The sequence below is a fragment of the Myripristis murdjan genome, chromosome 1, assembly GCF_902150065.1.
Source record: "Myripristis murdjan chromosome 1, fMyrMur1.1, whole genome shotgun sequence".
Lineage (NCBI taxonomy): Eukaryota > Metazoa > Chordata > Actinopteri > Holocentriformes > Holocentridae > Myripristis > Myripristis murdjan.
In genome coordinates, this window is record NC_043980.1 from 11,674,116 (window position 1) to 11,818,294 (window position 144,179).

The 144,179-nt window shown below is 40.0% G+C and overlaps 1 protein-coding gene across 1 annotated transcript; it reads left to right on the forward strand.

The window, feature by feature from the left end:
- Positions 1–6,301: 6,301 nt before the first annotated feature.
- On the forward strand, positions 6,302–118,662 carry tusc3 (tumor suppressor candidate 3). Its single transcript, XM_030061417.1, has 10 exons — positions 6,302–6,440; positions 52,723–52,892; positions 62,388–62,505; positions 67,937–68,077; positions 74,920–75,060; positions 76,745–76,834; positions 97,808–97,871; positions 104,684–104,758; positions 115,997–116,087; positions 118,427–118,662. Exons 1-10 carry the CDS (start codon positions 6,336–6,338, stop codon positions 118,440–118,442), a joined length of 1,011 nt encoding a protein of 336 aa, XP_029917277.1. The 5' UTR covers positions 6,302–6,335; the 3' UTR covers positions 118,443–118,662.
- Positions 118,663–144,179: the final 25,517 nt, after the last annotated feature.

The window sequence follows — 144,179 nt, forward strand, 5'->3', positions numbered from 1 at the left end:
AAATTGAGCACATGTAGCTACATAATTATTCAAAAGTCTGTAACATATTAGATGTTCTTGCAATGATTGTAAGTGTGTTTGCATTTGTGTGTCCATATGTGTATTCTGGGCCATATAGCCCATAAGATATATTGAATATTTGAGCAGGTTTCATCCTGGGATTGAATATAATATATAATGTAATATAAGGTACTCTGCACTTCCATCTACCCTCTTTCTCTCAGTATGCAGGTCTCCCTCCTGTCACTGTGGTGTGTGACTTTTCTTGACCCGCTGTTGTGAATGACCATGATGCAGCTGTGACACCACGGCAGCAACCAATTTCAACATGCTTCTCTCTCTTCTTTCTTCTCATCCTCAATCTCTTGCTCTCCTTCCCTTTCCTTTCATGCTGCTCTGCTCAGCCATGATCAGATAAGAGTCGTGTCTTTTTTTTTCTTTTTTCTTTTTTTTTTTTTTGCTGGCTCAAACAGAGAGTGCAGCTGTGAGCATCACTAGTGAGGTTGCATTCACACAGAATCAGGCAGACTGACACCTTACCGCTGGGCTGTGCAGAGGTGTGGGCGTGTCACTACACGGTCCGTCTGTCTGCTGTCTACCCGTTTGGTCTGATCACCGGCTTACATTATTGGCCACTGCAGTGTGACATGGGGGTTGCATTCTGGCAAAAGTTGATTCTGGTTCTACTTATGGCCACTGTGTTGCTTGCTGAATCACCTGTGGCACACACTGCACCAGCCTAAACGTATGATCCTCATTCAAATGAATGGGAGGACCGGCATTATTCATGCATTGTCTGATTCAGTGTGAATGCAGCCTAAAGGAGAGAGCACAAGGGCACAAAGAGTGTTCATTATTTTGGTTGCTACGCAACACTAAGTTTGGCAACAACTTGAAAGCTATCTAATTAGCTTCAGTTAGTTAACCTGAAGAGAGAAAGGAGATAATATTGTTGAAAATAAAAATGGACACAAACACAGATGATGACTCAGTTCACTGTTTAAGTGGAGAATAAAGATCCCACTCTGAAACAGAGGTGGAGGGAACATGACGTCCTCCTACAGGGCGAACCCAGCACTCAGTTTTATTATCTCTTGAATCAACCTAGATAGTGCTTGATTCAAGGCTTATTTTTCCTATTGATGTAATGCACTGAGTACCTAAAGATGAGACACGTGCAGCGTCCCAAAGCAATCAAACCATCAATCAATCAAACTTTATTTATATAGCGTCAAATCACAACAGAAGTTATCTCATGACGCTTTACAGGTAGAGCAGGTAAAGACCACGCTCTACAAATTATAGTGGAGAAACAAGAAACCCAACAGATTCCCTCCTGAGCATGCTCTTGGCGACAGTGGCAAGGTAAAACTCCCCTTTAACGGGAAGAACCCTCAGGTAGAGCCAGACTCAGGGTGGACGGTCATCTACCTCTACCGGTTGGGTGGGAGGGGAGAGAGAGAGACAAGGAGACAGAGACAGGGAGATAGGGACAAACTGGGACAGCAGACAACAGCAGAGACATCAGGGTATCCTGAACAGGTAATCTAGATGGAAGTGACACGCAGCATCTAGCCATCTCATCTGCAGCTGGATGACCTTCCAGGATGAGCAGGACAGTATGACCTAGACAAGACACAAAAAGCACAACGAAAGCAAAAGGGCAGTGGACTCTGGAACAAGCATGCACAAAAAAAAAAAAAAAAAAAAAAAAAAAAAAGCACAGTGAATCTTGTTTAAGATTTGGGGAAAACGCATGTTTGCTGTGGCCAAACCATTTCCAATAACTGAAAAATGCTCAGCACATTCAAATAGGCTTTTAATATGATCACAACCTTGTGCCACACTGTATTCACTCTACCGTGATGCAAATTTTAGGCTGTGTTTATATATTTCCTTTGATCGTTAATGTAATGGGGTTATATACTACAGTATTTCTCAAACTGTGGTCTGGGGACCTCCATGGGATTTGAAGGAGTTCCAGGCGTCGTCAGTAGTTTTAAGAATAGTTTATTTCATGCATAATGACAGCCCCTCCAGTATTCAACACTAAGGGCTCTAGTTTCGCAGACCAGGCGAGGCGGGGGCGTAGCGCAGATGCGCTTCGCCAACTGGGTGTGGCCAGGCGGATTTTCCAAGTTTGGCACGCCATGCTCGGTGGCGCAAGTACTCCGCCGTCCCTCCTACCGGCGCAAGGGAGGAGAGAAGGCATGGAGTGGGTTTGACACAGCCGATTCACATGTAACCAATCAAATGAGCCCCTGTCCTCGCCTTTAAAATGCGCTGCGCGAAGGCGTAATGAAAGTTTACACAACTGACATGGAGGTCTATTGCCGCAGGCAGAGCGGAGCCCAGGAGATAGGCGCGGAGCGGAGACCGGCGAGCAGTGCGCACATGTCACCAAAACCTCACAGGCAGGCTTCCGGATTGTCAGGCACATTAACGATGCAATAAATACCAACAAAAACACTATTCAATGCTACGATCACAATCAGCACATACATATATCTCCATATCAACTGTCCCGTCACAGCTGATGTCAGATCAAAGGAGATTGGCACCGTTTGTGCTGATTGTGAGGTTTTGGTGATGTGCGCCAGACAGCCAAACTTCCACTGCGCCAGCCCCGCTCCGCCTTGCGCTGAAAGTAGACGTGGTTTCAGATGGCGAGCTTTTGGCGCACCTCGGCGAAGCCTTTTGGCACGAAACTGTCACTGCGCCAAGTTGAATCTGTTGACACCTCCCCCCGCTGCGCCGCCACTCTCATCTCCGCGCAAGTCCGTCTGCGAAACTTGGACACTGTCCGCCTCTCCCGCTTCGCCGGTCGAAACTAGCTCTGCGCGGGGTTCGCCTCACTGCGCCACCCCGCGCTGCGCCGGGAAACTAGAGCCCTAAATCTTTACTAGCAATAAAAAGTCTTATCAGATTAAATTCCTTACGAGTTTGATCAAATGCTGGACTGAAATTTAGTAAACAACAGCTGGATGAACCATGGACTCCAATCAAAAGTCACTGTGAAGCCACCACCACCAGTACAAACAAAGGTCAATTATGCCATTAGAAAATAATTTATGGTCTTTAATATCAAACACTCTTATTCTCCTTTAACTTAAATCAGTTTAATACCATTTTACTGTTGTGTGTATTAAGAATTAAGGTTTATAATTAACAATGAATTAAGATTTACATGAGCCTATGTAGTTAAGTAAGCTGATTTTTATAGGGTTTATTGAAATTTGAAAAACATTATTTAAATTATTTGAAAAACAAAACAAAACAAAACAAAAGAAAAACAGAGAGAAACAGCAAAACGTTCATGAATGTGAGCCGCTCTTTCTCTCTTCTATCTTTATCACATATGAGTTGGTGGTCTCAAGTTTATTATCTTAGGCAACCTTAACACCGAAACGTATGGGAGTTTGATGCTCTGTGCTGTCACCATGTGCGGCATTTCCATGGGCATCATTTCACTCATTCTGTGTCTGGGAATGTTTCCATGATTGCGCCGCTATAGAGTGAATGAATTGTGGTTTAACAAGGCTGCAACACGTACAGATTGTTTCACGGTGCATTGACTTTAATATTCCAACATGCGTTTCATTTCAGCAGAGTGAGAGTGACAAAGACAGAGACACAGAGAGAGAGAGACAATGTGGGTGGAAAGATAGACTTCCTTCTGTCATACACATATTTAAATCACAAAACACAACTTTTAATCCAAGCTCATACCTACATTAATATCATATCTGTTTCTCTGGTACTCTACAGCAGCAGAGAGCACTGTTTTTTCTGTATGACCATTCAAATATATCGTACAGTGTCTTGAAAAGTATATATCTCTGGTTATAGGTTAGCTCTAGTTAGATACAAACTAACCAGAGCTAACAAAAGCTAAACTTAAATAAAAAGTGCAACCTTTTCTGCATGTAAATGACAACTCATTGAAAAATTACTTGATGATCTTTTTAACTGATGCTATTATTAACTTGTTTCTCTGCCAAAGTTATTGTAGCATGTTTTAACATCATGACTATATGTGATATAAGCCCGATTCGCAGAGCATGCTGTCCCAAACCAGCAGAATCATCCATCATTGTCACCCCTGAGTCAGCTGTCCCATTAACCCATTAATGTTGAAATCAATGGAGAGTTTAGAAATGACTGAGTAATGTTGAGAAATGGGAAATATGTATAAGTGTAGGTGCTGGGTATCCACCCATTCATTCTCAGATAGTTCCTATACATGGAGTTTATTTACATGCATGCTTACAGCTGACAACTGATAGATATACACATACACATTCAGACTGATATGTAGAGGTCCAGGGTAGTGGAGGCAAATTTAGCTTCACTCCACTTAATAATTCAGGCAACTCACACATTCAACATGGTAACACTTAGATTAGGTGGCTGGTGAATCGTGCTGCCAGATGGTCTTGTAGATTTATGACGGTATAGCCTAGTGTCCTTTGTCATCACTATACGTGGATAACATCGTCGTTTTGAACTGGCCCTCTGTGTGAATGCTCACTTCATGTGCAAAGGATTGCAGCATCCACTCATGTCTTATAGTCAATGCCAGCTTGTTAGTATTTTGTGGCGAAAGTCACTGACAGCTGTCTAACAACAGAAAGATATAGTCAATGATAACACATGAATCTGAGTTTCATTGAAACGCTGAATAAATGATGACAGACTGATGTTTGCGCTGGCCACATGGGAGTAACTGTCAGAATGAACTGATGATTAAAAGCAACATTTTGAAAGTGGTCGTGCATTCAAACAAGCTTGACGCTGTCAGATACCGTGACTGATGTTTTCTGCAGACATTGGTGGCTCCTGATCACATTTGTCTCACTTGACATATGCATGATACAATGCAACCTGAGATTATTTGATGGTATTTGGGGTTGAAAAGTGTCTTTCTGCATGTTTATTATGTGTCCCATGAGCTTAAACTTTGATTGGTGGATATTGGGGGATATCTGTGTACAGGAATTCAAGGACACACACATCATCATTGAAGATACAGGCTGATGGTCTACCTGCTGGGCATTGCTGCCTGACGCACCTCCACCAGTGCCTTTTGATCAGGTGTGCCTTCTGTACATCCCTGGGCTTAAGCGGGTCATCAGCTGGGGACCACCAGTCCTCACATAAGTATAGACTCTTTAATATAGCTGCAACTTTGTTCTTTACATTTTCAGTTTACATATACACTACTCACAAAAAGTTAGGGATATTTGGCTTTTGGGTGAAATTTATGGAAAATATAAAAAGTTCACGCTACAGTGATATTATATCATGAAAGTAGGGCATTTAAGTAGAAGCATGCACTGGTGATTTCCTCATCTCAGACAATTTCTTGAAACAAAAGCCAACAACAGTGGTGGGTATACCACAACAAAAAATGTCAGTGTCAATAACTTGTCCTGTGCCCTTGAGCATCAATTACAGCTTGACAACGACGTCTCATGCTGTTCACAAGTCGACATATTGTCTGCTGAGGCATGGCATCCCACTCTTCTTGAAGGGCGGCCCTCAGGACATTGAGGTTCTGGGGTACAGAGCTCCGAGCCTCTACACGGCGACTCAGCTGATCCCATAGGTTTTCTATGGGATTCAGTCTCCCCAGTCTCCAGCAGCTATTCCCTAATGGTACGACCTCGATGAGCTGGAGCATCAAACACCTGATGTGAATTTTGCCGTTAAACTCCTTGTTAGAGAACAGCAACTTGTGCAAAAAGTACTGAAACATAGAACAGTTGGACATGTGCATTCAAAAGTTTACAGAAGGTCACATTAAGTTCATCTGTAAAGGTTATAATGCATTTTAGGTTCATCCTGAAATTTCACCCGAAAGCCGAATATCCCTAACTTTTTGTGAGTAGTGTATGTTATGTTAGACTATAAAATACAATTTCTTGTGTTTTTCTGCTATGTATTGCCAAATAAAGATTACTAATTCCTTGTTTTTGCTGTACAAAGTTCACAAAGACATATTAGGAAGACAATTTTCTATCACTAAATTCAACATTCTTCACCCAAAAAAAAAACTCAGATTTTAAAGTATTTCTTGCAACATGTGCCATGCAGAAGCGGAGGATGACAGTGCATTTTGTTCACTTTGTGAACTTAATTTTCAAGAAATTAGTTTCAACCACAGCAAGTGAATGCAGCAGGAGTCAGGAGAGAGGTAAAGCAGCTTTTTTACAACCCCACAAGACTACATTACCCAGAAGCACCCTCGCTCTGAATCCCTTCCCGCTGATTGGTCGAATCAGAGTCCAATCGTTGGCTGGATACGTGTCTCGCCGCCAGAGCATCCTTCCGTCATGGCGTCTGTTTGGGCTAAATCCTTCGCTAACCTGCCGGCTCTGTCTGTTTTCTGTCTCCTGCTGCTATGTCTGCCGCCGGGGGGAGGACAGAAGAAGAAGGAGGTAATTCTCTCCTGTCCTAAATGTATTTGTTTCAGTGGATAGTGCTGTTTAGCCAGTGCAAAGGGGTCTGACAGGTGTGAACAAGCCGGTGAATGCAAGAGGCGTCGAGCTAGCTAGTGATTAGCAACGAAAGACCGGAAAACAACCAATATTGTCTTCAAAGTAGAAGCGTAAAAGATGATAAGAGTTAACAGTTGACCCTAGATTACCAAAACTGGAGATTAAATCATTCTCCAGTCTAACTGAGAAGGGTGATTTTTCAAGTTAACAGGTTTAAGTGTTGTGATAAAATGTTTTCCTCCCGGTTTTTACCTCCTTACATGGCTTTGAACTATGATTTAGAATCGACACAAATATTTCATTTGTTTCTACCTGTCAGTATTCTTTGTTTTTCCCACTTTGATGCTTAAATACGACTTTGAGACTTTTATTAAGAAAGTATTGTATTGCGCATGTTGGCGAAGGGGGCTCTTGTTTTGAAAATGGAGACCGGAAACGCCTCGTTGTCGTTCCGTGTAACTTGACGGCGGTGTTGCTGCTGTTGCTCGGCGAGAAAAGCAGAGTAGCGACGATTTCTGGCTGCTAGTCACATTCGAGCTGCTGCAGTGCTTTGGACCCGTCGGTTATTGTAGATAATATTGTCATTAAAGATCAGGAAGACTGAGTATGTGTGTGTTTCATCTGAATGAAAGCTGTTGTAGCTGAAACGGAAGGAGGAAGAGGGTGCCGTGGCCTGCGTTGATGCTTCCTGGAATCTGTGTTTGTGATCGCTCATGTCGCACTGTGGATATCTTACTGTTGCACCATTTGCAAATGTGCTGCAGGCGAATTGTGAAGTTTGAGCCCCGCTGATAGTGAATACAGTTAACATATAACATGATCACATATGTACAAAAATATTAGCGAGAGCTCCCAGTTATTGGACTGCAGCTCCTTTTCCACACTCCACATCCCAGTGACGCCTCAGAGTTTCAAACTATAACTCACCTCTGCGACTTTTTCCTCGTTTGTAATTAGTGTATAACCAGGGAAATAAATTATAGATGAATGCCCTCATCAGTAAAAAGTCTTCATATTGTTTTGTTAATGCAGTGTTCATTCATACTGTATTAAACTTGATTTTCTCTCTGCACATGTGCTGCATAGGTTATGTGCATTTTGTTACCCAATGATGGCAAGTCAAATAACCCAGCTGCATATTTGGTGTGTGTTTTCCTCGTAAGCACACACTACTGTGAGTGCATTGCTACATTTTTGATAGAGGTGGCCCTAGAGAGAATCAAACCTCTAACACTGATAATGGTAGTGCCATGCTTTAATAAATAAATAAATAAATAAATAAATAAATAAATAAGGCATTAGTTAAATGGTTATCATTATGGTTGTCATGTCTTTGAGTATTCCACAACCTTTAAGATGTGATTAATTTTAGTTTTCTTTTTTTTTTTTTTTTGGTCACCGTTATCTGCCATTGCTGTGAAAGGGACTCCCTGTTTTGGTTTAATGCTTTGCGTAGGAGTAGGAGCTTGAACCATGCCAATGTGTTGCTTGGCCTTAATGTTGCACCATTTTTCTCCTCAAGTCATTTTGCATATGAATAGATTATTGAATGAGTGGACAAATACGTGACAGGGGAACAAATATTTGGATCAGTAAATGAAGGGTAGAATGTTTTAGTGCATGGATGAACACAGCTGATTGAGTTGAAGAACAAACTGATGGATAAATGGACAGCTTAACAAATAAATAAGAGGGAGAATGAATTGTCGCCATGAAATCATTTGAAGATGGGTCTTTAATATGAAATTGCAAGTGTAAACAATCAGTAAGTTGAAAGTAGTAGTGTTAGCTGATGTCTTTGTATTTACAGTGCATGATTAAATGTGGAGGGAAGTGCAGGGTCATAATCAGAAGTGGACAGCAGTCTGTTCTTTTGCCACCGGCTTAAACGCTGATTCAAAACCCAGAATGCACCGTGGATGATTCAGCAGCAAAATGATGAACTTGATCTGCCTATCCCATTACTTATGCTTTAAACTGTATACTCAGACATTTTTTGAGGTGCAAACTTTTTTTTTCCCCCATTTTTTAACGTAGAAGATACCAGTTTCTTAATCAATGAAATTGATCTCCACGTTCGGTTTCTGTCCATCAAAGTTCTGTGGACCGAAACCAAAGGATATGATCTGTAAAAGTTTCAGCTAGGGTTTTGAAACCACTCAGATTTATATGTATAGTACTCACTAGAACGATCATATTTTTAATCTTTATTCACCCAGGCAAGGTTTTGTGAGCATCAGTGCTGTTTTTTTTCCCAGCAAAACCCTGCTTCACTTTCACACACCTCCACAAAGTTACACCCGGGACTTGCTCAGGTAAACCGAGTCTTCAGCTGTCGGCCACTGGGAGCTGCCCAGTATGGCCACAGTCTTCCCCTGTTTGCCACTGAGCAGCTCCACCGTTGTAGCTATGAACTGTGCTTAAGGTTTCACTGTTTATTTATTTTTTATACTGGTGTCTGATATCTTCACTTTCATAATGACTGATACTGATATAAAGTACCAGTAAAACCTCAGAACCAATGCAGGTGGGAAACAGATCATGATTTTCAGACAGGCCTGTATTTAGACTGTTTGAGCTTGACTTAAAATTTGTGTTTATTAATCAAAATATCATGCCAGTTTTCTGGACTGGACCCACATCAATACTGGTTTTCAAAGCTGGTATCAGTTGACAGAGATTTTCAACCAATATAATCCAAGGCTCCCTGCCTCACCCATCAGTGGGACAAATATATAATAAAGTCAAAGATGAAAAATTGCACAGAAAAAAAAAAAAAAAAAGCTTTAGTTTTGACTGTAAAGGCATTTTGTTTTAACAATCAGGGGCATCTTGTTTGTTGAGCTGAGGCTGACAGACCCTGATCACATCTACCTGTGTAGATCAATTAACCAGGCCTTAGGAAAAACAAAGTCATGCTTAGTTAGGCCTCGCGAGGGGTTTGTGCCAAATTTCATTAAACAAGGAAGTCGCAATGTTGAAGACAAAGCTGAAACCTGTATTAAGTTGTTTTCACTTGGGAAATGTTTGAGAAAAAAGTCCCAGCCAGTCACAGTCGGCTGGTGATGCGAGTGACAAACAAATGATCAGACAGGTGAACACTAGTTAGCTGCTGCAATGACTCCCCTGCCCCCGCCTCGTTTAACTACCTGTCAGGAGGAAACTCTGTGTCGATGCATCCCCAGGTGTGGTTTACTGTAGGGCTAGGGCTGGGCAGGTAATCGAAAATTAATCCAAACCAACATTCACAACCATTCAGTTGGCTTAGAAATGACATGACTTCATGTCCAGTGTGAAAGTAACAATGTTAGTCTAATAAACATTTTTGACCCCACCATATGACAAGTAAATACACATCTTATGGACTGACTTTTCAGATTGAAATCCAAAGTTGGTAAATACTTGAATTGTAGCTTTTTGTTGCCAGCCATAATATTTGTCTTTTTCTTCTTCATGGACATTCTGTGATTTATCTGCCAGTGATATTGGCATTTATCTATATATCTTTATCTATATTAGTGGTGTAACTCACAAGCTTTATCACGATAAGATATTATGTCGAGTCTTTGTACAACGACATGATATTTACCAGCATGACAAAGTCTGCCGCAATACAATTTCGCTTTGATTGAATTCAGGGGCTGTCATCAATATTAGGTGATACCATACTCTCATTAACACATTTAGTTACTGTAAATTGTATCAGCTCACAAAACAACTGATATATAATTTGACAAGTTTATTACTGAACTCTGTCAGACATTTAATTGCAGAACATTACATTATTATCAATAATGAATGCATTTCTTTGCAAATGGCCTGAAGTATGAAATGGCAGCTGTGATACTCACTGCTGTTTTAGAGTTGTGATTCAGTTTTTGTGGAAATAAGCCGGTCAAAGCCGGTCAAAGCCAGAGGCGTGGGAGGAGGCGGCGTCAGGCATGCTAACTTTAACTGCAATGAGAGGGTCAGAGTCGTGTTTGATTTTCAGGTGTCCGGCTAGAATTGTCGTTTTTCCTAAGTATGTTATCTCGTAAGGGCATTGCTTGCCTATAGCATGTGTTTGTTCAGTCAGTCCGTCTTTTCTCTTGAATCCAAAGTATTTCCACACAGCTGACTTATTTCCGAGAGGGGAGTGAATATCCCCCTCGTCTATACCATGGTTTCAGGTGTGCTTTTGCAGAAACGGCGACATAAGCACACCTTGAGAATTTCAAAATAAAGGTGGAATGATCTGAAAGATGACAGTGATGATTGATGGTCACACTTTGCATCGATCCTATTTCATCGTTGAACGTTCAGTCGATGGATTGTAACACCCTTAATCTATAACTATATATAGCTAGATGTATATAGTGCTAAATCCACTCACCTATGGCGCTCATGGCACATTTGGTGTGCAAATAGAGTGCAGCTATTTACTTGGCAGGCCTGGTTGAAATCACTGAAAGGTACACAGGTGCACAGGTGAAACGCATTTTGGTTGACATTGGCATTTCTGGAGGTAATCATACATCACTTTCCAAGATTAACTGTGTCAGGAAGAGTTTTGAGGTCATAAGTTCACTGTAGGGGGGCTTTAAACTTTTGTCCATCTTGTCTGGAAGATTTGAGTGCCTTCTTGCTGGTTTCAGCTGCATAGGCTGTGGACGGATTGCTCTGGGTAGTATTACTGGGCCATTGTACCAGCTAACAGGAGGTAGACAGACACACACACACACACACACACACACACACGCACACACACGCACACACACACGCACACTATATGAGCCACAGGAGAGATATTGAGGGGTTATAATGTGAGAAATGTACTTTCCCAGTCGCCTGCCTGGGGCTATGGCGGAGGGGATGAGGAGGCAGAGGAAGATCTTATTTAGCTGGAAATGGACAAAATGGTGAAGCAGCATTTTGTATTCCTCTCCCTAACTCATTCTCTCGCTCCCTACCGTCTCTCTCGCTGTTGCCCCAGTCACCTCGCACTCCTGCAACTCAGGAAATATACTCTCTCTCTCTCTAAATGCCCCCTCTGAGGGTCAGTGGGAGACCCCAGACCTGTGGTAGTGGCAGTAGCTTATATTCTAGCCACTCTATTTCAGTCTTGGAAAGTTTAATATACTTGTGGTAAAGCCTGGACATTCATTCTCTTTTTGTTTTCTGTTTCTTATCAGGATTTATGTATGGAGGGGTAGACTTAAAAGATGGAGGGAATGAAGTCTGAGTTACAGGTAGAAAGTAGAGAAATTAAAACTGTAGGGGGTATTATATCAGTTAAAGAAGTTGAGAAAGTGAGATGACTAGATAGTGGCAGACGGGGAGAACGATGGGAGTGAAGGTAAAAAAAATACAAAGTCGGGGCAGCAGGGTTAGACCCCCTCCCCTGCAAATCTATATGCTATATGCCCCTCGGGGAGAGGGAGAAATAGTCACTGAGAGGAATGGAATATTTATATCTCTTCACCATGCCCTCGTTCATCACCCTGGCTTGGCTAGATATTATATCCAGCTTGTGTTTTGTTTCTGTCCTAAGGCTGACTACAGCACAAAGAAAGAACCAATGTAAGCACTTCCCATACCTAGGGATATAGAGAAGGTGGGGTGAAGGGAAAGAAAGCCAGGGGCAGAAAGAGACTGAGAGAAGGCAAATTGAAGAGAGAGAGAGAGAGTTAGAGAGAGATTGCAAAGTTGTGGACTTGCCACCACACCCAGGGACCAGTCTAATAAGTGAATCAGAATAATCAGAGGCCTGCCTGCTTCTGCACACGGTGGCACTATAAACGAGCTGTAAGGCCCTTCAGGGCATAGCCTGTGCTACTTGCTGAGTTTAGACTGGAGCTTATGAGGCTAAACACTGTGTAAGCACTATTGACTCTTGGTGTTCTGCCTGGCTTATATGTTAGAGAATAAAGCATAGCTCACTGTTTTGAACTGTGTTTTGCACTGTTTTTATGCCCATGGATTTTAGTGGTGAATTAAAGTACAACAGTGTCCTATGGAAAGCTTACCTCTCAGCATTTTATGAGCTTTGGGGTAACCTGGATGATTTTCCCCACAAAGTCTGATATATTTTTTGACGTGAGACAATGAAGTAAATGCTTTGTGCAAGATGGGTCTTTTGAAAGCAGAAAAACACAGTAATCATCAGGCATAATGCAGTACTTTTTACAAAAATTAAGCAGTTATTGCAGCTGTACGAGGAGGGAAATTATCTCAAATTGTCTTCAAGAATCTCAGCAGCTGCTTTAGGAAGACAATGACTAAAAAAAATCACAAAGTGTCCACAGGTTTATACAACACAACACAACACAACACAACACAACACAACACAACACAACACAACACAACACAACACAACACAACACAACACAACACAACACAACACAACACAACACAACACAACAGAGAATGGAAAATCACAGGATTACAATTCAATTCCTGTTATAAATATGGCAACTCTCAGACAACCATGCTATCCTCTATGAATGATGCCCTCTCTGAGCCAATAGTGAGATAATTTTCCAAAACTTCATTAACGCCAGCTGAGGCACTGACTTTTTAAACACCGACAACTTCAATGTAAATCATAAATTCACTGGAAACATTTTGTATTCATGTACAGTATAAGCCTCATATCTAAATGTAAGCTGAATCTATTTTGCAGTTCATTTAGTAGCATGGGGAAACCAAATATAAAAAAACTAAAAAACAGGAAGCTGGTTCATCCATCTTGCCAATACATTAATTGGACTTAATAACAGGTTGTCAGCTACCTGCTTTGCCAACATACTCAACAGTGTCTGCCAGCTGTTGCCGTGGGTATCAAGTGTGTTTTTGCAGTAATTGCAATAGAAATCATAGATAAGTGGTATATCGTTTACAAGATTGAGTTATTATTTCAACACAAGGGATCAAGGGATCTGCTGCTTGTAAAATCAGAGTGCTCACTGCTATGTGTTGTTTACAGATGTCAGGCTAACTCTGAGGTGACGCTTGCTCTGATTGGTCAGTAACAGCACAGATCGGATAAATGGGCAATGGCAGAGAAGAAAGGCAAAGACAGAAGGAGTATAACTTGATAAATATTAAGACCCAAAACTCCTCTGGTATGAGTTGAGTTAGGTCAATGACTGACTAACTCAATGTCATACTGCTTCTGGCCACCATGCAATCCTTATTGCTGAACCCTAATAACAACATACTATGTTTTAAATGCTGCAGGGAATGTAAACCAGCTAACACCGAAAAAAAAAGGCTACTGTAAAGACAAACAGCCTCAAACCACAAAGTCAGTGTCCCATTCCCTGCCAATGGAGCAGCTTCAGTGTCTTGACAACATTACAAATTGGTCTCTGGTCCCCAGTGCAATGTGATAGTGATTGGCCTCAGGCCAGTGCAAATGTTTTGCTGGGCCCTTTCACATGAATGTATGTACACTGCCACCTTTTACGTGTTATAACAAATTAACAGGCATATCTATCACAGAGCAGACAGCTGCAGGAGGGTCCACTGTGCCCCCCCTCCAACCATTAACAGTAACTGCTGGTCAGCACCATGGACAGCGGCCTTCTAACCTTAGAACGATGTTTCCTCCAGCTTTAATGCGGATTAATGCCCCCAAAACTAATACTGTTTGACAGAGCCACCAAATTGTTTGCAGCCCAAGGCATATGTAGAGCCTGTAGGTCTGTGTGTGGTTACTGTGGCTGATTGGTTGTATATCACATGCATGTTTCAGCAATTGTTCTAACCAAATGTTGCCCCATTTGTGAAGGGGGGGTTGCGATGATATGATATATTGTGATATGCTGATAAACACCTGACAAACAATCTGTTATCTTAATTGATGATATGCAGAATTTTAGATTGAAGTATGAGATATTTGAAGGGATATCATTTGAAAGTTTCAGTTTCGACAATCAGATTTTACATTACGATGCAGTTTACATACTAAAACTAATGGTCCAATCCTACACTGTTAAGTGAAAGTAATTTATCAGATCAGTGCTTGGTATTGATCACAGTGTTTATTTTGTTGACTGTATGATTTAATGTGTTTGTCAACAACACAAAGAGACAAAAACTGAAGAAAAATTAACCTTTGCTGATTATTTTATAAGTTATAGGGAACAGATATATGAGCAAACTTTACTTATAAGAAACTTCCATGTACAACATAAAAAAAACTAAAGCTAGATACAAAATACAAGAAGCTATAATGAAGAATGTAGATCAGTCTGTGTATAAAGATCACTGACAATTTAATGAGAACAGTTTGACAAATTTAATCAATAGAAATCAATAGAAAAAATGATTCAGTCAAATGAGATTAACACTTTTGTTGTCATCGAGTTTTTGTCGGTTAAAAAGTAGACTAAAGCTAACAAAATGCAAATTAATAAAATGTGACTAAACCTAAAATGCATTTGGGTCAAAAGACTAAAACTAAATCAAACTTACTAGTAACTATGCAGTACTGGCTGTACTGAGAATAGGTGTGCAGCTGCGTTTCTTGCTTTGGAAAGGTCCGTGATAACAAATTCTGCGTGGAATGTCAAGGATCACAAGAATAACTAATGCAAATTCTGTCTGCGGGAGGGATTTTCATTATAGGCAGTGAGTTCCTGAAATAATGAGCCTAAAATATTAAAGCAGTACACTCTCTTTTAGGAAAATCAGCTCTTTTGATCGACAACATTCGCTCTAACATTTTAGTCACAACAGGCGTAAAAGCTTTGTGACAGCTCAGAACTATATCATTGCCTGTGTTTGGATTATTTCTCTCTGTGGCGCACATAAGTATGACTGGTGAATTTTCGGGAGGGAAAAATACTATTATCATGCAACGAAAGCAGCTAGGTTTGTGACTGCATGATCAACAATTAACCAAATGGCCAAGGGGGTTCAAGTCTGTTTTAGTGTGCCACAATCCTTGTGTTGTCATGCGAAGATACCTCTTAACGTCCTATTTAATAGACACAGTGTGCAAGGCTGTTATCATGCTCTGTAGTGGAACTGGAGGATGGCTTGTCCCCTGCTGTGTGTGTTTGAGAGAGGGAGTGTGTGTGTGCGCGCGAGAGTGTGTGGTTGGGAGGAAGGACGCTGTGCTAATGGTAAAACTGAGACCTGCAGGATTTCAAGTGTTCCCACTGCTTTGTGTGTGTGTTTGTGTGTGTTTGTGTGTGTTTGTGTGTGTGTGTGTGTGTGTGTGTGTACAAGAAATGATTTTGTCTAGTTTCAAGCTTGTTCCCCGCTGTTTGTTTTAAAACAAAGTACACGTTTAAAATTTAGACCTGTATGTCTGTTGTGTCTTATGTTTCTGTGTGTTGCTGTGTATTTTTGTGTGTGTGTGTGTGTGTGTCTGTGTTGCATTTACCTATCTGGTGCCAGGTGCCATGCTGCGTTTTATCACAAAGGCTTAGTGCTGCCAAATGGCAATAACAGCCTTGTCATACGTGTTTTGTAGCTTGCTTTGTGGTGTTAATATCAGGGGCAGTCTTTACATTTCTATCTGTTTGCTGCACTCCCACTGTCTCCTCCGGTTATCACTCTTGTACAGCAGACGGATTTGCTATCCCCTGCTTCTTTCACTCTCTGTTGTTTTTCTCTTTCTTTTTCACCTTCCCCACCATCTTGTTTTTCTTTCTTGCCGACTTTTTGCCATTTGTCTTTCTCCCCTTTCTCTGTTTTTGTCTTTCTCTTCCATTTTGCGAACATATAGGCTACCAACACTCTCCGTCTGTCCCATCTTCCTCATGAGAATAAATGCAGAAAAATGGGCAAGGGTTCAAGAAAGATGAATATTGTATTGCCCTCCTTACCTCCACCCTTTCCCTCGAGTTTTGCCAATACAGTCCAAACTGCAGCTAAAAAGCAGCCATAATGGCGCCATATTTTGCGCAGTGAAATGTTTCAGTGTTCTTCCAGTGAATTTAGGGGTGATTTGTTTGGATCTCTCTCATTAGCCGTAGTCATCTGAATTATTGATGCGGTGTGTCAGGCCTGCTTTTCCCAGTGACTGATGGCCTGTGTTCCCAAGTCATTTTCCTTCTCTGTTATCCTCTCTCTCCGCCCCCCTTTTTCTGCCCTTTCCGACATTTCTATAACTAATTTTCTGGAGTGGTGAAAAGATCTCCATCTCCCTCTTTCCCCTCCCCATCTCGTCCCGTTTCCCGGCCCATACTGTCTTCCCTCTGATGTTTTTTTATTTTCTGCACCGCCCTTTTCTGTAAACCCTTTTGACATTTCTATAACTAGTTTTATAGTGTGGTGAAATGATCCCCACCATCTCATTGCCTCCCTTGCTCTCTCCTCAGCTCCTCCCTTTCCCTTTTCCCCCTCCCTTTCTTCCCTCCCTCCTCATTTGCCCTTTTCTTGACATTTCTCAGGCTAATTTTCAGGCCAGTCCTGCTGAATTGGAGGCGAGTGCAGGGCGTTCCCTTGTTGTTGTGAACATTAATTCTCAACTCCATTCACCTTAGGGTAGTTACTAGCTCTTTCACTTAGTCAGTCAGTCAGTTATTCATGTATCTACTTAGTCATTCGCCTACTAAATCACTCAGTTGGTCTCTTAATCTTGTAGTAACTTGGTCAGTTACACAGTAGTCAGTCATTTAGTCACTATATCAGTCACTTAGACCATCAGGTAGTCATCTCATCATTTAGTGATACTGTCAGTCAGTCACTTAATAGTTTGCCACTCAAGACCAAATCACATAGCAGCTGTTGCCTTGCTACCATACACACGCGCAATGTCTTGTTTCTTGTTGCTGGAAACTTGATGTAAAAGGAAACGGCTCGCCTCACATCCAGTTTTGTGTTTGTACAGCATTATTTTGTTCCGGTGGACTGAAATAATAATGCGTTATAGCACTTGGCAGAGTGAGTCTACAGAACAAGAAAACATTGTCATACCAAGCCAAATAATGGAAGAAATGTTTCAAAAAAAGATTTGGGCAAAATTTTTTGATTTCCACTCTGGTTGGCAGTATCCATAACTTCACATTCTTCCCTCCTCCATACATAAATCTGTTTCCATTATGGCCGTCATTATCACAAAACGTAAACACATCACAACTGAACTGTGGTTGCCAGTGTAAAGCATCGCTTCTTCACTTTTTTTTTTTTTTTTTGGTAAAACCTTCTTCACTAGTCTGATGGCTTGCATAGAAAACAGGGACAGTTGACATATGTCATTTGTTAGCTGTGTATTAGGACTGTCACTTTTTCCCCCCAAAAATCCAGCTTGACCGAGTTTGCACTAATGTGTTGTTTGTTCAGATATTTTGGACACCAGTGGAACATGGGAGGGTGTCTGTCTGTGGAAGATGCAGCCTCTGTGTTTATTACGCCGGCTCAAGGCATACCTCCAGAGAGCAGCGACAAGTGACGCTGGCATTAGCCGAGATACATTCAGTTGGAGGTGGTCTGACAGGCACAAAAGCTGTGTTGGAAGAGTGGTACAATTCTCTATTAAAATACTGCCAACAAAAAGAGGAGAGGCAGACATAACTAAGTGAACAGTGAAGCGATACACCTAATACCTGTGTATTTCAAAACTCCCTGCATAGACAGTTGGGTGATGCGATTGTAGTTGGCAGTGTCTACTTACCTCTGATGCGTTCGCTGCTTTGTTTTGGACCATTAGGCTGCTGACAGGTAGCTATTCAGATAATTTGTCATGGTAGGTCATGGTGGTTACTTTTTCACAAAGTCGGCAATCATTTTACCACCTGTAATGTGGAATACAAAATCCCAAAATGTGCGTTTCATGTGCTTTAGTGTTGTAATTAACTGCTAAGCGCGTCTTGCTCGACGAATTCCCTCCATTTTTAGAGAACAACGTTTTCAAAATCAAGACAGGGACGAACTTAGATGTGACGGTGTAAATTTGCCACCTGCTAGAACTCAAGGCACGCTACAACTGCTGCCCTATCAGACTTTCATCCTGAATCTGAACATTTAATTTCTCATCACTTTTGAACGAGCATTCAAAAAGTAATAGCCCTATTGTGTATTTAGGCTTTAGTCAGTCATTATGCCATTCATTTTCTTAGTCAGTCAGTGAGACTGTAACTTTCATGTTTTAGTTAGTCACGTAAACATTTTATACTTCGGTATAGCCTCTCTGCATGTAAATGGATGCCGTATGATGCATATTTGGGTTTGAAGAGTGTCTCTGCATGACGTACCTGTCAGGAATCTCAACCTTGCGCCAAGTCTGCATGAGGTGATGCACTCTGACTGTTTGACTGCAGGTGTGTGTCTGTGTGCAGGAACTCAGCGACACACACGTCAATGCAGGAGTACAAAAGTAATCGCCGCCATGTCACACATTTGTGCTTTACATTATGTTTGACTAAAAAAAAAAAAAGTGCTTTAGTCACTCAGTCACTTAGCCACTCAGGTAGTCAGTCACTTAGTCACTCAGTCAGTCAGTTTTTCAGTGAGTCAGTAAGTCAGTCACTCAGTCACTTAGTCAGTCAGTTTTTCAGTGAGTCAGTAAGTCAGTCACTCAGTCACTTAGTCAGTCAGTTTTTCAGTGAGTCAGTAAGTCAGTCACTCAGTCACTTAGTCAGTCAAGCTTAGGCAGCTCACTGTGTTGATTTAGAACCTGTTTGGAGCCTGACATAATTTTGCGTGCCTGGCATTCTGCGTGCAAAAAAAGCATGTTGAAATCTCAGTGTTGTTGTGAATCTCCAGTGCTACCCACTGAAAATAGACATTAAGATTAAGGCAAAGAGTCCAACAGTTATTCATCCTCTTTTTTCATCGCCTCTTAACTCCCTTCCTCTCCCTCCTCCTTCCTTCGATCCACAATTATTTACATGTAGTCATTCATGTGACTCTAATCCAGGCAGGACAACACCGGCTGCTGCTGGGCTCGAGCCTGAGACATTTCTGTCACAGGACAGACTTTCTAGCCACTCAGGTATCCTGCCACCCTTCCTCTTTCGTCATCCATCCCTTCTTCTCTTCATCTTGTCTTATCTCCAGCGAGACATGTTGTCATAGCGGTGCTTTTTCTCCTCTTTCTTTATCTTTGACTTTCCTGTCCCTGCTTCTCCTCTTTTTATCCCATTCTCCATTTTTCTCTCTCCCTCCATTTTCTTCCATGCCTCGATTTCTCCCTCCCTCTATCCCTCTGTTCCTCTCTCCAGCCCCCCACATTGACAGGCTATGTTGATATGAAGTGACATATTATCCCACTGTGTGTGTATGTGTATTTGTGTTTGTGTGTGTGTCTGTCTGGCTTGTGGCTGATAAGACGTCACACTCTTATCCTCCAAGACAGACCTGTGCCACCATGATGGTTCACAGGCCACACACACACACACACACACACATACATACATACAAGCATGCTAACACAGCCACAGCCACACGTACATACACATGTACATGTAGACACAGATTTATGTGAATGCACTAGGTTGAGATTGAGCGTCTTACACTGCAGCTTTTCCTAATGCTGTGAGAATGTGCGTGTGTCCGTGTGTGTGTGTGTGTGTGTGTGTGTGTGTGTGTGTTGGCTGTCACAGATATCTGATGATTCTCTCTTATTAAACTCTTAGTCTTTCTGCTTCACTGCCAGAAAGCCTGTTAACACTCCACACGGGGCTAAAGACTGTATCTGTGTGTGTGTGTGTGTGTGTGTGTGTGTGTGCGCGCGCGTGTGTGTGTGCGTGTGTGTGTGCATATGTCTTTCTCTGCATGCTAGAGAGGCTGTCATAACGCTGCCTTATTGAAAACACTTGTCAAGAGAGGGCAAGTATAGGAGGAGAGAAAAAGGGAGAAGCAGAGTTTTTTTTTCTTTTTTTCTCAGAGTTCTGGTTTACCTTGTTTGACCTGGGTACAGCGGTTTTCATGGCTCAAAAGGTGAGCTGCTGGAAGATAAAAATAGACCAAGAAATTATTGAACTGGTTATGAATTATTGAATTATGTTAACATAGCCTTTAAAAGTCTTTATTTACCCAGCAGAAAGTTTACTGAGCACCATGTTCTTCCCTGGTCTTCTCACACTTCACATTTATACCTGAGAGCTGTCCAGTATGACAGTCTTCTACCATCAGCTAATGAGCAGCTTCTTTTGCCCAGTTTTGGGATCAGTGTCTTGCTCAAAGGCACTGTGGCAGCTTGGTGTTCTTCAGTGTTTATTTTGTATTCATTTGAAAGTGGTGCAGAGCAAGGAAATTACAAGAGAAAATTACGACAAGAGAAAATCCAAAAACAAAACCAACAACAACGAAACACACGTAATTTAGTCTTACTTCAATCTAAAACTGAAATGTATATGTGCTGAAATGTATAGTCTAATTATAGTATAATTTTGATTAGAAAAATTTTAGCATTAGAGCCTCGACATGGAGAACTAAACAGAGTCAAAACTAGATTTATTGCCTAAAGCACCACAGCTGCATAAAATTAGAGGTAACACTAGTATTTTTCACTCACTTTGGCCGACCAATTTTTCTCAGCTTGCCACAAGCCTTCTTCTCGAAGCTATCTGGAAATTAAGGGGGGGAAATATCCCCAAAAAGTGAAAGTGCTGAGAGAAAAAGTTTTAAAAAGTGCTCATCTTCCTCCCCCCTGGTTGTATTGAGAGTTATTAGAAATTACAATTCTGTCCAAGCCTAACTGTCTAAGTGACAGGTTATTTATGGCCTAAAGTAAAAGGTATTACACACACACACACACACACACACACACACACACACCTATACACACCTATACACACACAGTATGGCAATATAACATGATGAAGTGAAACAGTTTAGCATAAAGAGGTAGTCAGCCTAAATGCTAAATGCCATTTAGTGTCAGACTCTGTCGTTCTGTCTCTCTCTCCCACTTTTTCTTTCTCTCTTTCTCTCCCGCTCCTTCACAGTCTCAGTCTGTCCTGTATTTTTACTTTTCTAACTGTAACCTTTTGGAAAACAACATGCACTATTGTCATTGTGGTGACAGTAACCATGAAGGGCAGTACATAATCATTAGTTTTACAGACGTTTGTGTATTACACATGACATTATAATGGCAAAATCTGTCATTGTAAAGGTAATATCTTCATTACTGTCATGAAATGAAGGCTGGGCTTTTTTTTTTTTTTTTAAATTTGTCTACAGCTCCATCATTTGGCATTTGCCTGTTATGATATGATGGGCAGGTGTGTGACGTGTGTTTTGGCTGCATGATCAGGAATGTTTTATTAATGTTGGCCGTCGTGGTTCAGGAGGTAGAGCCGTCATCTGGTAATCAGAGGGTTTCTTGGTTCGATCCTCAGCTCCTTCAGAGAGTGTGTCTCTGAAGGACCCCCTACCTGACCCCTACTCTGACCCCCTACCTGATGGGCAGCTTGCACAGTAGCCTGTGTCCTCAATGTGTGAATGTGTGTGTAAGTTAGTGAATGTGAGGCAAACAGGTACCACTTTTTGAATGGCTTATAAATAGATTATCAATTAGGTTGTGAACACTTTATAACTCATTAATAAACAATAATAAACAAATAACAACATAGTTTTTGTACACTGATGCAGGCTTACTATAAGGGTGGTCTTATTATAAAGGGGAACCAGTAAGCTAAGCAACTAGCAAGAGCTGGGATTTAACAGAATAGATGCAGTGCAGCAGCAAATTGACCTTGCCAAATAGTAGGTCTGTGTTGATAACTTGTTTACAATTGTTTATTAATGATCTATAAATTGTTTATGACGTAATAACCTAATTTACAAGCCATTCATTCATAAACCCTTTATAAATTTTATTATAAAGTGCTTGCAGCAAACATTGTAAAGTGCACTGAGTGGTCAGTAGACTAGAAAAAGCGCTACAAAAATGCAGCCCATTTACAATTACAGTGTTAACAGAAATGTATGCATGGGGAGATTTGTGACCCCCTTTTCACCCTTTATTAACGATCATCCAAACCAGTCAGGGGACACACTGACAATTAAATGTAGCAAAGTTTATCTCCAATCCACAGAAATAAACTTTTGCTCACAGGTCCAGCAAGTAAGCTCAAGACAGCAGGCAGCTCTATTTTAAACATTCCTGCCAAAAATAGATTGTTGGAAAACTTGTAGACAAGTAACAAGTCAGACAAGATCCTTACTGTCAGGTGTATGTAATCTAGCTACATTATATCATCCCACAATCTAGGTGTAAGACATAAGGTGATGCCAGGAGAAGGGTAAAGAGTAGCGAGATAACAAATAGGTCACGGCTGCATTGCCTTTGAGTCCCTTATTTAACTAGTCGTGATTGTTATTTTTTTTTTTTTTTTATTGTTTAACTTAGCTTTGATTGTTCAACTGAAAGGACCACATTTTCTCACAGTTGACAGCCCCCCTGCTGGAATGCTGTAGAAGTTTTGCCTGAACCTAACTGTAATCTTCACTGAAATAAACAAGCACAGACCCGGGGAAGGCTCTTTGAACTAGCCGACAGATCGTGTCTTTAATGAGGAGCTTGATTTGTGCTGATTGGAGCACCCCTTGTTTGAACCGAGCAATCACAGTTCCTCCCCCCCAGCTGTTCGGATTATTGACCAGCCAATTAGTCTCACTGACAGAGCTCGGAGCAAGATATGATTGGTGCAACCAGTTTGCCATCTTTTCTGTCTCCCTTGCGAGACTGATGCCACTTTTCAGCTGGCTGTAAAAGAGCTTGCTTAGCTTGCTGGACTAATAGACGTCACTTCACAGTTAACACAAGCTATAATGCTGCATTCAGGCCGGTTGGACAGGACCAAAGCTTTAATACATGCATTTTTTCCAGGCAATAAAGTGGCTTTCCTTCAGTGCCTTTATTGCCGAATCATTTTGAAGGAAGCTCTTTAGACAGTGTGCCGGTCCATTCAGGCCTAACTGCCTCATCAAGTGAAGGTTTTGATAAAATGTCAGTGCAAATAGCCTAAGGTCAGTATGTAAGATATTTTCAGAATGTCATTATGTGGTACAGTCTCCTCGCTCAGCTCCACGGTTCGGGGAGTAAACAACAAAAAAAACAAAAAACAAACAAAAAAAAGTGTAAGAATCCCATCTAACCATGTGTAATTGGACACAATGAGGCCAGGAAGTAGTAGTAGAAAAGTAAAGAAATAACAAACAAACAAACAAACAAAACAAACAAACTGGATTTGTAAACAGTAAATAAACTGTCAAATAGTCCATCTTTGCTTGAACAGATCCTTTTGTGCTTGAGTGTGGTGATTATACTATATTTTATACTATATTTTAACTGCTTGTTTGGATGTGCTTATGTTATTATTTTGTTGGGCAACAGCAACCATTACATTATGCTCCTTTATGTCCTATTTTATAATATATGGCTTAGTAAAGTAATTTTAACGTAATGATCTTTTTTTCTCACAAATTGCACAGTGGAGTTACATTTTTGCATGTTTACCTTTGAGGTCAATTTCTACTTTAAGGCAGTCTATGTGAGTAGTCAGTGTTACACAATGAAGTGTAGACATGTCTTAGTTGAGAGTCCTCTTAGATGCATGTGAAAAGCTACTACTCTTCCATGTCTAATGACTTCAGTCCACTAGGTCACGTACAAATGTGCACTCACCTAGGCATATGCAAATAACGAATGTCAGCGACTTACAAGGCTAATTAGGCTCACGTTAGGCTTACAATTCTGAACTGCTAACACTAGAATTAGCTACCGGAGGCTAATGAGGAAGCATACTGAGCCAATTACACTTGTATCGCTAAGATGCTTATCGTTGCACCGTGCATTTGCCCCAGTCTTCGACTATTAAAAATGATTATGGCAGGCAGAATGGCGTGGTCGACTTGCAAAACAGGTGTAAAAAGTACAGAGAACATATGTGGAAGAGAAAGATATGGAGAGATAGAAGGTGTAAATGGAAGATTTCGAGCTACTAAAGGTCAGGTAGTGAGAGAGACCGTACTAAGGAGACAGAAAGAGGGGAAGACAACTGACCTGGAAGGCAGACAGGTTCACTCCTTCATGACCTTTAGTGACTCCAAGCCCTCACTTCAGTTTCCACGTTTTCTTTTACTTTCTGTACATACAAACTAGCCGCTGCCATTTTTTTTGCCTCTTTCTCTTCTTACTCCTATTCCTTATCTTCCTCTCTTTTACCATGGAATTTCTGCTGTAGAACCGGGGGCATCAAGAGGTACATTCAGGTCAGAAAGTGAGGGTTGAGACACAGTCGTCTGTACCCACACACAATCACTTTTCATTACAGCTTAAAACACTTGAGAAAACCAGGACTATGACTGTTCTTTTTTGTATGATGTCTAGGAAGGAAATTAACATTGTGTAAAAGTGAAAATCTAACTGCAGCTATGACTCTTCACCAGGGTGGGAATTACACAATTTTAGGGGCAAGGCCATTTGGCTTTTGGTGTTGCAACTTTTTTTAGGGCATTAAGGCCACATGCCAGGGCACCAAGGCCATTTAGCGAAATGCATGGATTTGTAACCTATGCGATGAATACACATCATGACTTCATACAATAAAACAAAAAACATCACACAAAATACAATGTGATTATACAGCTATTGCCAACAAAATTAAACGTATAATCAAAATGTATTCATACTGTGGGCATTTCGCTCTCAAAATATAAAGTTTTTTGCTAGTATTAGATAAATAGATAGATAGATAGATACTTTATTCATCCTGAAGGAAATTCGCATCTCCGTTTCAGCGGAAATACGTGAGATCTGACGTTAACTAGTCCTTGTCAGCCAGCTAACTTGGGCTTATCATGTTTTCTAGACATCATGATTTCACAAAACTGAATAAATACCACACATAGCAACACAACACTGCTTTGCTAGCTCAATCATGTTGTAACTAGAATATCCACTGGGAAAAAAAAAAAAAAAAAAACATGGACTGATAGTTATACTTCTGCCGACTTCTCAGTCATTTTTAATCTAACAGGTGCCGTGACACCGACTCAGCAGCACAGCTGATCTTTATCTACAACCAACTTATATTAACAGTTATATTTAAATATAGGCTACTGCTTTCCAGTGTCGGCATCACAACAAACATCTATCTTTTCATAAGATAGTGGGGTGGGGTGGGGTCACTCTAGTTTAATGTCAGCTCCGATTAATATGGCTAAGCAACAAAAGTAACAAAAGTAAGCAGTAACATTAAGGCTGAACAGAGTTATATAATCACCTTTTCAGGCTATTATCAATTTACCTCTGAAATAAAGACGACAGTTTTCACAGATGTGTTGATTTATTAAATATTCATTTCAGTGTACAGATGCAAACAAATTGATGAATTAATTCAATCAATGGCCTATGCTACTCATAAAGACTAAACAAATTAATAACAATTAATAGGCTAATTAATTACTGATAACATTAACACATTAATAACAAGAACAAAGTTACAGCCTGCACACCTCCGTGGAAAATCTTTACAGGTACTGTCCGTGGTGCTGAATCTGCCTCAGCAGGAACTGTCCGTGGAAAAACCTACAGGTACTGTCCGTGGTGCTGAATCTGCTGATGCATTTCTTTCTCTTTATTATAGAAATTAAAACTCCATAAAATTCACGGAGGATCTTGTTTAGCTCTTCTTTACTTACAGCTGAGAAATCAGCTGTTTGCCCGGTGTTTGTTGTCTTGTAGACATTTGATGGCCCAAGACGTTGACCGGGCCGTACCGGCTTCATTTCCTGACCTCTCCAGCTGATCCAGCTCTTCACTCGTCACTCTCGCGTATCTCTCCTTTTTCTGTTCTGTCTTGTCTTCCTCGTTCAGCCATTTATCCAAACTTAGGTCGCCAAAGAAATCAAAATTGACAACAAAACGGTCCATGATGCAGGCTAACAAAGTTGACAGGGGCTTTTGATGCGGGTTTCAGTGACGGATACGACGGCCATGGCCATTATGGCCATGGTATAATTCCCACCCTTCTCTTCACCCATTAGCTCCAAATTTTGACCACTTGCAGTTGTTGACCAAACAGGCATATAACAGAACAACTAAATCTGAATATCAGTATATTGATATAGTACTGATATATTGTCCAGCCCTACTGGCAATTGGGCAGTGTGGTCAAATGTGGTCAAATGATAATTATTCTCTATTATTTGCATTCAAAATAAACATATTTTAGAGCAACAACATTTTAGAGCTTACTGACACTCTCATTTATACTTTTGAATGAATAACTTCTTTGCATAATACCCCTCATGTTTACACAGTGAATGTAACAACATTATGTTTCAGGTGGACAGCATAAAAATTTCACCAAAAAACAAATTTAAAAAATCAGTTTTTGGAATATCAACTTACTTTGTGGTGTAACATTAAGCAGCTATTTTTCTTGTGAGGCTGTGTAAAAGGGTGGAAACTCTTTGTGACAGAAAGAGGAATCCTCAGTAGGCCATCCCAGTTAGTGACCTCTTGTGTCCTTTGAAGGAGGCGGTCCCTGACGTGGGTATAAATCTGAAAACGCTGGCCTGACATTTTTGTGTGGACAGGTGAAAACAAGGCTTTTCGATAATCATGACATAAGATTGTCAGGTAATCTGCCAAATGCTTCCACATTCTGTGTTGTAGTGTGGAAATTATGTAGGCGTGCGCTTGTATAATAAGGACTTTTTGGGCATTTTGGTGTGCACACAGGGCTTTTGGAAAACAGTCTGAATCGGTGTGAAAATGCTATTGTGATGTAGTGTGTGCTTTCAGATTTTTCAGATGGCTTGAACTGGGACGCAGCGGTAGTGTCAGCTTCCCATCTTTTCGGCTACAGCCATCCCCTTAGATTTTTTTTAGACATAATCTGGATTTGTTTTACACCAGAACTCCTGTCTTTTTTGCCTTTGTGGCTATGACCTTCCTTCTCATCTTCCCTTCCTAATTTCCTGCACTTTTTCCAACCTGCCCTTATCTGTCTCCCTGTCTCTTGTCTCACTTCTCCCTCATGCATGCATTCGGGAGGTCATATGCTAATTATAGCCTTTAATCAGTCAAAAATCTTTTAAAACACACACGCCAGCACACCCACACACCCCTCCACACACACACACACACACACACACACATTCACTATCAGAGCCTCTGTCATCCTGTGAACGTAGCTCTTCAGGTTCGTTAATCAAACAAAGCTTTTTTTCTTTTTAATTTGATGTGAGGTGGTTTGAGAGGGATGATGCTGTACATCAAGCTACGCCTCTTTTTCTTCTCCGCCTGTAACGCTTAATTAAACCTTAAGAGCACCCATAGCTGAACTCCCGACACTAGAATCGCTAAGAAGGGGGAATGTGAGATTTGGACTCTTTATGCCTCTTAAATCGTATAATCATGTACCCACACGGAAACTTGTGTGGGCTAGCACTTACGCAGGGAGATAGACATTCTGCACACACACCGTGGCAGTGAGTGTGACCCCAAAAAATGTGGTCTTGAATCTGTGTGATTACTCAGACTCTCAGATATTTTTGCCTGGAGCAGCAAGTTGATAAAAGTATTTTACTTTACCCCACTTCAGAGTAAGAGGAAGAGAGCTCTGAACAAAAGATAATAAGGTACTGAAAGACTTGATGATAACACGTCCTCTACATTGCGATGAACGAACTGTAGCTCAGGCAGATGAAGAAGGAGTTCCTCTTCCTTTCAAGAGAGTAGCTCTTTTGCTATGACCGACACATCTCTTGGGCTCTCTTGGACAAAAAAACGGTATCCCAGTCTGTTTGCTTATGTCGGCTCAGTCCGTGTACCTGACTGTAGCAATTAGCCTCTGTGCCTGTTTCTTTTTTCTTTTTTCTTTCCTCATAAAGATTAGATTAGCCTGGCATTCAGAAATTCATGCACTGCTTTCATAAAGGTTCATTTCGCTGCTCTCATGCAACAGGAGCAGCTGTGCTTTAAGCAAACTATTGTCCCTCCTTGATTGGCAGGGGGAACTTTGAACTTTCCTTAAAGGACCATACCTGCGTTTTTGAATGTCTGGCCCATTCTCTACAATTTACCCGTATTTTACTGTGCAACAAACCATTTTACAAATCATGTGGGGTTACTACAGATTCCACAACATTTAATCAAAAAACTTCCTTTTTTAGAAATGAATTTTTAGTTGTAACAGCAACTTTATAATGTTTTGCTTCCTTGGCTAACAAAGTTGTCAAAATTTGTAAAACCACTGAACTAATAATTCCTTGTGTAAATCTCCTTTTTCCCAAGGGCTTTTTCCAGTATGGGGACCATTTGACTCGTCCCTATTTCAAGTCATAAAAACACAACAGTGCTGTTGCTTTTAGGAAAACTAATGTGGACAACTTTATTACAGTGATGAAATACAGGTGTGAAGAAGTCTGTCTTGCACGTATCCATCCATCCATGTGTTGTTTACACTTGAGTCTATGAGTTTTTCTGTTCATTGTAATGAAACATTTTGCTGACTGAAGAAAAATCAGTCAGCAAAAAATTAGGCTAGCTTTAACCATCCCAAAGTCTAGTCCACTATTTTTTAACTACTTACATACTGTTATTGTCATCAGTAGTGGTTATTGGCATGAAAAGCTCTATTCAAATTATTACAAAATAAATGATCATCATTTTTATTTGCTTCATTTTTAAAAAGAAAATCTTGACATTTTTTAGTGTTATTTATGTATTATGAACTATTAGTTACAATTACTGTTAGGAGGTGCAACAGGACATAATTCCCTCTCTAATATCTATTTCATATTGCTGTGAAACCAAACACATTTCTCTTTCAAACAGCCGTATTTGTTCTAGTTTTTCTGCAGAAATGAAATTCACTGCATCCTCTAAAGATAACAAGGAGCGGACAACAATGTGGATAAGGTCGCAGCTCAGTGAGACTTGGGGCTCAGGAAATTGTGACCCTGGTCCAACTCGGAGCTGGTTATGATCCTGTTCAGTCCTGACTAGGGGCTTGTAGTCTTGCTTAGGGCTTGCATAGGGCAGTATGGACAAAATCAAGCACCACAATATATTTGACCAAATACCTCAGTTTTGATATTGTGACAATCTTGTAGAGATGACTCTTGGTTTCAAAAGATATTTAAACACAGATTTTTTATATACAATCATTAGTAATGTGGATATAATGACCAAGCAGATAGAGACAAATAACATAACAGCTATTGCGATCTAATAAGTTTGTATAGTTTAAATAAGAAAATATTATCACTACACTGTGTTGCAGCCTTTAAAAACAGGACAAGACAACACTTATGTCAGATCACAATATCACTATATCAGTATTCACAGACTAGTCTCATATCACAATATCCATATATCAGTATATCACCCAGCCCTAGTCTTGCACCTCATATAACTAAGGGGACAGCCAGTGATCACTCACTGTAACAGCAAGAGAAGTGAGGCTTAGGCCTAGTTGTGGTCAGCACTGGAAGTGGAAAACACTGGTTGTAGCTGCTATAGATGCACAGTTGCTCCAAATTGTCATTTTCTTAGTGTTAGACTGTTTGTCCTGGAGGCCTCCCGCAGGAGATGTTTGTCCGTCCTAAACACATTATTTTCATCCCTGGGACAATGGGACATCATTAGTCTCGAGCCCCGCCATGATGCATTTGAATGTTTTACTGGGACACAATAGAGCTCAACGACATACATATGAGCTGTGTCTGGTCTATAGACGGTCCTTTTTTTGCAGGACAAAACACGCTGCACGTTGAATGCTCACAGGCCATGTTGTCCACAATTAATATCGCATAGCCTAAAAGCTTACAGGGACAAACACTTGATTCGCAGGATGTCTTTACTGAAGCTGGCACTGGCGTCCCAGAAAGCTGGCATCCTGCACCGTGTCTTAAGGAACACATTGTCAGGAACATCTTCCCCAGTGTCTCCCTGTGTAGCTGGAAGTTTGTGGGCGGCTTTACTTCTCATGCCAAATCGTGGTCATAATCAGGCTAATAGTCATGTAGTGTATTCCTCACATAAAGTACTATCATGCATGCAAAGATTTCCCAACATGAACAACTCTTCCGGTGTTGCATAAACACAATCTTTTCCACTGCTCTGATTCATGTCTCTCATATCCTGCTTTTTCTTTCTTTCTGTTTGCCCAGGTCATTTTCCTCTTTCCTTCATCTGTCCTCACCTCCTTTCTTCCCCCTCTCCATTTCTCATTTACTTTCCTCTCTTCCATTCATCCCTCCATCTCTTGCTTTATTGCAGGGAGAAATATACTTGCCACATGCTCCCTTTGTGCTCGTGCTGTCTCCCTATTGTTTTCATTGTAAAACTGGCCACTTGCCCTCTCTCTTCATTCCCAGCTTTTATTGGACCGGCTTTATAACAAAATCAAACTGCGCTGACGCCCCATAAAGGCAAGTGGAGATGTGTGTGTCTGTGCCCTCCCCGGAGAAAAATACCTGCAAAAATAGGGGAAAAAACAGAGGAAATAACAGGCCAAAAGGGAGGCAAAGGGAATCAAGCAGACAGACTTTACAATTATGTTTTTAGGTATTTAGTTCTTATCCAGAGTGACTTTGATGAAATGAACCTCTAAAGTAAGTTGCATTATGTGCTCTGAAGTAGCCTTGAGGGTTAGAGAAACTAGCCCTTGATAATTCAGAACCACTCACTACATTTTATATTGTTAAAATGTTCTTGGTGCCAACTGTGTCAGCATTGTTTTGAATAGACAAAAAGTGGGTGGGGAAAGTGAATAAACAAATCACATTTTATGGTCTTGTAATTGTAATGTTAGGTGTGAATGTGAGGAACATGGCTGTGCTCAGCTTAAAACCAGCATACTTCTGTGATTATGTGTTTGTTGTTGAATTCCCATATATAGATATCCACCTACAGTGTTTCCCCCCTAGAATTTTTTTAGTGGTGGGTGGTAAAGTTATTGGTGGCATTTAAAGTCAATTTCTGTGACAGTACATGCATAATCATGCAGTTGATACCCAATTAAAAAAAATCCAAACTTAATTTATTTATTTACAATTTGCAATCTATAGACAATTTGTTTTTTCAAACTTTGTGGCTTTACTACAGTTGACAGTACCATACATTTGCTAATAGTAGGCAGGTGATAATGATGATGATGCTAATGAGGAGAAAGGAGACAGCGCCGCAGACTGTGTTAACATTACTGAGCAGGTCAATACTGGGTGCAGAGTAGGAGAAGGTATAACATCACCATTAATACAGTATTGAAAAGAAATAGCACTGTCTAGAAATAGTAGCACCTTCATGCACAGTCAAAGAGAGAAGGGGGGATTAAGCATTGTAACTCTACCATTCAATCGAACAGAACGACAACAGCAACAAAATAAACCATGAAGTGAAGTGTGTGTCTCACACAGTTGCAGCTCCACAGAAAGAAGTGCAACAGTCGTCACACAGGCAGATAGACACTAAAGCAACTTCTGGATTTTTTTTTTTAAGGAGCCTGGCATTGAGCCCGTCAGGTTTAGGTTGACCTTGAGAACTACTGCTGCTTGATTTACATTTTGAAATATGCGCGACAACCCAAAGGACCTGGGGCTAGGTTAACTAGCTGATTCAGTCTTGCGTGAACGGTGTTGTTTTGTGAGTGTGATGCTGACGTGACACTTGAGATTAGACCGTCTAGACACGGTCTAATCTTTCGGTTACGAAATGATTCAGTATTTTACGGGACCATTGGCATTGCTAGATTTGCATGATTTAAATTAATGACAGTAATTTTGTTTGATGAAGGTCTAGCACCGGAACGTCATGAATTACAAAAATTAGAATAAAGGGATCACTGCAAGTTATACAGTTCGAGAGTTTACAACTTTTGATCCACTCATCCCTCTTTTACACACCAGTCTCATGAAATAGGTGTGCAAATTGTTCTTCTGATGCCAGTAATTTTAAATTATTTTATGACAAAATGCCCAGATTCAGTCTAGGGTGAGGTCCTGCCACTGCCTATGGAAGGGAAATACCAATGAGAGCGTATGACCTCACATAGACTCGATGCAAAATTGAGATTCTTGGGCATGCACGCAATTCTTATGCAAGACTTTTTTTCAGATCCAGATCCAGCGGCAAATGGCATTAATTTCTATGCAGTGTTGCTATTTTTATTGAGGTATGAAATGCACATAGCACTCTCCTTTTCGTCAAAAACTATTGCCAAGGTGGAAAGGCACTCAGGCTAACCCTTGGGTACAGCTGGTCAGTGGCCACCAGTAGAACACTGTTTTCATACAGGCCAGATAAGGCCTTGCTGGATAAATAAAGGTTTAAATAAAAATCCTGATGTGGAGGAATGCTTCCTAGGTCGATAGAGATGAGAGATATTTGAGCACTAATACACTTTTTTATGTTTTAGCTTTTATCACATTGGATGCCAACTGATACAGTGACTGTGAGGTTAAAAGCCAGACACTCGTTGGGGTTTATTTTTATCCCTGGGACATGACTAATTTATTTAATTTTGAATACCCCTGAAATGGGGTGACCATTCACATCAAAAGGTGCTGTCATCTTTCCCTGCACATGCCACATAGATAAAAATAACCAAACAAAGCTGAATGTCTGCACTTCAACCTTACACTCACCACGTTGTTTGACATCCAAAGTGATAAGCCTGCAGTGCTTGATTTTGAAAAATTAAATATAACAAACATGTCTGCAGGTTCATAAGAAGTCTTAAAATGTCTGAAATCATAATATCTAAACTCAAATCCTTAAAGTGTTTTGAGTACAGTGAAATACACAATTTTAAAGTCCTATTTTAGTTTGAGGTCTTGAAAATGTTAGGGTGTCTAAGCTGTTCTTCAGCTTCAGTGAAAATTCAGCCCAGTCATGCAGACCTAATTTATATTCTGATAGGTCTGCAGTTAATGTCATTTTCACATTTATTTCAATTGCAAAATTGGTCGTATGTTTCATTTTAACTGGCGTTAAAGTGTTCTTAAAAAGTCTTATATTGAACTTGATAAAACTTGAAGACATCCCCACCAACAAACACAAAAGAATGTGTGGCAGGCGCTCTAGGGAAGGGAAGTGACAGAAGATTTAAAATGTCACACCATATGCCTAGGAGGTTTGGGAGAAGCTGTAATCTGTAAGTGAAAAGCAGACAAATCTTTAGATATTCCATAAGTATCATGGAGAGACACAGCCACTGGCACCAATAGGAGAAAAAATAAAATAAAATCACCAGAGTGTGTCAGATGGAAAGACGAGCGGACAAAGGCAGAAAAAAAAATGCATTTATTTCAAATGATTGTTATTAGGTAGATAAGCTGACAAATCCATCCCCTCCCCCTTCACTTCCCCTGACTAGTGATGGTATTTCATGGTGTTGCAGATTATGGGCTGACATATGCTGGCAGTGTAAAAGCACATTGGTTGTCCCCACACTCACACGCATACAATTGAAAAATATGGAATGGTGTCTGTTTTATATCTTATCCTACGCAAATATATGCTGTTTAGGCCTACATCCTTTCAAGATCCCCGGAACACATTTGCACATAATTTCTCCATTCACCTTTAAAGTGCAAGGTAACTATATAGCTTTATAACCTCAGAATGGATTCAGTCTGCTTCTGCTGCTGATGTGCAACTACAGAGTGAGAACACAAGTAAACTGGAAATTTGCAAAATTGCCAATTTGCCAATAACAGGTAACATAAATGTCGTTGATAAAAAAGCATCTTGCAGCATTATCTTGGTTAAAACAATCAGATTTAATGCAAATTCAGTTGAATTTCTACACTGCATACCCTGAATCCTGTGCACTACAGCAATACTATTGAAGTCACACTAATGCATTTTATCCCACAGACTATATCCAGTCAAGTATGTTTTTATGACATTACTACGGTAACTATATTTGATCAATGGCATTAAAGTTTAACTAGCAAAAAAATAAATCAAAATGTGTTTATGTAGTAACTAGCTAACCAGAGGCTTGAGAAGCTTGAGAGAAAATTATTTCTTTGACCTATGATAATGTTATTTTAATACATGTCAGCACCAGTGATGTTAGGATGAGGCAATGGGAAGTCACACGGGGTAACATAGCCAGGACATGTGACTTTGCTAGAAAGATGTGTCGGCATTGATGAATTGTCTGTGGTCCTCTAACAGGTAAGCGTAATGATGAAAAATTACAGCTGCTAAGTGTTGCTGAGTCGCTGGCTAGCACAGGTTTGTGCAGGTCAGGGATTTTCTTGTAGACACTGACCCTTCCTCTGGGGCTGAAAGAGGATAGCCTGCCCCCTTCTGGACTTTGTGCCGCTATTTTATCAGGCATCATAAATGACTGTTTAAGCCAAGCATGATACCTGTCCCTAGAGCAGGCCGGGTCACAGGGGATTAGAGATCTTGCGAAGCAGAAGCCCTCAGAAGGTACTGAATCCGATGGTTTAATGACTCCTACCACCTTAAGGTTAAGGTTAACATGACAAAGTATTCAGATAGCATAGACATTTCAGTAGAGACGACTTACCTCTCTAATCCTCCTAGTTCTCCTTGTGCCATAGTCATCCACCATAACCTGGGTTCTGATTATTCCTCTGACAGCAGAGATTTGGCTTTTCCCATTAGTGTGCTATCCTGCCCACACAGCACCTCTCAATCTAAATGCAGGCATACCATATCTCGTAAAATTTGGGCATGGTGCCTTCTTATAAAGGTGGGTACTTCTGTCATTTGGACATAATCATTTAGTCTTAATATCCCTTTTTATTAGTGTGCCAAAGCAACTGCTTGCAACCCCATTGCATCTCTTGAGATTTTTTCCCCCTTAGTTTCTGTTTCTTCTGCCTTATCTGGCCCTATCTTCACATTGATTTTCATTGCCTGTACAAAAGCAAATAAGACAGACAAAATATCATGTCCTTTCAAATGAATTGAAGACCAAACTATTTTTTTCCTCCTCAATCCACAAGTCATAGCTGAGATGTTGCAATCAGAAAGAGCGCTGAGGATGTGTCCTGCCGTATCTGTGTTTCAGAAACTGTACTTACCGATGGACCAGATGACAGTGCTATAACATCAGACTTTACATTTTGGCGTCTAAATTTTGAACCATAAGTCTCTGAAACTATATATTATATCTGTTTTTTCCCCACTAATTCTGAGCCATCATGACAAATTTGGTAGCATATCTGAACCAAGCCAGAAAAAAAAATAATGTTTTGGATTTTTTTTATATGCAATACCCAAAAATTTGGTTTTACCCCAAAATATGAACGTGAGGCTAGTTTTATAAACCATACCCTAACTCATGAATAAATTAAGATATCAAGCTGAAATTTGATACACCTGTTCAGCAGTGTTCACCCAGTACATGTATCTAAGTCATTACATTATTAGAGTGTATTCCATCATTAGAGTGTGCCACAAATGCAAAACGTTTACATCAGGCAGACAGCTTAATGCCTCAGTCAATGCATGAAATTTTGTGTGGTTATGACAAACAAGCTTGTCAATACAAATCTTGATGTCAAATACCTAAACTTTACTCTCTAATTACTTTATCACCATAGCAGCTGCCTATCAACCCTCAACACTCAAGCAAACATCCATTGTTGTTCCTCTTCCACTACTTCTGAGATTCATAGTTGCCGACATTCATCTATGTGCTAGGACCCTGGTATTGCTGCTTGTGGCTGAATCACTTGTTTCTACATTGGCCTTTGTATATTCTCTCCCACAATCCCATTTTCAAAACCCCTTTTCCTTGACCTCTGAGTGACCTCCGCCTCCACCTCTTTCATCCCACCCCTCCCTTTTATCTCAATTTTTCAATTTTCAAAAAAAGACTTTCCAGAAGAAATAAAAAAAAAAAAATCTAAATCATTGCCTAATGTTGCTCTTCTCCCCTTTTCTGCCCTCACACCCTCCATCTGTGTGTGTGTGTGTGTGTGTGTGTGTGTGTACTGTATGTGTTTCTATGTGTGTTAAAGTACATTGGGTTTTACTCAACACACAAAGTCCTCCAAGTCTTCACAAGTACACTACAATTACCAGAAATTGACTTGCCAGGATTTTTTGCTGGTTTTCATAAAGAACAAAGTCTGTGTGTGTGTGTGTGTGTGTGTGTGTGTGTGTGTGTGTGTGTGTGTGTGTGTGTGTGTGTGTGTGTGTGTGTGTATTTGTGTGTATTTGTGTGTATTTGTGTGTATTTGTGTGTATTTGTGTGCATGTGTGTGCATGTGTGTGTGTAACAGAACAAGAGAAAGCCGATGCTTTCTCTTGTGTTATCCCCGGCCAATTTCTAGTAATCTTTCTCACAATGGGAGAATTGGAAGGAACTGTATGGGGGCCTGATGGCCAAAGCTGTGACCCATTCACTTACAATAGCTCCCTGTTTGGACCGCAGCGAGAGAGCAGGATTGTGGATTGAACAAATATCATAGGCTTTTTGTTGGGGAAAGGTTTGCAGACCAAAGTCCTGACTGTCGGCAGAAATCTGGACTGTCCCAGTTCAGCAGCAGCTGCCACAGAGGTGCCCTTGAGCAAGGCTCTTCATTCCAAACTAGTCGAGTGTAACTGATTGTCATATTACAATAAAATGCTGCCTCTGTGCAAATATACATTTGTGTTGATCCCTTTACATCGTAATATCCAAAGTGCCATCTGTAGCATTTTAGCAACAAGGCAAACTAAATAATTTGGCCCAGATAACCTACATCACCCACTGCCATCAGCCAAATCACGGCTTTGTTCAGAAGTTGTACCCAGGTGTTGTAATCTTTTCCCAGCTTAGCATTTCACAGTATAGCTAGCTTAGAATTTCTTAGTCATATTGTCAGTTTTGTTGGCTGATATATGAGCATTTTAAGAATGATCAGAAACACTTAAGCAGCAAACTTGAGCAGGCATAAAGTGTTCCCAAGTGTTTAGCTTGTACTAGCTGCTTTGACTTAAAAACAACATTGAAAATGGTTACAGAAATGTAATAACCTAGTAACAACTGAGGTACATATACATAAACCTATACAAGCCAGCGATGAATAGACTGACATAGATGATAATGTGAAATCCTATTTGTGTTTATCCCAGAGAAATATGCAACCGTATGGCAATGCTGATGTCGCTTACAAGGTCTATGAATCACTACAACATTAACACTGAGACACCAGGTATAATTACTATATACAAACAAGACCATTGCTCAGAAGAATAGTATTCCTCTACCAGTCTCTATGCTGTATTTTAGATTATGTGCCACCACGTTAGACCATACAACAAATCTGCTGCACAATATATTGAACAATTCCTTACAACACAAATCAGGAAAAGGCGTTTGTTCTTCCAGCACTAATAGGACTAAAGCTTTTATGGCAGTAGCAGATGGTGAAATGAGTCAGAGTGATGGAAAAAATCTCACATTTTTGTCCTCTTGAGTAAAGTTAAAGGAGAAAACAAACACACTGAGAGCAAAACCAGGGAGAGGGGGAAATGTGATCTTAAGAGAAGCACTAACAAGACTGCTGGTGTGAGCTAGAGGCTACCAATCATCTTGACTATGGTTTCATTTTTTATGTCAGTTATGCCAAATTTTCAGAGTTAATTTGACAATGATATATTGAAGTTTAAAAAGACACATGTAGCACCTTAATCATGTGAGTCCAGATTGTACACACATGTAATTAATTTGCATTCCATTTACCATTAACACCAACAGGCGTTAATGATCCTATTTACGCCTCACAGTAAACCACCAATGTAGATAATAGATATCTTTGTCTAGAAAGGGCACCAAGCTACATTTAAATGCTAATCCCTCCAAGATGAATTGAGGTTGTTCAAATAGGTCAGCTTATCTTCCTTCTGTGGTCACTTTGATTCCCTCTCATTGGTTAATGTTGCTAAATGTGGTGTGTCCTCCCTGTACACAGTGATTGGAATATTACACTAACATTTCAATGATGATCAGGGTCTATGTGGAATCAATCTAGGTGCCTAAAACACATTTTGATGGCATATGTGTGTGTGTTCTTGTGCTTGATGATTGGTCCTTACAAGAGCAGAAAGATGAAATAATTTACCTAAGGTGAAGACTCTGTTGGTCCAGACTTTTACAAGAAACTAAGGTTAGGTGTAGTTTTAGGGCAGGGCTTGGACTCCCAGCATGCAGTGCAAGAGAAACACACATTGAACATCCCGCAATCAAACCTACAATCTTCAAAAAAGCATTCAGAGTCTGAAGCATGTGTTTCTTAATAACTTCAAAAGAGTGAAGGGTTGTGAAGTAAGAACCCCCCTGAATGAACAATCCAGTCCACAACCAGCCATGTGCAAAGAATGGAAGCCGAAACCAAACCATCAAACCGTGTCCACCTTGACCCACCCTGCAGATAGAGAAGAATACAGTTCAAGCAAGCTAATGAAAGCCATTATGTCAAGGACTGGGCCGTCTAAAAAGATCTCAGGGCAAGGAGCTTATCTAGACGTTAAAATCATGGCCTTAACAACTTGGGTTGAATAGGTGGAACAATGGGTGAGGCACGGTGAAGATAGAGCCAGTGTGCTTGAACACCAACTGGAGTCACTGCAGAGAGATACCGAAGGTCTCAGAGAGAAATATACAGAGATGGAAGCACAAAGTCAGATATTCAGCTGACCTGTTGTGGGTCTAAAGGAATGAATAGAGAGTAGCAATGCAGCCACTTTCCTTTAAAACTTTTTTTTCACTCTCTTCATAGCAAGAATTCCAGGATGCATTGAGCTACAAATTGCTCTCTGTTCACCGGAGTGCCAGCATGCAGCGGTCAATGCATCCACCGGTTTTAGGAGACTACACTTGCTGTAACTGCTATTGATGGGCAGTTGATCCATTCAGTCATTTTGTGTGTTAGGCAAATAGTAATATTCATTCATTCCTGGAGGTGTCCCTCAGGAGATGTTAGTCCATCCCTAACACATTTTTCTATGACGGGATGTCGCTGGTCTGGAGCCTTGGGTGATGGGTCTGCAAGTATCGTCATGGTACTTCCGCTATGGGCAACTTTTTCTTTGCATGTTTTAGAAACAGTAAACTTTGATTCTTCTTCACAGACTTTGTAGAAATGCCACATAAGAGACATGTTTACATTAGTCCCAACTTTCCCCCAGTTCAGCGACACTGTTTAAACACTGTTTCACACTGTTTGAAATGTTAAATTGCTCAAGATTGTACAAATTCAAATGGTCTCAAACCCACAAATTTTTCAGTTTTTGATCCTCAATCACTATCCGGCAAAACTGTCGCCTGAGATCAGCAATTGGCTTTATGGTCAGATGGACTGATGGTCTCAGCTGATGTCTCTGAAACTTGTCTGGTTCTGATCTTGGACCGATCGATTGGTGCAACCCTACTAATAGTGCACAGGTAACTCCAGTGGGAATTGATCACCCAACCCTGGGAGAGGTAGTGCCTTGCTCAAAAAATTGACTTACAGGTCAAGGTTTGGAAACAGGGTATATGGTTGATGGAATATCCTTGAGAGTATAATGAAGCAAATGTGTGTGTGTGTGTGTGTGTGTGGTTGCGTGTGTATGTGTGTCCCTCTCCATAATGAATGAAGTTAGCCATGTAAGCTTGAGGATACAAGGTAAGGAGAGAGGGGCTGGAGAGGATGAGAACGGGTGTGAATGTCAAGGTTGTGCTGGTCTAAACCTGGGTAGGGAGATGGAAGGAGGCAGATGAGGCAAATGAGAGTGGGATTATGGGATTAATGCTCTGAAAGGAAAGAGGCACAAAAGAATAAGGCACAAGAGAACAGAGAGGATTTAACTGTAATAAGCAGAGATAGAAATGATTAAAAAATTATAACACAAAAGGTGGGAACAAAATAGTTGTGTGGGATAAAGGTAACAAAAAGTGGAAATAAAGACCATCAGTATAGAGGGAGCATGATGCTTGGAATTTCTGGAAAGGCCTTAACATGTCTTAAATGATATAGTTTAAATTTCAGGCAGGGGAGTTGGGTTATTGTTTGAGCTTATAGTATTTAGATACACTAAGAAACACAGCAGAATGTAGGGAAATTAGGAAAATCCCAGTACCGGGCGTCGGGTTCTGTCACTTGGTCTCATGGTTTCACGCTAACTCTGAACCTCCGTCGGAGCGGGTTGTTCCTCAGGTTTAGGCAGCTCAGTAACTGAATCTTGAATCCACTGCGTTCACTTTTTTGTTCACTTTATTGTGTAATTCTGCTGTTTAAATTGTTCTATATTCCTTGTTTATAGTGTTTATATTGCTTGTTGCTATTTATTTATTATGCTTCATATTCTACTATCCACTTTGCTGCTGTAATACTGGAAATTTCCCCACTGTGGGATTAATAAAGGAATATCTTATCTTATCTTAAAATAATATACTGTAATCATGCAGTATAAAAACATACAGAAATATACTACTACTACTACTAATCATAATAAAAATACTACTAATAATAATATACTACTACTACTACTACTACTACTAATCATAATAAAAATACTACTACTAATAATAGTAATAATAATAACTTTATTTGTATAGCACTTATATCAAAACAGCATGTGCAAATCTGCACATGTGCACATTTGCACATGTGCTTCGCAAGCTTTTTTTTTTTTTTTTTATATTCATCTAAAACTCCATATAGAAGTAGCATATATGTAGTGAAGAGACATTGGACAAGGCATACACAGCATGCAGTGTCATAAAATTGAACAGAATCACTACACTTGCTTTCTTTTTTCAAGTATTTCTCTTGCAATATTGGTCTTACATTTAATTCTAACCAGCATCATAAACATTTTAAAGTCTTCACTATCACCGACACCTTGAAGAAAAAGGTAGATAGACAAAGGCAATGGCAAGATAGCAAGGGATTGGTGAAGAGAGAAAAGGAAGAAGGGCAGAAAAGAGATAAAACAAATCGATAAAATTCAGTCCAGTTCTCTCATCACCTCAGCATGAAACTCCTTGAAAGATGATACAACCATTTCCAAATATAAATAAATAATTTAATAAAACAGTAATAATACTAGTACTAAAAAATGGAGACTTTGAACATTGCCGGACACATCCTCAGCGCTCTTTCTGATTACAACATCTCAGCTATCACTTGTGGATTGGGGAGGGAAAAAAAAATACTTTGGTCTTCAATTCATTTGAAAGGACATGATATTTTGTCTGTCATATTTGCTTTTGTGCGGGCAGTGAAAATCAATGTGAAGAATTTGGATGGCACAATGGAGCCTCACGCCTGTCAGCAGCAATGGATTTCTCTAAAGTGTAGACCACACCGCTTGAATGTGGATAGGTCAAACCCTCCCATTCAAAGCAACTGGGATCTTGAGAGGTGATTTGACCGGCACACTCAAGATGAGTGGCTGCCACGCAATAGAGCAAATCATCTTGGTGTCACTTCAATAGAAATACCCCCACTTCAGGGTAGATAACAGTGAATGCCACGTAGCAGTTTTCCACTGCTTTGAGCTCTCATGTTCTTTACTCCAAACAAATACAATGTATGAGGCAGGTATGCAACACTTCTTTTGTTGTTTTTGTAGTCAAATTGTTATGGATATTGCTAATAGATTTGTTTGCCCTGGTGAATTACATGATGTTGTTGTTATTACCTAAATCTATATCCCCATTTAACCGAGTCAGGGCCGAATCATAGGACTACAGGGCCCTGGGGGACAAACTTCATGCGGGTCCCTTGCACCATGCTCACGCTGAATGAAATGATGAATATGCACACAAACAAAACTAGACAGGCTCTGTACATTTTAGATTTACATTTTATTTATTCACACACTAGAACATATACAGATGAGATAAACAAATGAAACTTTGTGCAGATGAGGTTAAAAACTAGAGGCCTGTAATGGAATCACAGCTGAATAAACAAAATAGACAATAGGGAACAAAGAATTTGTCAGCAACTCAAAAAACATCCCCTGAACCAAATGAAAATCAGGTAACCGTTTCTTTTTGTTCCTTCAACAATGCATGGAAATAAGAGTAGCCAAAAAATCCTAATGGAGCACGCCTGCATTTTCTCCTCTTCGCTACAGTCTTACTCCTAATTGGTGACTGTACATATCCATGCGAATATTCCCACTCCATTATAAATGAAGTAATGTTTATTGCTTGGTGTGAAGAGTTTGTTACAGTTGTACAGCAATTGTTTGCCTAGCAGAGTAATTTAGCTATCCATGTCTATGTTGAGATCATTTTTAAATAGTTGCTTTATTTTTCTATTTGGTGTGTAGCTCTCCACTACATAGGAATATCACTTCAATTTGTGTTTGGTCATTTTTAACTCATTTTTCTCTTGCTGGAGACTTAATAGCGATTGGAATGTATGTTGACCGGCCGCACTGACTTTAGCATCCAATCAGCCTTATAACTCTGGTTTGACTTGGCTGTTTTTATTCCTGGTGGCTAACTTTTCACCACTTACGACGCTCTGGACTGGCCTTTTACTCTTTTATTATTTTTTGCTGTCCAATTCCTTTTGCCTTTTAATGAAATGTATTATGACATAATGTTTTTAGCCAGCAGGGGCTTGGACGAAAACTCAAATGAAATTTCGAATGCAGGTAAACAGCTATCAGGAATCTGATCCTTCGCAAATAAAATGTTAATTCAACCAAAGAAAAAATTGTTGGACAAATTTGCAGTTGGAATTGAGGCATATGTGCTCCCACTCCTCAATCAAATTTGTATAATTTGGGTCCCTGCCCGTTTACAGAGATGGTTTACTCAATTCAGTACTGCTGTGGCTGCTGTACTCAAAGACTCAACTTTTTTTTTTTTTTCCCATTCCCCTCACGTGAAACAATTAAAATTTTCACAATGTACCGCAGATGATATGGCAGCATTAGAAGGTGAACTGAAGGAGACGATCAAAATGCATCAGGAAATGCCTTTTCTATCTTTTCTAATTCCAGCAGCTGCAGCAGAGGTCAGCTCTAACATGGTTTGACTCGCTGTTGCTCCTCTAATGGGCTGGGACTGGCCTGCTAATGCACACTGCACTACATGCCTGACTGACTGCTTATTTTGTTAGCAAACTGACTTGGGCTGACTGACTTAAAAATGATTTTGCTGAATGAGTATTTCATTTGCTGGCTGCCCAATTATTTTGCTGACTCAGTAATTAACTGACTGGCCAAGTGACTGGGTATTGAGGGAGCTAACTTACTGACTGATTAACTAACTGACCTATTAGCCAATCAGCTGACTGGCTGATTATGGGACAGATTAACTGACTGTCCAGGTATTTGGATTGACTGATACACTCACTAAATCACTGCCTGAGTGACTAAAGGACCATTTCAGAGTTTTTTTTTTTTTTTTTTTTTTTTTTTTAATTTTTATTATTTTTGTACAAAAAATCATTTAGCCTATTATTTTTTGCTGACTGATAACCATATTTGGCTGACTGACTGACTCTACCATCCCAATTAAATATGGCCTACCAATTATTTGGCTGACTAACTGAATTATTTGACTGATGGATTCACTAACCACATGACTGACTGTGTGACTCATTTTATTTGCCTAGCTGCATAATTGACTGACTGATTAACTAACCAACAAACTAACTAAGCAACTTACTGTCTCATTGATTATTTGGCTGACTAACTTAGTGACTAAATGACTAATTAATTAGCCAGCAAATTGACTGACTTCCTATTGAACAACTGACTTATTCATAGTCTTTTTTTCTGCTCGCTGGCTGGCTGACTGATTAATTGGCTTACTGACTGACATAACTTCCCACTGTGCGGTCATCATTGCTGTTGAGTCAGTTCTGCCTTTCTGCGCTCCTTCATGTTTCATCCTCGCTCCCCCTTCTTATTTTCTCTCCCTCCGTTTCATCTCTCCTCACTCCACTCGTATCATCTCTCTCTGAATTTTCTCTTTTCCTCTCCTCTGAGTGCTATTTCTCGTACAGTTCTTGCATCTCCTCTTATCTCCTCTGTCTCTGTGGATGCCCTGCAATCGGGAGTGTTTCTCTTTTTAAGTCCCACCATGCCTTTATTCTTTATTTAGCCGTTGTAAGAAAGAGCCAGCTCTCAGCTTACAGGAGTGGCTTTGCATTGCGAGGAATAAGAAAACAACAGGGTGCCGATGAAAAGACAAGGAAGAGAGGGCAACAGGAGCAAATAAAATGGAGAAGAAAAGAAAATTGAGTCCTGACCAGAGACTGAAATGATTTACGAAATTAAAATAATACAGGAAGGAAGAGATTTAGTCCAAAATTCCACTATTTATAAATTCTGCAGCCTGGCCCATGACCTAATGTGTGTGTGAGAGAGTGTCAGCTTTATGACATTCATAGAGTGAGCGACAGAGAGTCAGATGGGTGGAACATCATATCTATAGGCCACACACACACACACACACACACACACACACACACACACACACACACACACAGAGTGACTCACTTTACTGCCCACTGTGCTCAGTGGGGTAGAAAATAAATGTTTTTAATGGTCAGAAGCTGTTGGGAGTGCTTATGGAGATTATGGACATATTTGTGTATGTGTGTGTGTGTCAGTTAAAGCGGAGTTAAAGCACTCTGCGGTGTGTGGGAGTCACTTGAAGGTCTTATGGATTAGCTTTTTAACTAGATTTGTGTAATGAATTGCTCATGACTATGTTTTCAGTTCAAGTTCAAGGCAGCGTTTTGTCAATAATGATAAGCATAATCATTGTAATAATTCTGTATAGCACTTTGGAAAAAAGTTTTACAAAGTGCAGCTACATCTAAACAAAATGTCAACAATCAACAATTTAAGTTTAAAATTTTAGGTATTTAGCAGTTAGCCTTATTCACCATGAGCAAAATGAAATAACAGGCATGGCTTTATGATGCTTTGCTCAGGGGCACTTGGACATCATTGGCCACACATATTCTCTTGTGGGTATCAAAGCCGTGCACTCTTACAGCAACGGGACCGGCTCTTAAAACACTATTTCATCCTTCCAGGGTATTAATTTATTCCATTTTCCAGGTGTCATCCTCACAGCCAACCTTGCCCATTTGCTTGGCGTCGGACGTCACCCATATATCACTTTTTTGCTGAAATCTCGGAAACAGTGATGGCCAAAACTATTATAAATGACATTGAGGATCCTGGAACTTACTTTATAGTAGTATCATCCAAACTCTGCTCACTGGCTGGAACTGAATGTTGTGTTGCTTGGTTGCACATTACGCTGGGACACTTTGGGAGAAAGCATAATGAATTAGAGTATAAGTGATTTGATTGGAGAAGTTATTTTGGATAGACCGCCATGGAGTTGCAAATAACGTTGCCTGTCTAAATGAAATGAGTCAAGTTTATGACCCACAGTGGGAGGCATCTGAGGCCAATTCTTAAAATAGGCTAATGCCGGCTATAAATGTAAAAGTGGTTTGTTTTTGGTGCATTTTTTTAACCTTGGTTTTTGGACGGCAAGCAGGAGGAAAGTGTCATCCACTCTCTTATACTGCCAGCATTACTCTGTGGTCTTGTTGAGCGACTGTTTAATTAATGTCAAGGACCCCTAAACCTCAATGGATGCACATTAGGCTATGCTCTCCTGTTTTTGTCCTTGCTACCATCACTGGAAAAGGTTTCTGTGTGCGCAGCGGCTTTTAAAACAAATTATATATTGTCATATTATAGCCTGGGGGATAATCATGGTGAGAGTGAAACGATAATCAATGTAGTAAACTGTCTTTCATTATGCTGAGGACCCTATCGAGGAAATATAAATGTTAGGCTAATGCAAGGCTATAATTTCAAAATGATGATTATAATCGGGTTAGGGCTATTGGTGGATTTCCTGACTAAGAAATTCTTAGTCAGGAAACTCACCACAGCCCTTACCCCACCAATTAACCAACCACACTCTTGGTCAACCCCAGAAGGCCCCCAACTGATTAATGAAGTTTGACCAAAAGGAGGCAGGACCCCCCACTTCTCTCTCTCTCTCTCTCTCTCTCTCTCTCTCTCTCTCTGTCTCTCACACTCACACACACTCAGGAAAATTATGTCTAAGTGGTCCACAAAATATATGGAGATGCTTATACAGACTATACAATAACACATGATCTATTTCGTGCTCCCTATCTCTGTGCCTTTCCTTGTCTCTGTTTTCTTCCACCACTCCTCTGGCCTTTATCCTCTTTTTTTGCTCTGTTGTTTGTGTCTGTGTGTTTAAGGGAGCATGGGGATCAACATTGTTTCCAGCTCTTCATGTGTGCACACACAAATGCAAACGCAAATGTGTGCTATAGAATCCATGTTTTTAATTGTGTGTGTGTGTGTGTGTGTGTATGTGTGTGCGCCTTCACACACCCTGACAGTACATCATTATTGCCAGTATGGCATACAGGCTTGACAGCTCTCCACTTGCAGCTGGGTGCACGTGGACAAAGCACTGGTGCACACACACACACACACACACACACACACACACACACATACACACACAGATTAAAGACATAAAGATGCAAAGGTGCATAGCAAGCACTTAGTATCTCTTTGGACATTTGTGTGTATGTATGTGTGTATGTATGTGTGTGTGTGTGTGTGTGTGTGTGTGTGTGTGTGTATGTGTGTGTGTGTTGCATTCCTTTGTGCTGTGTTTCCTAGTCCTAGTGAGTCTTTCCTCTCATTATACATGGCCCATTAGCACAGGAGTTCGTGCTGTCGGAACTGAACAAGGAAAGTACAGCAGAAACACATGTTGTACCCCTCCATCTCTCCTTCTTGTTCTCTCTCTTTCTCTCTGTCTGCCACTCTCTCTCTCCCTCTCTCTTTCTGTTTCTGTGTGTGTTTCTCTCTCTCTCTCTCTCTCTCTCTCTCTCTCTCTCTCTCTCTCTCTCTCTCTCTCTCATCATCTTCATCCTCTTACAAGCTTTGTTATCCTTTGTTTTCCTGTCTTTCTTTATCTGTTTGTCTCCAGGCAGTTTACTGGAGAGATGTAGTCACTTCTGCCCAGTGTCTGCAGCCAAGCCTGTGACTTTGTGTGTGTGTGTGTGTGTGTGTGTTTAGTTATTATTAGTTATTTGATCCCAGAGAAGGCAGAGGGATGAAGTCAGGAGTGGGGGGATACATACCTACTGGATACGCATTCATTGTGAATCTGCGATGTGTTTGTGCGGGTATTTTTATCTGTTCATGTTCCTATGGTTGGCTCAGTTGATACACCACTGCTCTTGGAGTTATCTTATCTTTCTTTTTGTTGCTTTAAAGCAAATTTGACTTGAAATGGAGATGGATAGATGAAGAGGAGGATGAACAGTCAGAAAGAGAGTAGGAGCCAATAGTTATTTTTGATATTTATCGATGCTGTGATAACAAAAGGGAGGAGAAAACTTCCAAAGGTTCTAACATGGAGAAATATATTTTATTATATAGGGTGTATTATAGAGAATATTGAAAATGTGTAAAAAAAAAAAAAAAACATGCTTCAAGTTTCCTCCTGTCTTACCTTCAAAAACCAGTTTAAGTCTGTTTCTTCATCTGTGACAGTCAGGAAAACCACACAGCACTGACGTCCAATAATCTTGTCATCTTGTCAAATTAAATCAGTTCAATAATCTTGTCATCATTTTTTTTTTTTACACCCACAGGACACTTGCCATCTAAGCTAGTTTAGATTGAAAGCACGATGGAGAAAATCAATCAAGACATGCAGTTCAATATATTTTTTAGATAATTATGTTTCACTGTAATATGTAGAATCCATGTTAGCAAAACCTAATGGCTCATTTTATCTAATTACAGTGTTTTGTCACACTATCAGTTCCTGGGGAAAACCAACTATTTCCCAGCTGTGTTTCATTTTCAATAAGGCAGCTCCAAAAAGTATCTTGTTTCTATGGCCTTTAGCTAGGGTTGTCCCGATCCGATCATGTGATCGGAAATCGGGGCCGATCACATGACTGAAGACTCGATCGGGACTCGGACGTTATGTCCCGATCAGGTATCGGATAAATAATATATATACATATGTATATTTATTGTCAGGGTTTTCCCTGCCTTATAATTTCTTAGGCGCACCGCCTAGACGTTTTCACCGACCGCCTAGATCAAATGAACGCGGAAAGGGGAAAAAACGCACACCGACATATTCAATCTGCGGCTCCTTTAGGAATCTGTTGTTGATGCTAGCTTGGATTGTCCGGAGGGAGTTAGGCGGGTACTGGGCCATACGTCATGAAATACTGACAACGGAACTAACCAATCACTGCAGCGAATAGTTTGTGCGTGCATGCTGAGAGGATGCCTTTCAGCCGCGACATATCCGCTGTAGGCTAGGCGGAGGGGGAAGGTATGAATCGCCTAGCGCGAAAAACACAAGCGCTCGCAAATACCAGTGATACAATGACAACATAGCGACTTTCCAAAATATCCCCAAGTGACTTTATAACCTAACGTTAGTCAGAAACTTATTTATGTAACGTTTGTTGTGTTTGTTTTTGTGCCGATATGCCGTGCGCTGGCCGCCCATCTCTCCCTTGTTCCACTTGCTGATACAATGACAACTTAGCCACTTTCCAGACTCCCCCAAGTGACTAAACCCCCTAACGTTAATCAGAGACGGATTTGTGTAATTATTGTGTTCGTTTTTATGCTGCTATGCCGTGCGCTGGCTGCCTTCCCATCTCTCCTTCGTTCCACTTGCTGTTCGCTTCGCTTTTCACACACAAGCACCCAGCCCCCCTGCGCAGTAAGCTATCAGCTGTATACTAGTTTCCAACCGCTTGGTTTTTGTATTAATTTCTGTACTTTATTTTATTTCCTGCTACTGTTTGTGTTTGTACATATTTTGTCAGTATCTTAGATCTTGCCATTTATGTTTGTGTGTGGAGACATTTGAGAAAATAATTAAAAATAATTAAATTATAAAATGTTAATCTAATGTCCAAATAAATCGGTTAATCAATATCTGCGTTTGCCAATTAACTGCCTTTTATCAAAATGCAGTTTGTTAAACACTTAAATTGTTATACTAGCTTCTTCATTTGTCTCAAAGAGTGCATTTCATTTCCATATTGACCTATCTGGAACCGCGGTTGTTTCTTGGCAATCATTAATAACATATCATTTCCTGGTTTTATAGAAGTATCGGATCGGGACTCGGTATCGGCAGATACTCAAAATCAAATGACTCGGACTCGGACTCGGGGGCAAAAAAACGTGATCGGGACATCCCTACCTTTAGCTTTGGAAGAGGCTGATCATGTCCACAAATATTGATTTTTAGCCTCCCAAGATCATAGAAATAACACCAAATCTGTTTTGTTAACACCACTGTGAAATAAAAAGATGGCAATAAAAAATGCATTAACTGTTTCAAGCTGCAACAATCGACAGTAAAAAAAAGAAATGGAGTCAGTTTATCAGTATTTCTCCATGTGTTAAAACTCCAAAAGATGCTGAGAAGATGGACAAACTTCTGCGATGAAAAATGCATGCGGACCTTTTTAAACATTCAGTGTGGTCTAATTCACAGAGAGATGTTTCACTGCATAGATTAAAATATGCTTTTTGTACAGATTTGTTGATGTTTCTTTTGATTTACGGAAGGCCGGAAAACACAGCAAGCGTTTCACTGCCAATCTCAGTATTTCATCATTCATCGGTTTTCCAGAGCTTAAGTCTGGCAGATATTGTGCTGGAAGGAACTGAGCAGTGCTTTTCTGTTATTAACACACACACACACACACACACACACACACACACACACACATGCACAGAGAGAGAGAGAGAGTAAAGAGACAAGGACAAGGACATTACCATTACGCAAAGATGGATATTCATGGACACACATACACTGACACACACATTTAAAGCCACAAGGACACATAATACACAGATTCAGAAGATTTACATGGACACACACACACACGCACAGCCATACTCACTCATCGAAATGCCACACAATTAGGGTTGGGCTAATGGTCAATATCATCTTCCATCGCCATCAACCACTGAGCCCTCCACCATCATAAAATTGTGATTTAAAAGCCCTTCCACTCCAGACAAAAAAATATGTATAATTCCACTGTGTCTGCTTTTTCATACAAAAATGTAGTAATTACTTATTTATTACTTATTTGCCAGGCTTGGTTTGGGAATCAAATTAAAGCTCAGAGTAATCTACATTTATCCTTGGTAGGCAAAGAGCAGGGAGAGGGGGAAAAAAAAAGAGCTTGGGACTGACAAACACCTTCCACAGGATGCTTTCTAGACAAAAGGGGAATTTGGGGATTTTATTATCATTATTATTATTTGTCTGTCACTTAGAGTCATGCCAGTGATAATAATGTTACCTGTTGTGCTACTTAAAGAGAGTAAATGTAACAGATGACACAAAAACCGAATGCCAACACAAGAGAACTGAATCAAAGCCGAGTCGGCTAAACGAGTCAGGACAGAACAGGGATGAGGGTCTGTAATGATGCGTTCAAGCTCTATTCAGTAAAAATGAGTATTGGGCGAAGGTAAATTATTATGTTATTGTGCCAATTCAGTTGACACTGTTCAATCCTGCTGACAATATAACACTGCCATTATAATGGTTTTACCTTCAGAAATAATGTGTATGTACTAGCCTGGCTTTATGTGTGTCTATGCGAACACACATATGTTCCGTGTGTGTGGGTGTGTGTGTTCTGTGTGTTTGTTGTTTACCTTCAACATTGTGCTCTTGCTCGCTGTGTTGTGACCTTTTAGCTAAGCCGGACCGGATTTAATCAACAGCAGCACCCCTACAATGCACATTCACACACACACACACACACACACACACACACACACACAACGACAGCCAAGTCAGTACTCGTTTTCTCCATAAATAATGGTTAGGTGTGTTGTATTCCTGTTTCTTTGTTTGCATCCCATTATTCAGTGTAGGCCAGGAGTCAGTCCTATTAAAATTTAGATTTAGTAACTTGCATTCAGCAGCACCTTCCTCTACATCAACCTCAGACTTCCATGTAGCTTTGATGGGGAATTTGTGGGGAAGGCAGGCAAAAATCAGGAGGAATCAGTTTACAGGAATATACCAGTGTATTTTGCATCTTGTTTCACACATATATTTGATTAGAAACCAGACTTTTCACCCATTAGAAAAAAAATAAATAAATAAATATTAGTGGGACTATCCGGCTAAAATCAGAGTTACAAGGATACAAGGATACACGGAAGTTTATTTGTCATTATACAACAGGTTGAATAATGAAATTAAAGTGTGGTTCCCTTTTGATTGATTAATTGATTGTATAGAAAATAAAATTATTTAAACATGGAGGAGTGCAGATGGTGCATTTAGTAGTCTCACAGCCTGAGGGAAGAAGCTGCTCTGTAGTCTGGTTGTACGGCAGCGAATACTTCTGTATCTTTTGCCTGATGGCAGCAGGGTGAACAGGCTGTGGCTGGGGTGGGTGTTGTCTTTTAGGATCCTTTTGGCTCTGCGCAGGCACCTCACCTCCCCAATATCACTGATGCTTGGTAGATGGGTGCCAATGATGTTTTGGGCAGTTTTAATCACTCGTTGCATAGTCTTCCTGTCCTGGGCCGTGCCACACAGTGTCACACAGTGTATTACTGTCATAAGTTACATTAAGGAGAAGAAAAAAAAAAGACTCAGGTGGACAGTCCATGGAAAAACTCTGGCATAAATATGATGATATCATCAAGGAACAGTCATGGTATGACCATCAGGGCCTTAGTAGGAACTGTGGTCTTCTAAGCAAATGGCATGCGCATTAAAAACTAACTGGACCAGTGTGGAATGATGTATGCCGATGCTAATGGTCTATTAATTTGATGGCATTCATTTCATTCTAAATGCCATATCTCTATCTTTACAACAAAAGGAGTACATAATAAGCCTAAGTTCTTTATTGCAAGTTTTATTTATTTATTTATTTTTATTTAAAAATAAGTGTGACTCATTTCCTAGATAATTATGCAACCTTTATTCAATTTTGAATAAAACTCAATTTATTTATCAGGGTCAGATATTTCATTTCAGTGTTGAATTGTGTAACCAAATGCATTCCAACACTGCTGCTTTTTAACCTTTGCTTGCAGTTAAACTAGATCTGTGTTTAAAATTTGTGCTAGTGTTAAAACCATTACTGAACACTTCATGCTGGACTGAAAAGGGTATTTCTTTCTTCTGAAAATACTGATGGAATGTCTCTTTTCCACCCGTGCGTGTGTGTGTGTGTGTGTGTGTGCGTGTGTGTGTGTGTGTGTGTCCGTGTCCAGAACCTGCTGTCAGAGAAGGTTGACCAGATGATGGAGTGGTCCTCTCGTCGCTCAGTTGTCCGGATGAATGGGGACAAGTTCCGTCGCTTTGTCAAGGCCCCTCCCAGGAACTACTCTGTCATCGTTATGTTCACCGCGCTGCAGCCTCAGAGGCAGTGCTCCGTCTGCAGGTACACACACTCACAAGCTCAAGACCCAATGCGCTAATTGTTATTTCCACACTCTAGCCTAGTTCCATAGTCCCACCATACCAGCTATTCCTCTCACTTCTTTTTCCTTTCTGCCTGAGCCGACTCTCTTGTCCTCTTGCAAGTTTTGCCACTTCTGTGAAGTTCACCTGCCCTGGAGATGTCCTGGTGCTCTCCTAACACACACACACATACACTTACACACACACACACACACATCCAAAACTTATTTAATATTGCACACACTTCTCCTTACATACACACGCAGACTCAGACACCTTGGGGAATGGAGAAAGCAGTGTTATGTAACAAGAACCTGTGCGTCACGTTGACATTTGGATCAAAAGGCGTACAACCAAATGGGAATGAGTAAATTCCAGAGAACAAGGCCAGCAGGTCCCACTTACCCACTTACATACTAAAAGCATTAAAAGCACTGAGCAAAGTCCTCTCTGTGCAGCAACTTGCAAACTAATATTGGACTTAAGATCAAGCACAAACTAAATTTTTTAATACAATATTAAAAGTGACGTGTCTTTGTTTCAAAATGATTCTGCTTAAAACTTGACTTTGACTTGGCATTTATTTAATGATATTGTGTCATTTGATTTCTTTTAAACTAGCCTTATATATTTGATATATATGTATATGTTATGATGTGCACAAACACAACATTAAAGGGTTGCTAGGAATTTACGAGGGGGTCTCAAATTAAATTTTCCCCACTTGGAAATTGCAATTTTACAAAGCTTCTCTTCACAACAATGTAGTGTTCAATTTGTATGGATTACTGTTAAAGGTGTGGATGGTTTTGTAACTCTTGCATTATGTAGAAGTGTTTTGTTTGTTTGTTTTTCTTTACTGCTCTTTACTGTTACTTTTTAATTTCTTTTTAAATACAGTAAAATAGACTGCCATATGCTATTTCTAAGTGTAATTGCAGCTCACTAATTCTCACGGTAAAGTTTTGTGAGCAGGCAGAGCACTGAATAAGAGAAGTCAGTTCATTCGTTTTGGTCTAATATGATAGTTTACAAGGTGTATCACTTTGTAGCATCATGGTAAGGTAGTGGCCCGAAAAAGGGACAGTAGATGTAATATTTAACATGCCCAAGCACTTAAAGCACGAGAGTACTTCTTCCCTAGTAAACCCTGGTTTGTGCTGTTAGCTCTGTAATAGAAACTAGAATAAGCTTTAGCCCCAGCTTTCCCTCTTTTATCCCGTCCTGTAGTTGAAAACAGGCTAGTGAGGCCAAAGTAGACCCATTTCATAGAATAATGGAAACCAGGCGAAGGAGCCCAGACCAGCCTTGTTTTGTCTTGTAGTGAGAACCAGCGAGTGTAAAATAGTCCTGTTAAGCCCTGTTGTGCAAACTGAGCTGGAGTGTAAACATCCAAGCTCTGGCTGGCCCCGTTTGGTCCTGTAGCGGGAACCTGTGAGCCCTGATTTGGTCCTATAGTGGCCTTAATAGCTCTATTTCAGGCTCTTAAACCCTGTCAGCCTGAAACCCAGTAAACTTTGTCTCACCCTGCGACCAAGGTCTTTTAAAACATAGCAGTGGTGTGATAATTCGGGGAGAGAGCATGCACTCGCCATAAACTGTTTGCGGCTCAGACCATTAAAAATGTTTTTTGTGGAATCTGTGACAGGGCCTGTCTGGTCCTGCAGTATAAAACAGGGGCTGTTGACTGTTTCTTATGTTGTAGAGGAAGTCCGACTAGTTGATGTAATCAGCAGTGACTGTCTCCATCCTGACCTGGCCTGTTACTTTAATCAGCCACTCTGCTATTTCATCAATCACTTGATGAGATAACTTATTCATTACTCATGTCTGCATCACTTCCTCCCATGTTTCTGTCTGTCTTTTTTCTCTTTCTTTCTCTGTCTCAACAGACAGATGCTCTCACACATCATTGCTACCGTAGGTTTTGCCCCTTGACTCACACACTTACACACACACACACACACACACACACACAAAGCTTTCTCTCTCAGTCCTGTGCTCTTTCTCTAACCCATCTTGTGCTCTCTCTCTCTTTCTCTGACTCTCACACACACACACACACACAATCTTTGTATCAGACTGACCTCTGACACATCCGTTTATCTATTTATCTCAAGTGCCATTTCTCTTCCTCTTAACAAGGAAGAAAGACTCCATATTTGATGTGCCTCATGCATTCAATAGTGTCACACTCTCCATCTAACCCTTATGTAATCCCTTGCTCTTTATTGTAATTTACACCTTTCTTGTGTTCTCTCATTCTTTCTTTATCTCTGCCTTTCTCCAGGCACGCACTTGTTAACATGAATGATAGCATCACATCATTAGAGCAGAAAGATATTGAGAGTGTAAGAGACAGAGAAAAAGAGAGAGGGCACGAATAAGAGATGAATGTTAGATGGCAACAGAGGAGTCTGAGTTAAGAGAACTAACAGGCATTGAAAGAGACGGCTAATCACCAGGGTCCTCATCCCCACATCACTCTTTGTCTGTGTCTCTCTCGCTCTCTCTCGCTTCCTTTTTCTCTATCACTCTTTCTATCAGTTGCACAGTTCAAGGCTGGTCAGAGAGCATTAAAAACAGTAGGGAGGGGGTTTAAAAATGATTGCTCATGTAGTTCCTGGTGATCAATGCAGTCTACTTTAGTAATTAGGCTGTTTTTATTTGTTTGTTTTTTAATATTGAGACAGAGAGGAACTATGTAGTGCTCAAACAGCTGAGAAAGAGCCACTGACAATGGACCGGCTGTTAAAAAACACGCTTTCTCTGGCATTGTTTTGTACTCATTATCAAAGTAACAGGAAGGGGCCCTGCATCGGCAAATGTCAAGAACATGTAGAGGAATCTTTGCAGTGTAACGCACCGTGACTCTGCAACAGCACTGCTGATTCATCTCTGCAAGAATCCAGCAATCTGAAACCCACGAAGATGGACCAGGCCAAACTATGATGATAATGTTTATGTCAGCTCCTCTGAAGTATAACAGAGGCCAAACTGTGAGAGTGTTTGCCCTCGCTGCTGACATGATTTCTATAAATATGCAACCAATTAATGCTGCAGTGAGCAGAAAGTAATGGAAGTTATTTGTTTGTTTGTTTTTTTGTCCATAATGTGCTTTAGGTTTTGTATAATTTTAAGTTTCCAAATTTTGATTTAACCCATGTACTCAAGAGTGCACCATGACAATGTGCTTTTCCACAACTGTCATAAACGGCAGAGCCAGGAAAGCGTCACATTTCGGCAACAAATCCCCGCAGTGGGTGACGTTAACTCATGACTCTGACCATCAGCTGCCTGGTTCGTCCACATTTTCACTTCACTTTCCCAAGGCTTTTCTCTCTCCTTTAGCCCGCTTTATTTCAATTCACCGATTCATTGATCTCTTCTTGCTTCAGTTCAGTCTATTCCTTTCAGTTCATTTGTATTCACTTCAATTCAATAGCCTTTTGTTATTAAGTAGGGATGCAGCTGAGTTCTGACTTTCATTTCTTGTGCTGAGGCGAGTTCAGGTTGTGTCAGTAAATATTTGCTCCCTTTCTTTGGAAGACAGCTAATAGAGTTATATTGCGATGCTCATTAGGATTCCTTGGCATTCCTTCATGTGTTGCCAGATAAGCAGCTTCACCTTGTACAGCAGAGTAAAGCCTCGGTTCTCTAGCTCTGCTCTCATCGGAGTAACATGTATGGATCATCAGGTTTGACTGGTATTACAAGAGACACAGATCAGAAACAATAATTTATACCCTGTCATGTATTATTCCGTATGTATACATAATGTATAATTTATAAAATATTTACAATTGGAGGGACAAAGACCGTCCAACTGTATTTCCCCCTGCATCATTTGTTTTCCCTGTTTCTCAGCTGAAGTCTTTGAAATTTATTTTATATTCAGTCCAAACTGCTCATTCTTAACAACATATCTTTAAGCTGTTTTTCCCTTCAAGTCTGTAACATGCAACTTTTAGTCTTTATGCAGTAAGTGTATTGTTAAGAGGGCCATATACAAACAAAAAAAAAAACAGTTGAATATGATGTTGCATACAAATCTCTGTGTACTCAATGCTTTGTTTTTGTTCACTTATTTACACTCCCCACCAGAGGAGATCTTAAGATTAAAAATACAGCCATAACACAGGGAATCTGGAAATAGTTATGATCAAAACTTGGAGAACAACAACAAGATCAACAAAGAAAGTGGAGGGGAGTTGAGTTTAGAAGCTACTTTACACTATTTAGTGTTTAAAAAAAATAAAAAAAAAAAGATGTAAACAATGGCAATGAGCCAGAAAAGGAAAAGGGGGAGCTTCTCTGCAAGACATAACAAAGCAGTTATGTGATATTTTAGACCAGTCACAGACAGTCACACAGTTGGCATTGGTGTGTGGAAAAAGCTACAGTGGTTTGACCGAGAAATCTGTGTGCACTGCAGTGTCTGAATCCCATGCAGTGATTTTTTTTTTATTCCTCCAAATGTGTCCTTTTTGTCACAAGAACCTGCCAAAATTGCTTTCCACACACAGTATGCAGCCACCTTTAGTTTCACACTCCTCCTCCGCAGTTGGTCAAGTACCCGCCCCAATACCTGTCACTCATCTTGATGAGCTGTCTACCTTGAAAGGGCATTTAGCCCGAAGCTGAGGTAACCAGCATCTGTAGAGCCACCACAGGCACCGAAGAAGCAGACAGCGAGAAAAGACAGCCTGCAATAATCAAAAACAAGACAAAACAGAACAATCTGCCTCAATATTCACTATAAGTACAGGTCGTCTCTGACACACTTTGTTTCACCTCACTTTTAGCTTTTCTTTCTGCTTTCATTCAGTTTTTGTGGTTGCTGTGACCTCTGTGTGCAGCGACTGCTAGCTTCACGTCGATATCTGCAGCCCAGTTCACACAAAAATGGCATGCCTGGAGCAAATTAGATATGCCCCAAAACAGTTCAGATATTATTGCAAGGCAATTTCAGGCAAACAGGAATTTAGGCATGTGAACGTAGGATCACAGAGGGAGAAATTAAAGTGCCAACATGTAGGATTTGGTCAGTTTGAATAAAATATATGAATCTGTACAGACAGAAACTGTACCACACCTTTCCATACATATTCCATATATCACTACATATGGAAATAATTGCTTCCTCTTAATAATGCAGACTTTCTTCAATGTCAGTGTTTATGAGAACATTTTAATATGGCTGTCTCATCACCATATGGTGCATAATGACTCTCACATGCACATAAATAATCACATATACACTTACAAGCACACACGCACATATAGAAACACAACTGCTCACATTATGTTCACAATAGCCAGACACATCATTTATGAAGGAACATAGATACTAAATGTCACATAAAACATTAACGTTGGAGTCTACAGTAGTGTGCTGCGTTGTCATGCACAGGCTAAAATTAATTTCTTTTTAATTATTCATGTACCTAATTTGTTGTGCTGGTTAATTTATTTTGCCTTGGTGAGACGGAGACATGGAGATTGTTGCTAGACACTGCTGAGTCGTCAGGGTTACCTAGTCGAGCTGGGGACACACACTGAAAGGTTTTGGGCATGAGGATAAGTAGGGAAAAGCTGGATTTAGGGAGCACTGATTGGAATTTGGGAACATAGACATAGAATAATGAAGATGAAGATTTCCATGTAAAAGAAAATATGGAAGGCGGGGTCTGCAAAAAAAAAAAAAAAAAAAAAAAAGTTTGAAGACGTCCATGCAAATTAAGAGAAAATATTACAATGGAAGCAAGGTCTACAGCTGAGATGTGAATATCCACAGCTAAAATTGAATGTTTACAGTGGTGTAGTGTTCATTTCCTGTTGTAGTTTGATCATGTCCAGATTCAGAGGACTGAAGTGGCTCACCTTGACCGACCTTTGTTTGCCTCTTAATAACCACAAAAATTTTTAAAAAGCCCTCCTGCAGCCCGCTGCTTGCTTAGATATCTCATTTCATATTGAAACCCTTCTAGTGTAGTCGACAAGTCAGTAGCACTTTGAACTTTCTCACTTGCACTGCTGTAGCTTTTCACGGTATAATGATAAACTCACTTCCAAAAAAGGGGGGGAAATCCAATGAATCCCTATCAATAAAGATGTCCCTTTATCAGTGGGACAGTTGACGCGAACCCAAATGAGGGAGGAAAAAAAAAACATGGATGCCATGAGCATAGTTGGAGCCAGATCTCGGTGACACCTTGACAACTCCAGCAAAGCACCATTCATACGAGTCGAGTACTGCCGCCGTAATCCCTGACAGTCTGCTGGCCTGAGTTTCAACTTCATCTCCGCCAAGTTTTTAAACTGGTAGACACTTCAAAGGGACCATCCTAACATTAGCTATGGTGATAACAATGTCATGTCGCCGCACATGACACATCCTGCCAGGCGATTTCTCATTAATTAAAGGCATGGTAAAGAGACAGTTGACATAAGACACAATGTCAAAGTGAAGTCTAAGAGAATGAGTGAGACATGGAGCCAAAGTCAGAGATGGAGAGAGAGTGAGATTATTAAAATAAAATAAGCTAAAACAAAACAAAACAAAAAAAGAAGCGTGACAGCCTCCTTGCACTGTTTACCTTGGTGTGCAGGAGGGCAAGTGAATACACATATCCGCCCAAGCTTGGTCAGAATAAAACTTTCATTAGGTGAGATGCAGAGGACGAAATGCAAGAATCACTAAATAAAAGAAATAAAAATACAAACAAGTGTCTAAAGAGGAGAGAGGGAGAGAGGAATGATGTCATATAAGGGGCGGAATGGTTCACCTTTAGCATTTCAGTGGTTGACAATTTACATAATTCAGTTTGAATCACAGTTTGGCTTTAATTTTTTTTTAAATCACTCAAAATGTATGTTTAGCACAAAATGTTGAATTGGGATTTTGCTGGTGTTCTTTACAGGCTGCGCAACACCAGCAGAATATCCTTGTGTACAGCTTGTGGAGACGTCACTTAGTGGGCCTAATGTTATTATAAGGGCTGTCAGAGTTAGCACATTAATTACTTAATTCATTCATTCATTCATTTTCCAAACCGCTTATCTTTAAGGGTCGTGGAGGGTGCGGGAGCTTATTCCAGTGCTCATTGGGCAGAAGGCAAGGGAACACCCTGGACAGGTCGCTGGTCCATCACAGGGCAAGCACATTAATTGCATGTGCAATGTAAGACAGGGAGTATCAAAATAAAAGCACTGCTATTATAGCTGCCAGTGCCAGTACAGCATCTGTAGTTGGGTAATGAAGCACCAATGCTTTCTGCTGCCTGCTGGTGGTGTAGTTAACATGCAGACTGTGTAATTCAGATCGCAGCAACAGAAAAATGGACACCACAGTGATATTAAATGGTTCTTTTCACTTTAAAAGACTCCCAGATGGCTCGCTTGACAAATCAACAGTAATGTGTGCCTCTTCTCAAGTGGAATTTTAGTATCACTGAAGTACTTCAAGTTTGAGCTGCCACTCAGATGCCGACTATACTTGCTGTGACAGCACTTTCAACAGTTCAATTTATTGTTACTCAAAAGGACAAAAAGAGTTTGTTTGTCACTGTGCAGTGCAAGAGAATGATGAAGATTGCATTTTTCTTTAGAAAACTGAAAATGCCCCAGATATCCTGATCTGACAGTCGTTTTTGAGGAAGATATGTGAACAGTTCAGTGTATTTGTAAGAAGTTGTGTGAATTGGGCCTTCATTGCACTTATTTTGATTTAATAGAGAGTATAAAATATTATCAAGTAATTAATTTTTCTCTCTTTTACTTTTCTTCTTAATTAAACCATTTTTTTAAAGAATTGCTATACCTAGAAGATATTTGAATTGCAAAATATAGCATATTAAACATGCAATTAAAAATGTGAATTATTGCAGTTAATAATTGAAATTATGAGATTCATAGTGATTAAGAAAATTAATTGTTTGACAGCTCTAGTTATTATTAATCAAAAGCAGCGTTGAAAGTTCTACATTATGAATGTGTTTGCTGGAAGTTTACATCATGCTCAAACAATGAACTGTATCGAGGATGAAGGATTGTAGTACTTCAGTTTTGGCACAAAATCGTTACACCCCCCTGCATTTCTCTCTTCTGCCCTGCCTCACTCAATCCTTTCTTTCTTCTGTCTCTTTCCCTCTCTTTTAATATCTTTGTCCCCATCTTTTTGAGGTCACTCATTTGGCTTTTTAAAATTTTGTTCCAGTATTACTTTTATTGCCTACTTCTAGGACAGGATAACTCAAAAGCTTAATTCTTTTTAAAAGAAATGCTGGATATTATATGTCCAGATGCAGATAGAATGCAAGAAAAAATAATTAGACTCAGCAAAGTGTAAACAAAGCAGAATATAGGTGACTTTGTTGTTGGCTGCAGCAAATGAGGTTAAAAGGCATTTTCTTAAGTTGAAAATATTCAATTTTAGCAGGAACACAGACTGCAAGTGAAAGCCATTCAGCTTCAAGCAAGACTCTATCTAAGCACCTTTATGTCGCAGGCTGAAAAAAAATACTCACAGTGAAGACATTTTGTTGTGCCTCCAGGATGAAATTTGGCGGAAGGTGGACTATAGTTTGGTGTTTGTTTATTCATTCCTAAATGACTACATTCAGTCTTATTTTTAGCACTTCATTTGGAGTCTTCAATCAGAACGAATTAATTTTGAGTGGTATATCATTCTGCAAATAACCGACGGCATTAAGGTGGTGATCACCCTGGCAAGCAGCTGAAGAAACAAAAGTGGAGAAATTTCCATTGTTTTGGAGAGAGTGAGAATGGCGTGCTTGTTCCATAATGCTGCTAATTCAGCTTGGTTCAACTTGAGGCTGAAATGCTACACTGATCAATGCCAGTTCAGGTTAACCATGGCCAATCAAAACTGCCAGATTTTAACAGGGTGGGCCTTATGTCATCAACATCTAGATTAGGTTACCGCAGTACCACAACACCATGGTTATGTGATGCCTACGGCAGATTTCAGATGATTACTGTCATTACCGCATTTTTTATGGGCCAAAATTCAATTTGGGATATGAGAAAATGTTCAAAGTGTCAATTTTTTTATATCTCCAGAACAGAAGGTCATCATGACACGGGACAAAGACCAGCATGTTCAGAGACCCCCAAAACCTGTGCCAATTTTGGTTCCGAGCCTTTAGGAGGTTTGGTTCTGGAGAAAACATCAATTTTAGGTGGTGATATGTTCCTTTTCTTACCATCACAGCCTTAGTCTAGGTTGACAGCTGAAGTTCAACTTTATGAGCCACTTGTTGCCAAGTAACCAGATGGAGCAATACACAGTGCACACTGAAATCCACTGTTCAAACACAGCAGTACACTTTGCCAGGTACACTTGTGTAGTTGCAGTGTGATCACCACCTAATGCAGCAGGTTGTAAAATCTTTTCTCTGTGATTCTTTGTATTCTCATTTGTGTTTCTCTGTCTCTTTTTGCTGCTTGACAGGCAAGCGAATGAGGAGTACCAGGTGCTGGCGAATTCATGGCGTTACTCCTCTGCCTTCTCCAACAAGCTCTTCTTCACTGTGGTGGACTATGACGAGGGAGCTGATGTTTTCCAGCAGGTAGCTATGAATTAATTAGTTATTTGATTCATTGCCAGTCCCCCATTATATTTGTTTCTGTGAACCAACCCTGCTTTTTTTTCTTACTTTCCTCATTCCATCATTCTTCTCCTCTTTTACATTGTTTTTTCTTTTTTGTCTTTTCCCCCCCTTCACCATCTGCATGTTATGAACCGCATCCGTATGGGAGAATTAAATTAGCTGACATTGCCAGTGCACCAGATGCAATTATGAAAGCAATTATGAAGGGTTTTATGATTCGTCACTTTATAATTTCAATCTTGAAGATGCTTCAATAATGCTTTCAAATCTGTTCTTATAGTATCCATGGCAAATTGTGGCTAACATCAAAGTTCAATTGGCACAAGATTTGTATCATCAGAGGACTCTTTTGGAAATCTGCAAAAAAAAAAAAAAAAAAAAAAATGGGAATAAGAAATGGCTCATTCACACAGGATTAAAATTACTGACAATCTCTGCAATTTTTCCAAATCACTGCATGTACCCAGGTAATATTAGTCCTGTGTGAATAGGGCGTTTCTCTCCTTCCTGTCACGTCATTTTTCCTCCTCTTGACTCTGCTCTGGTTGACCAGTGATGGAAAAAAATGATATGTTGCAGCAGATGACCTGTTGTCTTTCTCAGCCTCTCTTCCCTCCATCCCTCTTTCCTCACCACTGTGACCCTTCCTTCACCTCTATCCTCTCTGCCTCCACGCCTCCTTTTCAGCTTTTTCTCTCTCCCTCCTTCCTTCCTTGTGTCTCCTTGCTGATTTTTATTAGCAGGGGTCGGTCTGAACTCAAGCAGGGATTCAGCATGCTAATTATCTATCTCACACACACACACACACACACACACACACAAATGCATAAACATACACAGTGAAAGACGTGATTACAAACATACACCTACATGCACACAGCTGCACACTAAGCCCTATTAATAGTGTTCATGCATTAAAAAAAAAGCTTTCACACATATTATACATAATTACTGTTTTTGATTTCTTCTCTTATTGTTTTTTTTGCTTCTTTTTTCTTTTTTTTCTTTTTTTTTTTTCTTTTCGGCTTCCACAACCACTTGTCAACATAAATGTTAACATTATAGGAGAGAACTGTGTATATTAGGGGCATTGAATGGAGTGAAACTACAATCATTACGTGTAATGAGTGCAGATTGTTTGTACATTATATTTCAGTGGGTTGTTCAGTTCATCACACACTTTAGTGACCTACAAGTGAGTTTCAGAAAAGCTTTTTAACGATTTTCAAGAAATAAATCTGTTTTACTTTTAACATGAGTGCCCAGATGTTGTTTATAAGTTTCCCCAAGACAAAAATGAATTTTAATGAGATAAAAGACAAGCCCATATTGTTTGAACCTTTTTGTGTGCATTCTTTTTTGTCTTGTCTGGCTTCGTTTGTTCCCACCATCTTTCTTTCTTCTGTATTTCTGTCTTTCTTTTTATTTCATTTGAGGCTATTTTTTCCACATGGCTCAAATACACATACACACAGTAATTGTACATATAAGTAAATACGTACATCATTGTATTTTCCCATCTGTCCTCGTTTTGTTTTTATGTGATTGCATATGTTTTTATGTGTTTATAGTTTTGTTTTTTTTTTCTTTTTTTTCTTACCAGTTCACACATTCTGTATGTATGTGTTCATATGTGTGGATTTCTATATGCATGTTTGTAGCTATTACGCATTTGTGTGTGTGTGTTTGTGTGTTTGTGCGTGTCTGTGCATGCATCGAACCCATTCTTCACCTTTCCCCCCATGGGAGAACTGCAAGCTCCTTTCTTATAATGAAGAGAAATAACCTGCATAATGACACTCTTATTTTCTCATCTCCTCTCTCCTCTCCTCTGCATCAACTTTTTTTCCACCCTGATTTTCTCTTCTCCCCTCTCCTCCGATTTCGTCTCCTTTCCCCTTACCTCCTCTCCTCCTTTCCTTCTTTCCGCTCTTCTCTCTTCTTTCCTTACCTCCATCCTTCCCCAGGTGTCTTGAGGGAAAACAAGGGAGAGAGTAAACCAGTTGACTTTATTGTTGTGGATAATTGTAGGGAGTCCTGGGATTTGGAGTTAACTGGGTATGAAACAGGGAGGGAGGGGAGGGAGAGATGAAAGATGGGTGGGTATTTAGAGGAAAGGGATAATCAGCCTTGTTTGAAATTCACATTCACACCAATTGTCTTTATTTGCATGTTTGTGTGTGTGTGTGTGTGTGTGTGTGTGTGTGTGTGTGTGTGTGTGTGTGCGCGCGTGCATGTTTATAAGGTTGGAAAAACAGCAAATGATTTGAACAGGCATAGATTAAAAGGCAGAAAGAGAAGAGTTTCAGTATTATAGCAGTCTTGTCTGTCCATTATTTAGCTGCACTGATCAGCACACACTCCATTAGACCACAACACACATACACTCACTGAAGCATATATCTTCCACTTAACAGGCACGATAGAAATACACTGATCTGCTTTCCCATGTATAATGACACCATAGTAGTGCAGTCCTAGATTTGAATACATACTGTATCTACACAACAGCGATATAAAATCATTTACTAGAGCTCTTTGTGGTACATAATTCAGGGTTCCCAGCAGTCATGGAATATCATGGGATTTATGGAAGTGTATTGTGACTGGAAAAGTCAGGGAATTGGGTCACTTTGCAGAAAGATAGCTGAATAAATTTTACAGCTTGTTTCACACATTCATTGCACTAGATGGTTTAGAGCCCGACTGAAGCAGAAACAAGATTGTTCACGCCTTTTGAAAACAACATTAAAAACGAAAAGAAGAACATTTTTAGGTGACGAAAGTACTCTGACTTGGTTATGTAAAGTCATGGAGAGGTCATGAAATTTCACATCCGGGCCGCAGTGGGAATCCTGGTAATAGGATTTTAATAGCATGAGTAACGGCAGTGTGATATGTATCACTGTCTTTATTTCTTTCTCTCTTTCTTTTTCTCTTTCAACAGTGGCTCCAAAAATAATGTTATATTTTATTGGTCCTTGTAGGGAAATCCTTTTTTCTCCTTCCCAAGTCAGGGTTAGCTACAGATCAGCAGCAGAGACTCTTTGTACTGCTCAAGGACACTTCAGCAGGGCAGCTTAACCACTAGACCACCTTGCCAGAGAACAAGGGGTCCAACAGTTCATTCATTTGATCGATGAATCCATTATGAATTCTGCCATTTCAGCTACATCCAGTTGCTGTGAAAGAAATAAATATAACTAATCATTCTGACTTTAGCCTGAATCTGTATGAAATGCTTTGAACCAATTCATGCTTTCCCAGTTCTCAAACATTCTGGAGAAACTATATGTGCAAAGACTTAATAATTTCATTGAAAAACACAATCTACTGAGTGATCATCAATACGGTTTTAGAGCAAATAGGTCCACCTCAATGGCAATAATGAAACTCATAGAAGATATATCAACTGCAATAGATAATAAGGAGTATACAGTGGGGGTATTCATAGACTTAAGAAAAGCATTTGACACAATTGATCATAGCTTACTAATGAGAAAACTGGAGAGATATGGTATCAGAGGAACAGCACATACATGGTTAAAAAGTTATCTTGAAGACAGATATCAATATGTACAAATAAATGAAATCAAATCAGAGTTGTTGAAGGTTACATGTGGGGTTCCTCAAGGTTCAGTATTAGGCCCTATACTGTTCATACTGTATATTAATGAGATTTGTAAAGTTTCTAATTTGTTGAAATATGTTTTATTTGCTGATGATACTAACTTATACTGCTCTGGTAAAAGTTTGGAATGGCTCCTGAATACCGTGGAAAGGGAAATGAAGGTCTTAAAGATATGGTTTGATATAAACAAATGATCACTGAATTTAAGCAAAACAAAGTTTATATTATTTGGTAATCGGCAAATCAATTAGCCAGTAAAAATTATAATAAATGATGTTGAAATTGAAAGAGTGTATGATAACAAATTTCTTGGTGTGACAGTTGATCAATCAAGTTATGTTGGAAACCGCACATTAATAATGTTAAAACAAAAATGTCCAAAACCATTGGAATATTGCACAGAACTAAACATATCTTGAATCAAAAATCACTGTATATACTGTATTGTTCTCTCATAGTCCCATACATCACCTACTGTGTGGAGATATGGGGAAACACACACAAAACTAACACTAATCCAGTTTACCTGCTACAGAAGAAAGCAATACGAATTGTAAATCGATCAGATTATTTGGAACCAACCAATGCATTATTTATTAATTTATATGCTTTTAAATTTTTTGATTTAGTGGATTATAAAACTGTGCAGATAATATATAAAGTACACAATAACTTGCTTCCTGACTGTATTCAGAGGCTGTTTGAAACAAGAGAGAGTCAGTATGAACTCAGGGGATTAGGAATTTTTAAAAAACCGAGAGCAAAGACAAACATTAAGAGCAGATGTGTATCCGTCAAAGGGGTGAACCTGTGGAATGGTTGTGATGAGGAATTAAAAATGTGTAGTTCATTTTGCGTATTAAAAAGAATGTTTAAAAACAAGGTGGTAAACAAATATAAAACTCAGGTATGATTAGTCCGTTTATGAAAAGTATTTAGAACTTTTGTTTTTTTGTTGTTTTGTTCATGTATGGACTACTAAAAATGAGCTGCTTACATGATATGTAAAAAGGGTAGGTAACATAAGCTTAAGCTTCAGCCTACACCTTTTCGGTCAATATAATTTTGTTGTCGCTGTATCCTTGTTAACTATTGATTTGTATGTGTATACGTACAATTATGACTGAAATAAACTAAACTAAACTAATTCACAAATATGGAAAAAAAAAAAAAAAAAGAAATACCGTTATGATGATTTACAATGAATTGCAACTTTTTTGTCTCTTTTTTTGAATTAATTATGTATATATAATTATCTTGTGTATTTTTTTTTTCACATTTCAGAAGAAAAATGATTATTGTGTGTTTAATGGCTATACAATTTTAGCTAAAAGTGTTACCAAGGGTGGACTATGCAGAATGCAGGGTTGATTGAAGTAAGGATTGGTTAAACTCAGCAAAAGTGTGGAATGAACACATAACTTCTACAATTAACCTTCAAATTTTGTGCTTATTCCACCACTTTTGTCCGTTGAGTCTAAAAGTTGAGTCAATGCAGTTTTACATAGTCAACCTTTTAATTTGAATCATCAACTAATGAGCTGTGAATAAAAATGAATCTCCTGTGAAACCACCTTTACAAAATATTATAAAAAATGTGAACATGGAAGATTTTAATCCTTTCCTCTCTTTTTTTTAAGGATGATGAATCAGTTGCTTTAAACAAATGGCATTAAGTCTCTCTCTCTCTCTCTCTCTCTCTCTCTCTCTCTCTCTCTCTCTCTCTGTCTCTCTCTCTCCCTCTCTCTCTCCCTGTAGCTGAACATGAACAGCGCTCCCACCTTCATGCATTTCCCTGCTAAAGGGAAGCCGAAGAGGGCCGATACATTTGACCTGCAGAGGATTGGGTTTGCCTCAGAGCAGCTGGCCAAATGGATTGCAGACCGCACTGATGTTCAGGTACAGCATACAAACACACACACACCTGTGGAGCTGCATCCATCCACACACACACACACACACACACACACACACACGAACGCACACACATACTTGCACTGAAAAATACAAATAGTATATGCAACTTCAGGAAAAGGTGATACATGGTGGTGGTGGGGTCATTGGTAGTAGTAGTTTCTCACACCTGGGATGCACATGCTGCAGAAATGTATTTCTTACACTGCACACTAATATGAAAATTCAGTCACTATGTACTCATCTCCATGTCAGTCAAAACTCTGTAGATCCATCTCAGTGTTCTCCCAAACAGCTGAAGTTAATAGTGACATTTTACGGCTCCAAAAAAAAAAAGCATAGCCATCAAATCATGGCTCATGCAGTCGATCTGTTTTAACAACTTTAATAACTTTTAATAACTGTTTTGTATTCAAATGATGAACCAATGATAAGAATTTATGGGACAGAGCTCTGTCCACGATACATTTCTTTGTAGGCATCTATGTCACCATGTATTTTATAAATCACAACTTTGAAATTGTGCATGGCATTGGTATGATCTTGTATGTGCTTGTTTGGTGTGCCATGCTGGACATTTTGAAATTGGAATGAAGACTGTCCTATACAATGTCCTGTCAGGTATCTTTTGCACAATAATAAAGTCTGCAAAATTTGAAGTGAGTGAGACTTATGATCTTATGATTAATAAGTTACGGCTTTGTAAAGTTATGATGCTGCTACAACACCACCTATTTGCTAAATGTCATCATATTTGGTGTGCTAAAACATGCAAATCTGCAAAGGTGAAAAAAAAGTTTTTTTCTGACTCTGATTTGGTGCCAGTTGCTCAAAATTTATAGGAGAGGTAGCTGAAAAACTGCTTGGGACGAAATTCCAAATGGCAGAATGTACTGTAAACTTCATCGTTAGCGCTACCACGTTGTCAGTTGATGCAGTTTTTGTTGCCAGAATAGTGGGTAAGATTTCCAACCAACTTTGAGCACTGTTGTGCTGTCGTGGTTTCAGAGGTCCAGATAATTTTAGTGGAGTAAGAGGGAATAATAATCCAAACTATTATAAGAGGGTTCCAGCACCTTCAGTGCCTGGACACCTAAAACTCTTCCTACACTGGGAGAGTTTTAGAGTCATTTTGTACCCACTTAGAGCTCTCTCTCTCTCTCTCTCTCTCTCTCGCTCTCGCTCTCGCTCTCTCTCTCTCTCTCTCTCTCACACCCCTTCACTACATATGAACAGCACTCAAATGTGAGGGAATTTTACATTGGACAGGGTGGGAACCTTGACTCGTGCATGCGCTGCTGGGCTGGGCTGGTAACATTTTTAATTACATATCTTAGGACAATTGCCCTTGAACAGAGCTGCAGCTCCAGCTGAACACTGAATGGTCATTTTATCCACTGGTGAGCAAATTGAGTCTGGTTTTGTGAGATAAACACAGCACCAGAACATTTGCGCTCAAATATTGACAGTTTGCCCAACATTAATGTATTTCGTAACCACATTGTACTTAATACCAGTTTACAACTCCAAAATAATGTTTTTAGTGCAGAGTTATTCTTTTGAACAGATGGATGGGTATTTGTAGTATTCGTTCTCTCTCCCTCTCTCTCTCTCTCTCTCTCTCTCTCTCCCTCCCTCTCTCTCACACAAAAGCATACACACAGTGAGTCAGTTCCATTTTCCACACCATCAGAAAATATTTAAATGCAGGGTTCATTTTTACAATGACAGATGTGACGTTGGTCATGTCAGAGCATTTTAAGCTAATGTCTGTTGTTTTTCAATGCCAGCTCCCTTGACCAGGGTGTTACACTTAAACACAGGCGGTACGTGCCCTTGCCCGGGAGCACTTATGTTGTCAGCACAGGGGAGATCAAACCCACGACCCTTGGACTACAATTTTTTCCCACCCTGAACAACCTGTCAGCCAAGTACTGGCAGACATAGTGAAGCCTCCAGCTGACATCCTGTTGATGCATTTAGATTCAAGAGGCTGCGTTTCAGAGAAAGCGAGGGGGAGCACTTACCCTAAGTGCTAGCTTTCAGACACTTCAATGTGACTTTACCGCTTCAATAAAGAACAGAACAGAGTGGGGAGGAAAAAAGAAGGAAGGGACAGATATATGATAAAAAAAAGTGGAGAGATGAATAAATTGGCATGTTAGAGGAACCTGAAAAAATGGGGTAAGAGAATCTGCCTGAGATTTACTGCCACAATCGCATCCAGGAATGAAAATGAGAATAAATGGGGACAGTGAAGGAGGTAGGATTGCCCCGAAAACATATCCTCCATTTGTTCTGGCTGTTTTGACCGCCATTATGGTGCATCACATTCAGCAGTTTTTCAAAATAATGCTCTGAATAGATAGATATATACAATATATAGAGAAAGAGAAAGAGAGTGAGGTATATATAACGTGTCTTGCTTATATAGTGAGAAACTTGTTCCAACTTCTCTCTCTCTCTCTCACACTCATATACACACACACACACACACACACACATACACAACAGGTCATAGGCTAAGCTGCAGACTGTAGCAGTTGTAGCACTTCAGACTAAATCTCCTGTCCCTCTCTCTGTCTCTCTAAAATATTAAAATATGGCCCCTGTACAGTTTGAATATGGTGGTGGTTATCAAACCAGGGTTCAGAGACAGCCTTAGGTTTCGGGGGGGTTTCAGCCCTTTGCAATATGAACATTGGTTTCATTTCATTTTTATTTAAGCCATTTGAAGTTATCCAAATTAGAGAATATGCAAGAATTACCATTCCAATCACATTTTACTCTCACCACCATAATCTCCTCACGTATCGTGCAGACAGTTATACAGTGCCGTGTTAAATCAAATGGGGCCCCCATTGGCTGATAGGCATTTAATGGTCTTTGCTATGAAAACATTTGAAACTGAGATGTTTTCATAGCAAACATTTGAAACCATTTGAAACTCAAATCTATGGTTTAAGGAACAGACGAGCATTTCCAGGATTTAATTTCAGGAATTAAGAAAACGAAAACATTTTTCACATCAGTGATCATATGTTTTAAAAGTCTGCAGTGGTGTTTAACTTTTTCATGCTGTCAGATGCTGCTCAGCTCCGATTTTTTATTTATTTATTTTTTAAACAAAACAGATAAGCAGACAAATGGAAGGGCTCTTTCTGTGACTTTGGGGTTTAAAACCTAAAGACAAAATGGTGCTGAATGTGCTCTTTGGCTCATGGTTGGCACATTTTGACATAAAAGAACAGAGATCTAACGTTTTGTCTCTCTGAATAGCGTTAAAATTCCACTAAGCCTTAGGTTTCAATGAACAAACCCATGGATTAAAGTCTTTCTAACTTTTTTTTTTCTGTTTCACTGAGGAAAGACTTCCTTTGCTTCTATTTTTCTTTTGTGTCAAATGTGCCAAAGAGTGAATTGATGTGTGTTTCCATCTTGAAGTTTTAAACCTGAAACTGTTCTCTGCACCCTCCTCTCCTTTTGACTTTGCCTTGCCTGTCTTCTTCTTTCCTGGGCTCACATCGGTGATGTTGTGCTGTTGCCTTGGGTTTCAGTTCTTTGTTTTTCCACCTAATTTATATATATATATATATATATATATATATATATATATATATATATATATATATATAATTGTTGTTATTTATTTATTTATTTTACCTCTGTTTATCTTTCTATTTCCCAGTTTAGATCAGTTTAATACAGTTCAGTTTCATTTAGTGTATTTTATTGACATGCAGGGTTTCCCCCAGGATTTTTTGAAACTGTGGTGCTGAGGTGGACGAACCCCCCCCCCCCAAACATAATGTCCCCACCGGGAGAGAGGGGGGGGGGGGGGGGGGGAGAGGGGGAGAGAGGGAGGGGGGGGCAAGCAAGCCAACAGGACCAAATGTGTTAGCATGTAACAGAAACACATTTATTTACATTGCTACATATTGCAAGACTGTATTATTGGCAGTGTGCAGCCTGGCTGAGAGCACTTCATCTTTCTTTCTTTTTTTTTTTTTTTTTTTAAAAAAAAGAGCTCTAAGGCTCTATTGTAGTTCAACTCAGCCAGAGGTGGCCCATTGATGCTGAGAAAAACCAAACCTGGGTGGGGCTTGGGGTTTACTTGGTGCTGACTGGATTTACTCTCGGCGCGATGTAGTGTCAACAGAAAGCAAACAGCCGGGCGCTAGGCGTCCCTAGCAACACGACCAACACTACCAAGCTAACGCTAACGTGCTAGCTAACGCTAACAACACACTTTTTAGCCGGCATTTTTAGGGACGCTAACGTTAGCTTTAGCGGACGTTAGCTAACGCTAACAACAGGCTTTTTTAACAACACGCATTTTGATGCCCCGGTCATGGTCACCAACCGCCCGGTAACTTTACAGGAACGTCCTCTCACTCGGCCTCTCAGTGGAGTCATGGCAGGTGAGAGGGCCGAGCCAGAGGACGTTCCTGTAGCAGCTCCTGCCCCCCAAATACTACCAGGAACACTGCAGAAGCCCCAGCCACAAGCCATCCACAACCCGAAAAAGCGCGCAGCAGTAGGACAAAGCAGGGGGGTGATAACTCCGGTGCGTTTTCAAAATAAAATTAATTGCGGCGTAGTGTAACATGTCGTGATATTTAATGTATCATTTAAAACTCTGATCATAGTAAGTATATGTGCGCAAATATATGCTATGTGTGTATGTAGGGTCGTTTTCACAGGTCATTCATACAATATACTTTAAATTGTGTTAACACCCGAAAAAAAAAAAAAAATCATCATTCCCAAGCCGTGGCGGCTTTTATTTAGCCGTGGCGGTGCGCCACGATCAATTACATGTAGCGGAAACCCTGGACATGGGTATATAAGGACAGTTGAAGAAAAACAGTAAGATTATGATATTATTGATAGTATGGATTATGTAGAATTGTATATTAGGGGAGAGTGGGGTAAATAGTGCCAATTTTTACTTAAAGTGCCTTTAAAGCAAGGGGATTACAGTAATGCCTCCAACTAAAATATGCACATATAGTTTAGGATGTTGTGCATCCCTGGGAACAATCACTTTGGATCTTATATAAACTGTTTGAGAAATATAGCTTTCGAAAAAAAAGTGGTTTTGTGGCACAACTTGCCCCTGGTGCGGGGTAAATTGTGCCATTAGAGAGAATACACTGGGGTAAATTGTGCCATTGATAATTGAAGTAAAACAGATCATTTTAATCTCACAAATGATAATGCTATATAAAAGCAAAACAAATTCAATACAAAATTATTTATTTAACATTTATTTATTATTTTAACAAGATCACAGGCCACTTTTCTATAACAAGGCCTAGCGCCACATGAACACATACCCAGAACAAAATAAAAATTCCAAAATGAGCACCTGCAAATCATCTTCACCTGAATCTGAATAGTTTTAGTGATCAAAGGTAAGAAAATAAGGTACAATAACAATAAAATACAAGAAAGTAATATATAGTATATAATCACAAGTTGTGCCACTGGCACAAATTACCCGGGGCCCTTTGGCACAAATTACCCCAAGCCCACCATTCTGAAAAAAATGCATCCCCCAGCTGTTTTGAGCTAACATCATGCTAACTGTATAGACTCATGGTGTAGCTTACTAAAGTACTAAAACCTGTGTGAACTGTTTTCAGAATGTTCTATAATTGTTCAAACACAGCAATCAAAAAACCTTGATCATAGAAATTTTACTTTGGAGAGCAAAAAAATGTTTTTTGAACTTAAATGTGCTTACCTCCCAAGCCATGTGTCTCCCTTCTTTGCAGGGTGAGTGAAATGGATGCCTCTTCAAAAATATGTGGTCACATGACCAACTTCTTCTATAGTTTTCTAGATAACAGGGGTGGCACTACTTGCCCCTTGGCACAAATTACCCCACTCTCCCCTACATATTCTCAAATCAAATAATCAATTTAATTTGTTCTGAGTGTCTACAGTGATGTTTTAGATATAATGATGATGTATTAGATATAATTTTAGGATCAATGCACATTTTTTACATGATGCACATATTTTTAATAAACAAATTTCTAATGCCCATTATCTATAGATATCCATATCCATATAATATATGTATATGTATTTCAGATTCTGATTTTGTTGACAACTTTAACGTTTAACATCTTAAAGCTATTTTTACCATTTTCTTGGAGACAGTCATGAAATCAAAATCACTGAATTGCATTAAAAATGATAAATATAAAGCAATGCACTAAAAATAAATCTATAACCATAAACATCCTCCTCATGTTTAAACATTGTGTTTATCTGTCTCTCTCTCTCTCTCTCTCTCTCTCTCCTTCTCTCTCTCTCTGCTTTCTGTGTGTGTGTGTGTGTGTGTGTGTGTGTGTGTTTCTTTTCAATAAGCTTTGCTCTTCAAAACTTTCTCTCCTTGGTTGTGTGTCTCTTCCCTCTCTCCCCTCAGTAGAGTTATTACAGCAGTAGCACAGCAGTTTACAAAATGTAATTTTTTCAAAAACCCAGCAAACAATATTACAGTTTATACTTTATACAATTTATACTCTAAAACCAAATTGAGATGATTCATAATTTCATTTTAAAACTTGAACTGTCCAGTATTATAAAAATATCGATCAATAATAATCACGTCTTTGTACTGTCTTTATTCAGTTTTATCAATACTCATCTCGGTCATTCTTGCCAGTAAAACATATTGCTTTGAATTTGACATGGAACTGGAAGTACAAGGGACGTTTATACAATCAAGCCATACTGCAGCAGTGAATCATTTAGTTTTCTATAATATAGGCATGTAGTACATAATAATCCTCTCTCTGTCTGTCTCTCTCCAGATCCGTGTCTTCCGCCCCCCAAACTATTCAGGAACCATTGCTTTGGCTCTGTTGGTGTCTCTGGTTGGAGGTCTGCTTTACCTGAGAAGGAACAACTTGGAATTCATCTACAACAAGACTGGATGGGCCATGGCTGCACTGGTAAGACACACATTCTCTCTCTCTCTCACACACACACACTCACACATACACACACACCAAACCAACCTTCGGACATTGTTAGGCGTCTGTGACCGATGATTGCCTGTAGTTGTTGCAGTGTTCCCTGCTTTGTCAGCGCTCGTCGGCCCACACCGGCAGCCAGCCCGCGGATTCAGCTGGTCGGCCGCTCAGCCCGAGCGAGTCAGGGTGCAAGAAGTGAAGTGAAAATAAGCAAAGCAAGCAAACAACACTGTCAAGAGGGCACGCAGAGAAGGCACTGCTCATTTTTCAGCTCCACTTCATCTGTGGATTTTGATTAGTCAATATTTTTTTTTTTTTTTTTTTTTTTTTTTTTACGATGAAATGGCCATCTGGAATCAAGAGACCAAAGAGATCACCGTGGTGGAGGAGAGTCCAGCTCTGTCGAATTTACAGAGATACCTTATGCCAGTGGTTGTCAATGGGCGGCCCGGGGGCTACAACCAGCACACTAATGCTTTCCATTAGGCCCAAGGAATATTGATGAAATCAGAAAATATGAGGACAACAAAAAAAAAAAAAAACACCCTCCAGTATTTTGGATATCTGGCATTTTTCTTCCTGTATTGAAGCAACACCAAAAAACAATTGAGATGTGAGAAATTGTATTAGGAATGATTTGACCCACAGGTTCTAAAGAGGTTAAAAAAAAAATCACCTGCCAGCTTATTATTTGTTACCTACGAGCAGTCACACAACCCGATGCAGGAGTCAGGCCTACCTCACTCACAAAGCTGCGCCTGATTGGCTGGTTGTCATTCGGTGGAGGTCTGAGCTCTAGTTTTTAGTTAAGTAGCTAGTTATTATTATGGAGATCCCTACATTTTTTCGGAGTCTGCTCACACTGATTAAGTCTCTGACGTTTGGGCAATGTAGGTGGTGACCTTTGCTTTATGCCGAGAAAGTGGTGAAAGCAGAGCTGTACGATCCCGAGGCCTCCAGTTTGCTTTATTGTGTTATGAACCGGCTCAAAGTCCAGACAAAAAGTAGGGGAGACCACACAGTTGCTTACGGGTTTAAAGGAAATAAATTTGATTTAACAGTGTAAACAAAAAGCTGTAGTCAGCATGTCAATCCCAAATCAACAAAAATATCCCACCACCAAAACACCACCATCTTGTCCGCAGGGAGAGAGAGCCTGAGAACTGCTCACGTGAGCCCTCTTTATATCAGTGAGCAGCAGTTAGTGGAAGTAGGTGCAGGTGTGGCTCATCCACCTGGCCCACCTCTGCCACTCCCAACTGCAGGCCTCCTACAAAGAGACAAAGACAACCAAGACCCAGAACCCAGAGGGGGAGGGGTCATCACAATTGTTAAAGTTATTTCCTGTCATGCAGACGTAGAATGTGCTGCTGGCCATCAGCTCTAGTCTTTGACTTTGACTGTCGGGCTTGCTTGGCATTAGTTCTTTGAGGTCGGCTTGGTGTTTATAGCCTTAGACATTACGTGGGAACTGTGTAACTTACTGTGCAGACTCCTATGGACTGCCAAACATACCCACTGTAAGATATTTAGTCTCGTTCTGAATCCCAAGAAAAGGACATTGGTGCATCGTTGTCCACTTGTTAATATTAAATTATAAATTAGATTAGATGCTTTCTGCTGTGCATCAGTGTTTTGATATTGTATTATGCCTCTCTTTCAGTGTGTGGTGTTTGCCATGACGTCTGGTCAGATGTGGAATCACATCAGAGGTCCTCCCTACGCCCACAAGAACCCCCAGAACGGACAAGTGGTACGACACGCCTCACTCCTTCTTTTCTTCCATACATCTATCCAACCATTCGTCTGTCCATCCATGTGTTCCTCTTTTAATTTGTTCATTTTGCGCATTTCTTCGTATCTTCGCCGTCATGACTCACGTCTCTCAGTTCATCTTTTTCATTTGTTCAGTTATTAATTTGTTCCTTTATTTCTCCCCTGCTTTGTTTGCCTTTCCTCACATCATGCTTTTTTCTTTTTTCTTTCCTATCCTCTTCCATCCTTTTTTCTCACTCTTTCTTTCTTTTTTGCTTTCTTTCTTTCTACCTTTCTCTCTACGTTTCTTTTTCCATCCATTTTGCTTCCATCTTTTATTTTCCTTCTGTCATTTATTTTTGTTTTATTGCCGCCACCTGTCTAAACAACCTTCAAAATGTCTCATACAGAGCGGCGTATGTTCTTTATTTGTGTTCTTTATCTGTGAACATTTAATCTAGCAAATTAATCTTAATTAATCTTAATTTTGTTTATTCTAATATGCTGTTCTAAAATCCTACCAAAATTTCCAATAGGATGTGTTAAACTTATTCCATTTTTCTTTCTTTCTTCAGTCATATTTCAACAGGTGAAACAGAATTGGAAATAAGTTTAATTGCCCCAACACTTTGGCAGATGTATTTATTTTTTCTCACCTCTTTTCAAATTATTTTATGAGGCAATGTGGGATAAAGTGAAGAATAAAAATGTATATTTTTTGCAGCTACAGCAGGACACTGAGGCTGTGTTAGATCAGTGATAGGAACATCTGTGCGAATCAGAGGGTGTTTGCCTCCAGTAAAACACTCTCTGAACCATTACCACCTGCTAAAAGGTCAATAGTGGTGCAGTGTGTGTGTGTGTGTATGTGTGTATGTGTGTGGGTTATTGAACAGCTGGGAGCAGTCATAGTGTCTTACATCAGCCTGGAAACACATTACACTCAACTTAGACCATACAGAGAAAGGGAAAGCGGGAGTTTACATGTGCTCACACAGAAAAGAGGGAAGTATGTCTCTCTTTTTGTAATAATCTCTTCTTCTTTCACGGTGTAGCTAAATGTTCGCCTGACACTTCGTCTTTCTCTCTTTCATTCATGGCTTTTTTTCCTGCCCTGTATTCCTCTGTCTCTCTCTTTTCCTGGACAAATGGACAGTCATATTGGTGGAAACACTTTTCTCTCCATCTCATACACATACACACACAGCATTTACAGTGTTGCGGATACAGTTTTGCTGGTCATCATTTAAGTTTGTTCATCCGAGTGTGAAATTAAAAAAAGAAGAAGAAGGGAAAAATGAAGATGATGAGGGGGGGTGAGCGATGGGAGGTGGTGGGAGAGTGAAAGAGGGTGGGAAAGAGGCAATAAGAGAAAGAGAGAGCAATTATCCAAAATACAGTATGTGAATAAAGGTGCCATATCTGCAGTTGCACACACACACACACACACACACACACTCACACTCACACACTCACACGCACAAGCCCTTACACAATGCGAGATGCATGAGGTCACGCACACAAGTCAATAGTGGAGTGTGGGCATTGTGGGAGAAGTCAATTCAGGACACACAGAGAAAGAAAAGCATTGGTATTCCTGGTAGCCAGCACTCCTAGAACAGTCACACACACAACCCACCCACATGCACAAGGGAGTGTGTGGGTGTGTGTATGCATACACCCACACGCACACACACACACAAACACACTCGCTCACACACACACACACACACACACACACACACACACACACACACACATAGTCGAAGAGAAAACAAAAAGACTAAAAAAAATAAATAAAAGAATGCATCACAACCTCCCTCTTGCCCCTTCTCTCACTTCCCTTATTCCATCCTTGCCCTCCCTCCCTCTTCTCTGCCTTGTTCTTTCTATCCTGAGACAAGGTGCTCTATTTGTCAGGCTCTGTTGGCTCTCTCTGTCATTTTTCAGTCTCTTTGACAACAAATAGGTTACACCCTCCTCTTCTCTCCCTCTGTCGCACCCCACTCCCCCGTTCTGCTGTCCTCTCCCTTTCCTTGCTCTGTCCTTATCTCTCCACTCCCCTCTCCTCACCGCCAATTTTGTCCCAAACCATTTTATGCCTGCCACAAGGGCATCTACATGTGCTGACGTAAATAATCCATTGCATCACACACATAGTGATGGTTTTAACTGATTTTTATTTATTTATTTATTTATTTATTTATTTATTTTGGTGTCCCAGTTGTATACGCTCACAGCAGGCACTAGATCTCCAACGTGACACCATTCAAAACAACAGACATCAGTTCGCCATGCCCAGCTCTCCGTGAAGCACACTCTCATTGGCAGCCTCTGATCTCCACGCATTACAGAATTTGTTCAGGACCCGTCCAGATGTCAGGTCATAAATTTCAAACTTTTTTTTTTTTTTTTTTTTTTTTTCTATGATCAGGGCAGCTCAGATCAGTCTGTAGGACAGTCAGGGTGGCTCAGATGGTATTTGCGAGCTCCTCAAAACTACCAGATAATCTCTTTCAAAGATTGGTTTTGACCAAGCATCCAACTAAGATGGACAGCACCTTTAAAGGAATATTCCTGCCAGAAAGTATATATTTTGTATCATTTACTCTTTGCAATTTGTCTTTAATGCCAGACAGAGGGAAAAAAAAATGTGAAGTACATTGGCTCTCTGTGTACTCTCCACTACTTCTCCCTCTCTGTCTCTGTCCTCCCTCACTCTTGCTTCTTTCTTCCTTCCTCTACTCTCTACCCTCCTGATTTTCTTATTCCCTCACCCCTTATCTTCCTCCTTCACACTCTCCCAAGTACTTCTACCCTTCTCCTTCTCTCACAACTCATCTCGAAGCCTATCTGTCCCTGTCTTCATACCATGTAATAGCCTTCATAAGGAAGAAGAGGTACACTTAGTCTAGAAGAATACTCCTGCCTCCTCCCTCCTTTTCTTCCTTTTTCTTTCTATCGCCTTTGTGAGAAATTAGCAGAGCCAGCAGGACTGTATTAAAAGCCTCCACATATAGCTAAGTGTTGAAGCAGCAGTTGAGAGTAAAGACATGAATTAATTGCTTATCTATGAATAAGTGAGAGGCCTGGGCATCACATTGGATCAGAATGAAAAGGTGAACAATTTAAGGAAGATTCCATATTAAACATACAACTAATGATGCTCATTAGGGGCAGCTAGGGATTGACAAACAGAAGCAGACATTGAAAAAGCCAGAAACTTGCAGTCATGCCTGAGGTGGTCAGTTCTCTGCCTGATGCTGACTGACTGTTGTGATCCTCGGTAGTGTGTACTGTCCCATGGGAAGGTCCAGTTACTTAAACATAATAAAAGAACGAAATTGAGGTACAGTGAACTCACAGGGAGGCTGAGTAGTGAAACTAGAAAGCAAGGTTATGCTCTGTGGAAGCTGGGAAAGTCTTTAGTTTATTCAGAAGCCCTGTTCACTGTTTGTATTAATATCCGTCTCAGATGATGTGATTACAAGTGGACAGCTGAGACAGATCGCTGCTCACACCTGGCATTGTCATGCATCCCAAATGCATCTCCAGTGACTTGTGATTGGATTTGTGATCGATCTCAGACCCATCAGAACTCCCATTTTCCTTTTTTTTTTTTTTTCTTACAGTGATTCCCGTCCTCTTCCTCACTTCTATATGTCACCCTTTCACTATCTCCCAAGTTTTCCCTACCTGTCCTATTCTCTATCACTGGCCCATTAGTAAACCAATTGTTCCCAACCTCTCTCATTTACATTAGCTATTAGATTCATGATCATTTGAATTTCACAGCGGTACTCTGCTCTATCAAACACTCCTTCCTTCCACAAAGCGACATGGTGATCCTCTCATGTTTTCGGGACACATCAGAACATGTTAACATGCACTCTGCAAACGCTGTGTGGCCCTGTCCACTTCTGAAGGCGGCTTCAGTAATAAGAGCACAGTGTGTCTCAAGTATGCACTGAATCCCATTCACACCTGTATTTAGCTGTCTATTTGTGATCAGATCGGCCAAGGTGGAAACCAAGTGTCAACAGGGTGGGAGAGTTAAGGTTTCACATAGATGGAGGCAGGCCACAACGGCAGCTTCTGTAACAGCCAAAAAGTCCCTCCTCCTGTCTGTTTTTAGTTAATTGAAGATCCAAAATATAGTATTTGATAAGTGGGTATGGAGTAATGGCTCTGGGATGCCAAAATGTGCCACTGAACCTCCTAGAGGTGCCACAGACCAAATTTTCACCAAACTCTAATGCTGTAAGCCAACTTGATAAGTGCACATACTGTACATGTCTTATCTCACCAAGACTGAGTTGCAGCTCTTTCTGTCTGCAACCCACATCTCATCTCAAACATAAAAGTCCTTCTATATTGTCTGAGTCTTTTTATCTACATCACCTCCTCAATAAGAGATAATGACTCTCTCCCAAATTCACCTCATTAGTGGCCATCATCAGGAGTAAGTGGCCTTAATGTTTTATACATTGAGCACACATGTTCACTCAAAATAGCACCTGGGATCATTAAACCAGATCCTGTGTATTGGTCAGTGTCTTTCCCCATGTCGCCCCTCCCTCCCTGCCTTCATCATCACCATTTTGGTTCCATTAGTCCTCCTCCTTTCTTTAAGTCTCTCATTCCCTCTCTCCATCCCCGGACAGTGTAATTCCTCCAAGGAAGGGATGCACCAGCCTGATATCCAGTGCTGTATCTAAGCCAATCCAGTTGAATTGTGAGGTATCTGTACTGGCTGAAAGTTCCATTAATAAACATAGTGGAGTTGTCACAGTGTAGCAGGCTAGCTCACAGGAAATCTGCGCCGTGCCTGCAAACATAAGAGTGTACTGAAAAGAGGAGATAAATTACCCCATGACAGCGAAAACGGTTCCAAAACACAACAGAAAAACGAGAGGATTATTATTGAATTCATGGCAAATTATTATTGAATTTATTGAGCAGCCCTTCATGGTGGTGTAAAATGTGAGCTTTGGCCATTTAATAGAGTATTCAGAGCAGCTCAGACTCTGTCCTCTCATACTGTACAGCATCATAGCCTATACGTGACAGTATTTAGTTGCGCTGCAGATGAATGTCACCGCTGAGCACTGGCCTGTCAAAAAAAAAAAAAAAAATGCACTTGAAATTTAATAACCTGTGCTTGTTGAGGGAAAAAACTTCATCAAAATATCTGATCTCTAAAGGAATGTAGAGGTTTTGAAAGATATATCTCTTTTTGTTTCCTATTCTCCTCCACTCTCTCTCTCTCTCTCTCTCTCTCTCTCTCTCTCTCTCTCTCTCTCCCTCTCTCTCTCCCTCTCTTCCTCTAGACAGTGTAATTCCTCTAAAGCAATGAGCGAGCGAGGCCAGGTAGACTGTATTGAAAGGATTTGTCAGCTGACGAATGGTGTGACCAAGCAGATGAAATTGTAGCAAGCTTCTCACTGTGTACCTAAGAATACGCCGCTCAGCTGGTTTCTGCTCAGAGACACACACACACATACACACACACACGCACGCGCACACGCACACACTCAAAGACAGGCATCCACAGAGACACACATACAGAGAAACAGATGAACACAAAACATTGTGCACAAATACACATACACACTTGGAAAGACAAACAGACACACACACGCTACTTCTACAAGGACACACACACAAACTTCTCTACAGGACTTTTCATTGAGTCATGAAGGAAAGGAAAGGAAAGGAAAGGTTAGGAAGAAGGAGCTGGTGGATTAAGACAGGAGAAATGTCTCAAAAAATTCAAGTGAGAAAGGAGAGGAAAGGAAAGTACAGATTTAAAGTTTTCACAATAATGCAATCTCTACTTCATTTTATTAATTAGATATGCCCAAAAAATTGTAAAATGTTCATATCGCCCACACATAGAGGAGTGAAGCATCTGCCTTTCAGTGGCTGAACAGCGCAGTAAAAAGACCCAAAAAGAAGGCGAGAGAACTAGAGGGAGAGTGAAATGTGAATTGTGAAATGAGATTAGAGGGTAGGAGGTGTGAGATGGGGAGTGTGATGTTGTAGTAGTAGTGTGAAATGAATGAAGTTTCGGGTTACTATCACGATAAGGGAAATGTTGTCTTACTGGTTTGCTCAGCGACCAAATGGTCTAATGGTTTTTGTATAAGCTGTCATAAATGTGTGTGTGTGTCTGTGTGTGGGTCTGTGTGACATGTGTTGTGCTGATATATGGGAATGCCCATACACAGACAGATGTTGTCATTTTTTTGAAAACTTGATGTAGTACTGCCAATGTCATCCATCTCTGATATGAAGGATATGATGCACCGTGTTTGATTTATAGATATTATTAATTGAAGAATAATATGCTGTTTGTCTAATCATTTATTTGTAATGCAACATTTTTATTGGATTCCAGAAAGTATGCTTCTTACATTCTTACATTATTTTAATTTTTAGCATTATTATTGTTATTATTATTATTAGTCGTAGTAGTAGTAGTAGTAGTAGTATTGGCAGTAGCAGTAGGAATAGTCTTAGTAGCAGTATTGACAGTAGCACTAGTAATAGTAGTAATAGTAGTAGTAGCAGTATTATTGTAACAGGCATATTTTTATTAGTATTAGCACCACAAGTTCTGTCTAAATGTTTTTTCAGAGGCTTAACTCTGAAAAATAAAGTGTGTAAATGTTGCAGAACATTACTTTACAATACTGATGACTTACATGTATTTAGTCATTTATTTGTTTGTTTATTTATTTATTTATTTATTTCTTATTAGCATAAAATGGTCCAGTTTAAAACTACTGACTATCAACACAAAATGTTGATATTTGGCAGCTCAAAGTGAAGGATACGGCCTTCAAAAAGCCCCTTTTGTCAAACCCTAGTTAATTATATACAATTAAGCATCAAAAATATAATTTAGCTTTTTTCAAAATCAGGGGGAAAAGAAAAGAAGGAGCTGCAGTGCCATTCGTTAGTCTGTTGCTTTAGTATCCAGACCAGTGAGGTGATGGAGGGAATTTGACCATCTGCAAAAAAAAAGCTGATCATGAAGTTATGCTTATCGGATATTCTGCTAGTCAGTCTATGTCTTTCAATTGCAAAGCTGCACTTGTGTGAAGCAGCTTGTTTGAAACCAACAGTATAATCACATTAGTCCAGGAAAAATGATGAATCAGGATTCATCACACTGTACAGCACTCGAGAAAATCATTAAAAAAAAAAAGAGAGAGAGAAAAAAAAATCATGTCTGCACCTTACTGAGCAGTGTCTATTTGATCAAATTAAGTATACATTTTATCATTGTGGAAATTAAACATTAATTATGAATTTTCACACCTTCAAGCTTCAGGTTTCCCTCACCCATAATCCTGATTGGTATTCATCACCATGCATACACAGAAAAAGAGTTTCAGCCTGAAACGAAGGGGAAGGGAAAGTGGAGTTCAGTGGTTTAAGAAAACTGTATTTCAGTGATCATACTTTTTTTTTTTTTTTTTCTCCTCAAACACTGCGACAAAATGAAACAGTGAGTGTTGAATGTTAGCGTTGGTGTCAGGAAGTCTTCATTTGTGGTGTGTCTGGAATTATGTTAACCTGTGTTTCTCTCCAAGCCAAGTCTTACTTTGGCCTCATCACCCACTTCCTTACTTCTACACTGTTTCCAGCTGATTTCACATGATCTGAATGGCTTTTGGCCGCCGTTGGCAGCAGCTCTCACTACATTATAGCTAACCTTTCATATTTTAAAGAAACACCTTTGTCACTTTTATGGGCGCTCTGCAAATAGTTGACTTTTGGCTTGCAAAGGGCAGGGGACTGTGTGTGTATGTGTGTGTGTGTGTGTGAGAGAGAGAGAGAGACAGGGAGGGAGAAAGAGTCCGTGAGAGTGCATGAGAGTGTGTGAGAGTGTGTACGTGCATAATATGCCTTTAAGTCTATCCATGTGTGAGAGAAAGCGAGAGTATGCATGCACCTCAGAGAATGACAGAATTCCTGTGCGTGTGTGTGTGTGTGTGTGTGTGCAAAATGGTGAATAAAATAGTCCTTTAGGCCACACACACACACACACACACATATACAACACACTGGAGTCATTGTTTTTTTTTTTTTTTTTTTTGTAGCAAAAGAAAACTAATTAACAATCAAACACAGTATAACGCACGAAAGGTAGGGGAGATAGTGTGAGACTGGCGGCAAAACAAAAGACATGGAAAAGCTGAGAAAATTCAGCAAGGTCTCGAATGAAAAGAACTGGGAAAATAAGAACTGAGTTACAGAGTGGATATGAATCATCTTGATGAATCTGTGTGAATTGAGAGAGAGACCTCGAGAGGGGGGGGGGGGGGGGGTTCAATTTAACTTTATTTTTTACTTCTGTTGCTGAGGGTAGAAGGCTCTTCAGGTGCTCTTATTGAGTTTATGCATGTAAGAGTGTGTGGTTGTGTGTCAGCTCTGTTTTATACCGCTCATTACCGACAGATGAAAAGTTCATGTGCAGCATCCACAACATCATTTTATCTGAGAAATCACCTCATTTTCTGTTCGACATTCACATATTTCCAAATGATACAGTGGGTTTTAAATGGCTTTAATTGGCTTTCGGTTCATTAAACTAGAGTTTGATTTGCAGCATGAAGGAGTGTGTAAACTTTGATGTAATGCCTTAAGATAATGGGATTGTTAAGTGACACTCATCTGAATCTTGAAAGGAGTCTTCAGTATTTGTTCATCTGAGAGGTTCGGTGAACCTGCCCTCAGTCCCTCTGCTGTTCTTGATAAATCAACATAACTGAGTTGTTTTGCTTTCAATATTGGGTCGTACAGTGTACCACGTTACTGTCAAATTATTGCCGTTTTTTTTTTTCTTTCTTTCTTTTCCCCAGTAAGTAGTTAAAATGTTCCAGTTACTTGTCAAAATAATTTCTCCTGTCATTACAGTCTGTAAATGTCAGATTGAAGCTGAATTATCCAAAACAAAATTATCTCCAAACCTTCCTTCCTTCCTTCCTTCCTTTATGTATTTATTTATTCATTATTTTTTTAGCACTGGTTCTGTCTATCATCAGACTCAGGAGACTATCTCTCTAGAGTCTCTCAAGGCTCCTCTGATCTAGTTGATTTATTATGCAAACTTGACTGTGCCCGTGATGTCCAAAACTCGTTGGCTATCAAGTGCAAGTTTACTTAGAGCCCATAATCACAGTTACAGTCACAAAGAGTTTTACATGAGAACCAGTCAAACCAGCAGTTAGAATATGAGTCTTGATGTCGCATGCAGTCAACATGAGCTGGGCAAGGCTCTGACAGTCTGCCATTGTATTTTTTTTTTTTTTTACAGTTTTATTGGTCTACTGTATGTTCTTGTAGGATTGTTACCTTGCCCACTTGTTTTTGCAAGGTCTAAGGATGGGCATGTTTGTCCGTCCATCCATCCAGAACTTCACTCATACCTCGGCGTATCATAACAAATTTTACAAATCTAAGTGAATGTGTCTTCAGGAGCAGATCTGGTGCATGAAGTGAAAATAGCCACATTTGCTCCATGAAGGGGTCAAAGATCATGTGTGTAAAAAGGGAATTCCAGGAACTTTAAGATTATTTAGTTATTGAGTTGAAAAGCCTTTATTGCGAGGGCATATCGACCTATAGCAAGACTTCATCAGGGTGTCCAACAATTGTGGAAACAGGAAGTGACAAAAAAGTAGGATGTCACCGGATAGCCACATCTTAGCCAAAATCAACACTAATAGCCGCCAGGGGTTCTCATAAATGCACATAACATATCAAAAATTATATAAAGAAAAGAAATAAGAAGAAAAGAAGAAAACTAGATACAGTAAACTTACACAATGTGCAGTGCAGAAACAGAATGATCTGTCTCTCAACCCTGTCTGGGTGGGACTTATATAGAAGTATTTGCTAAGGCATTAAAATCCATTAATCGCACTGGTGGAGTTGCAGTTGATGAAATCCACTAAAGACTTTGTAACTCTTAAAATAATTCATGAGTGCCTGGAAATCCTTTTTTCCATACATTTCTCAAAATCTATTTGTGAGCACATTCAGAGTCCTCAGAGGATGAACCCTGTCGGTTTTGGTGACCTCATGTCCCTTCCCTCTAGTGCCACCATCAGGCTAAAATTGGGCTTGTACGCCAAAATCTCACGCTCAATGTGCACAAATCTCACATCAATGAAGGAGATTGGCATCAAATTTGGTGAGCACATTCATGCTCCCCTGATGATGAACCATGTCAGTCTCAGTGACCTTATCACTTTTTACTCTAGTGCCACCCTTTAGCCAACATGTCAGATTTGATATTTCAAAATCCACTGGGAATATCAGTGCAAACTATATCCAACTTGTATTCAAAATATCATGAAATGTAGCAGATTAGGAAACAGTATTTGATCAGTGCGTCATACCCCGCAAAGGAAGATCCTATGACCTTTCATGTAGCACAACCTTTTGGCCAAACTGTGATATTTGATATATAAAAATATATTAGGCAAATTTGATGGGCACATTCATTCTTCCAACAGAATGCAGTATGACATTTTTGGTGTTACCACGGCTTATCCTGCAGGGCGGCCATTATGCCACAGTGTCAGATTAATAATTTAAAGAATGTTGGACGGATTGCCAAAGTGCTTTTTTCGTGTCAATTTTAAAAGACTCGTCCCCTTACAACCCTTTTTTTCTTGCTCTTTGCCTGACATGACTTTCTTTTATTTTATTTTTTCCAGAGCACACTCATCCACACTTATTTGTGATGAGTGCAACAGTAGAATAAGCTTCTCTTCCCACACTCGGACATCACACACACACACACACACACACACACACACACACAATCAAGCCTCCCCGCTCTCTGTAAATGAAACACACATCTCCACTCTCTTGCTGTCTGTCACTCACTCTGTCTCCTCTCCGTTCTTTCTGCTTTGTTGACTTTTCATTTATCCCTCTTGCCTGTCTGAGTGCCTTCTGACCTTTACTGAAAACACACGCGCACACACACACACACACATTTCATGCAACTACAAGGCATGGGATAGAAAAGGATGAACACAGCTATTTGTAAAGGTTATCTGGCCCAGAGCTATTAACAGCAAACACTACAACGACTTTGTTTAAGAGACAGAAAACTAAAGAGAGGGCAACTAGTGGAGGGGGTGGGGGGGGATGCTCACATACAGTAAGTGTTACTCATGCTGACATACGTAGTTAGGCATATGAATCAGCTTTTTCTGTATATGTGTGTGTGTGTGTGTGTGTGTGTGTGTGTGTGTGTCATTTAGCTGGCCCCACATTACAGGATAATCAGGCAGATTGTGCGTCCAATTAGGCCCTCCCGACAATTGTAATCATCTGGTGTATGCATTTTTACAATCAAAGTGTTAAAAGTCTGTTAAATCTTTTGATATGTCTGTGGTCTCCCACATTTTTGAAATCGGCACATATTAGAAAATCCACTCGTCTACACCAGCCCTCTGACATATAGTCGGCTCGGAGGCAGGGGATTGAGGAAATCATTATTTAGATTGCCACTTGCCAGAGCGCTTGTTCCCAGCCTCATTTTAATACAATAGCATAGAGAAGCCTGTGGCGTCTGTGTGTGTGTGTGTGTGTGTGTGTGTGTATGTGTGACTGTGCGCGCGTGCACATGTGCTCGTATACGCCTGCATTTGTGCACATACCTGATTCACTTGGAAGTCTGACAAATGAGCTGTTTGATGCAATACGTTTTTTTTTCTTCTTCTTATATAAACAAGCCTTTTAATGTCAGTGTATTCAAATGAGTGTGCAAACACACACACACACACACACACACACACAGGCTGTTGGCACCTTTGGTCTTGTATTACAACGAGGCAGAGAGCAAGCATTCTAGTAAACAACATTTAAATAGTTGTTTTCTCAAGACCTTGCCTCTAAGAGTGCGTCAGTGAACACAAACACTAGCAAATTACCCTCAGGATGGTATTCAGTAAAGGTCAATAAAGATATTTAAAAGTTACAATGATTAAATGTTTTGATTGAGCTTGCCAGCTATTTTCACAAGGCTTAATGTCATTGTAGAAATTATTATTGTCATTATTTTTATTATTTTTTCCTGTGGACTTAACTTCTGTTTGAATCTTTCGGTATGTTTGAGATGTGATTTTGATACACAGGGATTTAATGATAGATATAAAGTTGAGTAAATTATGACCAGTCCTAAACAAAAAAATCACAGAAAAACTGATTTTCACAAGCCCTGCCTGGCTGGAGCTAAGAAGTCTGGTCTCCCACACACAGCGACCGAAATGAATCCCAAATGTCAGTCACTTATTTGCATTCAGTCTGTTTGTCTAACAGGCCAGTCTAAGACGTTGGTTAAACTCTATCCTTCAAAATAAAAAGTTGCACAAAATGAGTTTAAGCGGATTTGCCCTCAAGTATATCCCTGACGACACAAGAGACATGTGTTTTATTTCCTTTCCAGCCTGACTGCTTGTTTCTCTCACATTCATGTCTGTTCCACGTTACTTAAAACCAAATGGACATGATTTCCTGACCCCGTCGGCAGTCACAGGGAGCTTAAAAACATCTAATCCATCAGATTAATTGGAGCACTGGAAGACTGAGATTTTACCAGACAGCTCCCCAGCGTGAATCCGTCTAAGTGTGTGAATGTGAAACATTGAGGTGCTAAAAAAAATAAATAACACATGTATAAATAAGCACATATGCTCAGTCAGCCCTGCTGTGTATAATTGCAAGTTAAATAACAGAGTAACAGTCATAGTATTTATTGTGATAATAACTGCAGTGTTAATAATAATGACTCACAACCTCGGATCAGAACAAAAGCCGGGCATTAATATCCTCGTATTAAGCCTGAGCACTTGGACTTCTGCCAGCCACCACTTCCAAGTTCAGGCCTCAAGGATTATTTACTGTGTGTACCAACAGCACTTTATCAATTACCCTGCTGTGATGGATTGAGCTTTCCACACTGGACAAAGGTGGGACATCAAAGTTTTTGCAGCGAGCAACTTGGTTGATGAGTTGCTCTGTTCTGACTGCCTGTCCTTCCTCTCATAATTTCACATCATTGTAATGAGTTGACACTGCTAGTTAGTTACCAAGCAGACAAGAATAAAGACAGTTATTTTACAGAGTTTATCATTCACACCAACAATGTATGTTCTCCAGGCCTTTTTTGCTCGTAGTCTTTCAAATGTAAGTTGTTTAGAACTAGAAGCTAGGATTAAGTGTCATTAAAGTTCGTGTTTGTTTTCAGTTTGCCAAGTTGAACAACTGTCCATGAAACTATATCACATCGACAGAGAAACTAGGACACATGGAAATCTGATGACCGCTCAGCTCTGTAGGAAATGATTGGAAGTAAGATAATGTGTTGATGGGGGTGACATCCTTTTTGCCTCGCTGAGAAGTAGGGGGCATCATCATTGTGTCGGCGGTTCGGTCCACAGTTTATTTGGTGGATCACCATGAATTTTGGTGAGACCATTTATGTTGCATGCAGGATGAAATCTGTCAGTTTTGGTGACTCTGTGATCTTCTTCCTAGCACCACCAGTAGACCAAATTGTCAATATTGCACACAAAGTAGCTTAAAAAGTTTAGGTATTGTCATGAAATATGGTAACAACCTTTGCGTTTCCAAGAAGATGAAACCTGGTAATTTTGGCGACTCTATGACCCTCCCTCTAGTACAGGGGTGTCAAACTGGTGCCATGGAGGGCCGAGAGGCTGCAGGTTTTCATTCCAACCGAAAACTCCACCAGGTGATTTCACTGATTAGTTCATTCTCTCTGCTTGGAGGTGGGGTGATCAGTGAAATCACCTGGTGGAGTTTTCGGTTGGAATGAAAACCTGCAGCCTCTCGGCCCTCCATGGCACGAGTTTGACACCCCTGCTCTAGTACTACTAGTAGGCAAAATTTTTAATCTTCCACACTACTATGTCTCAAACACTACCTTTGCATTGCCATGAATTTGGTTTCAGCAGTCATGTTGGCTAGAGGTTGAAACCTGGCGTTTTGGTTGACTTCATGACCTTCTCTTTAGCACCACTACCAGCCAAATCTGGGTGACTGGAACGTAAATCAGAAAACAAAAACATCACCAGTAACCATCCATTAGGGACATCTGAAGAGTGTGTGGTACTTGACTGTTTTAAATAAGTATGTAGTGGTGATTTGGTGGAAGTTGCATTGGAAAAGTGTCCTCTGTAACTTAGATTTATTAAACAATTCAGGCATTTGTCTCAGTTCACGGTGTTTTAATTAAATGTAAAATGTAGGTGTAAATAGCAAGATGCATTGAACATCTGAACACCCAAATCAACTTCAGGGATGGTTTAGGCGTTTCTAATCCACTTGTACAATGAAGTAAAAATGTAGTGCATTTCTGATCCACTGTAGTAACTACAGAAATGGAAAAATTAAATCAAGGAAATGACAGGCAGTGTGATTAGTAACACAAATCTCCTTATCTTACCTACAGCAAAACCAGTTAAAGTAGCTTGGACCCTAATTCATTTCACAGAAGCAAATAGTCTTTTGTACAATGGAGGCAGCAAGTGACAGGTTTATGAAATATTTTTCTTCCTTTGTTCCACATAATATGTCTGCTCTCTTAGATGGTATTTTAATCTATTTTGAAAAGTCTGAAAAAGTGCAAACAGTGAAACACTTACTGAAGAATGTACTCTAAATGTTATCATGACATGAGTGGCAATCTGCTTCAGTGATATTAGTGAAGAAACATGCTTGGACCTTGGAAAATAAGAATGCGTCGGAAAGCAGTAAAATAAACATCACAGGAATGTTGATTAGATGCATATTTGTTATGTCACATTTACTGAGGGAAGATTATGAAAATATAATCCACATTTTTTCTCTAGACATGTTGTCAAAACACATTTTAATGCATAAACTATCTTAAAATATTGAAATTTCCACAGCAAATATTAGGAATATGCACCATATTTTTCCTTTTCGCTGACAGAAACTTGGCAGTCATGTAATGTGAATGTAGGCTCCACCACATTGGCTGTATGGTTGAATGTTGATATGAAATACATAAAAAAAACATAGAGATTCCAACATATCAGTGGTTTGCAGAAACATAACTTGGCGATTTTTTATTCCTGCAACTGTGTTGTGTGTTGAGGTACTGACAGCAACCATCTATCAGGGATATCTCAAGAATTTAGTGGTACTTGACTGCTATAGTGCAGTAGTCGTGTAGTAGTCGTGTAGTGGTTGTGGTAATTTGGTGTCAGTGGCATTGGAAAGTGTCCTCTATACCTTAGATGGATTAAAAGATTCAGGCATTTGTCTCAGTCCACAGTGTTTTAATTAAATGTAAAACAGGTTCTTTTTTGCATAATCCACATGTATATGCAGGACCTAATATATTTTCAGAGAACATGAGCTTATTCACCACTGTAGAAGATCATTTGTGTAGCAAACCTGTGTGTGTGTGTGTGTGTGTGTGTGTGTGTGTGTGTGTGTGTGTGTGCTTGCGTGTGTGTGTGTGTGTGCATGAAAGAGCAGGCGAGACAGAGAAAGTTATAGAGTGTGACTGTTGAGTAAGCTCCTCCATTCATCTGTGTGTTAGTTCAACGAGCTATGGCTGTTTTTATTTCCAGACCACCTCAGTGTAGGTCTGTCTAATGAACACGAACACACACACACACACACACACACACACACACACACACACACACACACACACACACACACACACACACACACACAAACAGATGCACAAACAGTGACTAGCTCTTTGTCCTAGAATACACATGCATATGCTACATGTACATGGACTCTCTCTCTCTCTCTCTCTCTCTCTCTCTCTCTCTCTCTCTCCCTCTCTCTCTCAGTTACGCTGCACTCTAATGAATGGAACTCTTGCATTCTAATCCATCAGATTAATTGGAAGTGCCTCGCCACGGATTGAGGAATTTTTCATCCCCCAGCACTCCTCTCACTCATAGCCTCCGTCTGCAATACCAGTTTATGTTGAGGAGGCAACATGCAGAGAGCAGCATTCACACTGTTAGATATCATCAGTTTGTGCCTCAGTGAATTTCAGGAGTTATTTTAGGATTCATGCCTTCTCTGCTTAGACTTTAGTCAGTGATTTGACTTTCAACAACTTGCAGAGTGTGTGAGTGACCTTGTTTTGTCCAGTTAAAGGTGAAAAGGCGTAGATATACACAGAAGCAAGCTATCACGTGTGTAATCACTGGAGTGTGTCTGTGTTGACAGCCATGCCTTTTACATACACAAAACATGTGTTAACATCAGTGTCTGTTGACGTGACTGTCACAGAGAAATTATGCCTCTTCTCCCCGTTGTATTGTTTAATGTTCCAGTCCAGTCCAGTCCAGAGAGAAGCTCTTACTTTCAGAATCTGAGCCACTGACAACAAAATCCTGGATTTCACCAATGGTGCTTTAAATGGATAAAAAAAACTTTTTTTGCTATCACACTCACATGGCAGCTGTGTTGAAAATATATCGATGTGACATAATTGTCTGGTTTTGCCAGTCACCTGTTGGAATAACAAAAATACACCACCAAAACGAAACATTGGCCCAGAAAAGCAAGCTACATCGGCAGTGGCTGCTGAGCAGTGTCACTTTGTGGAAGTAAATCAAACTACAGTGCTGTGGGATGAGGTAATTTCCCCTGTTTCTAGTGAAGTTAAATTTTTCAAACTTGTTCAAAAATCAAGTATCATCATCATCATCGTTTCAAGATATTGCTACTTTTTAGTACTTTTGAGAAAAAAAGACTTCATTGCTGAATATGAAACTAAATGGCATGTTAAAATAGGCATTTTTAGGAGTATGTGTGCCTGTTACAGACGAGTAGATATATATAAGTGTAGTACCAGAGAACAGCAGGGAAGACACTCATCCAGTGTGGATTTTGTACTAGAGAATGTAAAATAAGACATGCAAAGCACCAATCATCGTCCTTTTTATGTGTTTTTGGCAGGTAAGGCAATCTTAATGCATAACTACAGCTCCTTTCAAGGCTAGCTGTGGCACCTGCTGAGACGCTCTCAAATGTGCAGCTCATTCAGCAGCCAAATCACCTCTCATTCACATGCACTCTTCTCCAAATAGGTAAAATATATGGGATTAGTCAGGTAACATGAATACTGGTATTCTTTACTTTTCTGTCAGCTTCATCTACAGTTTAATAAGGATTTCTCACCTTCAGTGTTTCACACAGATATATTGCAAGAAAGCAGAAGCTCTCAACTTTTGCCAAACTGTCAGCAAAAAAGAAAAGTTTAAGCTCACTCAATGTCCCCGCACTTGCACTGTTGATTGTAGCTCCGTAATCAGTGATTAAAGTACAAATCAGCAGTAAAACTTTTTTGGAAGGTCCCGCATTCGATTTTAAGAGAAATGGCTCATGACGCCATTGAGTTGCACTTGCATTGACTCACAATGCAAACAGCAATTTGTCACCAGCTCCCCAACAAAGTGCAACTCAGCCGCGACACACTTTTTTTCTCATGTCCCGAAAAGAGGTGTCATTTAGTTAGCCTACAAAGTTCGCATCTTGATAACATTTGAAAAGCCTGGCTAATGCAAAAAAAAAAAAGCAGCTTTCTGTCAAAAACAAAATGATCTGTTTTAGCCCTGGGCCTTTGTCATTGGTTTGTCAGCTTCTGACTGCAAAAGTCCTCTTTGGTTTTCTCCATTGGAGCAAGAAAGAGCCATCCACCCTTTACTCCTCCCCTCTTTTCATCCTCTATTCATCTTTCAATCCTTATTCCTGTCTGATAGGGACTGAAATGACGTGTGTGGCACTCTGGAAAAACAGACTAGATATGGTATAAACCCAGACGCTAATAATCCGCAGGCATTCAACAGTGTGATACACAGTAAAGTACTTCCTCGCACTTTCTTTGTCTCCTTACATGTGTTTGTCTTGTCTCCACTTTTTCTTCCTCTCTTATCTCTGTCTCTCCTTGTCACACAAACATACACACAGACCCAAACCAGTTGAAAAATGTCCTATCAGAGAGCTGGCCTGCGCAGAGTATGGGTTATTAGCGCTGCATTGTTCAATAGTCTCTCCAGTAGTTTTGACAATGAGAAACGCACGGGCCTCAAAATTAACTCTGTTAGATGCCACTCTGTAGAGAATATGGACACCTTGTTGTCAGTCAGGTTTGGCTGACTGGTTTGAGCACATTTTCAGACTCTGAGACACGTCTTTCTCTCACTATTTAAACATGTCCTTCGTCTATAGGTGGAAAACATACAAGAAACATACACATATACATGCACTTGCTTGTGCACGTGTAAACCCGTGAGCAATATGCATAGACAGGTTGGTATTTGTAAAAGTCTTGGTGTCATGGAGATCATTGAAGTAGAAGTTGCCAGGTTGGTTTGGAATGAGTACTAATGTAGGCACATTAAATAACCCTGTGCTGTACCACATGTGTGTACACAAGGGCTGGAACAATATATGGATTAATCAGTTAATTTAGACAGATAGCACATTTCTTATCATTCCTCTTCCTATGAGTCGTATTTGTTCCCTGCCTAGAAGTATTTTGACTGAAACTGTTCTGTCATATACATGTTGCAGTCACTATGCATATTAAAACACTGAAAAACATGATTGATTCCTGCTTATTGAAAATTATTTAGCATTTTGCATGTTTTTTTTTTTTGTTTGTTTGTTTGTTGTTGTTTTTTTTTTGTCAGTTACAGATATCGTGATTTTTCTCATCCGATTGTCTTACAATACATCGCATTCTGCACAATTGCATGTCATAATGATACCATCTTTATTGTGGGTAAAATATCGTGATCGTATCGTATCGCCAGTTGCTCAGTGATTCCCACCCCTGGTGTACACACGCAGAAGTTTTCTTTCTCCTCCTCTCCCTACCTTACATCATCATTTTTTTGTACGTGTAGCGCTTTCATGAGTGATATGTATATTACCTTTTGTCGATTTCAAGAAATTGGTTGTATTTTGGACTGCATCTGCATCACCGTGCTCACCTTTTCCCTCCCACAGTGCGCCCATCAACTTCCTCTGTGTGTATGTGTGTGTATGTGTGTGCGTGTGTGTGTGTGTGCGTGTGTGTGTGTGTGTGTGTGTGTGTGTGTGTGTGTGTGTGTCTGTGTGGGCGCATGCAAAGGTATGCATGTGTGAGAGAGTCTGTGAAATCAACGATCGTCACAATTATCATGTTCATTTCATTTAAAAAGGACGGTCTGCTAACCTGGTGGTTGAGATGTTATTTTGGTTGAGTTTTGCTGTAAAATATACTAACTTGATTTCATGATATCAAGCTAAAGAAAAAAAAAAAATGATAAGCTTCTCATGCCGGATAGATGCCTGAAGAGACACTTCAGCAGTGGTTGCCAATTTAGTGGTGAGCAGCAAGGTTTAGGTGTTTCGGAAAGCACATAAGTCAATACAGTGTTCTCATGAGTATAATAGCGTGTGTGTGTGTGTGTGTGTGCGTGTGTGTGTGAGTGTGTTCCTGTAGGGTTAGGTTGACCTGCCTGCCCACTCAGTGAAGCAGTAGCAACTCTATACACCCACACATGCTGCATAGGAGAGCATATTCTGTTCTTTATGACTCACAACACATGCACACACACACACACACACACACACACACACACACACACACATACACACGCATTCTCAAACTGATTTACACAGATGACGCACATTTTCTTGCAAAGATATCATGTAACACCCATGCAAACACACACAAACAGCCCTCTCTGTTGCTGTTATTTACAGTCACGGTAGTGTCTCTCCTCTCCTCTGCTCTCTGTGTCTCACTGAGGGCGGGGCTTGGCCCCTTCTCACACGCACATACACACACACACACACACACACACACACACACACACACACTGAGCAGAGCAGAGGAGAGGAGAGACCGGTGAAGTGAAGATAACGTTACTCAAACTGATTGGCTTTTTAGGTGTCAACTCATTATGTTTCGGTGCAAGTGCAATAAAATCTTCCCAGTGAGAGTCAGTTTTTTTATGTAATCCATCTAAAACCAAAGATGGACATCGACCCTAAACATCTGAAATTCAGGCCAAAATATCTGCATTTTCTAAACTTATCCAACTTATGAATTATGACTCTTTTAACTGTTTTTTTTTTTTTTTTTTCAAGTCTAAATGCTCTGTAATATTGTAAATAAATGGGTTAAACCCCCAAGCGCCCCCCTGCCAGGCCCATCCACCACCCCGAAGCTTTCAGCCTAGGGGAAGGAAACACTGAAGAGCTGGTATTTAGAGGCAGAATGGTTGGCTGGTCTCTCCTGATTCTCCTGTATAGCAGTTTCCATCATGGTAAGGCCACAGATACAATTAAGCCAGAAAGTGGATGTCCATTTTGGCTCCAGCTTGAACAACTAAGGCCAGTTTTGCTCATATCAGGGACAGTTATTTTATTCAAAAGATAAATGGATTTGGGGCACCCATTTAGCCCCATCAGCTGTGGCCATACAGTTAACTCTCTTCAGGAGGGAAGAGATAGAATCAAGGGGGAAACTGGTGGGCAATATTGGCTCTTTTGTGTTCTTTTCTTATCATGTTTACTTGTTCTGTTACCATGAGAAATGAAAATGTTTGTCCCAAAGGTTACAAACTCTTCATTGGTGAATTTTCTAAGCTTTAAATTTTCCTCTGTCACTTTTTCAAGGCTCTGCTGTGTTTTTCCCACAGTGTTGTTCTTTCACTCTCTGCTCATAGCTCAGCCCTCTACACCATTGTCTTTGTTTATTCCTTCAGTTGGAAACAGCTTGGAGGATCTGTCTAGTTGTGACATTTTGTCAATTTAAATTAACAATGCTTAACAAATTTATCCTTCTTTGCCCCCCTCTTTATTTCTCTCTCTCTCTCTCTCTCTCTCTCTCTCTCTCTCTCTCTCTCTCTTTCTCTAACAGAGTTACATTCATGGCAGCAGCCAGGCTCAGTTTGTGGCGGAGTCTCACATCATCCTTCTTCTGAGTATCCTTTCTCCAAAGTGTGTGTTTGTTTGTTTATGTGTGCACCAAAAGAGAGCGAGAGAGGAGAGAGAGAAAGCGAGAGAGAAATTTTATATTTTGCTGTTGTGCTTTTGTTTCAGGAAGACAGCACTTGATAAAAGGTTATATTTGTGGTGTCATGCGTTCATGTTGGTGTGTATTTTTACCATCATGTGTGTCAAAGAATTTTCTCTGTAGCTGTAACGTCACATTTAGGCTCTTTTGAGCATTGAGAAGATGTACTCTCTAAGTCTGGGGCATGCCAGACATCTCCTTATGTCTGGCATGCCCCAGACTTACGGCAGATGGCCAGGCAGATGAACACCTTTCATGAACACAGAGCTGTTGACCTCAAACATACTTAGGTGAGGATTCCCCTTTAAAATAAGGCAGGCCAGTGAGCGACCCTCAGAACTGATGTGGTGATACACAGTGTCTGTACTTATAGCGTTCATACTCTCTTCTCCTCAGCTAAGCATCACTAAACATCCTTTGCATAAGACCATCACAGTCTCCTGAGATTTCCTTCTCTCAGAGAGTTGACCAGAACTTCGCTCATTTTCCATCACAATGCGAGAGCATAACTTCAGTTTGGATGATTCAACTGAAGGATTCTACGAATTTATTTTAAAACCCATTAGATGAACGTAAAAATTCCTTTTCCCGGATCTAAAAACGACAGCTCCTTTCTGAATAGGCCGCTTTAGATCCTTAAAAGCTGACATTTTGCAGATATGAGGTTTTCACCTGACAGCGAAGTCATGCTTGTGTGTTTTATGTGCTTACTGACACAAACCGAGGCACGGTGCTGCAAAATGCAAATTAGCGAAAGCAGTTTAACTCTATGAAATGTGCAACAGCTTGTCTTACCAACAGAAGCTCTCCTTTTCAAATGGAGAGGTATAATTAAAATCTAATTCCTTTCACCATGTGGTTGCCCTTATTAGCCGCGCCTGTTTGTTGATACACGCCAAATACTAAAAACTGAGAGCAAACCATTTTGTTTACGCTTCCAATCGCGTTGAAGTTTTTGTCCCTGCTATGTTCACATTCTTTTCCCAACACGAAAGCTTTGTCATCTGTTTGTATTCTCTGCGGGAAGGCTGCCTGCTGGACACAACAAAAGAGAAAACAATACAGATACAGGAGATTGTCTTCGTTTAAATTCACCTCCTTGCCCGATTTGCTCTAAATTCAACCCCTGATGATAGGATGTGTGTGTTTTTTTTGTTTTGGACCCTATCAATGTTTCCGTTTGTGCGTGCTCGCTTGTTTGCCTGCTTTTGTACGTGTGTTTCTCTTATACCTGCCTTTGTGTGTTTATGTGTATGTTAATGACACCATTCAGGTTTAGCTGTCCAGTCCACCCTCGTGGGAAATAGCAGGGCCAAGATTGCACCTGCTGCAAAGCAATGTTTGTTTGTCCACGCTCCCACATATGGCTTATGGCCTATTTTCTATTTTCTGCCCATCTGACCACATCTATATGATACAAACACACACACACACACACACACATGATGACAAGTTAACACGCCTACCTTTGATGCTCATGCAGGTGGTGCAAACACATGCAACCAGCATAGTGTGCAGCTTCCCCGTGTATACAACCATTTGTAACACCAAACACATACTCTCACACACACACACATTTCATAAAATTAGCTTTGCTCAGCACCAAACTTTGTTAGCTGCACTTTGGTCAACAGTGTGAATATATCGTGCAGCTTTTGGTGTCCAGTCCGCTACACTAGATATCTGTTGTACGGTTGTTTTAAGGCAGACAAATTGCTTTCTGACTCAATGTTGTTGCTGTCGCAGAAAGATCCCACTGCATGTGGGATACCGTTGTAGCTGCAGCTTATCCAATCATATTCAGCAAAGCATTATTTCACCTTGTCCAACGGTATGCAAGTAGCCTACAGCAATGTCTTATATAGTCAGAACAACCTACCTTCAATCTTACCTACTTTAAGCCTGTGAGTCACGGGCATGGAGGTGTAACATGTCTAAATGCATAAAAACATGGAGGCGATGATAATACGAGCTGCCGAAGACACAGTAATACCAACAAATTAACATTATGCTGCCTTCAGTGTGCTATCAGGATTGTCTGTGAATCCCAAGTTACCAAGAGCTGATTGAATCAACTTCCTGTTTTTGTTCTGCCTAGCAACGGCTACAGAATGTCTTTGACAGATTATTTATTTATTTTTTATTTTATTTTTTCAGGGAAGCCATTACCAAACTTTAACCAGTGAACTACTGATTTTGAGACCATGGCAACACAACAATACTGCCAGACCAACGACTAAGTAAAAGTAGGTTACCTACAGTAAGTAGGTAACATCTTACTGACACTTAAAGCAGGTGCACTGAAATTCGTACTTGTACCAGACAAGTATGGAAGCAGACAAGCTGTAATCTGCTGGCCATAACATTGGGCCTCATTCACCAATATCTTCCTAAGTTTTTCTTAATTTTTTTCTTAAAAACGATCCTACGGGAAGTCCACTTCGGATTCATGGCATGTCGTTAAACCATGGAATTGTTTTCATCTGGGTTCTTATATTGATGAATCCCACTGACTTTGTAAATTGAAAGCACGCACCAGTTGACCCTAATTAGCATAGGTGAACGACCTGCCAGTCCTCATAAAAGGGTATGAGACCGCTGGGCCGTGTGCACACACACCCACACCCACACACAAATTACACACAGAACCTGATCAATTATAAGAAGTCAAGAATGCCCAAACGCAAGTCTAAGACGGTGCAGCACCAGACTGCAGGGAAAAAATCACTTCTGTAGCTCTGAAATGGGTCTGCAGAACGTGGACAGCAAACAACCCACCATGTGTATTTTTTATTGTGCAAAAAAATGATTAAAAAAAAAAAGTGAGTACATGTGCAGGGACATATAAACGGATAGCGCCATCACACGCACCGACACGGCAGGGACATTGCAGTGGCACAACAGAGCTGAACTCCTCCAGGGTGCACAACCTAGAGCTGTCATATTTAGCATCAGTAGTGGATATAAAGTAAAAGAAAATAAGAAGCATATGATACTATTATTGTGAACACTGTATCTGGAAAAGGGTGCACAACTGATTTAAAATATATATATATATATATATATATATATATATATATATAATGAATGTCATTTAAATACTATAATATACAACATGTCAGCAGTTAAATGTCAAGTGCTCTTGAGTGTGCGTAGACTCTGTTTTTACCTAAGAGCAAATGTCAAATAAGAAAACTGGTGAATGCCAGAATCTTCTTGAAAACTGCATAAGTGGGTTTTAAGAAGAAATTTGTTCTTAAGAAATGTTTGTGAATGAGGCTTATTGCACAGTGTCTGCACAAATTAACCAAAACATGGGAACAGATTGAATCTTGTGTGCATGAATTGGTAAAGAGTGTAAATCAGCAGACTAGCAACCTTTTTTTTCTTCTTCTTCTTATATCAATTCCAGGTTTTGGTACTTTTTTCTGTATTCATTTCAGTTGTGAAAAAAAAATGATATAGATAGGGAAGCTTCAGCAGAGGGTGCTGCAGGTTCCATCAAACTTCATTGGTTGTGTTCCATTATGTAGAGATACTCTTTACCATCTGTGGTTTGTCACATTATCATGACTTATGGCCATTACAGTGACAGCACTTTGTCATCAGGAGGATGCATGTCTGTTGGATTGCTGTTATGTATCTACCTATGTGCCTGTTGTTTTTGACCCTGTCAGGTCTTCAGTTACTCACTTGGATTTGTATGTGGGAGTTCAGAGGCCGTAATTAACCAATAAGCCACGTAAGATAATGGTTAGGGGCAAACTGGTAATGGCAAAGTAATAAATGAGGGAATCATTTTCTATAAATCATGTCTGTTCCTTATTGGGTCTTCGGGAGGAGTACCACTATATTAGAGCCAGGCCTCATGAGTAGAGGAAGCCATGTGTTTATTTGTATGCAATGAGTCTTTATAGATGTACAGAGGAATTGTAGTGTCAACTGTGTAGCGGTTAAACATTTTGCCAAGCATCTGGATTTGCCTGAAAATAAATAGATAGATATGTACATAAATTATGTAGGCAGTGACCCTGACCCTGAATAGAAGCTGGCATGGCCAATAGATGTATGGGTGGAATTTAAATCGTTTTTTTTTTTTTTTTTTTTTTTTTATTGTATAGTGGAAACTGCAGGGCCTCCTTCCTCTGTACTATGTTGAGCGCTGCCTCCTATGGCGAAATATATAAATACTTACAAATAAATTGCATGGTGGGAAAAGGGTATTTAGAATAGCAAGACAGAGCAGTAGGCGTTCCTAACTATGCAACAAGAAACTCAATGAAGTAGACAGCAGACAAATAATTTCACCAAATGACAATGACAAATTACAATAGACTTTAGGGGACAACAAGATTAGACGTTCACCTGATTAACACCCCACACATGTAGAAGTCATTCACAGTAACAAGCATTTGGAGCCGCCATCCCTCACATTCAAATGCTGCTTAAGTGTGGGAACTATCTTCCCCCCATATTAAAAAATGTGGAAGCAATCATCTTCTCTATCTAAATTTTGGAAACCATCATCCCCCAAAGTTTCAGAGCCACCATCCCCACATTAAAACGTTTTGGGAACTACCCTGTCCTACACTGAAATGTTTTGCAGACTACCATCCCCTCCATTCAAAAGCTAAAATATCACCGTTTGCCATATTTCTAAGCACTACCGCCTGATTTAACAAATTTTGGAACCACTGTTCCCCACATTTAGTTTGGAAAGTAGCATCCCCTCCATGTAAAGGTTATGCCACAGCACTCACATTTAAAAGATGTTTAAGTGCAGGAACCAAAGGCAAACTGAAAATACCGCCTCTGCCTCTGCGTTTAGGTTTTTTAGAACCATTTTAGGACCATTCCTACATTGGAGTTTTGAGCACCACTTGCCCTAAAGTTTAAACACTTGAAACCATATTTATAGGCTTGGAGAGCATAAATTTGTCACGTTTGCCGCTATCTTCAGCTCTAAATGTTTGGGAAACCACCATACCCTTCATTTAGGGTGTTTCTACAGATTGCTTTGTTCCAATTCAGGAGCCTGAAATTATACAACCGTTGCATTCGTCTCTTAGTTCGTTTCTGTTCACACGTCAGCATTCAACAGCGGTCCAAAGTTGTGAGTGTATGTGTGTGTGCTTGCAACACAGTCTCCTAAAAATTATGTTCTCATGCAACTGGACTGCATATTTTTTTGTTTCTAACATATCACAAATCTGTTTCTAATCAACATATCCTGGTCCCATAAAGCTACTCTGCATTTTCACTTATGCTTAGATGGAAACAGTGAGTTGTTTCACTTGGTTGAGTTGATTGCATTCTCACTGCAAATGAACCGCACCAGGTTCGATTGGAAGCGAGCCAAGACGACCCTTTCTTGATGATCTCGACCCGCTTATTTTGTCCTGCATGTGATTGTGACCTCTGTGTTCACATACGCCCAAAAAAAAAACAATTTTTGCAGGGAATCTCCGGTTTTGACAAAACTGTTCCAAATGAGCCAGGAGTGAAAACACCCGACAGCTCACATTTTTAATTAAAGCTCTTTGAATTAAAAGGCCAACACCAACACATAGTAACACTGACAGAACACAGACTTCTCAGCTGTGTACTCACTTTCATTCAATTTCATATTAAATTGCCATCTCTAATTACAGTGGTTTGTTTAGACTGAATTGGCACCGAAACCAACCCCCAGAAACAGCACACACACACACACACACACACACACACACACATACACACATAAAAGTATTCCTGTTTTTTTGCCAGGTATCATCAATTTTCCATATCTCAAGGAGAAAGGACTAAGGGTGTGTTGATGCAACTGTTTTTCTCTGCATATGTATGTGTGTGTGTGTGTGTGTGTGTGTGTGTGTGTGTGTGTGTGACTGTGTGTCCATACACATTTGTATTTGTGTGTGCACGTGTATGTGAGCATTTGGTGTGTTGGCAAAGTGGACCCGACATCATCACACTCTGTGGCCTTTTTAGAAAATATTTCATTGAATTTTGAATATGTTTCAATGTTTTCCTCCTAAGGGGTATGTCTCCACCGTACATTTATTTTCATGGTTAAAAATGAGAGGTTGTTAGTTTTTGTGTTGCTATGTATCGCTAGGCATCTTGTGCTCTCTGTATGCAGCTCAGAAAATAACACAAAATTGCCAGCTGTTCATGCTAGATTCAAAAACATGTTTTCTCAATTTAAAATGAGGGAAAGATCTGCTGCCTAAAAAATAAAATAAAAAAAATTTATATATAAAAAAACTTAAAAAATCCAGCAAAACTTTACTCCCATCTTTTTCCCTATTTAAACTTCGGTTTTGTCTTTTGCTGACAGTGTAGTTTGGCATTTAAACTGCCTTGTATCCTATTGCCTAATACAAAGCAAGTTTTGCCACAGCTGACTAGTATGTGTATTAATTAACAGCTTATGTGACCGATATTCTGTATTTCCTGGTGCTTTTATGATGCATGTGTGAATGTACATCACCTTTTTGTGTGTATGTGTACATTGTGTGCAAACCTGAAGTTGTGCATATGTATTGATATGTGTGTTTTGTTTTTTTGTTTTTTTGTTTTTTTTTCTATAGTTGTGTGGCTTTTTCCTCCTGGGGCAAAGTGTATTGCCAGCCTCTCTCTTACCCTCTCTCTTTCCACTCCATGGTATGTGTGTATGTGTGTGTCTATGTTGTTGTTGTTGCCTTGACAACCTTTTCCCAGATGCAGCTATCACCATGGGGATGGTGCTGCTGAACGAGGCTGCAACCTCTAAGGGAGATGTCGGCAAGAGGAGGAGTAAGTAGACAGAGTGAATATACCTTCTCACATCAGCCAGTCGCTTGTCAGCTTCATATCTCTCTTTTACATTTTTGGTCCATTCTAGAGCAACTCGCAGTTAATACCACAGTAGAATAAGCTCAAATTCATTTCTTTCTTTTTTCTTTCTTTCTTTCCTTCTTTCTTTGTCTGTCTTTCTGTCTTTCATTCTTCACTTCATTGCTCATTGGGTTTTTCTTGTCTTCTTTGCTTTTTTCTGTCACATGCTTGTTCTCCCATTCACTTTTTTCTCTACTCACATACCGGCACATATACAAACGTTTGCAGAGTGGTGTAGTGGTTAGAGCCGTCCTGTAACCACCAAGTCACAGGTTTGATCCACACAACAGTCAGCTTATGGTCATCAACAAACTGTCTTGTCTTATTTGATTTCATTTATATTTAACCATGATTTAACCACCTTTGTCCCCTTGCTGTTGCAAATCGCTCCCACCTGAAACCTGGCCAAGAAACCAGCATAACAGTCAAAAAAGTAACATCTGAAGTCAGTCAACCTAGAAAACATAGTCGACATAGTGCTAAAAAAAGAAGGTAAAACATTGGCACACACACACACACAAAAAAAAATGTTCAAAGTTGCATTAAGGAGGCACTAACAAGAGTCAAAGATATTAATATTTTCACTAAGCCAATCAAAGTATCTTTTTTATGTATCACAGGATTCATCATTATCAATTGAAATGTATGAAGAATGAGTAGCCAGTTCTCTAACTCTGAAGCACTGTCAGTTTAAATTCAGCAGGAGAGACCACCCTAGAGACCAATGGCTTCGAGGAAGATACACCTGCCTGCCTCTCATTATTAAACGCTTTTGAGGAGAGTGTCAGCTAAATGTCTCAAAAGTAAATCTAAATGTAAATTGAATGTATTCAGAAGTGTATACATAGGGATAGGTGCAGGGGGAGTTTGAGCAGAGAGAATAAGATAGAGAATAGTGTCTGGGGTTTTCTAAGTGGAGAATTAAGAAATGGTAAAAAGTTTAACAGCAGAGTTGGACAGTGAGAGATTAAAAGGTACACATTCTCACACACACACACACACACACACACATGCCCCATGCACTGCATGATGCAGTGTTATCATAGTACTGTCATTAGTGTGATGCATATTTGCATAAATGTCAATTAGCTGGAGCAGCCGCGAAGATGAGAGCCTGTTTCGCTCTCGAGTTAATCACCAAGATGATCCCTCACCTGTCCCGTTGCTTCCTCTGAATACAGAACTGCAATATTTAGATATGCTTAAGGAATACTTGATTCACTCTGGCATGCGTGGCTGTGAGGGATTTTTTTTATGATGTACTTGATGTAAATATATTCAAGCTGTGGTTGATTTACTTTGATAAGCAGGCATTTTATACAGCTTTATTAGGATGAGCTTGATTTGGTTTGACAAGAGGAGTTTCATTTTGTTTTTAATTACACAAGTTAGTCTTGAGACAATTAGAACTAATTTAGCCATCACACGTTGTCAAGTGTGTGTATCTAGAGCCCAGTCAATCAATTAGAGACTGGAAAAATACCTCTGAGGTTTGCAGACCTGCAAAACTTTAAAAATGTCCTTTCAGTCATAATACTCAAGGCCTCAATAGCTCTTGCTCACTGTTAAGCAAAGGCTTTAAATCTTTTTGAAGTCTTTGATGCATTCTTCTATTACGAGAAATCAGCCCAGTCACACGGACATGCATGAGTCTTGATGAAACTTAGACAATCTGCTCTGTGTATTAGATGTCACTTCAAACTATAATTATAAAACACTTAAAACTTGCTTGAATTTTACACAGAAATGTGTGAAATCAGTTGGTAATGGGGCATGGGAGAAATAATTAACCATTGGTAAAAATCTGACATATAGAACATATGTTTAGCAGAAGTATGCAGTGCAGTCTGGTTTATAAGAACTCATATGCCTTGTTTGAGGCAATTATTTTACTTTGATTTGTAGATTAAATATATAATGTGTTGTACTCTAAGGTGATTTTTTACAAGTAAGTACAATTAACCTATAATTATATCATTGTCAGCTTAATAAAGGCAGAAAGTGGGTCTGTCATCACTGATTAGCCAGCAGTCCAAAAAGTAAAACAAGAGCGAGAAAATAAGCTGGGCTTCAGACACGATCTGTCATAACTCAAGATTAGTTATGTTTCAAGAAGAGAATTGCTCTGTGTGTCTCTGTGAAGTTGGGATAAATCAGGAGTGATTAAATGTTTCAGTGGTTTTGAAAATATTATATTTTGACATTACATTTCATTTTGATAAAATTAATTATAGAAAAAATTACACATCAAAAACATGAGCACAGATTAATAGTCTTCTGCGATGCCCTTTGACCCCACATGTCACTGGGCAGAGCGCAATTTCTACATAAACATTAGCTTTGTAACCATAATAGAAGAATATGACAAATGGTTACCTGGCCCAGTGAATGGAAATTTTACATCTAAAAAAATGCCTCGATGGAACCGTTGATAGGAGTCCTGAGCAATTCTGCAGTAGAGAATTTTCTCACCATCGGAGTAATTCAAGCCTGAAATATCATCTCAGCATGAAAGCACTTAGCAGCGAGCTTGGTCAGACGTCGCACAGCCCCTGATGCTACAGTAAGCAAGCAGTCTTTTCAAGCCACACTCCAACAGGCGATCCAGTGCAGACCACAAGTTTACCTGTGACAGATTAACCAACTCAGTCACTAAATGGGCCACTGTAGTCCAGTAATTTTAGGCCAAAATTGGGCTCAACCTAGGACAAATTGCAAGAGAAGCAAATAAATGCCAGAAGAGACATTTAAACAGTGAATTAAAAGGTTACTATATAACAGTGAATTATATATATAGTAGCCTTTTAATTCACTGTTTAAATATCTATTCTGGCATTTATTCCTTATATTCCTTGTTAGCGTATATCAAATCAGATAATGTGTGATATGCATGTGTAAACAGAATAATTCAAAGAACTTGTAAATGACTTTTTTTCTTGTCTTTGTGTGTATAATCAACTTGTGAATTTTTATAGTGATATCTGAAAGTAAAATTTGGAACCCCTTTCCCCTGTGTGTTAAAAACAGTGTTTTTGGGTAATATGTGGTCATAAATAGGTGATTTTCAAAACTTTCCACCAATGGGATTTCTTGGGACTTTTTTTCCCTCACTCAGGACAAACTGAGGATCCAAAATCCTCAGTTTGGAGTTTTTTTTCTCTTGCAGTTTGTCCTTAGGTTTTTTCATAAAATGACTGGACTACTGGAGCACTGGGCGTTAATGGAGGCTTTATAGATTGCAACTTGATCTTAGAATGTAAACAAGCTGGTTTGTCTCAGCGCCCATTTGAAGGAGAAGCAAGAGATTTTTGCAGGCTTGGTTTTATTTTGTCATACCAGATATTGGAGAAATTAGAGGAATTGAGGTCAGTGGGAGTGTTATTTTTAGATGGTCTGCACCCGCTGCATGTTAAACTGTTGGTCTGATTTGCCTAAATGATTTGAGTTAAGTTTATTTAATAATGTATCCGAGAAAGAGTATTGAGGTCAAAGGGACTGTTAGCCTGTTGTTAGTTTATAATTGTGGTCTGGGATGTTCTGTATGTTCAATGAAATGTGCCATATGTTAATATTGGTTGTCTAATCCCAATCCCAATCCCTTTTTTTTTTTTTTTTTGAGAAACTTGTGGACCTATTACAAAAACAGCTATTTTTTTAATCTCCTCAATCAAAATGCATTAGATCATGTTTTTGCAAATAAATCTATTCATAGATGCACTCATCTACCAAATCCATTTGAATTGAAATATTATTAAATGCTTCCCACAGCAAATACTGATATCTGCGATTAATTTAGATTAATTAATCTCAAAGCATTTAATTAATTCGATTTTTTTTTTTAATTGCTTGACAGCCCTAGTTTTAACAACAGCTCTCTTACGCTAGCAGGGTTGGAGAATGTGGGTGTTGTGTTAGGTTGTGATTGTGCTAGCATAGAAATAAAAGAAAAAAAAAAAAAACCTTTTGAGACAGATTGGGTGAACGATATTTGTTATTTGTTCGAATGCAGGAGTCGGTGGCAAACCACAAATCTCTAGAAACAGTGTAGAGGGGAGTTTCAAACCATGTAAATGGCGATTTAACAGGGGACATTCTTTCCTCCGCTATTGTGATTTAGATTTAGTAGTTATAGTGATTTTTGTGGTTAAGATAACTCGTAGTCTTTATCCTACAGAAGGGTTATTGTTGCGCTTGTGTTTCTCGACATTAACATCCTATTTACCATGAAGCCTGTTCCCTGTCACAAGAGATGTTGCTTCTTCACTTCCCTCCCTCTCTATGGACTCACTGTCTTTTTTTTTTTTGCTTTTCTCTTTAGCTTTAACAAAAAAGATAAAAATGTTGGAAGTGATTTTTTTTTTTCACTCAGCTTTTTGCTCCCTCCACCATCTGCCATTTCCAACAACTCTGAAAACTTCAGCTACATTTTCACTGAAATCAGCACCACAATATCCAGCAGTATCCCATTGATGTGTCAAGCAAAAAGTAGATTTTCGGTCAAGTTGGACACCACCAACAACATAAAAGACAGTTTTAGGCCAGATGAGGCTGCCAAACTTCTTTGCAGTTGGCTTTGTTTACAGTAATTATACTATGTCTCAAAGTGAAAGTGAATGTGATTTATTCATGTTAAAATGCAGCAATTAGAAACTGTCATGTCGCATTGAAAGGTAATGCAATAAAGTGCTGCTCTAGCAAGGCACATCAGTGTGTTCAAAACGACATGTCTTGATGGTCCCTGAATGCCTCGCCTCTTGTTGAGGTGCGGAAGGTCTAATTCAGCTCATATTTTTGATCTGCGGTGGTCACACACCAATACTCACCTCCGTTCCTTAACATCCAGGCAGAGTTTCTGAATAATGTCTAGATTATGAGACAAGGGAGTTAGATATTAGATCCCCTGCACTGGTAATTGCCTTGAACACAGAGATGCAGTTAAACACGAGTGGATTTTAATTAGAGTCAATGTGATGAAAAAGCAACTTGAGAAGGCTTTAAATTGATGAAATGTTTCTATGAGGCTTCGCGCACACACACACACACACACTTCCACAGAAACAAGAAATCTAAGGGCAAGATTATCAAGTATTTTGTTCAGCTTTACCCCCAACTTCTCCTTGTGCAGAGAAAGTATGGCAATTAAAATGCTAATGACTGTATAGGCACTTTTAGGCTTGTTTCTTGGTATCAGACGTGCCTGGAACAAACACACAAATATACATGTGCACACACGTAATTATTCATTCAATGCCGCCATTCTATACAGACGACTAACTTGCAATTTCTAAATCTAATTCTCTTCCTCCCTTCCTTTCCATACCTCCTCCTCCTTATATGCGCAAACTTTTTTCAGCAGCCATCTTTATTTTAATCCATCCTCTTCCTCTATATAATTGCTGCCGGCAAATTTCAATAAAAAGAGGCAAGCACACCCTGCAGATTACATTTTAGTGCAGCACAAGCACACTAATTCTCACAGATAGCACACGTAACATAAACATGCACACAATACATGCTTTGATATCCCACTCTGTCATGCGCACACAAACGAAGCACACAAAAGTGCATTTGTTTGTGCATGCAGTGCACAAACAAATTAAATAAGTGTGTGCTAAAGCAACATAGAGAATAGTGGCCTGTCAGTGGTAGAGAGAGGATTATGCTTGAACGGTGGCGTAATCAGTAGACGCGGGTGTTAAATCCCCAGCATATAGCTTACATACTGCTGACCGCAGTTACAGGAAATTATCTGCTGCTTCTCCGTAGGCATCTGCACTAAAAATCACCGCATGTGCACTGTTTCTCAACGAGGGTAGTCGGGAGAGAAGGAGAGAACTGACTCATAAACTCGCTACATATGCATTATCAGTGGATGTGGCTGGGGCAGGCGGGTGAATGAACGAAATGTGAATAAGAGTGAGCGAAGAGGGAGGAGGGAAGAATGGGAGAGAGAAATTGAATTGTAGGATTGAATGAGTGAGACAGGGAACGCGGAGGTAAAAGTAAAATAGACAATTCAAAAGCAAGACAACAATCCAAAAATAACCGCAAGGGCTTGGAGAAATGTCCAAATATGGTTACATTTCATCACACAATCAAGCAGTTTATTCAGTCTCTGATGTGTCTCCTCCTTTATCCGTTCTGTTTCTCTGGTCTGGTGAGAGCAATGCTATTTCACCACCGCCACCAAAATCTCTTCCCGTACAGAGTGACACATTACCAAAACTTGAACCATCTGCGATTCCATGTGCCTATTTTTCTGCAAAGCATGATGCAGTTGGCTCGTGTAAACCCGAACAAATGCAAAACATCTGTCTTCTTAATTAAATGGGTTATATCTGGCCAATAAAGTAAATTTTGCCATCAGTCACTCTGTTAGCATGCTGAAGAGTGTGTATGTGTATGTGTGTGTGTGTGTTATTATCCATCGATACATGCTAAAAAAAAAAAAAAAAAACCTCTCAGTCATAATAGATAAGCAACCACAGAGATCATGCCTTTATGTATTGAAGACACACACATTTTCTCGCGCTTACACACACACACACACAAACACAGTCACAAGCACATAGATGTGGCAACCGAGGGAACATGGGAGTAAGGCTTTTCTTCTGAGAAACACACTCCGACATACATTACACTCCAACCTAGTCACTCTCAATCACTGTCACACACGCACGCGCGCACACACACACACACACAAAATCTCCATTGGTTATCTTGTGCTGTGATTGAGCTGTGTGCGTGTGACAGCAGTTGATGTGACATTCAAGTCATAATCCATCCACTACAGACACACACACACATAAACATTTGCTGGAGGCCCCCAGGGCAGTCAGTGTTACAGTGTGTCTATATGTGTGTGTGTGTGTGTGTGTGTGTGTGTGTTTGTGTGTGTGTTGATGTGTTTATATCTACCATTGTGAGGACCAAACGGTGTACAAAAACAGGGCACATCCTGCAAAGTGAGAACCTCCTGCCGTTTTAGGAGTTGGGCGTCAGATTTGGGTTCATGTGCATGTACCCTAATTACCAAATCAGTGGGTGCGCTTACAGATATTGTAATACAAATGTGTGTGTGACGTTTCATGTGAAGAATTGTAAATGTATGCAATGCGCAGAAAAAGAGAGCGGAAGAAAGAGGCGTTACAGGAGAACTGATGCTGAACGATAGTGACAAATGTAGACGTTGTGTATGTGTTTCTGCCCTGGGCTGTCGGCAAGGAGACGTGCTGTATGACAGAACATACCATGCACACGCAAAACACATCAACACACACCAGATCTGGGTCAAAGTACTTTGTATTCATTTTTCAAAATTAATTAATTCATTTATGTATTTATTTTGTTCCTCCAGTGTTATTATGTCAAATTTGGATTCAAATTGTAATCAAACATTTCAGAATAGAAATTAAACAGTTACTTCTATTTGAAGTAATGAATAGGTATTTAGATGTATAAGTAGGTACAGTGGTCCCTCGTTTATCGCGGGAGTTACGTTCTAAAAATAACCCGCAATAGGCGAAATCCGCGATGTAGTCAGCTTTATTTTTTACAATTATTATAGATGTTTTAAGGCTGTAAAACCCCTCACTACACACTTTATGCACTTTTCTCAGACAGGCATTAACATTTTCTCACTTTTCTCTCTTGTTTAAACTCTCAAAGTTCAAACCTTCGTAGAAAAATAAGTCCTGTATTATAGAATGAACGCATTCTGTACTGTACAGGAGACACGGCACGGAGGAGACTGATTGACAATGGTCTACAGTCCCTTAGCCAATCAGGACGCAGAACACAATGCTCAGGCTTTCCCTTAGCCAATCAGGACGCAGAACACAATGCACTGTTAAAAAAAAAAAAAAAGCATGCAAAATTGCACTAAAAAAAATCCATGAAAACTGCGAGGCTGCGAAAGGTGAACCGCGTTATAGCGAGGGACAACTGTATAGGTGTTCTGAAAAACAGTGACTCAAATAACATAAAAAAAAAAAAAAATCTGGATATTTTGAAGTGCAGATGAAATTTTCTTGGGGAAGATTGGGAACTTTCAGCTAGATGTGGGTCCACACAGCGTTATTCTTACTTGCAAACATTTTGAGGCGGAGAAAACAGAGAAAAGCAAGTGTACAGTACATTCAGAAACCTTTAACCATTATAAAATCTACAACAAAATCAATACTGTTACTACTGACAGAGCAGGTACAGTAACACTGTGGCTTTGCTCACTGTGAAGATTTTGCCTCCCTGAAGAAGAAGACAGCACCAGGGAGCGCGGGGAGAATCCACAGCCTGTGAGTTCAGCTGATCATGATAGTTTACTTTCCCCACAATGGAAGATGCTTTGTTCAGATGCTGCATTTTGCCACTGAAGATGGCATTAGCTCATCTGATCACCTCGTTAAAGCCGTCTGAAAAGCCTCATTGTCTCTCGCTGCCATAAATCATCTTTTGCACAAGATCTCTTTCAAGTGGAGAGGCGTCTTCAATCAGCAGTCACAACAACATTGATCCCGCTCGATTCTGAGTGCCGATGATGAAAAGTTTAGTTGCCAGTCACAAAGCTTTCTGAGATAAACTGATGAACCCGTTTAAACTGATACTGATTCCTGTTGAAGTCACATCATCCCAGGCATCGCTCAGGACTCACCAGCTACCTCAGTCACTGGTCCACTACGTGAGATGGAAACCTTGTCAAACCTCTCATGCAGGCAGGCGGCAAGGACTTTGTTATGTAGAAAAAGCTCAACCATGATTCCTCAGTCCTGGACTCATGCATCCATACAACACTGCATGTGCAAAGATTCTGAAAACGGTGGTCAAAGATGTTGGAACTAAATTCATCATCTGAGATTCAAGTCGTAAATTCATGTTGAAAAAAACTCACAAATTTACAAGAAAAAAAACTCAAATCCCTTTTCTTATACTGTTGAATTTCATAACAAGGTAATCCTGTTGATTTTAGTATGAAAGTATAAGAAAGATAAGTGTTAAAAAAGTTTTTTTTCAAGGTTTTTTTCTCCTAAATTTGTATTTTTCTAACTTTTTTTCAGAAATTTGTGAGTTTTTCCTCAAAAATGTACCACTTTTATTTAAGAGGATATCCAAGTTTTTTTCTCTAACGCCAAGAAACACCAACAAGTGTACAAGATCCAAGCTAAACGCATTGCTAAACAAGATAAATGCATTGAAAAAAAAACTTGTTGTCTGGGCTGAAACCCCATTAGTGAAATCCGGTCAGGTGAATCAAACAACCAGTCAGCTCAAGGAGGCGTTGCAGTTTCAGTCCATTCAGTTTCAGTCCTCGTCTTTTTTTTTTTAATCACACAGCAGTGATTTCTCTGTGCTGAGCAAACGTCCGTCAGGATACTTCCACATCCTCTGTAGGGCTTTTTTTTTTTTAGCATTGCAGGCGAGTATTCAGGCCTTACTGCTTATTATCCAATGACCTTTTTGAAACTTAACTCACTGATGTTCTTATAAGGTAATGCCCAAACTGCCCCATTTGAAATAAATGTAAAGCGACACCCAATTAATGCCATCTTTGCATTCACAAACTGAAATTAGAGCTGTGACCTTTGTTTTTGTTTTTTTGTTTTTTGTTTTTTTGTTTTTGTTTTTTTAAATGGCGGCAACTGAAAGCAAAGAAACTTTTTTCAAAATACATTAAGACCTTTGGCTAAAAAGACTTTTCAGTGTGACCTTTCAATACTTGGAGCAAAATATATTTGAAGTAGTTTCATAGTATTACAAATACATTTAGAAAGGAAATTACAAGTATACCAATACAGTCTTACTATATAGCTTTGATTGATGGTATTTGAAATTCTTAAAGTACTATTTCAACACAGGTCTGACACACACACACACACACACACACATACACACAAAGTCACACAAAATGAATGGGGGCACATACACATTCATAACCAGCTGACAGAGAATTGTCTTGCTTTGTCTTGACTCTGCGTTTCCAGACAAATCTTTTGTTCCAACATAATATGCACTTCATTTCTCAGTCCCTCGCTCCCTCTTTCTGTCCCTCTCTCTCTCTCTCTCTCTCTTTCTCACACACAGACACACACACACACACACACACCTTTTCATCTACATACACATGCAAAGAAAAAGCACATATCTCACTGTTTAGTCTCCAGGAGAGGTCCTCTTCCTAATCCCTGATTAACAATATCAGTTGCTGGCGACAGTTTAATTTAACACAGCGCTCCTCAAGGATTAGCCTCTACATACACACATAGAGACACACATTCCCCCATAGATCAAAGATCACGCACATGTTTATTCCACTCTGGGCAAACCACTGAGGCTATAAGCTGATAATAGACGCAAACACAACTCGCTGCAACACGTTGGGCTTGATAATGAGAGAGGGGCACCAGCATGCAAATTGATGCATACCCTGACTAAGTAAAGGTTAATATGAAAATAAAACTGAGTTAGGGTCAGTCAAGTTTTTCACACAAGTGTTAGCACCAGGCGATATGTTCCATGCCTCTTGTAACAACATGATTATGTCCTGTATTGCTTGTTATTACACTATGTGCAGCCCCATGCATTTATATCTTAACCAACCAACATGAAGAGGAGGCAGTGTCTCCTTCCTACACCATGTCTAAACCTTCCAAGCACATTAAATTAGAGCAGGGATCAAACAGTGAGTTGCATCAGCGGTTATAATGGGCGTGAAACAAATTTAATGGATGCCTTTAGCCAAGAATCATATAATCTCTGAGGCCATTGTCTAATTATTATTATTCATATATCAGGGTATCTGCAGATCCTGCAGAAAGTTTTTAAATTACCTAAATTCAGAGCCCCAAAAGGTCTGCAGTGAAATGCAGTGAATTATATAGCACTTTAATATTGAAATTCAGTTTCAGAGGTCCTAAAAATATTGTTTCCATGGTTTTTCCAGTGAAAATTTGTTCCAGTCATGCAGACCTAATGTTATATTCTGATATGTGCACTGTTGTTGACATTTTAATGTTTAGTCATAAACTTCCATTCTAAATAGCAGTAACTATGCCTTCAAAAGTCCTGAATTTTGCTTGTTAAGGCCCTGTATACTCTCTCTCTCTCTGTCTCTCTCTTTCTGTGTGCGTGTGTGTGTGTGCGCGTGCGTGTGTGTTCCTCCAGTCATTTGCCTGGTTGGCCTTGGCCTGGTGGTGTTTTTCTTCAGCTTCCTGCTCTCCATCTTCCGGTCTAAGTACCACGGATACCCCTACAGGTAACTATGGCAACCATACAGCACCACACATACTCCCGCAAGTTTCATTTAGCTTAGTTGACAGTTATTCAAGCGCAGGATGCAAGTGTACAATAAATGTTAAAATCACTGAGGCTGACACAAAATCACTGCTGTGTTATTGCCGACGTGCTGCAGAAATTCGGGCCAAAACAGAATCCATCCATTTTCGTTATTCCTTTGATGTTAAGATCGCTCAATCGGTGTCAGTGAACATGGGCGACTCTCTCTCCCAAAGCTACAGGCCAGAGAGCCAAGACTCACACCCTCAAAAGGCTGAGAAAATCGAAAGAGAATTGGAGTTTGATCCTGCTGACTCACTGGGTTTCTTTGACATTTTGCAGCCCATTTAGCATTATTTTAATCAAGCATACTGTTTTTGTCTTTTCGTCTGAATATCAGAAATCCATTGTTTGTCTGTTGACGAATGTATACACACACGCGCGCGCACAGTCCTATATTTTCTGCAGGTCATCATATAGCAATTAAGTTTGGACATCAAAACCTTTCACTCAGTGAGCTGGAACACCAGCAATTTGGTCCTACTTTGAGCTAAAGGTCGCCACTACATAAAATGGATTTAATGTGTGACTGAAAACACTTCAGAGTCCATCTCCAATTCTTTGTCAAGTAACACAGACTGCTTTCGACTGACACCATTTCTATTCAACACCACGCACATCAACACAAGTATAAAAGCTTCAGGGTTCAAGTTTTTTTTTTTTTTTTGCTCTATTCAGTCTCTCACCCTTTACATTACATTTACATTAGATCTTAGCTGCTACAGAGACATACAACCAGAGGAGTAACTTTTATTCCCAGGCTTCATTGTGTGTACAAGGAGCCATTTTCATAGCCGATGTATAGATGTCAGACCCTGGTGGAGATGTAGTGTGGATAAAACCCCATGGGTCTGACTTGTAAGGCTAGAGGTGATGATATTAAAGTTTGTCTTTAATATCATCTTCTTTCTCCATTTCAATTTCAAAAAATGGAAATCACCCCATCAGATTGCCTGACTGTGTTAAGGGTGCGTTCAGGCGGATGTTTTGAGCCATGCATGTGCGCGCTGCTTTGAAATCATTTCACACATCTCGCAACTTCACCACCTGGCCTTCACATTTGGTGTTTTTTTTTATTAGGACTATTTAAGAGATAAAGGGATGTTTTTCTCATGGAAAAGGCTTTAACTTTTGCACCCCAGGCACTTGCAAAACCTTTGTCGCACCTATTCCCTATGGAAATCAGTACAGACGGAGCTGCTGTGTAACTAACACTTTAGCTCTGCCGTCAGCTAGCAACAGCACACGGCTTTGTTTTGACAGTTAGCCGGTGACAATAACAGCAAAGACAGCACATGCAGCTGCTCGAGCGACCATGAGAGAGAAGCTAATTTGATGACGGTGAAAACATCGAGCGTGATAGCTGATATATCCTCATCCCAATGCAAGGCAAGTGCCCGTGGCCTCTGTCGCCATCCATCATCGTGACACTGAAGCGCATTTGTTTACTTTTGTCAAATTAGTCAAATGTGCACGGCCCCTGACAGAGGCATTGTATATATCAGATCGTCTCCGGTCCCGCCCCTAAAAACACACGACCAAGAAGATGGACGCACTCCGCCGTTTTTAACACGCAAGCAGAAACCTCCGTCTGAATACACCCTGAGGGTTTTGAATTAGATCTCACTTATTTAAAGTTTGAATAACACCGACTTACCGCAGTCGTACCCCAAACCCAGTGTTAATTTCAAGCACAGCCATTCATTTTCATTCATTCATTCAGTCACTCAGAGTTCCCAAGCTAATCTCAAACAGAATGTGTTCACTGAAATCGTGCAGTACATTGAATACGGACTGCATTAGTCAGAGCCTGTTCGGCCTGTCAGCCTGTAGGAAGCACTTTTCTAAATTGATGTTGTCTACATGTAAACATGTAAAATGTGTCAAAATGTGGTCTCTATTCTGTTGGAGATAAATATATGGCGGGAATCTTTAATGCCACATGGGCTTATTTGAGTGACTCGTCATCTCTCCTCCCCTCAGACCAGGCCACATGACAGGCTTACATGTCCTTTGTCGCAAAATGACTGTCAACACATGTTTAAGTACCTTTTTTTTAAAAAAAAAAATGACCGGGTGTAACAAGTTGCTGCTTGTGTTTAAATTGAGTGTCTGTGAGGTCAACACGCTGTTCTGCAACAGTAAATTACAACTCCTTTTCTCTCCCTCTGTCCATATTTTCCCCTCTGTCTCGCTCTATATCTGCCCTACTCTCTGTCTTGCCCTTCCTCCACCTGTTTCCCCCTCTCTCTGTTTTAGCTTCCTTATTAAGTGAAAGCAGAGAAGAGCAGGTCAGAGCATGAGGAAGAGGCGGCGGTGAGAAGAGAGAGGAATCGAGAAGATACTTGAAGAAGAGGCGGAGGTGGCAATAGTCGAGTCTAGAGTGCATGATGTTTTTATCAAATGCTATCATCAGTTGCTGCAAGCTGAATATGAAATAAATTATTCCGTCTTACACTGGAAAATAAAGGCCTTTGGCTCTTTTCTGCCAGTTACGTATGGCTCATTTTATTGGGTGCATATTCTATGTAGATAGATGCAATGAACTTTGAGTGTATGGTAACAAGTAATCTGAGGCAATGTAACTATTTCTTACCCATTTATTTCTCTTGTTTAAGAACAAGAATTGGAGATGAAAAGAGAGTGCGAGACCAATGAAGTCAGAGAAAGAGCTGTTGAAAGCCGAGGAAATGGGCTTTGAAATGGCGCTGAGCGACTGAGAGTTAGAAAGGAGGGATGGAGGGTAGCTGCAGAAGCAGAGAACTAGAGTGGAAATAGTTCGGAGGATAGAAAAGTTTATTTAAAGGGATAGGACACAAAAATATGGAATTTGTCATCACCTTGTTTTTCATTGTCATTACTGGGCGTAGAAACCATGAGACTGCAAGAACTCCTCTCTGTGTTGAGTGAGGACTATGGCTCGTCAAATGATTGGTCCTGAAGGGCATTAAAAGCTGTTTTCACATGTACGAGTAGTGCGCTCCAACACAAGCTCAGTTTTTCCATGACCTGGGTGACTGAGAATCTCCACAGACAACCTCGATGTTTTTATTCCATCTGCCCCCAATTGATTGACTCTTGAACTGCACTTGCTTTCTTCCACCAGCAACAATAATCGGCAGGAACAGTCACTGTCGGCCTGTTAGCACACCAAGGATTATTTTACCAATCTAACCTTATATCAGAAGAGGTGAAGGTGAGTATTTACATGTTGCATTGCTAGAATATCTGTTTCTTTTCCAACGAAGCGGGATATTTTCACTTTGCTGGACAGTTGGATGGTCTTACCAGGGTCCAGACAATATTGTTACCCTATAAGAGGAAGTAAAGCCCACCCAGCCTTCAAGAATCTATTACTGTAGAAAACGCCCTCCCTAAAACTCAGTTTAATTACAAGTGTTGGTTTTTAGGACCTCTGAAAACTTGGTGGATGATGAAGATAGCACTCAAGAATCATACTAAATAAGAAAATCCACATTTTTAACTTGGGTTATCATTCTTCTAAGAGCTATCTAACACTTTACAGTCACTTTTTTGGGGACGCTGTTGGTGTGTGTGTGCATGTGTGTGTGTGTGTGGTGGTGGGTCTGTCAGCAGACTTTACAAAATGGGCTGAATTGCATGTGTTTTGTGCATTCAAACATGCATGTTTAGCTGTCACCTTTGAATGCTACCGGTGTAACATGAAGATTTTGTTTAGAAAAAAAATGACCAGGTAAGTAAAAATGTGTGTGTGTTCAGCAAACAGGAATAATACGACAGTAAAGGACACCGATACTTGACAATGCACAAACATCACGGTTCATCCTGAAGATTATACGCAGGTTTAGGTCTGACATTGACTCCCTAAGTAAGACGTGTCTCGAGTTATGCACTGAAACTAGATACCAGTCGCTGATTGAGACAGACATGTCTTCGATGAGACTACAAATTCATACACACTTGCACGGGGCTGTGGTGAAGCTACGTTTTCTAGATTGCATGGCAGATGCTGTACTTTTCCTGTCTCCAGCTCTCTCACTGCTCTGTGTGTGTTTGCGTGTGTGTGTATGTGTATGTGTGTGCGCGCGTGTGCATGCGTGTGCACTTCACCTAAAAAATAGCTGACAGCTGTGTAGCCTTGCTCACTGAATGTGAGAAGCATGGGTCATTTAGGGAATACATAAATTCTAATTCCTTAACTTGCAGACTGCCCACAAAAAATGGAGTGGGCTGCTGGATTGAATCCATTGATGTAACCTGCAGTGCGTGGGCAGGGAGAGGAATGGTGCTGCAGATAGACTGGTTTTGACTAATGTAATAAAAATATCCCTTCTCAGACTTCCTATCCTGATCTATTTTTGTTTGAGATGGATTGTTGAGCGACTCAGCCATAATGTGCGCGTGCGTGCATGTGCGTGCGTGTGTGTGTGTGCGTGTGCAGGTTTCCTATGCGAGACAAGCAATTCTTACCAAACACTGAATGAATTAAATAAATGCGCTGGCATCGAGCAGACAATTGACTCAATGTCACTGTTAATATTGCATGGCACTTTCAGATATCTTTCCTTCCTTTTCTTGTACGGTCGAGGAGGGTAATATCTTTAACAAATTTTTATTGACTGGTGCAGCTGATGACATGCACACTGGTGCGATATGCAGTAATTGAATTCACTTGTAAATGAAGGCAAAGAAAAGAAAGAGAGCATGCACAAGAATTTTAGCACCCACATAAGCAAATTGGAGAAATCCATGAAACATCAAAAAGTTACTAAGAGCAATTTTGGTCTTTTTTTTTTTTTTTTTTTTTTTTTAACAGGGGTAACTGCTTGGTCAAGGTTTTGGTTTTGCACTACTAAAAAGAATGATTCATAATGCTCTACAGAGAGAAAGAAGTACAAAAATAAAATAAAATATTGATGCTCATGTTTGAGTCCAAAATTTCCCATATGGTTCCCCTCAAACTGTTGGCCTTTACGGCACGGATGCAATAAAAAGAACAAATGTGGCCTTCAGGAGGAGATGAGAACTGGCTAAATCAGTGTGGATATTAGATAGTGGGCTGTTACTGAACAAAAGTTTAATAACATATTCTGATATTGGCTATCATCATTGGCAGAGCAACTCCTCCACACTGCCTCAAAAGACATGTTTGGCATATCAATGCCTGGGTGAGCGCATATTACAAAGTAAAATGTTTATCTACACAGGAAGCTGCAGGCTTTTGGGATTCCTTTATCGCCCCAGTCCTCAGCATGTGCACCCAAGACATGAACATTCACCCTCAAAAAGTCAAATAAACACTGTTTCAAGGCAAAAAAAACAAACAAACAAAAAAAAAAAAAAGTTGGTTTAATATCCGATACAGACAAACACCTGCTGTCTTGCTGTCGTTGCATCCATATAACCAAATGCAGAACGGTTTAATCGCTTAATTTTGATGGAAATGAGTCACTCAGATGACATTAAAAGCTCACACATTTGAAATGCATTCACATTATGTGCATAAATTGCATACATGTAAAGCCATTCATTCAATTTATTACAGTTCCATTTGTCTCAGTTTCATAAATGCTAATACTGAACTTCATTTATTGCGATTTCATGAATCATAATACTTCATTTAAGCTTGAATTCCTTAATCCACTTTAGTGTGGATCCTCTCTGTGTGGATGGTCTCCATGTGTTCATGAGGGTTTCCTCTTCACTCCTTATGACGGTAAATAAGTAAAATATGAGTCATCAGCACACACTAACGGTAAGTTCCTGTCACATTTATATCATTTATATGATATAAAGACAATCAGAATTTCATAGGCCTATTGGTTCTCCTTTAAACATTCAAATCCCGTATTGAATTGCAGGATTTCCTCATTTTTAAATATTTATACATGCAATACATGAGCTTGTTTTCATTTTCATATCTGACTTTAACTTTGAGTGTGTTTCCTATGTTTGTGCACATCATTCTGAAGATAAGATAAGATAAGATATTCCTTTATTAGTCCCACGGTGGGGAAATTTCAAGTATTAGTGGATAACAAAATATGAAGCATAATTTACATGATAAACACTATAAACAGATAATAAATAAGGTTAACCCTCCTATTATGTTTGGGGTCAATTTGACCCAGCCAATGTTTGACGTCTCTAAATGAATGATTAACATAATTTTTTTTGCTTCATATTTAATGAGTGTTCCTAATGTAATGGGCACTACCTGGTAAAGATGAAATTGACATGATGATATGTTTTCAATGTCCTGTTCACACTTTGTAACGCATTGGTTATAAATAACAAAAATCTGTACTTAGAAATAATATAAAGCCACTAAAACACCAAAAATCAATATTTCTTTCCAATTTCAGATCAATCAGTGAGATTTTATGGTGATTTGCATATTTTTTCCATTGTCGCATAATAGGAATTCTGGGTGTATAAATGGGGGTGGTGGGGAGTTATGTTTTATTCAAAGGGCTATTTAGGTAATCAACAAAGAAACATAAAGTACCTGACACATAAACTGTGATAACAATTTTAGTTATAATAATTTTGTGGAAGTTTAAACTGCAGGGGTCAAATTGACCCCAAACATTAAAGATGTTCAAAAATGTGAACATAACAGGAGGGTTAAAGCCTGAGAAGAAAGCATCTATGCATGTGTTCATCTCTTTTGTCTTTCTTAGTGTGTTGGTCAGCAGTGCTCATTTCAGCCATGCAGGTCGAAAGAGGAGGAAAATCTATTTACTGGACTTTGCTTTTTGGGTCAATGCATTTTCACTAACATCGCAAGAGCACAGTCAGTTAACTTACAATGTTGTACGAGGCACTGACCTCATTGTCTTCCACTGGAACCTCCACAAAGATAAGAATAGGTGTGCAAAAGGCTCATATGTTCTGGTTTCCTCTCAGTCCAAGACCTTAGCACCTATTAAATTTGAATTACACTGCAAAAAAAATCAGAGTTTCAACAAGTCATGTAGTCCCATATTCCTATAATATGTATTTTTCTTAAAACAAGTGAAACAATTTGCCAGTAGCATGAGGTAATCTCACTTGTTTCCAATGGTAACCAACTTGTTCTTCTTGGATCAACAGGCATTTTCTTGATCCAAGTGGGATGATCTGCTTTATTCTGCCTTGTCTCAACATATTTGTACTTGTTCCCAGAAACATTCCTGCGACACATGAAACTGCACCGGAAATAAACCGGATTATGTCATTATTTAAGACTGAATATGAGTGTGTAACATTTGTCATGGTGAGAGTTGTGCCACAATAAAATAGTAACTAAAATATAAGTATTAATGTTTTTCTAACATAGTTTTCCAAGCAGTGAATGATAAATGTTGTCATACAAACCAGGCAGAGTGGAGAGTCTAAGATGCCCAAATGTACAAATGGGAGTGTAATTGTCTTTATTATCATTTATAAGCACTGTCTTTATTTAGCGTTATGAGTGTTTCCCTGCCTTCTACCTGGTTTATGCTGTGATACGCTCTGACCTCCTGTAACCCGAATAGGGCTAAGTTTGAGAAAGCCAATAAAATTGATCAAATCACTCATACAACTGAAAGATATACACCTAAATATATATTTTTAGCACATGCTCTGGTCAGCAACCCATGCATGATCCATTGGACAATTAAACAAATTCCATCCAAAGTTTTGAGATGTCTCAAAAAATCGAATTTGAAATCTCAAGTGCATTTTCATCAACAAAAAATACATATAAAGAAGTTTCCTGAACATCAAAAGAAACCATTCATGTGAAAACGGGGAAGCATCTCTCCGGAATTCATTAGCGCTGAGCAAGTTGGGAGTTTTTGTTTTTTTTTTTTTCCCTCCATCAGCTAATGTTGAACATATTTTATGTTTCCCTCCAAAGACAGAGACAACTCGAATGTGCTTCTAATACACGAGCTAATGGTTGTTCACCCACCCAGCGGAGACTTGTACATTAGAGTGACAGTGTGACACTGATGGGGGATTTGTGCTGGACAGACGTTTCACAACATCCACTAATGAACTTGAAAGGACCTCTGTCATCCTTTAGATGGTGTCAAAAAGCAGCTCGGTTAGTTTAGACACATCCACCGCCCACACGGGGCGAACCAAACCTTTTTGTCTTTTCCACCGCTTCAAACTGTTGATTCCATCACGCCAAAACCTACATCACTGCTTCTCTGACAAATGCCTTTCCATTGCCATTCCCCACATCACTTCTATATCAAAAAACAAACATTTTTTTGTTCTTTTTTTCCTGAGGAAGTGTACAAACTTTTCTTTTTGCAATACTGGGAAAGTTTTATTGAATTTCGCCATTTCGATTCAGCTTTTCTAACTTTATACATCATCATTTATAAATAAGAAAGCTTCCTTGATAGAAGCCCTGCTAGTGCTGCCTTTAGTTTCCCAGCGGTGGTGCGGCAACACGCTGTCTTGTTATGATACGACTGCATTCCCTGATATTCTTACCTCATCCGACCCCTGAAGCCGGCGTCCTGCGGTGCCACCACAAACTTTGGAGAAACCCGGCTGCTCCCCGTCTGTCCGAGGTGTGATGTCACCTCGCCGAAGCCCGACCTCGCCTCTCATCTGCAGTCCTGAGACGGTCTCTGCAGCCGTCCGCACCGCAGCTAATTATCATCACCGCGCCGCCTCCGTTGTTGCTGTTGTGTTACATCACGGCCGGTGTTTGTGCGTGTTGTGAGTGTCCGTTTGTGCATGGCCATGTGTGCCTGTGTGTGTACATGTGCCGCTTTGTGCGAGCATGTGTCCCTCTGTCTGTGTGTGTGTGTGTGTGTGTGTGTGTTGGGCATGCAGGTCTGTTTTATGATGTGAATTGGTGATTGCCTGTGTGTGTGTGTGTGTGTGTGTGTGTCTCCATTTGTCTGTGCATGTGTGTGAGAAAGAATACCATCTGTTTGTGTCTCACAGTGTCTCATCATATTAGAAGCTGTATCTTTCCCCATCTCTCTTTGAGTTTCTCGCTGTCTTTGTCTCTCTCTCATGCTATTTCTGTCCTCTGTCACTCCTTCACTCCGTCTGTCCCACTGTCACTCATTTAGTCTGCCTTTTTTTTCTCATTTACCAACCCCCCCACCCACACACACCAGATTTCTCTCTCTCTCTCTCTCTCTGATGATGCCCAGTACCTCAGTTACGTCTCTACAGCAACACCAGGCCTCTGCTCAGCGGGTGTGAGGTAAGGTGAAACAACTTGCCATGGCTGCACACAGGAAAGGTTAAATCTCTGTCTGTGTCAGTGTGTGTGTTTCCTGGTAGCCTGGTTCCACGCCTGTGAATCAGCCTTTCACTTTAATAAGTTTCAAGCAATCCTGCAGGTTCAGGGTTGCTCATTTCAACTGTTATTCCTCAGATTAATTAAAAAAAAAAAAAAAAAAAAAAACAAGCCAATTGGCGCTGTTGTGCTGGAGGGACAAACGTTGGTGATGTAGTCAAGCTGTACCAGAGACTGAGAGCCACATAGCGGATCAGCTAACACAGGAAAATGGGTGATAAAATCCCCCTTTGATTAACAAATGTATTTTACATAGAAGGCATGCCTTTTCACTATCGTCCGACATCGTTAAAGCACCATTATGGCATGGCTACGGGGTCAGATACGTTGTTCTCTAGCAATCAGTTTGGGAAAGTCAAGTTATTTTAGCCAGTCTTCACTTCTACACAAGGATAATTTAGCATTTTGTTTTAGCATTAAAATTAGAATTAGGTTTTAGTGTTAAGGTTAACAGCATGCCTAAAGTGCCCTGACAGCATCCATGTGTCCCAGCAGCACGTTGTGACGGTGAGATCCACAGTCAGGTCAAATTGTAACAAACCACAGCGAGTCATAAGCCGGAGACTCACTGTCTCAATGTGAGGGCGGGCAGCAGCAGAGCAGTCAGTCAAAAACGCAGACAGGGTGGCTGCCACGCTTTGGCGAAAGAGGAAGCATCGCTCGCTTCAGTCGCAACACAGACAACCTTAATGAGTATAGTGAGGTCTTTCCTTTTTTGACACTTGCTACACCTTTAGGACAAAGTTTATACCCTCTTATATCTGTGGTGTTCAGAGCATTGCAGGAATTACTCTGCAATGAAGTGTCATCATTCAGTTTTCTTGGTGTATCCACTAAGAGCTAGAGATAGACACCATTGGTTGTTTGTGCAACGGCTTATTCCGACCTATGGTTACGTTTTAAAGTTAAGCGACCTCTAGTGGGCCTTAGTCCTGACCTGTTCTTAACCTTAACCACTACAACAAAGCTTTCCTTAACCTTCACAATCACCTTTTCCTAACCATAACCAAGTATTTTCAGTAGCTAGCTCAGGAAGCAGTCTTTTGGGTCATGTTTAAGATGTTCCTGTGGGTTGTAGGGGAGACTGGGGTAAGATGAGCCATTTTTCATATTTAGGATCACTACATCAAGGCATTCATAGTTTTGTCGCTAACAAACATATCTGCATATATTTCAGGATGTTGTGCATCTCTTCAAACAAACAGAATGAGTGTAAACATAACTGTTTTCATAATATAGCATGTCCAAAAAAAGTGGTCTCGTGGCACAACTTACCCCGTGTATGGGGTAAGTTGAGCACAGGAGCGGGGTAAGTTGAGCCGTATCCCTACTCCCCCCCCATCCTCCTCCCCACCTCCGTCCCACCCCTCCCTCACCTTCCCCCTCCCTAAATAACAGTCACTTCTTCACATTCATGTGTATTTTTTTTTATTAAACACAATTCAACAGGTACAATAAAGAGCTGTTCTAACATGCCTTAAAGCGCGCTTGGGAAGAGAACATTAACAGCTGTGTTTTTGGAAAGAAAACACTAGAACAATAGTTTCTTGGTGTCCTTGCTGACAGTAAGGTCAGTTATGAACATATGAACGTGACACATTTGGTGGCCATGGCCACCACTGGCCGTGGCCTCATGCCCCCATGCCCACCAGGGGCATGGGGGCATGGGGGAGGGTTAATATTTATTTAATATTTTAGACATATAGGCTACAGCCAAAATACACTTACCCCATACACTTAATAAGTAATTAATATTTATTATTTTATTTATTATTTAATAGACATAGGCTACAGCCAAAATACACTTATTAAGTGTATGGGCCTCCGGCTCAACTTACCCCTGGCCAAATGGCTCAACTTACCCCAGAGCTACCATTTTGACTTTTTTAGTCCCCACAGCTAAAATGGTGCACTTTTATGCTAGGTTTATGACCTCATGTTGTAGCTCATAGATACCACAACTGATGTATAAAACAAATTTAAAATGATCTGTTTTGGTTTTAACACAATTCTCATGAAACTTATGACACACTAAATTCACTTTTAAGAGTAAAAAATGTTTTTTTTGGAAATAAATGTCTAACCACTTTACCCATGTGGTTCTTACCTTCACAGACTCCATGAAATGATGCCTTCCTCCTAAATATTTGGTCACATGATCAATATTTTTTATCGTTTCCTAGCAACAGGGGGTGGCTCAACTTACCCTTTGGCTCAACTTACCCCAGTCTCCCCTATGTGCTACTAATTTAGGAGAGGCTCCTGCTGGTTGTATTAGAAGGTTGGAACAAACGTCCTATGTGGCCGTATGGATTTAAGCATCTCTTGTTCCCTAAACCTGCCTTGCCTACTTCTTTTGTTTGTTTTTTGATTTCTTACATTGCCCAGAATGCTTCTCAACAGCCCACAGAGTCTGAGCTAAGTTGCCGTATTCGGCTGCGGCGTAAGTGGATAGAGCAATATTGAGGCCAGAGTGACAGTTTTGCTTCTGTCATGCCCTTTACTTAACGACCAGTGTCTTGATGGCCGCATTTTGTTCTGATGTAGTGATGCTTCAGTCAGTGGAGAAACTGGCATCTCAGCCTCCTCTGCGGTGGATTTCTCCCTGTGTGACTGTGGAGCTCTGCTACAATGAACCGAGTCGAGAGAGAAGTCCCTGCTCTTTGATTCTGAGACTCTGACACCGAGTCCTGCCGGCTGCAGGGGGACTGTCTGTCATCAGACTGCATTGTAGCTTCACTGGAAACATGGATGTTACAGCGTCTTATTCTCAGGAAAGTGAATTTGAAAAGAAAGAAAAATGCTGAGCAGATCGGCAAAACTTTTTTGTTTGTATGTTAGATTTAGATTTTCTTCCTCTGCTGGTGCTTGCTTTTTTTAACTATTTGAGAGTTTGAGGTTGATTTTTTTTAATTAGTTCATGATGACTAATTAGATTAGAAATATATAATAAATTTAGAATCAGAATCACGTTTGGTTTATGACTGCCCTTGCCTTTAAGCAAGGCAACAGCATGCTGTCTGTTGCCTTCCACTGGATAAATTAAGGTTTCCAAAATAAATCAGTCGGAAATGTCGAGGATGCCTGTTCAGGAATTAATAAATCAGCGGAAAGTTCTCACACATAGTAAACCAAATGCACAATTGTGTGTGTGTGTGTGTGTGTGTGTGTGTGTGTGTGTGTTAATTCATGAAGACGCCACCTGGCATCGTATACGACATCAACTCCCAGCGTGTAGGAAAACTCATTTATTCTGATTTGACTCTTAATCTGTGAAACGTCTTCGAGGGCCTGCCAAAGCCCTCCAGAACTTCATACAATAATCACAGCGCTGATGAGAAAAGATACTTCAGGAAACTCGTTGCGGTGAAAATAATTCAGCACAATATTGCCTTGATTCCTCCCAACACCTCCACCTCCGCCGCTGCCGCCACACCTACCAAGATCCTGCCTGCAGATAAGCCTGGCTCTGCCGCGAAACATAATCGCCAAGATTTATAGCAATCACAACAGCCTTAACTGCGAGAGAGAGAGTGAGGGGGAGATAGACGGATAGAGGGAGGCAGTGAATGATGAGAGTCTGTTAAAGGAATGAAAAAGACGGATAAATGAAATAAGTTTACAGATAATACTGGATAATAGTGCGGCGTGATGGCTTGTGAGGTGTGAGATTTCGAAGCACCATCTACCACATATTATATCACCACTTCTATTTGCCGGGAAATTCGTTCTGAGGAGCGATTTCTGCTCGAATCCGTTTCTCTGATGAAAAATAGATAATCACGAGCAGCAAAGAAAAATCCTCAAGAATGCAAGTGCGTGTGAGTGTGACAGGGAGCGACCAGATGATGCACTGTAATCTGATATCAGAGATGTTCACTGCCTTTTTAATAAAACATCCACACATCGCATTCAAAGTTCTTTAAAACCCTCCACTTAAACTTGTCATAAGTCAGTGGCTTGGATCAGACAATAAAATCACTTATCTGTTAATATTATAGGTCACAACATACCTATATATGCAAATATACATTATGTACATTCATACACAAACATAGTATATGTATGTAATATATCCTGGTCTTGTATTTCAATGTGCAGCGAAATGCATGATGAGCATTACACACTTTTCATGATTTAACTCCAGTTGGGAGATTGAATGCACCTCCATAGCCTGAAAAGTTATGAAACATTTTTACAAACAATTACATAAAACTGAAAAATGCATATGAGTCAATCCAGAAACAAGACCACCTTTCTCAGTTCTTGGAAATTTGCTGATTTGGAGGTATGAGGTTTTTCATCCAGCAACACTGATGTGCTGCAAAAGACGCATAATAAAGGGGTGATATTCTATGGTAAGCTCATATTTTATTATGCAGGAGAAAGTAACAAAGTCACCTCACTCACTACCACACCTGCGCTTTTCAGTATGAACCGTCCCAAAGATTTTACACTTTTTTTTTTTTTTTACCTTTACCTTGAGCTTCTTTATACAGCTTTGACAAAAGGATGACGGTGAAAGAACATGGAGAGGAAATCATGAAATGCAACTGTTTTTTGACTGATAATGATATGCACAGTTTGAAGTTCTCTGTCACTATTTGCCTCTATTTCCATCATTTGGAGTCCATAGAGGCCAGTGTGGTCAGTGTAGAGATCTGAGCAGGGCTAATGTTTCATTTTTTTCCCCCCCAAATACACCGTCGTAATATGCTTTGTGTTTCGATTGTCAAGTTGTCTGGGGAAATTTGCTTCATCTTATAGAATTACTAATAATTAGATAGATAGATAGATAGATAGATCTTTATTGTCATTGCACAATCATATACGGTATAATAATGCAACAAAATTAGGGCTCAGTACTTTCGGTGCAGGGCAGAAAAGAAAGCATTGTGCAACCTGCTAGTTGAATAGCCTCAATAGACATTAATTAGTAAACATTAATTAGCATTTCATTGTTTGTTACCAGTAAAATAACTATCAATTAGTTTAATTATTTTAAGTTTAACCAGTTTACCATTTGTTAGTGATGGTTACCATCAGGTGTTACCCAAAGTTAAATCAGCGCAATCACAAACCCAACCCCAGCACAATTTGTGTTTTCTTCTCATGGCCACGAAAACGGTTTTTAATTGCATCGCACTAGATACTGTCATATCTTTCTTTCTTTCTTTCCTTTTTTTCAGTAACTCAAACTGTCCATATTCTCAGTCTTACACAGATTTTTTTTGAACAAAATCTGGAATTATAAACACAAACACTCATAAATACAAACTGACAGACACACACCTACATAGTGAGTCTCACACACACAAAGTGCTGTGCAGACTCTAATTTCATGGTGTTAGAGTGAGAGCCTTAGGACCTGTCAGGCTGATTGTCAAGTATGTCATATGTAGGTGGAGTTGCGCTGCATTACTAAGACATACAGCATTGTCACACACTCACACACACATACTGCTAGTGTAGGAAAGTGGGGTTTCAAAATGCTGGCACTTACTGTAACCTTCCGGATTCATTTTCTGTTAAGCACAGTTGCAGTACTACAGCAACATGCAATATAATTGTCCCTCTTTCCCTCTCTCTCACTCTGCCTCTTTTTCAGCATCTCTCCCTCGACTTCCCCTCTCCCTCTCTCTGCAGGATGGCGAAAAAAAAAACAATCACGACTCATCAAATCACCATCAGTTTCGAATTAACGGTATAATCGGTGCTAATTAATAAATTGATTAATGCGCCTTGGCAGGGACCAAACAAAGACCACCCTTCGTTTCCCCGGGGTGGGGGCGGCAGCAGTGACAACCGCTGCCCACCGCCCCCGTTCACTGCCGAATGCAAACAAATGCCTACCACTCCACGACTTCAAAGGCAGGAATTAGAGAAGTCAGCGGTCGTCCTGCGAGGGAGCACTGAGCTAATTTGCTCTCACAAACAAACTGTCAAAACAGACACGTTTCATTTGACGACCGGAGGGGTCTGAGATCATCATCAACCTAACAACTTTAAAGAGAAGGGTATTTTTAGCTGTGCAGTCGCTGGATGTTGAGGAAAAGCACCCTTCAAAGAGTATCCTTCAAAGGAGTGCTTAATTATTATATAAAGTCCCACACATATGCACTCACTCCCTGTTGTCATGTTTCTCTCCCCTCCTCTCCATATATATTCCAGTCTCAGCCTCTTCAGATCAAATCAGGTGAAGAAGTAATAGCACTCAAAATTACTTTTTGTAATTATATCAGCTCTGTGTATCTGTCTCACCAGCCACCGCTTCTTCACCCACAACTTGCCAGATTCAGTAACGAGGTGAAAAAAGTAGTGACAGTTATTAAACAAGACACATATAGTAAGTCTCTCTGTTGTTTAATCCCCCATGGTAATAAGCAGCCAGATTAAGAGAGGCTGACACCCATATACTTGATTAAAACAACTACAAGTAACTTTTCTGTGTTGATTTTGGTGGCCCCTGTGGACAAAAGCGGTAGTGTTTCCCATGAGCATCGTCGCCTTGTGTCCTAAAGATCTTGACCTGACCTTACCTGGACACCAGCTTGGCTTTGTCTAAAACTGACAAAAAAAAAAAAAAAAAAAAAATGACAGTGACAGCCAAATGCAACACCTGCAGTGCGGATATTTCGTGCAAGGGAGGAAGCAGGAAAAAACACGCAGTAATATTCTTGGATCAGGGGTTTGCACAGTGTTAGCCAACCAGCTTGCAGGGTTTCTGCTTGGGCAGGGGAGCCAAACATTGCCGTGGGAAGCGCCAGCAAAGATGGGGAGGAAAAGACATTGAGCCAGCAGTGGAGCGAAAGTAAATTCAACACAGCCTGGTTAACTGTGACCTGTGTGACCTGGCAGTTAACATAGGCCACTGGGAATCTATGGAGCTAAGATACATGTCAGTATATCAACATGAGCCTAACCCACTGCTTTACTAACTACATTAATTAATGTTAAATCAGGTTATATGTAATTACTACAAAGATATATGTAACCAGTTGACAGACATGTTGTAATAAATATATAGAGATAGCCAGTCTTCTCACTGATGGTCTCATTTGCTTACAGAGGCATCAATATTAAATTGAGACTGCTGCCGACAATTTGTATTTTGAAATTCTACATTTTAAATCCGACTATTTTCCTGCCAAAATTATCCTGGATTGAGTGTTTTATTATTGCTGAATAAATAAACTCTTTGAAATGATATTTAGTTGAAGGATGCTAGGACTCTCCACTGAAAACTAAGGCAATAATAATCACATATTGATGATTGCATATGAAATCTGATCAAAACCTTGCATTAGAATCAATCAGTGAAAAGTGCGGTGTAACGCATTATAACTTCAATAAATAATTTACATGTTTACTTAAAGAGTTTGTCATTATTGCTGAAATGTTGGGGGTCTAATCCACTGCACTGCTTCACAGTACTGAACACAAAGAGGACATTGTTTATCCACCACAAATGGAGCTGAAAGTTTCCTTCACAAAGGTGGAAGGAGTGGAAGGTAATGCCAAAATGAAAACACATTTTGTACCAGCTTTTTTGAAAAATGGATTTCTGATTGAGGCCTGTGTAAAGAGAAGTGCAGTAATCTAACCTTGGAGAAATTACAGGCATGAACAACCATTTCAAAATCTGCAATTCACAAGAGAGACCAAATTTTTGCTATTTTTCTCATACAAAGAGGGGTAGGAGTTAGACATAATACCCAGACTGCAGACAGTGACATTCTTGGCTAGGCTGCAGAAACTGGAATGAATGAAGTTCATACAATTTGCATGGCCAAATAAGAACATTTAAGATTTAGAATCATTTAGCTTGAGGATGTTTTGAGAGATTCAGCGCTTGATATCAAAGAAGAGAGATGTAACAAAACCCGAGTTCCCTGCATCACCCAATTTAACTGGGGCAGAGAGCCACACACCATCACTATAGCAGTGAATCTGGATAAGCTTGAGAATAATGCGCCCCAAGAGAAGCCTGGAAATGGAACACAGAAAGGCACCCAAATAGACCCCTGGGGAACACCACAAGAGTGAGTGGCTACTGTGGAAGAAGCCCCATCAATTACAGCAGAAAAACCTCAGTGAGACAGGAGTCAAACCAGTCTAAAGTGTAAATTAATTGAAAGGAAAGAGTCTTTTCTAAAGCTCTGGATAAAAACAAGAAACCGGTCTGAAATTGCCTAACGAGGATAAAGTGTTTCTACAGCTCAGCCTGAATTACCAAATATTTAAAGTTAGAGGGGAAGCAGCCGGTGGACAAAGAGTAACTGACAATTGGTAGAACATTAGAGCCAATTATCTAAAATATCTTTTAGAAATTTGGGAGGGATGACATCTAATGGGCCCTAAGTGGAATTCATTTTGCTCTACCCCTATCAGTGGCAATATAAAAGAACTAAAACTTCAAACAATGTCTCACTCTGCCACCTCTCTAGCCTTGTCCCCATCTTGCCTCTTCATCTCCTCCACTTTTAGAAAACATCTCTGAACTCTTGGAGACCCTGCTCCCCCTGCCCCACATCTCCCTCCTCATGTTTCCCCGAGAGATGCTTCCTTAACAACTCCCTGAAGCCTTGGTTACCGAGACAGCTGTGGTTGCTGCGGGGACAGTTACCATGCACTTGCAGTGTGATGCTGGGTAAAAATAGTTACTATGCCAAGGAAGTCAAACCTGGTGGGGGCCATGCACCCACACACTCACGCAGAGAGTGTGTGCACTTGTGATGTGCACCCAGTGACCGATGCTTCAAAAAGAAACTTGTCTTATAGGTTACCACGGTTACAGGAGGCCCCAGGAAAAAAAACAGGGGTCTCGTTTGCATATTCCTAGTTTGCATAGCTCATTTGTTGTTGACAGCGAGGAGGAGGAAATTCTCCTTACTTGGCCTTTCTACTGCTCCACATACACACACTCATACACACACACACACACACACACAGGCACACATGCACATGTACACAGAGAAGAAGAGTCAAGTAGAGGAATTCATGTACAAAACATAAAGAAGAACCAAGATGCACAACACTCATTCTTTCTCAGTTAAGACATGCATGCACACACACACACACACACACGCTGCCCTGGGTCACTTTTGTGGACATTACATAGACTTACACTCATTTCCTTGAGATTTACCATAACCCTAACTCTAACTGCTGACCCAAAAAGGAGCTTTTTCCAAATGGGGACACAGCTTTTGTCCCCATTTGGACAAGACGTCCTCAAATAACTTGTCTTAGGTCTTGTGTGTGTACCTGAAAGTCATCAGAAAAGACCCCCCACCCCCCTCTCTCACACACACACACACACACGCACACACACACCCATATCCAAAAACTCAGAAATTCGCCCACCAAAGAGGAGAACAGATATCAGAGTCTACTTTGAGAAGTGTGTGTGTTTGTGCATGACTCTGACAATGAGCAACATTATCTCATGCGCTGCTCTCAGCTTTGTTTGAATACATTTTGTCAGAAATCCCTAGATGTGTCATATCTAAACAGCTTGATTCGCTGCTGTTGCTATTACTGAGAGTTCCTGTAGTCACTCCCTTACACACACACACACGTCTCATTCAGTCATTCTATGCATATGTTTAGATTTCCAGCTGTGTTAGGACTGCAGCCGTAAGTTCTGTGTGTCTAATGTTGTTTCTTTTCCATCTCAAAGCCATTTAGTCATCACTTGCTTTAGTTAATGTAATATATATATTGGTCCTTGTAATATTTAACTGAAATAATTAATAGAATATTATAAACCTTGTAACATATAATAGTGATAGTTAAAAAAAAATCACCAACCTGTAAATAAATACACCTCCTCATACTCTTGTGTACAAAACATATATTGGTGTGGGGATTGTGGAGGAATGTGCACCTTCATGTTGTGCTCTGGTCACCCCTAAACAGGCATAACATCTGGAGACTACAGTATGACTGTGTGCGTGTGTGTGTGTGTGTGTGTGTGTGTGTGTGAGAGAGAGAGAGAGAGAGAGAGAGAAGTTATTTGCATATGCAGCCCTACCTGTGTTCTAACCTCCATAGTAACAAACAATCTCGCTGTGGTAGCTGTCACTCAAATAAATTACCATTATTTCAGGAACACACACATACTCACACACACAGCAAGAGCGAGGAGTTTTGTACATGTGTGTGTGTGTGTGTGTGTGTGTGTCAGACTCACTGAAACTTTCAGAACAGCAGGTCTTAATTGCCATGTTGCACACCTGAGGAAATAAAAAAATAAATAAATACAGATACATTGTTATTACATGTTTAAGCACCCCCACATACACACAAAATTTATCAGCATGTCATCTGTGTGTGTGTGTTTGTGTGATGACAGAATGTGGGAAACAAAGATGCCACAAACTGCTACATGACAACAAAAAGATATAAATTAATTAAAAATAATCATACAAATAATCATGCAATAATAAACGACACTTTACAGTATGGGTGAATGAAATAACATGTATTCATGCATGCTTGACACGTCATGCATTAATACCTCATGAATCATCAGGAATTCACACAAGTTGACCTCGTGCATGAACAACACATTAATTAAAGCAAGCACATCATCATGAATAATGATTTATGGAACATGATCGAGATGTATTCTGTTTGCCAAAAATTTCTACCACTGAACCAAATCCAGCCCCCTACACAGAGCACATCAGGACGTAACAAATTCATTTTGCATCACTCATTCATATGTTTGTCATGTTTGTGGCCCTTCAAAATAAAATGGTGAAGCATTTGATTCATGTTATTATTGACATGTCGCCGTTGTTTACCTGTTTTCTCATTTGGTTTACATGTTACATGTTTACTTTATTATTGTCATGTTATCCGTTAAAACAAAGAAGACATCATGATCATGTTCCATAAATCATTATATAAATCATGATGATATATTTACCTTAGTTGATGATTGAATTAATGCGTTGTTCATGCTGAAGTTATGAGTGAAAAACTCTGAACGTGTTAATTCTTGATAAATCATGAGGTATTAATGCAAGAAGTAATACATTTTCATGCATGTCATGTCATGTCATGTACCCTTATCATACAGTGTCACCAAACAAGCAAACAAACAAACAAACAAACAAACCTCTCAGCCCTGAAGTGCTTTAGTTATTTAGTGACACACTTAGTAAACAAACTTGCAAACCAAGGTTGCTATGATAAAGCAAAACAGAAACTAAAAAGAAAATGAAGTGTGCAAAAAAAAAAAAAAAAGTTTGACATTGAAGAGATTTCCTTGAACATGAAGTAACATAAATATAAAACACAATTATGTGGTACTTAATGTGTTCCCTAAAACACATTAACGCAGTTTTAAAACATATTGCTGGTGCTGCTCTGATGTTTTAAGATGTCAAAGCACTGATTTTGTTGGTTGACCTTGTTTCGGCAACATGAACAGCAAATATGCAACTGCAACAGATGACCGAGGACAGAGCAAGGACAGAGAGGCAGAGCAGACACACCCTGTAGCAGCCAGGCTAATGGATTAAAGACTGACTGATGTGAATCAAAGAGCGACATTTATCCGTGTCTTTCAACACTGCTGAGCCAATGGTTCTATATAGTTCAGCTGAAGCATGATTTTTAGAGGTAAGTTTCTCACTAACACACTCAGCAAAATAGTTGTATTTACCGGCAGACACTGGGTGTGCTGCATTTCTTTTTTTCTCATTGCTGCAAATCAGTCAACAAAGAAGGCCTTGGACTTTTCATTTTAGGGGCTGGCACTGAAACCTGTCAGCTAATATTTCTGTTTTAGACTGTTTAATTGTTTTCCCTATTAAACACGACTGTAGCAGTGCAGAGAATATTTCCCAGTAAGTAAGTCAGTGCATTAACTTTTGGCTTGTTTGCTGCAGCATAACAAAAATAGAAAACATCCTGCAAAAAAAAAAAAAAAAAGAAAAGAAAAGAAAAGAAAAGAAAAGAAACACCTGATCAATTACCAGTCAATGGCTTTAAATAGTGTTAATGTGTTTTAGGCTGGAGTTTGCCTTTAATTTTGACACAAGCACATGCAAATGCATAAAAATAACTCTTTGAACACAAACCACACGCACACTTACACACAATATGTGCTGACTCTCATTACAGAGTGAATACTGTCTCATCGTCTGACTTTATATCATTCTCATTAGTTCAAATATCAGCTCAGTGAACAGAATAGTAATGGAGGACGGAGCGAGGCAAGGGGGTGAATGTCAGATGAGAGAGAGGTGATGGAGGGAAGGACGAAGGCAGAAAGTAAAAAGCAAAGGGGTCTCCAGGGGAAAGAGAAGCAGGTAAGGAGAAAATGTTGGACAGACTGAGGAGATATGGAGGGCTTTCAGGTGATTTAGCACACCCTCTGACGGCCTTACAGGAGGACCTGAGCACTCGAGCAGCTGATTGTGGTCCTAAATGTACAACAAGCCTGGCTACTTTTGAAATTCTGGCTTAAACACCAAATCAAATTGTTGACTCAAATTGTGGTTTGCAAATTCAAAATAAATAAATAAATAAATAAATAAATAAATAAATAAAGATACATTGTTATTACATGTTTAAGCACCCCCACATACACACAAAATTTATCAGCATGTCATCTCTGTGTGTGTTTGTGTGATGACAGAATGTGGGAAACAAAGATGCCACAAACTGCTACATGAAAACAAAAAGATATAAATTAATTAAAAATAATCATATACAATAATAAACAAGACTTTACAGTACGGACACACCCCTTTCACTGATCGCCCTGATCAATTTTTTGTTTTTCTATACACTGTATCTAATCTTCAGTTAATCTTCAGTGGGTTCTCTTTCAATTTGCATACAAGCGCCTTCCATGATCATTTGATGTAATATCTAATATCTGAAGTACAATTTCAACACAAAAGAACACAAGGGTGGAAGGCAGATTAAGCAATCAAGCATCAGACTTGAGTGATGAAAATGAATGAAAAGCCCAAGACTCGGTGCAATAACAAGCAGCTCTGTAATCCAGAGGACAAAGTTGATTGATAGAGACGCAGATAAACACCTGTGTGTCTTAAATGAAAAATTGTGTGTGTGACAGCAAGCACAACGTCTGGCTTAAACTGTCAAGAGGCAGCTCCCCTGGGGCCCTCTCACATTTGATATTTAGACCCTTTTTTTTTTTTTTTTTTTTTTTTTTATTTTTGCACATGCGTGCCTTACACAGCAGCTAATGTTAGTCAGTACTTAGTGTTAGTACTGGTTTCAGTAAATAGACTGCTGGCTTTTAGCGCACAAGACTGATGTTTTTCAAGGTACACCAAAGAGAAGAGCTAAAACAAATTGGTCCACCAGGACATTAAAGATTTGCTCTCATTTCCTCTCATGTTTTAGTAACCTAAATTTAGCAACCAATTTAGGCTGCCTTGTTAGATGTTTTGATGGTACCACTCTTGAATGGCTCTATACCCCCACCCCCACTATCATTTTCATATAGTTGTCTTTTTCTGGCCTGGTTGTTACATGCTTAGACATTGTGTGCACTCCAATTTTTTCTAGAGATCTGTGAAAAGCCTCTAAAGAGGTTGGGGGGAGAAATGGAAATTCTGATTCTGATCTACTGGTTTAAGGAGGTGATGAAGGAAAGACTAAGGAGAAGGGAAAGCACAAGAGCTTTAGGGCCAGAGGGAGAATCCAGAGGAGAGTATAGAGATGTGGACAGGGAGGCAGATGGCAGACAGGGAGGGAAATGCAAAAATCGAGAGCGGCAAGAGAAAGGGAAGAAACTGTTGGCACAGAGGTGGGCAAAAAAAAAAAAAAAAAAAAAAAAAAAATGTGATAGGGAGACAACAAGAAACAGCTTGAATAATATAGTAAAAGTTAGGGTTAGGGTTAACCCTAACCCTAACCCTGCTCTAAGATCATCCAAACTAAACAAGAGACCTCAGCCTTCTTGCAAAAGTATTCCAACTCCTTTATCCTCTCTGCTGTCAGGTTTGCAGGTTTTAATGCATGTGCAATGTATTTATCGCTATTTACTGCTGCTTATACAGAAATCACACATAGCTGCTCTCTTTTGAATGTTATTATGTGCATTATATAATTGTTTTGTGTTGCTGTTGTATTCAATGGCCCTTTAAGGAATTTAAAAAAAATTGTTTTGAATCTTGAAGGACAGTGGGAGATAGAAAAAGGAGGTGAAGAAAGAATAGGGGAACTGTGAAAGAAAAGACAAGTGGAAGAAAGACGGAACTGCAGAGAGAACGGAGGAAACGAAGGCCAGATGAGAGGCAAATGCAACAAGATTAGGTAGTATTTAATCAAATACAATATAATAAAATTGCACTTGGAAATTGCAGTTTTTCTCTGCTTTATTTGATTGTGATAGTAGAGAGAAAGGAAAGACAGAGGAGAGAGAGAGAGGATGACATGCAGCAAAATGGCCTGGGCTCGGATTCGAACCCAGGCTGCACTGGGAAGGACTCAGCCTTGATAAGTGGTACACGCTTTACCAGCGAGCAGGCTCCTCAGAAATGGCAGATTTAAAATGTTAGCATGTACCAGTGGATCGTTTGTGGCCTTTTCTGGCCCTTACACACAAATGAAATAGGTGATTTATTTACATTTCAAACATTTGTTTTGCGTGTCATTGTGGCTCAGAGGTTTGCACTTTGGCCTCAAAGCACAAAGAAAGTTGGTTTGATTCCCAGCACTGACCTTTCTCCTTGTTTGTATCTGTATTTCAGCCTGCAGTCCAGAAATGGGTAAGGCAGGTGATTCAGAGACTGAGGGGCAGGTGTTTGTGCTGGTGAAAAAGACAAAAATTGAGTATGGTCTAGCATATTTGTATTGTAGGTCAATGTGATGTAGGTGCTGTGCTGCGTACAGATATCGGTCACATGGAAATCAAATCTCAGATAAGAGGGAACATAAATGCAGCTGCAATCTGGATATTGCAAGCAACATCAATTTACAACGGAAAATGTCACAGTGACCCTTTTATGCAGGGACACGGTGAGTATCCCTGCCTCAAAGGTCAGTGTTTTGCCCCCAAGGTGAGTGTTTTGCTGCTTATGCACCTTCACAGCTCCAGTGTCTTAGAAGACCCCAGAGGTGATGCATTCCCACCAGTGTTCGCTGCATTCTCTGGACCTTATTTCCCTCTCCACTGGGGCTGTAAGAGCAGTGAGCAATAGCCTATGATGTGTGGATGAAGCTACACTTGTGCCGCGCTCTTGCCAACAGTCGTTACCTGCTGCAAATTCTACTGCAAAAAAATGGGAATAAATAAAAAGAACAAAAGCCTGTCTTACAAACACAGGCTTGTCTCATGATTATAATGTTATCATTCTCAAAGCTGCTGTCTCCAGTGCTGAAAGTCATGTTGCTTTTCAGACATGCTCCAGATGGCTCCTCCAGCAGCGGGTATTGCATTCAAAGTAACTCGACTCAACAGCTTATTCACATTATCAGTCTTGGTAAATCATCTGAATTAGGAAACTGCGTCAATGCAAATCTATGGACCTGCCAGCTCTCCATTATGTTTCCAAGCGTTTTGCCAGTGCATGCCGGAATAAGCCTCAGTCATGTGACCCTGAACAGCAGAGACAGGGAATTCATGAATGCAGGTTTATACAATTAAAACATAAATATAAATACCTTGGTGCCACCATCTTTCTGTACTGAATACAACCAACAGGTCTGTGCATGTCACTGCTTTGAGTGTAAGACAGGCACAAATAATGTATGACCATATTTGTTTGTTTTCCAGCTGTCACACAACCTGAAAGTTCCCTACACACCTTTTCCAATATCAGATTTTCCTAGCGCAAACTTTGTAATATGTTCACTTGTGCTCATGTCTATCCTATATGGCTTGCTAATTCTCATGCATGCTTGTGCATACTGTATAATGTATGTTAGGTTGTATACCCTCCTGTTTGTGTGTGTGTGTGTGTGTGTGTGTGTGTGTGTGTGTGTGTGCATAAGCATGTGATTTTTGTTTACCCATTAAACCTCACCTCAGTAGGAGACAACATCATTATAAAGCCAAGACACCAGGCAAGACAGGTAAACATCCCATTAGAATGTGTTTTTCACATTAGTGTATTCCTCTAAAAGAAGCCATCTTGCAGTCTGTACAATGTGTCGTCAGCGACTAATAAGTCACTTCATGCACTGGTGAACAATCTCACAATTAGCTGCAGGCAGCAAATGGTCCTGTTTTAAATGTGTTTACCAAAACCTGCCACTTAATGTGAGTGAGAAAGAGAGAGAGGCAGAATAAGACGCGTAATACAATTAATTATGCCTCTCCTTCCATTGAGCGGAGTTGTCTGTTTGCAAAGAGTTTGCCCTGGAAAGTATTACTGAAGGAACAATCGCATGCAGAAGATGTTTCTTGACTGAAATTAGTTTTAGTTTCTCTGTTATTTTATTGTCGAAAAATTATTAGATTTGCATAGAGCTGTACAAGACATTTCGAGTTGTCACGCTGCTAGCTGGCGAGTTGTACCTGATTAAAACGAAAAGAAACAGAAAATAAGAATCACTCAACGAAGAATAAGATGTGCACAGAGAACTGTCTCGCTGACATATTGACATCCTGCGTCCAGCGTGAGAACATACTGACTCATGATACAAACACGAGTCCACATGTGCAGTACAAGCAGATGACTCAAGACAACAATAAATTATATATCACACAGTCTACACTGTATGGCCATTCTGGGTGTGATAGATGGTCATAGGCTTGAAAAAGGCTGTGAAAAATAACACAAGTAAGGGCCTGTTGGCTGTATGCAGTATGGATAGGCAACTATATTTATGTTTTAATGGTAATAACTTTCATTCATGAATTCATTTTCTTTACCACTTAATGCCAAGGGTGTCACCTGGCCTGGGCAGTCAGGGCTAGAGTCCTGAGTACTTTTCTCCAAGCCCCAAACTTTTTGTTGTTGTTGTGTTTTTTCCCTTCCTGGTGCGAGGCCGCACCTCCAGTGCCTGTTGCTGTCACTATCGCCTCTCCCCCATCCAGTGAGTGACGGGCAAAGTTGACAGGTAGAGACAGGACACACCACAGACAGCAAAACAATGGATATATGAAAGTTTCCCCTCCAAAACAGAGGAGCAGTGCTCTTGGAGGAGCCTGAGCAGCCGGCTGGTCCTGCTGTGCCAGCCAAACCAGGTTTGTGACAGGTTACTTTGTGACAGGGACAGGTTAGCAGGTGGTGCCACTGCTGGCTTTGCTCAGAAATAACAAGAGGGAAGGAGAGGTTATTTTTTCAAATTTTGCCCCTGGATCCCCCCTACAAGAGTTTGGCCTCATCCCCTGATTGTAACAGCTCCAGCCACCACCCCGCTTCATCCTTCACATTCATAACTCTAAATAACTTGACCATGACTTTCCCCACAACTGGTGGAAGTTGTACTGGCTGTAGTTGATTTTATTTTGTTATTTTCTATGTGCGAAGTGTGGTGTCTGAGACATTGCTGCTTGATGCTTTGGGACTTTTGGGCCTGTTGGTGGTGCTGTGGCGGGCCAATCAGTTGGTTTCATTTTGTAGATGCTGGATGCAAATGTGAAAACGCATCAAACGTAATCCACCAGTGTCGGAGATACTGAGTGTGAAGCTTAGGGCCCTGCTGGCCTTATAATCATAATGTCAAAGCCCAGTATCAAAATCTGTCAATTGCACAGTTTCTTTTTTCCCCCCTTAATTAAGGGTGCATGCAGTCGGTTGAAGTGAGGATCCCTCAGACTCAGCTGACAAAAAAAATGTGGATTAAACACGTGATGTGATTGGTGAGTTGCATGGCTCACATCGTCAGACAGACTCCCACTGCTATCAGGTGAGTCGAAAGCGTCCTTACCTCATTTGACCCTCTGCAATTTTGGATAGTGCATCTTTAAAGGCAATTATTCAGAGAAATCATGTTATAATTCATACCCCAAGGAAAAATGTGCCATCACAATTACTGGCAGGCTTTCTTTTAAAGTTTTCCAAAACTATTTGCAGAGTACTTTGCACTTTGGGTGCATCAGCAGCTTCAAGTGGGATCTCCAAAGCCGTAGTGAGTTTCTTTGAAAGCCTCAACTCCTCTGTCTTGCATTTGAAAAAGGGATGGGATTTTCTGGCATTATGAGGTTCAGCCTGTATTCTCTCTGGTGTGATCAGGATAACATAGTTCATTTAAGACTAAGATTAAGGGGTTTGCCGCAAAAAGTATTGTTATGGGACCTCTGCCTTTCACTCTGCCGTAAACAGTGCAGTAGATATAGCTGGTTATATCTGGCCCTCATTTGAAACTCACCCTTATCACCGAGGGGTTCAGAGAAGGCCTCTAATAAATTACCTGGCCTGGTTACATCTTTTTTTCGCTTTTGACTTTTAGGAATGACTAAGCTTGTCCTTCAGGGGAAATATCTGGCCAAACTTAAATATTTTACTTAAGGGTAAAAGCAAACACCTGACCCGCTCATTACTTCATATCTTAGCCGGGCCCATCGTAGCTTAAAAGATTCACAAAAGGAATTTGCTGAGTCATGCTCTGAACAGCACCCTCAATGTTTTTAAAAGCTGCCTAAACAAATTCATCAGATAGATACTAACTTCCGTAATGTTTAAACACCATCATTTTGCATCACTGGAGCAACTTTTCAGATAGTGGCAGTAAACTCTCCATCTTATCAATTTTCTTTTAAACACTTTGTGGCAATGTTTCTAA

Excerpts from the sequence above, each read along its gene's own strand:
- tusc3 (XM_030061417.1), top strand. The coding sequence starts at position 6,336 with ATGGCGTCTGTTTGGGCTAAATCCTTCGCTAACCTGCCGGCTCTGTCT. Across the intron at positions 62,506-67,936 it reads GAGCTGATGTTTTCCAGCAG|CTGAACATGAACAGCGCTCC; the intron begins GTAGCTATGAAT and ends CTCTCCCTGTAG. Across the intron at positions 68,078-74,919 it reads CAGACCGCACTGATGTTCAG|ATCCGTGTCTTCCGCCCCCC; the intron begins GTACAGCATACA and ends GTCTCTCTCCAG.